Here is a 144179-nt window from a genome sequence, read left to right as displayed (position 1 = left end):
AATTCCCCTTATAGTTTTGATACCAAGCATCCCATCTTGTTATGCAGCAAGCATCATTTTACAAAAATATTATTTCAACATTATCATATAAAATATTTACATTCCCCACCTCAACTTCTGTTAGGTAATATCAGACAGACTTACTGGCCTCTAGGTGGCACAAACCTTTCCAAAACCATCGTCAATAAATGCGTACGATGCGTCCGATTTAAGGCTGAAAACGTTCAGCCAATCATGGGCCAATTACCAGCCACCCGTACGGAACTGGAGTTTCCTTTCTTACACTGTAGTGTTGACTATGCAGGGCCAGTGTTAATAGCAGATCGAAAGGGCAGAGGCTGCAAACTCATTAAGTCATTTTTGGCAATTTTCGTTTGCAACGCAGTAAAGGCTTGTCATATCGAGCTCGTTACGGATTTATCCAGCGAGGCTTACAAAGCTGCATTAAATCGTTTTGTTTCTCGCAGGGGGAAGCCCAAAAGCATCACGTCCGACAATGGGACAAACTTCGTCGGCACTTCCAACGAGCTGGCTCAATTTCTGGTTCAGTCCGACCTTGAAGGTCACATGGCTCAGGAAGGCATTGAATTTAAATTTGTGCCTGCCTATACACCTCATTTCAACGGACTCGCCGAAAGAGCCGTGCGCTCTACAAAGCATCATCTTAAGCGGTTACTGCAAACCACTCATCTTACTTATGAGGAAATGGCGACTTTACTCACTCAAATAGAAGCTGTTTTAAATTCTCGCCCTCTCATTCCCTTTTCCACTGATCCTACAGATTTTTCCGCTCTAACCCCTGCTCACTTCTTAATTGGACGCTCGCTTATGACTGTTCCGCAACCACAGGTGCCTGATGTCAGCATCACCCGCCTGGAGCGATATAGGAGGATTGAGCTTTTGAAGCAGCACTTTTGGAGGCGCTTCTGTAATGAATATGTAACTCTTTTGCAACAAAAGCTTAAGTGGCATTCTTCAAAATCCGAGTTGAAACTTGGTTCTCTCGTCCTCGTGAAGGAGAAAGCTCTCCCGCCATTGCTTTGGTGCTTGGGACGCGTCATTCAGCTTTATCCTGGCAGCGACGGCACCGCTAGAGTCGCTGAACTGAAGACAAGGAGAGGCACCATTCGAAGGGCATTTAATAACATCTGTCCCCTTCCAGATTTTTGAAGTCTTTCAACACCTTCAGTACTTCAACCCGGGGAGCATGTTGAGACATGGCAAGACTCGCTGCGACGCGGCGCCGGCGACCGCGACGTCACGACCGACGTCACGACCGGCGGCACCAACGAGCGAACGGCGGTCGACGGCGACGACACTCGCCACCTCGGACTCCACCGGCAACGGACTACTCTTCTGAACTAGCCTTGACCCGAACTTTCATTGCGATTTAAGAAGGCGATACAACCGGCCCTTTCATACAGTCCACTTATCCTCGTAACAATAACAGAAGGAACTTAAATGGTAAGTTGATTTTGTGAGAGGGAGGACATGTGGGAAGGCGATGTAACCTCTTTCTAAGTACCTCCTCTATTGTTGAAGGTCTCTAGAATCTTTTAACTTTTAAATGTTTATAGGCAGCAGTCACTTCGTTATTCTAGCGAAGTCAGGTAGCCACTTGTACGGTTGACGTTTGCTATGATAGAAAAACAATAACGCCTCTTCATAAAGGGCTTCTAAACCATTTATGTTTGGATATACAAATAATTGTTTCTCTTAAAAATTACCTCAACGTGTTTTGGATTAGAAATATTAATAGTTTGCATGTTGACTGCGTGTATTTGAAATATATCTCCATATTGCTTGCGAAGTTTTCTTAAATATGTGAATAGGTGATCTGAAAATGTAACTGTGAAATTAAGTCTTAACAATATAGAAACTTAATTAAAACAATTATCATTATCGTAACACATGTCTTTCACAGTTCATACATCTCCATCTGGAGTCACATCTAAATTCACTACTTTCTTATTCATAACCACTTTCTCACAATCCATCCATATTTTCTTCGTCCTTCTTTAACCATTCTTTTACCTTGTAGCCATCCATCAACTTGAAACAATTCACATCACACTAAAATATAATTATGCCAACATTTATTGTTGAATATAATAATAGCGTTGTCAACAATAATTTTAACACATTTCGTTCGAAATTATAATGAAATATTTCATACCTAGAGGCACTAATAAATAATGTGAGTTCCCAATTATAGGCCATGCTTTTTCACCCGGTATTTTACGAATATCTTTAGTTTTTCCATCCTTGTATACTATGAAAATTATTAGCAATATAAATAATGTAAGTATCACCAACATTGTAAGACCGCGATGCAAGAAAACTGGATGAAATTTGTTTACATCCAGACGATTGCTCATACTTAATATATCGCCTGTCGAACTATTTTTAAAACTGATATAAATATTAAAACGTCGCAACCACGATAATTCAAATTGTTATTGTGAAAAATTAATAACTTACAACTAGTCGTCGTCCGCGACTTCGTCCGCGAAATTAGAAAAAAGCTCAATTAGTAGCCTGTGTGTTCTTCTACACTATGATCTATATCTATGCCAAATTTCATTGAAATCCGTTGAAGATAATTTTCTAGAAGATAGAAGGAAGTAGGTCATTAGGATACCTTCCAACAAACATTTATCCACCATCTAAACATTCGAATTGTTAATGTTATTAGTGTGATGGCGATATCTTATTATCTCAAAGACTTTGTAAAACAGTCAAATAATTAAAATTATAAAAGCCACGCATTTATACTTTACCAGATCTTCATCGGCTATATCTTTGATTTTATCGGCTTGGTTTGGCATCTTGTACTGTTCAAATAATTATCTAGTTTGGTACTTAATTTGTATTCTGCAGTAAATATCTATTCTGAATAGACATCCAACTTGCTTGATTGATAAATTATCGATACGTAAAAAACTAGATAGGAAAAAAATTGTAACGGCAATACAAAAACAAACAAGAAAATGCTTATATTTTTAGGCGACTGACAAAGAGGACAATGTTTTTCACACATATGTAAGTTTATTATTACGTTTTGTACGTATGTAAAATCCAATGTGACGACCTAGAGCCTAAACGACTGAACCGATTTTGACGAGTGAGGTGTCATAGATTCGTCTTCTTCCTTGGAGTGTTTGAGTTGCACAGAATGAGACGTGAGAGATGAAATTCTGAAGAAATAATAAAATAAAAAACGATACCAATTTCATTCGTCCTGTGCATTTTCTTAATTGCTAAATCTTTTTTTTTTGTTTTAAATAATATCCTAATATAAGAATGTATAAAATTACAGTTTATTTAGTTAAAATAAAAAAATAAAAATCTTGGTTTTAAAACGCAGATAAGAGATGGCGCTGTTTCATTTATTAGAGCATCAATTAATCTGTCCAGTCAAGATGGATGTGTTGATTTTAATATTAATTTCAAAGACGTTTTTCTTAGTATTATTAATTGTATTAATTGACAAAAACGACGCCAAAATGTAATTGTGTTTATAATCAAAGATTGTTAGCATTATAGTAACAATGAACGGTATCGGATTACCAATTAATTATAAAATGTATTATGTTTAAAAATGCAAATATGCTTTTCGCTATCAGTAATTAACTTGAAATTGATGCCAAATATTTTTTCCGATCGGTCTTCTGCCATTTCCTGTCCTTTTAATTAAACCTAAAAACCCGGTCACGTATTTTGAGTAAATACACACCAAAACAACAAACATGTTGGAATAAAATTTATTAGGAAAAATTAAGCTATAATAATTAACGACTTAGTAAATATTTTATAAGATCAAGTAGCAATGAACTTTTGAAAGGACACATTGGGAACATTTTTCTGCAAATTCTTTCATCATGTGCATTTCTACCAAACTCGTACGCACTCTCGAAAACTTCCAGAGAATCTTTATCTTCACCTCGAGGTTCTAAGCTGAAACAATTATTGTTAATTCTTATTATTATTTGAAACGATAAATTTAAAAAAATTCTTATGATTTATATTAAGCATCTTGTTGAGAAGTTCGTTAAATTACCGATTCCCCTCAAATGAGGGATGTAACGCAACGATTACGCAGTAAAACTATGCGACACAATACAACCAATACTGAAAGACAAAATCGTTATTCAATCTTGATCCATTCATCAGTATTCTTAGTAAAAAATGATAATCCATTTCTTTTATATTAAATAGATCTAAAGAAAAAGCAGTGAAAAACGCCATCTATTTTTTAGAAGACAATCGAATTATGTTTTATTTTGTTTCAAAGTAATTAATATAATTACCGGATTGATCTCAAGGATCGAATATTGATTTTGGTCGTAAAAAGTAATTTAGGGCTGGACATAGGCCAACAATATATACGAGCACTATTATACATTTTCGTCTTCATTGTATAGCTTCAGATCGCAATGCCTCGTTTGTCGCTTGGGACAAAGAATAGTTCCTTATATGAATTACATTCATAGACGTTTACGTCGCATGAACTGAACTCTAATAGTGAACTGGAGATAGGTTACAAAGAGGTTCATTATTTTAAGCTAGAACATGACAAGTATAAAAATGTTGCGGTGACATAAAATAATCACCTGAGCATTAGTATTAAACCTCTGCGTACTTCCCCGTCCGACCTCGCTTCTGTCGCTGTTCCCAGCGCACAATAGAGAAACCGAGTGCATTGTATTCCATCATACATTAAAATTTTTCTCCACCTTACGCTTGGTCTCTGTAAAGAATTTTTGAAAAATTTGTTTAGTTTGAAAAGAACTCTACTTTTATAAAAGAATCTTAAATTAAAATTTATATATAAGCATAAAAGTAGAGACAACATACAATCTCCATGTTTTATTTCACAGATAATTTAAGTATAAGGGTCATCTTACAGTGAATAAAGACAGCATCAAGCGATTTTTTATTTTATAGCTTTAATCGTTTAAAAGAAATAAGCATTTTAAAAATGTACTAATTAATTTGGTTAACGAGTATAATTGAAATTACCGTATAATTATGCGAACTGGTATCCCTTTTGAAAAGAAAACGAAGAATTTTGGAGGCTGTCACCGCTTGGTAATCCTGAACGAGTATGTGAATACAATACAAAACTCCAAGCAGCAACCCCAACAAAATTATTAATCTGAAATGCGAAGAAAATAAAAGCATATCTTATTAATATCTAGTAATATGTCTTCCTAATATCTTTATAATACAAAGGATGATGCCATTTTGAAATAACCATACGAATTAATATATTTTGTTATTTTTTTTTTCTGCATCACCCTTTGATCAGAATACTTTTGATAAGGATGCCATAGTTGATTTTTAGGGTTGCTAACATATGCAAAGTAATTGAGACAAAAATCGACCTCAATATAATGTTTAGTTTATATACGTAAAATTCAAAAATGTACTTAATCATAATATAACACTTATGATAGTACTATATAACAGACTAATTATCAAGGAAAATTTATTTTACATAAAAATGTGGACAGTTTTAATAACTTTTCTCAGATTCATACATATTTTATGGAAGTAATTAAAGTCGTAGATGTCTTATTGTTATGAAGTATGCTGAGCACGTCTCCCAACGACGAGGTTAGAAGATTCACAATAATGGAAAAGTACGTAGGAAGACGACCATAATGACCATAATTAAGAAATTTAAAAGGTAAGGAAATGTAATAGTCTTGAAGTAAATATAAATTAATGTAATTTATACATACTTTATAAGCACCCGAGCTTTATATTCTTTGATTATTATAAGTACCAAAAAAACAGAGTGTATTACTCCAAAAAATACAGTTACATTGTTTAGTTAACCCTTGTTTTAACCCTTTGATAGCCATTGAGTGATACTATTTTAATATTTTTATTACACGTACTGTACTAACAATTTTATATGTTGAAAAATAAAAGAATTAAAAAATAAACTTACTTGTATCCCATATTTGACAGTCACTGTGTGTAAATAAATAAAACCGCTGTTGACACTACTGCACGATACCTATACTTAAAAACATTTGTTTTTCTGTATATCCTTATTACTTAGTGTGACTCCGTGTAATACATTCAAGTTGGGAAGGTGCTATAACCGGACCTTTCGCAGGTCAATTGTGTCATATGCAAACTGGACGTTTAGTACTAGTCCGTAAGTGGCGGGAAAGTGGTCCGTTATCTAAGGTAACAAGTTTGAAATTTAACTGCCGTTTTAGAATAAAGATCGGATTAAGGAGACAATAATCAAAGACAAATATTTACTTTTAGAGTCATATTATTATGCCAAAAAGTAGTATTGCAAGGTGAAAACGACTATATTGATGTTATGTAAAAAAAAATTATACTCAAATAAAGTTATTTACCTAGTAAGCAAATATTACAGTAGAAGGCATATGAATGAAGAAGGCAAGTGGACACAATATTCTTGCAAGATAATTAAGAAGAGGAGCAGCGAATCTGTTCATATAATTTTAAGGTAGAGTACTAGATTATCAGGGCGAACGAGAAAGTCCTATATTATCCCACAATGTTTACAGTTTTGTGTTACACTTTACTAAGAAATTACTATTTCACATTTAGGCTTTGGCGCATTTATTACAATTTATTTCTAATATTGTTTTCTATCGTAAAAATCCTGTTTTATACTTTTAAAAAAAATTGAAAATTTTATTTCATTAGAATTTTATTGTACTTGTAACGCCATCTGTTAGAAAATTATAAAACCAATAAAATATGTAAAAGACATGTTATAATTTATTTTTAAATAAACTTTACAAATTATCACAAATTATAAAACTTAGCGAGCCCTCCTAAAGCACCATTTCTGCTAGTAATCATAGTTTATACCTAAATACTGTTCTGCGATACTTAATCTAAGTTACTTTATACCCAACAAGAGCAGTACTGTTGCATAACGCGAAGTGCGCTTATCTCTTTAAGAGATGACTCGCTCCGGCGCTCGCTTTCTTCTCGTAATGACCATAATCGTTGTTGTACTTACGGACAAACATTATGACATTATTTTAATTTACTTTTCTTATTGTTCTAACCGTCAGTTTCCACTGCCAAAATACCTGTAAATAAACTTTATAGCAGTGGAATTCTACGGTTAATACGGTTACGGCTGATGCAAATGAAAGGGATGAATGAATAAAGCTATAATATAACAAATTAATAACATCACTATTTAAAATAAAGCTTATGAATTTATAATAGTAATAATATAATTTTTATATACTTAGATATTTAGCTTATTTCAAAATATATAAAACAGGATTACATACATGTTTCACACAACAACACATGCTTCCCAATTTGCAATATCAGCGGAACGAGATAATTGATTTGAGAACCGTTCATTTAGCTAACAAATATCCTCAGTAATCTGTGTGTACTTTGCTTTGTTCGTGTAAGTTATTTCCAATACAAAATTTATCGACAAATATGTTATCGACACGACACCTCATTAACATGCATAAACATTTGAAGGACTACATTAAATTAATTTGTAATGAGAACGGATCGATTAGTAAATTTATTAAAAACTACGCTTCGACAGTAGAAAGCGAACTAAAGACGAGGGAGACTATGTCGCTATTTCATATCGCTTATCATGTTATAATGTACGCGTCGTATGAATTTTATATTCTTATTTCACTTTTAATATTATGTAATGTCCCAAAATTTTCATTGTAAATCTTGGTAACTAAGTCATAACAAGGATCGTTAGTAAAAAGCAACGAGAAGGAAACACGCAGATAGACAGACCGGTTGTTTTAGTGACATATAAAAGTTCTGCTTAATGTTTTCCTCGTGTTTTGCGAGAGTTCACGCAATATGTAAAGTTTCGCAAACAGTTACCCGTTAAGCGAAAAGTTAAATAGGATTAATTTTTAATTTATGTTCATATTTATTAGTAACTTTGTGATCCAGAGGTTTTTCAAAATATATTGCTAGTTAAAAAATTGATGTAACGTCTGAAATATAAAAATGAATAAAAAAAAACTTATAAGTACAAAATTATATCATTTGTTCCAAATTTGATTGTTAACTATTGAAACGTTAACAGAACAAATCAAATAAAAGTTATTTTAATTAAATACCTATTAACACCTACATCGACCATTCTAGAATATAAAATTCATGACAAGAAAACCTGTTTAGACATTGATTGATAGATAGGTAATAAAAGTTATCGGGGATTTGTAAATTTAAAAAATATCAGTCATAAAATTAAAACATTATTTACGTGACGCTTAAACTTTGTTTTAAGGAAATTGAGCGAAAAGATGAACGTGAAAGAATCACTTAAAGTTAGTGTAGAGAAGAAATACATAAAGCTATTTTTAATTAAAAACAAAAATATTAATTATGGTCTTAATAATATGTATGAACGATGGGTATAACTAATTGTAGCTCTATGTATATTTAAAATTTTGTACGAATTGCTGAAGTAAAAAAAGTTAAAACTGTATCAAAGAGAATTACATTTATTTTTTTGTAAAAATAAACAAGTAGTGTGTTTTCAAGCAATTAAGACATTAACAGAACATGATTTGGCACGTCGGAAACAAGACTATTGTTGCGCACGAAATGCCAAATTGAGTGCCGAGTGCACACCAATGCTTATCTTACAAATTAAAAATACTTTATAAAATCTTTTTAAATCCCTTAAACTTACCTTCTTATTAAAACATATAGATTATCACTAAATAGGTTTAGTATTTGACATAAAGCAAAAAAATATGAGAAGCGTCGAAACAAAAGTCGATAAAAAAAATTGTATTTTTTTATGATTCTAGTTGACTGAACCATGAACTTGGCCATATTTTCACAGTTTTTCACAAAAAACTTTTGATTTTTATTCCGACGCTCCGCATATATGCGTAATTAAGATATAATAATAATTCGCTCAGTAAAACGGAGTATGAGCATAAATATTTTAAAGCAATTATATTGTAGTAGGTTGGCAATAGTCCAAGCCGGAACTACTTCAGTGGTCGCCATTATTAAAATAAGCTGCGCAGATGTTGCAAGAAATATGTACTGGAAACCATTGTTTTTACACTCATAGTTGTTAATAAAATTAATTTATTTTTACTCACTGAAATTCTGTTAATTCTGTTAGTTCATGACCGAACTATTTTTAATCGTAAATTATTCTCCCATTTAATATTTTACTGAAATAATTTACAATTACATTTACGATCATCAATTTTAATTCTATCATTTTTTTAACTTTTATTTAATAACAGAATCAAATTTAACAATTTAATCTTTATTGACATTTAAACTTTAATATTGTAACGAAATAAAAAAATGTTTGACACAGAGATATATAAAATTATTAAATGTGATTCTGCGCAAAGTTATTCATAACAAAACGTTATTGTTTTTTTAAGAAAATTATAAATAGTGTAAACAATTGGAAAAAAGCTTAATTAACTATTGAAATGAGTAGCAATAACAAAATTTATATTTTTAAATTCATTATTTTCACTGGAAGTTATTAAATATAACCTTTCCTTATATCAATTGACTTGCAGTTTAATAAGACAATTAGTTATTACAATATTTACATAAACCTACCCATAATCTCTAACCGTGATTTACCACTGATGAAGCACTTTACAAAAACACATTGTTTTAATGAATTTGTTCAACTGAATAAATTATTATAGCACTTAAAATCTAACCGTGTAAATCCACTGTCGTAGCACTAGTATTAAAATGTGTTATCTCCGTTTTTCACATAGTACGAGTGGGACAATGTACCAATGATTTTCACACCACGTAGGTCGTTTGTAATTCGATGCGTTGCTTTTTAAATTTTGTCGTCCATAGCTTCTGAAAAAAAAAAACTTAAACGTGTTATCATGTTTTCTTAATGTTGAAGATTACTTTAAAATCATACTGATCTTTATCTAGAACTGTTTGGCTACCAAACACCGCTAGGTAAATATCGTTCTATCTCGGATAATAAACGTTGGTAAATTTTTCAAATCACAAAGATAAACACAATTTTTAAAAATAAAAATTCACCTTAAGTGATTTTCTGAATTTAGTTGACATCAAACTGAACAAAATGGGATTAAGGACGATACTGAACCAGTTATGAAACAAAATGATCCTCTGGCCAATGCTCCACCACTGAAAATAATTTTTCTTATTAATAAATCGTCGTAAATCAACATTGCTGGCCATATTGTTAAAAAATAATGACTATCTATTTTATAATTATAAGGTTAGGCTTAAAAGACATTTTCATGTCCAATTAGTTATATCTTTGGAACAGATTTTTACCTTATTACTTAATACGTTAATTCCAATTAAAATCCCTATTAATCTCAATATTTTCCAAAGATTTAACCTGATAAAGGAAGTCCAAGCCACGAAGTTATAATAAATTACACAACAGAGAAATACGTGAACCATTCATTGTCATAATTTGTCTCCCAAACTTCTGAATACATTAGTCATTGTATAAAGTTATTTACTTCTAAAATGTTGCGGAATAAAAAATACGTAAATAACGGATGGAGTTTCAAAAGAAGTTGATTTAATGTATCTTATTTAATCTTCTTAACCTAAAAAAAATCTTACCTTTGTGAGATGCATTAACTGCCTCATGTTGTACACGAATATCAGCACACGAAAGAAACAGAACGGCAACCAGCAAACCACGAAAGACAGCGTCAGTGCTACTGAGCATTAAATCATCGTAATGAATAAAACTTAGCATTTATTAAAATCATTATAACTGAAGTATTTCTCACATCAATTAAATAACAAACAATTTTAACACGATAGAGAGATTTTAACTCTGTTACAATCGACTGCAAATCGTATACAATTAATCATTAACTACGGTTAATATTCCGACAATATATTAAATAGATAGAGAAAAAACTTTAGTATCTAGCTATGCATTTAAAATCAATTTAGCATGTGACCCTGTGATAATGAATATTGTAATCAAAATTTACTTACTAACAAGTTTATTAACTTTCCGTCTATTATCTCTATGATTGAATATCTGATTGCTAGAATTGTTCTTTTCAGCAAAATTAACTTTCAAAGCGATCATTGTATATACAAATAGCATTATTGCTAATGGTATCACAAATGTCACCAATGCTAAGACACCATTGATTACTCTTGCGAATGGCGTAGGTATCGTGAAGCACACTGCTGACTTCTTTGTTCTCACCAGTTCCACAGTCCATACCTCAGGCAACGTCTCCGCTATTGCTATAATCAACACTATCAAAATCACTTTCATCACCCGTCGCCATACTGGAGTCGATTTTAACATCATCGGATGCCATATTGCTATGTATCTCTCTACAGCCAAAGTTGTCATTATCAATATGCTATTATTCCAAAGTAATATCACGAAGAAGTAATGTATCTTGCATGCCACGTGACCAAAACGATACGAATCGCTCAAATATTCATAAATCTCCAACAACATGGCGAACGATACTATCAAATCGGAAATCGCCAAATCAAATAGATAGTAATTCGTAGCTGTATGCATAGTTTTATCCGAATATATAACGAAACAAGTTAATAGATTTCCTACTAGACTTACAAAAAATATTACTAATAGGAAAATTACAAACAACACAATTGTCCAAGGCTGCTCCTCGCCTCTAACTTTCACTAAAAATTGTGACCATTGCTCGATATCAAATTCACTTGTTTCTTCGCTAACATTACTCATTTTGTTTTTTTTTTAATTTTTGGAACTACTTTAACGTCTTGAGTAAATGCTTATCTGTATGAAGCTAACGTAGTAATGAAGGTGCACACCATCGGTGTCTATTTGCTAGATAATGGGCCCGGCAATAATCGTGTTTGCTGAATTGAGTATACATAAATGTGTAACCAATGTGTTTAAGTGGATTAATTTTTGTAAAGCTGCATTAGATACATTCTACGAGCGCTGGTATTACAATTAGTTGGCATTTTCTAAGTATAATCCTCGTGACGTTCCTTTTAAATATTGTCAAAGAAATTTATCATCCTCAACAAATATGCTTCCTTAACGTTGACAATGTGTAGACTTCTTACTAAACTATGCTAATCTAACACTAATTTTCGAATACCTTTGGAACAGTGGACTAGTAGTTGCCTTGAATCTGCTGCTGATTTCTCTTACGAAAATAAAACTTATCTTATGTTGTCAATTCTATATAAAATGCCAATATAACGATCAATTTAGGATTAAGATCGTTTAAACGCCTTCTATACCCGGTTACCTCAAGCGTGGTGAAGCTGTAAATTACTCTTCAAGGCAAATAGTGACTACTCAGTCATAAAAAAAAAGATAGACCGATATGGTTTAAGCTTATATTTAAGGAATTTAAAAATAATCCACAACCTCTTTTATATTGTTAGCTCAGAATACTACGAATATCTATGTGGGTTTCACTGTAACCGTAGAATTCCATGACCGTGAAACGTGTTAATACAGTGAAACTTGGTTAAGTGGGACCTGGATAAGTGAGAAACCTCCATAATTGGAACTCATGCTGAGGTCCCAACACTTTGGCACTGAATTACCTCTGTTAGTGGGACGAGGTAAACCTCTATATCTGGGATTTGTTCTTTCGATTTATCATCATAGTTACCTCTATAACTGAGACAGCGAATAAATTTTATATGCATAAACCTCTGTAATTGAGATAAAATTGTTTGTTTACTCATTCTTATTCTACCCACAAATTCCACACGTAATTCCAAGTACGTAAGTACAAATTTTGAACTTCAATTACCTTCAGTTTTAGTTTCGCTTTACTATCATACAGATGTTTATTTGAAAAATGTCAAAACGAAAGCTACAATCGTTATCATTACGTGAAAAACTGAAGTTAATATCCGTTTATGAAAGTGGGAAGACACGCGAAGAAGTTTGTGCCGAATTTAATGTGCCAAATTCTTCTCTTTGTAGAATAATTCAGAGTAAACATAAAATTGATTTTATTTTTTATTAAAACTCATTTACATACATAACACGTTATTTTATTTAATGATCGCACCTGTATAACTGAAATAACCTGTATTCTCACCTCTATTAACGGAACCCTCTGTAAATGAGACAGATATTTATTTATACCTGTATATCGGAGACACTGGGTAAGTGGAATACCTCTATAAGTGAAACGACATTGCAGGTCCCTTGATGTCTCACTTAACCAGGTTTCACTGTACTATTGTCGCTGTATCGTCAAAGAGAACGCGAATAATGGCGATATATTTCAATACAAGTACAATCAGGCGATGAAATTTTCGGTATCTTGTGTTGGTTGTTACAAATGAGGTCTTTGAAGTAAGCGTAAATAAGTATGTGGAATTGAGTGGATACAAAAGGTGAAAGACGTTCTTCGAACTACTTTTCATACACTTATGAACTTCAATAAATCCTTAATCGTAGAACTTCATCGAATTCTTCTCAAAGAAAGTTCTATTCAAAGGAATAACGATTAGAAATATTTTGTACTACTCAATATATTAATCCTATGATGTCTCAAGTAAACAGCTGTAATTTAATTATAACCTCAATTGTATTTTTATGTTAGGATAATTTGTATCTTAAAGTTAATAAAATAACCAGCCAAAACACCGCTACATAAAATAACTCTAATTATGAACTGTAAGATAGTGCTGCCATCTGTTGTAAAATTTTGTTGAACAGAACATTTATTCCGACCTAACGGTATAGCAAAATCAATTCTTTCTTTGAAAAACAACATTTACTGTGAGAAATTTTATGGGTTAATTATTTCATAAACTAATGATCAACAATTTTTGGCTAAGGTTTATAAAAAAAGTATCGGTTATTCATTTTTTGTTTAAATATCCCTTACACCGCAAATGGTAAATTTATGGATAAGGCGTTATCAAGGGATATCTATGTAAATCAAAAATGTCAAAAACATTTTACCTTAATAAATCACTATATTATGTAATTGTTTTATCCCAATTTAATATTTTATGTTTGGACACAATTACTTTATCTGATGCATGGTTATTTATTTATTGATATAGTATACGGATATTTTAAAGTAGAATTATCAAGGGGGCGGAATGAATATTAGGAACGGATTATAATACAATGAACAGAAACATTCTTTTTTCCATAAACAGACTTTTTCCTCCTTAGGTAGGCATCAGCCACTGATGCTTTTTTGCAGATGTCTAGTTCGCAGTCAACAATGTGAGGCAACAAGCACGTTTGATGCCATTTAAAAAAAATGGTAAAGATCCACACAACGTAAAACAAACACACAACTGACGCCAGTAACCCAGAGGGGTAGGCAGAGATCCTGAACACCCATTTGGCGTGGCCAAACGATCCTCCGCAATCCACTTTTCGCCACTTAGGGAGACGGAACGTGACGGGGGGGGGGGAGCTGTGTCGCCGTCTATTTCTCTCGGGAATTCACAAATTTCTTTTTTTTTTCTGTTTGCTGATATGTTCGGATTGCATCACGACGTTTTCCTTCACCATAAGAACGTCAGAGAAATATATGTACATTATAAATCGAAAATTACATTGGTACAATTGGTGGTTGCAAGTCGAGTGCTTAACCCCTGAGCCACCGACGCTCCCTTACAACGTAAGAAAAACTACCAAAAACAATTATTCTCCTTTATTTTTGCTTTTCAAATTGTTACAGGTTGTAAATTTTTGGCGAGTATAGTCATATTGAATCCGTTTTATTTTACTAATGCCTTTATTAGTTTTATAAAGTAAATTTCAGTTAGTAAGCACATAGTTATTCTATTCAGCAAAATTGGTTTTTTGACATAACATTTGGTGAGATTTTAACATAAAATATCATTAAGGTTTTAAGTCTTTCAAACAATGGCGACATTATTTTCACGTCTTCTGATCTTGGTTATCCACAGTCTCTGAAAATTAAATAAACATATTGTCTTGTTTTATTTCAAACTGATTAAAATCTTTTTTTGTTTTGTTATTTTGAATGAAAAAAAAAATACTTAAGGGTGAATTTGTTTTACAAAATATTACAGTTAATTTTTAAAAAGTCCAAACTTGTAATTAAAAACGTGTATAATGTATGTATATGTACTGATTTAAAATATTGTTAATAAATACCTTAAGCGATTCTCTGAATTTGGTAGAAATTAAACTGAAGAGTATCGGGTGCAGAATGACGCTAAAGAATCCATTGACAAACATCACCTTTTCAGCGATCAACCACCACTGGAAGTAAAGGACATATGAGATTAATCCAGATTAATTAATAAAAAGTTATGATAGTCAAAGTGTTGTTGAATATCAAATAAATTTAACAGTTTTCACTTTATAGGTGCTCCTGATTCTAATGGTAATATGTCAGTATTATCAATTCTACAATCATTCACATTTTTTTCCCATAAAATTACTCATTAACTAGTGGGCGCCCGCAAATTCGACAGCGTAGAATATAAAAAAAAACTTAGCCTATAATCTGCTTGCGTGCATCAGCTACCTTCCTACTTTTTCGATGCAAACCCTCCAATTTTATTAATATGTACGTCTAACGTAAGTTTGATCAGTACTCCACTACTAATTTACTAACCTTTACGAAAGCCATCAGCTGTTTCATCTCCAAAGTGAAAATTAGCATTCGCATCGTGAAGAATGGCAGCCAACACAGCAGGAACGATAGAGCCAACGCTACTGACCGTTAAAACAACATAATAATCAATAAAAATTAGCGAAGCTTAAAACAACACTTATAAAGATGGTCGCTTCATTTACATTGCTGGAAAATCTTGCATCAGTTTGCGTTTTCAATCATTTCTTGCAGCGACATGCTTAGACGGATCTATAAATTTTGTTATCACTGGTGCTTTTTGAATTTTTAGAAATGTTTAGAGTTTTCTAACAATCTAAGTAAACGTTCAAAGTTTATAATTATTTTCTAATGATTTATACGTTAAATAAAGGAGGTAAACTTACCAACCAGTTTGTTTACTTTTTTTCTGTGGTCCTGATGGTTGAAAATCTTGTTGTTGGAGTAACGTTTCTGCACAACATTGACTTTAAATGCAATCATAAAATAAACGTAGGACATGATGACCATTGGTATTAAAAAAGTCACTAGTGCCAGTACACCATTAATAATCCTAGCCAAAGGCGTCGGGACAGTCGAACAAAATAATGTATTATCCGCTTTAAACAGCTCTAAAGTCCAAAATTCCGGTATCGTCTCCATTAATGCTATTATCCATATGACAGTAATCACTTTTAACACTCTTCGCCAGTCAGAATTTGATTTGAGCTGCAAAGGATACCAAATAGCCACGAACCGTTCGATTGACAACATAGTCAGAGTCAATATTGTGTTGTTCCATAACACAATTATAATTAAATAATGTAATTTACACGTGGCTTGTTCAAAAGAATTAACAGCTCCCATTAACACAGCAAGAGTTGTTATAATATCAGACGCTGCTAAATTTAATAAATAATAATTAGTTACAGTGTGCATTGTTTTATCGTAACATATAAGTGCACAGGTTAATAAATTTTCGATTAAACTGATGAGTATTATTATATGCACGGTAATAACAAATGCTGTCTTCATCCAAGGTGGTTCTTCTTTTCGACAATTTATTAGGAATTCAAGCCAAATTTCCTTATCATTGTCATGACCTTCTGAAAGATTGAACATTTAATTGTTAATAATATATAATTAATCTTTTGCACAACAATATTTTCTACTAATAGGGCACTGATCTACAACTAATGACGATCACGGGGTGTTCATTTCACAAGAGTTAATACAGTAATGGGCTTATATCTACTAAATGGCCCAATGTTTGCTCAATAACGTAAAAGGTTTGCGATAATCATGTTTACGAATTAAAGTGTGCCGTAGGATTAAGCTTACACACACATATTTGTCTGGTCACTGAAATACGATATGAATTAGTGATAACATGTAACAACTTGTTGATCTCATTGACATATCAAGCTTTCCTATATCCCTAACCAATCATTTAGTACTACGAAGTTTAGTTAACAACAGTTATAAGCTCTACATTTTGTCTTTCTTTAGTCTCTATTTATTATTAAACTCCTACTTCCCATATTTCTTATTCACCTCCTACCTTTGTCTAGTAAAGCTTGGCGAATCTATTGCTAACAGATCTAGAAAGTAAATGATGTAAAAAATTGGAATATGTTTTCAGGGTAAGAAATCATACACAAAAACTTGTGCTTTAAATTTATTATAATAACGTCAAACAATAATTTTTTATTCCTATACAATACCATTCGTAAAACTAAAATTTAATACATCTTTTTTTTTTACAAATACTGCAAACTTTTGAAGCACTAGAAAAAAAGCTGCTAGAATTTTTCTTTTGTTTGCTTTTGCCCTCATGCTTTTTCTGGTAGAAACCATCCGTGTAGACATTTGGGTGCTGGAGAGGGTGTTTCAAAATCGACACGTGCGATTTCTTTCATTGTACGAGCGTCGAGGACCAGAAGACCCAAGGAACACTCTCTTGATCCCCACAGCAACGCACTCAGCAGTACGCCACCATCTTCTTGCTGTAATGTATGTTATAACATGTATTAGTTTCCAATTGCATTATTGGAACGAAGTTCCTTATCGCGCGTTGTGAAAGGGGGCTAGACGGAAAAAATTCTTACGAAAAGTTGTCACGACACTTTTTGGTATAGACGAATGAGCGTTACTTCACCATGGCAACGACGTGACAATATATAACGAAAATTCATAGAAATAAAGTGTACTTCTTGTGAAGACTTAAGTTTTTTATTCATAGAATAAACATTGGTTCCTTCACTAATTAATTGAAAGGAACTTCGTTCCATCCGGGTGTCCCTTGACACCTCTCAAGTTTTTTCTTATGTTTACTACGAAACATAGATGAAATTATTAATAAAAGGTGTTACTTAAAAGAGAAAAATACATTTTTCTTTTTTAACTAAATAAACTTTATCTACGCTTTGAATTTATATGATTCAAATGTTACAAATTCTCGGTTTACATAACATAAAACAAGAACAATTTTTTTCTGCAAAAATAAATTTTACTTTGTGGACTAACGTAGGAAATGATTTTAGATTTTCAGATCAGATTAAAGAGATTAGGTATGGATATAATTTTCATTAGTAAAAAAGTTTAATGATAACTTGTGAACTTACCCGAGAATCAGGTGCAGGTATGAAGACGGGTTCACTTGGGTAACAATCAGTTTCACACCACGACCACGTCTCACCAGTCGTCGTGTCAACTTTGATTATCTGTAATAATATTCTATTTATTTAAATTAAACTGAAGTTTTTTAATTACTTTGTTTTTAAGCTTGTTCACTAAACGGAAAACCTTTGAATAAGTTACATCACATTAGCATAATGAAATAAAAACCATTGAAGGTAAATTCGTTTCACAGAATTTTGTATTGTACTACGGTTTAATATAAAAGATTTTCATCGATAGTATTCTCAACTTAGCGTATTCCTATAAACTGTACAGGAATACAAAAAAAAAAACAATTGCAGCCGTTACTCGATTAATTAAAAAGTATAAAACAGATGCCCGCCATAAAAAGAGCTTTTCATTCGCATAAGAGTAGAATTACGTTATTTTGCATTATTTTTTATTCTTTTTGAAGTGCCGGGACGGCTATCATTTTTATTATTTGTGTTTCTATGTGATTGTGTGAGTTCTTTTTTATTTGACTAACTTACCGCTCCGGGATTTTCAGCGTCGACGTCTGAACTAATGGCGTAGAAATATCTATACGGCCGTCCTGAAATTAATGTTTTTTTATAATTGCTCACAAAAGTCTAACTGAATTTTTATTACCGTTATATACTTAGTTTTATTACCGTTATACAAATCGTAATGTATCCTGGGAGTCTCACAGCCCAGGTCGGCGAGCTGCCGCGGCGTCACGTGACTCATCGCCGGAGCAGCTAGCGACACCTCCAGTCGCTTCGGCCGGCCACGGAACCATTCCGCATACTCTGCGTTACTTTGCATCGTCTAAACGACATTATATAACTGGTTACATAATACATTAGAATTCTTAAAACGTGAGGTTTTTTTCTTCCAATTAATTCGTTATCTTTTCCATATTCCACTTTTTCAGGCATAACTTAGTCTATTTTATTGACGCACTTAGTTACTACGGAAGTCTCTTAGTGTAGATTTAGTATGAGAAAACTAAATTAAGCGACTGTTAACTGACCTACATTTTTGGGGCTCCATTATTTTATATTGAAAGGACTAACTTGAAGGGATCCTTACCTCAATCGCTTTCACATACATTGCGTCCAACGCCTTCGCATCTTTATAAGAACATAAATCTACGATCAATCTTCCGTCCTGCTCGAATGCGTTGATAATGTGTAGGAAAAACATAGTTTCGGTTCGGAATCGTTTTACTTCTTTGCCAGTTTTCTTGTTTATCAAAACTATGTTCGTCTAAATATAAGGAAAGATAAACATAATATACAAAACGTGTAACTACATCTCTAAAGTTCAACGCAGGTTTGAATTTATACGTCAAGTTTACGCAGGTTCGTTTCCCATAAGTCACACATTACTTGTTGACACGATTCCCAGTGTGAACAATAAAATAAATATACGGAGTGTGCATTCGAATTTCAACACATAGTAAATTCGTATGATACATCCTGTTTATATTTACGCAACACACACTATATTTTAGGAAACAAACAAATTTACGAACCGATATCAACAATCATCTACATTCAACACCTTATATTCTTATCCTTCTTGAAGGGAATCAAATCAAAGTGATTCAGTAATGAAATTTGACAGCTATATTGTAATTAAAATTAAAGTAGATTTTTCTGCCATATATTCTTTGACAAATAAAGTTAGGTCTTACCTCGTGTTCAGGAAACCATTGTAGACAAGATATCATAGGTTTATTGGCCAGCTGATTGCGTATCACTCCACAAATAGAGACTGTCAAAGGTTGTTCAATTATCACGAAATAGTTCTCCGTTACACCTAACAAAAACAATAGCTCCGTTAATACCATAGACATAGTTCAATTCCGTTGGATTGTGTCATGATAAATATTGTTAGTTTTGTTCGTACCAAAAGTGTGCATGTATGAAGGATGCATCGTCCATCGAGGTTTCATACTGCCAATAATGTGAGCTCGCTCGAACATATCACCTGTAGCAATGAAAAAAAATCACATTACTAATTTTACCGTTTTCATACTAAAAACGGTCTGCTTTCGAATATTGACATGTCACTGAGACAAATGATAATTAAATAAAATCAACGATATAGTCAATGTTGTAGGACTCCAAGAGTTATGTATTGAGTAAACATACCTTTTTCTGTATAAGGAAATTTGACAATAACGTGACGTAATCTGCCTTTGACAATTGACATACCAACGTTGATGACGTCACCTGAAAATGTGAAACATACATGTTATTTGTTTGATACAACTGCGCCCTATTGCAAGTACAGTCCAAGTAGACAAAGTGCTATCACTCCGAGGTGATTCCACTACGTGACTTATAGAAAGTTCTCAGTTCCATATATTTTTGAAGTTCGCTATGGAATCGTTTCGAAGCGAATGCATTTTCTCTAGGGCGCCAGCACACTCACCATTTGGCATGACGTGGGGATGTGACGTATGATTCACGACAGCAACGCACTTCATCATGTCTTTCCTCTCCAATGTGTCCAATGTCTTTGGGTCTATTCTAGAATTTAAATAAAGTATTTCAACTTTAACTTTCATAGTCTCATACTACTCGTATTATCATCAATTTTTTTAATAACTCAATAACACCGTGCAAACATTAGAAATGCAGCAGTTATAACGTACCTGTGTATAAATGGGCCTTCAGTAAAAGAGTATATTTCATCACCGAAAGGATATAAAGATATCATTGTGTTGTCCGACAATTCTGAAGGCTTGAATATAGAGGCAACTCTAAAAATTAATACGTGATAAGTAATAATAATTGTTATAAATAATCTTACTTATATTACATACATATGCGAATGTTTGGATATTTATTGTTTGATATACGTTTAATATACTTTACACTACCTGTCAAAAATAGTGTGGCAAGGGTCGGGCACCGCTTTCGTGCCAAATTCAGTGACCACAATTCGATTTGCCGCGCGGTTTCTCTTCAATGTGTTGGTGCGCACAAACCGACATTGATACGTCGCTGCTCCGTCCAGGATTGAAAATCTGAAAGAATTTTAAATTTTATACAATGCAGATACACATTTAGGTTCATCCGTCCATTCATTTTGACAATAACTATGCTCTGATAGATGTAGGTTTACCTAGCTTAGCCTAACTTTTACGCAATAAAGGATAAATTGGATATATGTATTAAAATTGATGATAAATGAAAATTATACTAGTTAGTTTTGACGTTGAGTGTAGAAGCAGATTCATTGCAACCGGCCTTGTGTTGCATTCTGTAATTACAGCCGCAGGTGGCCCGAGGCCAGGCTTGAGGCAATTACTTAACAAACAGGTATCTACAGACAATTACTGGAATAACAGTAGATAATATAATTATATAATTTTATTATATAATTTTGTGGGACATAGTTCTATTTTAGGTTTTTTTATTGTATTGTAAATAAATAAATAAATAAATAAATAAATAATAATAAATAAGCAGGTTAACGTAAAATTACAAATAAAGATAACGTGAGATTCATAGTAATTTATGTAATCGATGGATTAAATTAAAAATATCGAATTAAACTCTTTGATATTCTATTGTAGACAGTCTGCAATCAATTGGAAACAATGTTTTGTTGCTTTAACACGTGTATCCAAGTTTCAGTGGCCATATCTGGAATACTTATAGACGAAATTATTGCATGTACTTTTTAAATCGAAAAAAAATCCCTTACAATGAATCCTCAAGTCTCTCGGTATCTCGAATTATTTAGACTGTAACTCGGACGTAATATAATTTCTCTGCATAATTAATTTTAGTACATATTTATACTCGATAACTCGTATTTCAGACTTTCTAAGTCGATGTTAAGAATAATAACGTATTACTAGAATTTCCTCATCAAATACTTCATTTCCTGAATTTCTTGAAGTCCAAGACTCAATAAGTTGATTGTGTTTTAATTTCCCTTGACATTCGAGATATCGAGATTCTACTGTATTGAATATTTTATATCTTACTTAATTTTACTAACATTATAGATGCGAATGTTTAGATTGATGGATGGATGGATGGATGTTTGTTTGAAGGTATCTCCGGAACGACTGTATGGATTTCGATGAAATTTTTGCATAGACATAGTCTGGAAGAACGCATAGGCTGCTCATCAAGTTTTTTTTTTTAATTCCGCGCGGAAGAAGTCGCGGGCGACAGCTAGTATGTGAATAAGTATGTTTTTATAAATTATCGTTCCATCGTGACAGCCTTAGTCTAAACTGTCTGATTTTAAGTGTGGGCTGTTATACAATTAATAATCTTTATCGGGTGGTTTTAAGTTTAAGTCATCTATCTTTTTTAATTATATAGGTACTCGTATTCAAGAATTAATAGAAAAGTAAATCAGCGGTGAAAAAAAATTATAATTACCTATGTACAAGTGCTGAACTGTCAAACAAGTGTTCAAAACGCATCGAACCCACTTTCAATGAACCGGGGCCGTTTCGCAGTAAACTGCCTCGCAACCAAGTTGGCATCTGTCCTGAAATAAAAAAAAATAAAAAAACAGTTAGCTTGATATAATTAAAATGCATGTATCGTGTTCCCTGATTTATTAATTATTTCATTCTGAAGGAATCTAAGCTAGACGTATCTAGAGAGCTGAAGTTTCTCAAATTTAAGTTAAGTGACTCTACAATAATGGCAACTTACTAATATTAATAAATGCAAAGGTTAAGATGAAATGAATGGTTGTTATTAAGTATCTAACAGCACTACACCAGCTAACTGGATCTTACTGAAATTTGGCATAGATGTAGAAAATATTCTGGAAAAACACAAAGGCTAATAATTCAGTTTTTTTTCATTCGAGTCTCGGACGACCGCTAGTATATATTAGTACATTATCATACCTGTGATCCTGCCGTGTAAAGGCTGCGTCACCTCAATGTCACACGACCTCAACCACACGCTACTGTCACAATTAGGATACAATTTCTCATTGCTCTTCGCCATTTCTTAAAAAAAATACACACATCTGTATTCATTAAAACAGCAAAAACACCGAAAGTATTTCAATGAAAATTTCAAGAATAATTTTCTCAATTTTTTTTAAATAAGTAGATCTAGTAAAAATCAATTTTGTATCACACAATGATTGTTATTTTTCCAATAAAATCAAATCCAACATGTAAATGAATTAAAAGAACAAAATAACTACGTACTTAATTACGCAGACTTATTCAAACTAATTGGAGACTTAAAACAACGCAAATACAACAGTTTGTTTTGAATTTCTTTTATAAACACACCTTTTTTCACTCACTCAGTCAATGGATAAATTTTCACTTAATACAATCACAATACAATGAATAAAACAATTTTTCTTTAAGATATGTGAGCTGTGTCGCAGTACTGAAGTGCTACTGAAACCGGGTGGCTAAGGGTAGGTACAGTCGCGTACTACACCCTCAACTGACATTCAGAACATCGTCGAATTAAACGCGTAGTTATTTGTACTACATGTGAATTGAATTATTTTACTTAATACCTTACTCTATCTATCTCGGCTTATGTAGATTTAATAGACAAATCTATGTAATCAGAGAATAAATTAATGGTGTCTAAGAAACCATTAATTTATTCTCTGATTGTTTGTTTCGCATCTACGTTTGTAAAATTGTGATTTTCTTTTAAAAAGTATCGTCTCATTTTTCACGGCTTCTTCCCCGGGCTGTAACCGCAATATTTATTGGTATTTTATATTCTGTTTCTAAGCATTATATTATATTAAATACACGTAAATTATTGCAATAACTACCATTTTCACTTTGTTTATCGCGTTTGACATCTATTTACTTTGCATACGTTTTGTGACAACATACATACATAACAAATATAGCATCATGCATTCTAGTAGCAGAAAAATAACTATATCTATCTTTTCAAAGATAATAAAAGGGATGTCAACATATTTTTGCCCTGGTGTTTTGGCAGTGGTAACTAACGCTCAGGAAAATGCACTGATGATGAATGCTAACATATCTAGGGACCTTAAACGACAGAGTACTGTCTGTCCACTAATTAAATAGAAAATGTAATATAAATCAAATAGTATTTTCATAATATAAATGGCCACGAGCGTACCATATTAAGGCACTTGACATTGAAACATCGGGTAAGGACAGCGGTTCACTAAGACTCGAGTATTGAGTTAACAGCGATTTTTAATTTGTTTAATAATTCCTAAAAAAATATTGACTTTCAAAGAACAAGATAAATAGAGAAATCGACATATATCTATGTCGATTTCTCTATCATAATGTCTTGATCTAAGAAATTTAAAACCCCAGTTGGAATTAGTTTCAAAGTGTCCATCTATCAGATCAACGGTTGCATGCCCTTATCCCAGTTAACACCAAAAACTCCCTGCTTTAGTGAAATTTATAACAGATATAGCTTTGAATTCCCTTTATTACACGATGTTTTGTTAATATGCTGTTATCTTAGATCTCCTTTGACTATAGACTTTTTATATTTGGAATTCAAAGGATTAAATAGAAGAATCTTCAAAAATCGCTTCCTCTTATAAAATACACCAGACAACAATTGAATCCGATGGGATTATCCGGGTGAGGGGTGAGTGCTGTACCTCGTGACCTCGCGGACGGCTAACGGCAAGGCCAACGATCAAGTTCAAAATACAAATGTTATTAATTTAACGGAAAAACATATAATTTTGCATTCGATAAACGATTGTATATTATAATTATTTATGTTACTGAGGAAGAAAATCACAGAAAATCGTTTTGACTTTTATATTTATATGTCCTAAACACTAAATTTTATGTGATTACGTTCTGAAGCTCGTGACTTCGTCCACGCGGGTTTAAAAACTCAATAAGTAGGCAACGTGTCTTCTTCCAGACTATGTAATACATCTATTCCAAATTTAATCGATATACGTTTAGTCGTTCTAAAGACACGTAATAACAATCATTCATCCATTTTAACTTTCGCATTTATAATATTATTATGATTGATAGAATTGATGTTAAAGGAATGATAACAAAACATGAACTGTGATGAAGTGAATAATTATAGTTAATAGCAATGACAATTAGTTTGCGACAGAACTGTATAATGAGGCACGCAATGATCTACATCCGACGAACAATTTTTCATTTACTGAGCTCAAAGATTATCAAGTATGTAGATCTATCATCATTACCTAAAACGTAGTATAATGCAAGGTAAGACAAGTAAGGACTATCGCAAAACGCACGCGGGCGCTAACGACTAATTAAACTGCACCCTAACACGACGAGTTTAATTTTGTAGAATATAAAAGTCACCATATATTTAATCTTTAGAAAATACGATTAGGTTCAAAGTTGAATAACCCTGAATGTGAATATAAAAAACAACGTCCGTAACACGAGATGCGAAAACGTGACCATTGGCAAAGACCCGTGCCAAGGATAAAAAGCATTACATTGCACGTGATCAAATAATCCAACTCAGTGATCGATCTTAATACTTTATATGGGCTCTGTTTTACGGAAAAATTTACAATTCCATTTCATTCAATGATTTCGAAAGGTCCCCAATTGACTGAAAATAACTTTTTTAATTTTTGTTACAAAACTGTTTCTTTCATTTGAAAATATATTTATGGGACTATGCGAGGGCCTTAGTGAATAAGGCCCTTCGTACACAGGACTACGCAAATCTTAGATATCATTGTTCGATCGCGAGTATCACGACCGCGTAGCGCGCGGTCTACACACAACGTTGATTCGTTGACCTGAGTCATCTAATCGGTGAATATGTGCCCCGCGACTATACTGCTTTCACGACAAATTATCAACTGTATAGATTTGCTTCGCCATCTTGAAAATTGCAGCGACTTTTCTCATGGCGGTCTTAAATCTTAATAAACAGGTTGCGAGCGACCGTCTTTGGCGATGACAGATATAAATGTTGGTAAAGCGCGCTGTGTACAAACCACTCTAACATTGTATTGCGTAAGTCGCCAAGCGATTAAAATCGCCGGATTTCGAAGATTTACGTTACCTTGTGAATAAAGGATCTCAGTCGAAGAGAGTTTACGATGAGCTTAACACACTATCATAAGTAAAATTTTAGTAAATGTAAAATTAAAGTTTAGTAATTTAAGCGCGTAACTTAATAGTAAAAAAACAGTTAAAACATCTGTTTACACATTTATTGGAGTATATTTTACTTCGAAAACAAAAAAAGACGGAATGAAATGCTCGCGTCGCGACACTGAAAACTGGACGATCTTGTTTGACCTCGAAATATTTTGAGCCGGTACAGATGTGTATGCATGGAATCACGTAAAAAATAAGAAATTGACCAATTTATTGAAGAATGAAAAGATATACATCTATTTGAACCATTAAAGTATGTATCTTCATTACTTCAGTGTACGATACACTTTATAAAAAATATTACAATAAATATCCAACGTAATGTAAATATTGCATTCAAACAGATTGTATTAGTTTCATTGACATTTTTTTATTTGTCCTGGTTGAATTTACAGCTTTAAACTAAAAAGATCAGGTTAGGTTTAAATTATAATAAAATTATATAAAGGTAATGGAGCTGGCTCGACAACTAACAACAACAACAATTGGATTTTTAAGACGTGATAAAGTTTAATTGTACAGAGTGACCTCATTTGACGTTTAAAAGTGACGTAACGACAAAAGCTTCCGATCGTTGATTTTGCTGCCACCACACCTGTTGTTATCTTTGTCTTGTCAAAGCGAATGACAGGAATGACATTATATTTTCACGTATACAAATTGATAAACAGTTACAGTTGGTTTCCGAGATCAAAATCTCGGTATAAAACATATAGTCATCGATCGTATTATCTTTGACAAAACAAATATAACAATATGTTTTGAAGGGGTATTTTGATATAAAAAATCTATGATTATTAAATTATTTTACTTACATGTTTCATTTATTTTATTACGAGGAAATATTATGGAAATTATATCTAAAAACTATTCAATAACTCATGGTTATTAGGACACTCAAAGTAAAACTGAACTTTCGAAACTTGTTTACGAATTTGCCTTTTAAAAATATACATGTATAAAGTTATAGGTAAATTATATTTACTTCCCAGAATATTTGTCACGTCTGAACTTTAAAAAAAATAAAGAATAAACATTTCGTTTACGTCATATATTTTTATTCACTTGTAATGCGGTGACTCTTTGTCGGAATCAATTCTTCGAGTTCGATAGTTACGAACAAAAATTAATGGCTTAAAGATTTGTTTTATTTCACATCGCTTATTGTTGTAAGCGAAATTAATAATTTAATTGGTTTTTAATAATAATTAGCGTAAACAGTGTAATTATAATTCATAAGACTTAAAAAAAATACTACTTCAGGTTGTTTCATAGTAATAGTCCAGGAGCCAGTGACAGATTTTCATGACCAAGTTCCTCCCAATCGAAAATTCGTAAAATGCATAAGGGACTTAATACTATGAATACTAGCGACCGTCACCTGCGACTCCGTTGGTGGGGTGGTGCATTTTACGAAGTTTCGCTCGAGAAGAAATTGACCGAAAATATACCTGGCTCCCGGACTATAAGTAAGCATTTTGAAAGCATGTAATGTGCTATATACACGGTTATTTTTTAACTGCCAGAAATAAAAATTCAGGTAATGTTAATGTAGAGTACATATAAAATCTCAAATATGTAGTTAATATATTTTTTACTCAACGATGATAAACTACATTTTAATCCTGAAAAAACATGGACACATTACATTTTACAAACAAAATACTACAAGTCATTTTATTAATGAAATTGGCTATGATAAGGGGTGAAGTGAGCGAGTGGGCGTAGGTGATTGTCATTACGTATTTTTATGAATAGAGTGTGTGGAAACTACTATACCAACGTTATCTTTGTGTTTGCGCGCACGCACACTGATATATTTATTACAACCACTAAGTTGGGTTTTTGTCGGATAATTTTTAGATGTGTATGTGTGAGCGTGTGTTATTAGACCACGGTGAAGTGAGCGAACAAGAAACTTAGGGAAAGGAAATGAAATAATTGTAGGAAATAATCCTTTATTGTTATCTTAATATATCTTAGAAACAAGAACTATGCAATCTAAAAACATTTTTAAAACTTAAATCTAACTAAATTCACTATATTATAAGATATTATTGGAGGTTCAAGATATAGAAATTTATTTTAGTTTCACTAGATTCCAGCCTCAGACCGCTAATAAGAAAAATCTTAGTTTATTTTATTGACTAGATAGACAAAACTAAACTATTCTAGACACTTAAAAACAAACGAACTTCAATCTTAATACAATCGTCACTCTACTGGAGTTCAGGAGTCAAGGTTGAACGCGTTCTGATATAAACCAGCCGTGAAAACACTTGGGCGCTGGCGAAGGAGTATCAAATGTGACACGACCAACTTCTAACATCGTTCGTGCATCCAGCAATACAAGACTGATCCTGCATGCGTGAGAACCACAGAGTAGAACACAAAGCAGTATCCCTGCATCTTCTTCCTGTTATAAAAAGAAGAATTTGAATCATGTCTCAACATGATTAATAGAAACTAGGTATGATATACTATATAGCTAAATTATTCAATATTCGTATAGAGCCTGATGGATTTTCATAGAATATTAATAATAATAACAATTGCTATTTGTTTTTAACAGAATGTATCAAAGAAGCAGAGAGCATAGTTTTGGAGACTGGAAGTTAATAGTTATCGCTCATCAGACCCAGTTACACGCTTCAACGCGAGGCACGCGCGGCGTCCACGCGTTAACTACGGGTGAACTCCACACGGTCACATTTCAGCAAGCGAAAGAGTTCGCACTTGAATATTTTTATACATAATTTTTGATAGAAAACATTTGTTTTGTTCAAAATATAAATTATAATTACTTGCGCTTGTGGTTCTGGAACAAAGACAGGTTCACTCGCAAAGCTGTCCGCTTCAAACCATGTCTTATAATCTCCGGTCCACGTGTCCACCTTGACTACCTAAATAGTTAAAATTGTATGTATCAGTTATCTAAGCAAATAATAGGAAAATATTGGGAAAATTACAAATCTTACATTTTAAAGAAAACTTACTATTTGGAATTAAAAATTATTAAATTGAAAAAAAAAAGGTTTAAGCATAAGTCTACACCACAATTATTCGTCCCTATCATTTCATCCTGTCATTTTCTTGGATATAAATATAACTTTTATACAAGTATTTTGTCGGCTTCACGATAATAAGGTTTTTAAAACAACGTTGCCTAGTTAAATCTAAAACCTATACTCCTTGAGATTTATATACTTTTTGATTAACTTACCGCTCCGGGTTTTATGTTGTCAATATCTGAACTTATTGCGTAGAAATATCGGTACGAACGCCCTATAATAAAAACATAAAACAAAATTAATAACCATTGTTAAGACCAGTTTACGATATTTTAAAGTTAATATATAACTTATAAATGTTTGGTAAATATTTTAAATTCAAAATGTAAACTACATACCAATTCAAAAATAATTACTAACTAACATATAGAGTTTGCAGAGGACTTCATACTGTGGAAGTTATTGATTCAGAAGTGGACAAACAAAGGCTGACGATGATGATGATGATGATGATGGTAAAAAAGTTGTTTGATCGTCACTCAAGCAGTCCTTTAGTGTATATTTCTCTGACTAAAAATAAGAGTCTAGTCCTAGCAGTTAGTTATTGTTTATAACACGTTCGTAATAGTGACAATGAGATTGGTTTCAAATGTATCCTCATATCTTGTTACTATCATATTGTTATCTCTATTTTTTTTTAAAGAGATGAAAGGGATGACAATAACGGTTAATCTTACCGTTATACATATCGTAGTGTATTCTAGGCGTTTCACATCCAATGTCAGCCAGCAACTTGGCCTCTACAAACGTCATGGCTGGCGCTTCGAGTGGCATTTCGAGACGTTTCGCCCGCGCACGAAACCATTCGGCACAGTCTGCATTACTTTGTATCGACTGAAAGAATATTATTAAAAAAAATTATGGATAAGTTTAAACAATAACTATTACTCTCATAACAACTATTTTACGATCGTGTGTGACAATTAAGGTCTCTTGTATTGTGGGTTTCGACTACAGTGACACTCTTTCATCTAAATGAATAAAAGGCATACGTATAATGACAATACGTATAAAGGTTAATAATTAATAATACTTTTGAGTTCCTCAGATATGGATTTTATCATTTAAATACATAATCATTTACCTGCATCGCTTTGATATACATGCCGTTCAATATCTTGGCATCTTTGTACGTACAGAGGTCGAGAACGAGGCTTTGATCGTGTTCAAACGCGTTGATCACGTGGAAGTAGAACAAAGTCTCGGTGCTGTAACGTCTCACTTCTTCTCCGGTTTCACGACTTATCAGTACTATGTTCGTCTAAAATATTTATAAATAACCGTTATTTTTTTTATTAAAAAATACGTTTACCTAAAATTTTGATAACCCCAAGTTATCAAACATATGTCGTAACAGTAGAATTAAGTTAATGTTTTGTTTAGATAGATTAACTTTTAAAATTTATAATAATAATTTTGATGAAATTTGGTAACGTTTCGTTAGGACGCCAAAAATTTGTGCCCTAAAAAAATCTTAGAAATCGAAAAACTATATTTATCTACTCTAATGACACTAATTGCTTGCACTTTGATATTTAAAACATCATTTTTAGAATTTGGACATACAAAATAAATAAATAAATACCTCAAGTTTTGGATACCATTGTAAAGCAGAAGCAAAAGGTTTGCCCAAAAATACATTCCACAATACTGTCCTTAAAGATATCGTCATAGGCTGTTCGATTAACACGAAATAGTTTTCTGTTATGCCTAAAATAAATAAATCAATAACTCGGTAATCCTCTACCAAAATTAATATGAAAGAGATGTGCCAGGACCATGTTAATAATCCGTAATTCCTTACTCCTCTGTGTTAGGGTCGTGAGTTTATATAAAACTAGCTTTTACCCGCGACTCCGTCCGCGCGGAATAAAAAATATAAAACGGGGTAAAAATTATCCTATGTCCTTTTCCTGGTTCTAAGCTACCTGCCCACCAATTTTCAGTCAAATCGATTCAGCCGTTCTTGAGTTATAAATAGTGTAACTAACACGACTTTCTTTTATATATATAGATTAATGACTATAAATAACATTACGTTAAATTATATGAGTAGTGAAGTATAAATTACTAGCTGTCGCCCGCGACTCCGTCCGCGCGCAATTAAAAAAAATGAAAAATAGATGTTGGCCGATTCTCAGACCTACTGAATATGCTCACAAAATTTCATGAGAATCGGTCAAGCCGTTTCGGGGGAGTACGGTGACGAAAACTGTGACACGAGAATTTTATATATAAGTTATAAGTAATATTATAAATGCGAATGTTTGGATTGATGGATTGATGGATGTTTGTTTGAAGGTATCTCCAGAACGGCTCAACGGATTTTGATGAAACTTGGCACGGTTGTAGAACATAGTCTGGAAGAACACATAGACTAATTAAAATTTGTTTAATACAGAGTCGCGGGCGACAGCTAGTATAAAAATAAATGTTAATTTACCAAATGAATGCATATACGCGGGGTGCATTTGCCAACGAGGTTTCATACTGCCAACGATATGAGCATTTTCGAACATATCACCTGGAAATAAACACCAATGTAAAATAAAATGAGTGTAGTAGATATAAAACATTATAAAAATAAAAAAAAAATCGTTTTTAGTGACACTTTTTGCTTGTTAACCTTTTTCAGTAAATGGAAAATGTATGACAACGTGTCTCATCCCCCGGCTCGTGTAGGACAAACCAATGTTTATGACGTCACCTGAAAATTATACAAGATATCACTTTGTCTCTATAAACACAATAATCTAAGATAAATTGTAAAATTTTGCTTACCATTTGGCAAAATATGTGGATGAGCCGAATGGTTCACGATCGCAAAATCTTTAGTTAAATCTTTTCTTTCTAAAGTTTTCAAAGTCTTTGGGTCCATTCTAAAATATAATGTAAAGTTTAGATTAATATATAACTGTATTTTTTTATTTACTTAATTTAGTTTATTCATCCCAACAAGTTCATAATATTGATGTAATATTTTAGGTTAAAACTGCAATTGATTGATATGAAGTACAACTTTACTTTAATTATATAAATAGTGCTTACCGATGTATAATAGGAGATTCCGTAAAAGTATAAATTTCATCACCCATAGGGTATACGGATACTACCGTGTTATCCGACAACTTTTCTAATGGTTTAAAAAATGCAGTGAACCTAAGGAAAAAATAAAGACTTAAAGAAGTTATGCGATGCGCTGCGATGGTTAATTAGAAGGACCTTTTGGATAGGCCTGTCTTTCAAAAGTGAAATGTCACCAGAGCATTTCCTAGTCCGTAAGCCATTCTTAGGGGTTTAAAATTATCTAATATATTCATTTGTACTGTGCTGATGTTAGAACGTTACAACTGAATTGAACCTCTAGATTTCAACATTTTATGTTAAGATACAAATTGAATAAGTACCATTATACGAGAGATATAAGCCAATAAAGGAGAGATAAAGAACTATAAAGACATGGCATCTGAAAAGGATATAAGAAAATAATAGAAACAACAAGATCAAATTAGTAATGAAGTCAACCTGTCAAAGATAGTATGGCAAGGGTCCGGAACCGATTCAGTAGCGAATTCTGTCACAACAATACGATTCGCCGCCTGATTTCTTTTGTACGTGTCAGTACGTACGAAGCGGCACTGGTATGTCGCCGTCCCCTCTGAGATCTTGAAGCTATAAATGCACACATTTTATTTCCCAATTAAATAACTCGCCGCCTCAAATTGCAGCGTTTAAAAGTTACTAAGGAATATGCTTAGTTTATATATAGTATGGGACCATCAACAGAAACAACATTCAAGAGAAAACAAAGTACAGTCAAAACCGTTTATGGCGACATCGTTTAGAACAACATACCGGTTAACTTGACCAAAATCAAAGGTCCTGGCTGAATGTTATATACATATCTTTCCTATTAATACCTGTCACCGGTTGTTACAACTATCGGTTTTTACGACTCAATATGAGTAGTCCCTTCGATGTCGTTATAACAGATTTTGACTGTATTTCTCACTTAAAGGCCGGTCAGCTCAAATTCCTCCGGTACGCTTCACTTACGACCACTTAAAACCAAAAACTTCTCATTTGTACTTTCCTGTATATAACTAAAACGCCTAACAATTTAGCTAACAATATCCTTTTAGAAAAAAAATATCCTAACTCCTATGTATGTTTAATTCATTAATGTGTATAGATAAATTCAACCTGTGCAGGAGGGCTGAACCATCGAACATGTGGTCAAAAGACATCGATCCAACTTTAAGTGTTCCCGGACCATTTCGTAGAAGCGTACCTTGCAGCCACAATGGTATGTGACCTAAAATTAATTGTGATATTAATGTATTATAAAATCCAAACATTATGAATGATATGCTTGTTAGCTACGAGATCATGTATTTAACGTGAAAGCTAGCTAGGACTGCTGGGCTTATAAGTGACAATTTTGATTTTTAATTCAGACTGAAATAGCGTTTTAGTAAATACACATAAATTCAAAAATAAAAATACTTCTTAAGGTCCGAGGAGGTCTTTGAATGAAGAAAGTAATATAGAACTTTTTTGATAGCAATATATTAGCTGTTAAAGTATGGATTGATTGAGTAAAAGAGAATATGCGTAAGAAATGGGGGTGTATTCAGATACATATGACGACTTGAGGGATGCATAAAAGAGTAGTACATACTGTGCCATCCCAATGTAGGGACAAGTAGATTTAAAAACAGACCTGTAGTATTTCCCTTGAGTGGAGTCGTTATTTCCTCTTCGCAAGATCTCAGAAACATAGAGCTTGCGCAGTTTGGATAACAAATATCTTTATTTTCAGTCATTCTAAAACAATTTTTGACGTCACGTTATGTTAAATATTTAATTATTCATTATTAATTTAAATGTGACGTCTAGAAAATTATTTTTCCACGATATTTATAAATGTCTAGGACAGATACATTATTGTGAGATATAGAAGGACTAATTATGTAACACATTGCATCTAAACAGTGGTCACTTCGCTTTATAAAATGGCCTTCTATATCCCTTGATTTCTATCTTCTATTTTAAAAAAAGAAATGAGGGACATTGTAACGGAACGGATTTTACTCTTTAGAGACATAATACTATCGTACCTATTTCTTTACTCGTATACTCTGTAAGGTTGATATTATTTTTTTATTTATATTTACATTGGGACTTTTTGTTTATTTAATTTAATCAGATAAATTTAATGTAAATTGTAATAAAAAAGTAAAAGCTATGTTGGAGTATTAAGTTACCGGTACATTATAAATAACTTAGATTTATCAGCCTGAACCCAGTTGTCGGTCATTGTGCCCGTATATTATACTAGCAGTTGCCCGCGACTTTGAAAGTTTGAATTAAAACAAAAAGCCTAAGCTACGGACATCAGTAAAAGTCCCGAAAACCAGTCCAGTTGTTTCGAAGATTACCGGGAACAAAAGCAGATTTGGGGACAGATAGAAAAAAAAATTAAAAACTTGTTTTTCGTTACAAGCAACTAAAATATATCTTGTATATGAAATATATTTTTTATGTAACATACAGACAATCCAATTTAATAATTGTTTAGATAAAGATGTTTAAATGTACACAGATATTTATGAAAATCAAACCTGAACCAAACTACAAAACCAGTTACGTAATACTTTTAATAAAACAATTGGACAGATTTTCTTTTAATTTCAACCATAATAATAAAAAAACAAGTTTAAAATTTTCTTGTCTTTAATTACATTTTTCACAATTTTTATTTAAAAAAAGAATTTTAAATCTTTATTACAAGATAATGATTAATTTAGCATAACTTAAAATTTAATTAACTAATTAGATTTTTTTAATAAAATAAATAACTCAAATCTACAATATTCTACACTTTGGTGGAATCTTATATTTACTATTCAATAAGCTATCGAAAATTTTGTAAAGGTATACATGCCGAAATATTTATGTAGTTTTTCGACTGTGTTTTTAACAGCTATGAAAATAATATAGTGAAATATAAAATAATTTCATGCGACTTAATGTTTATCAAGGAAAATTCGCTTTTTACTATTTAATCTCCGATTAACATTCTTTAACTAACATCAGTTTAAATTTGAAAGCAATATTATATCGTAATTAACATATTTTTAACAAAAAATACATCAAAATAAACTTGCATTTTTAACGCTACAAAATTAATCAAAAGAAATAATTTAAATCGATTGAAAAAAAAAGGTGAAAATATAATGAACTTACTTTTATAAATATTTAAACACTTTTGAATCACAATTTTGAATACAATACAACCATGCTCCATTTATTTTGCAAGGAATTGCATTTATTAGGCACGGTCGTCGCAAACGACATCTCGGGTCAAATAGTCGCCATTACTTCCAACGCTATGCATTTTATCCTACATATTCACGACCCTGATCCGATAAGACTTGCTACACTGATATATTTGCGTAAGGAAAAGCAATCAAATGATCGCTACATTTAATTACATAACAGGATTAATTTTACATAAACCAAAATACATATCATAGCAACAAAAATTACAATACATGATGTTCAAATTTAACATTTTAAAGTAGTGTTCACATTGTACACAATTACAATAATTTTTTTATAAATAATTTTACTAAACATTTTCACAGTTCGCAGTCGTCTTTTATTTAATCCAATTAAGGTTTTACGTTAATACATTTTATTCAAAAATATATCAAATTATTTAAGAACAGCCGCACTTTGAGTTATTTGTTGGATAAGGGTAACTCTTAATGTAGAATTAATATAAGAAATTTACACTAAGGGACTGCAAATGACTGTGTGTATAGCAGTTAATTAATTTATATACATATTGTACATATTGAGCCAAAAAGCGCTATTTGCATTTTCATTTTATCGATTTATTTTAGATTTTTCTCCCGGTCTGCAAATCTCGCAAGGCACGCATGGCGGGAAGGTATATATTTTGCAGGGGTTCAAGCAGTACTCGTCACCCACCGCGTAGCACCGGCCCAGGTTCAACATGTCTTCGAGATCGCACCTTTTGTACAAACATTGTCACCAATATTAAGAAAAATCTCACACAAAAATATGACGCGATATACTACTAGCAAACGAGTGTATAATGATCTTTATTTACATGACATTTTTTTTAAGATTTTATATTTAACTAGCTGTCGCCCGCGACTACGTCCGCGCGCAGTTAAAAAAAAAAAAATGAAAAATAGATGTTGGCCGATTCTCAGACCTACAGAATATGCTCACAAAATTTCATGAGAATCGGTCAAGCCGTTTCGGAGGAGTACGGGAACGAAAACTGTGACACGAGAATTTTATATTTTAGATAGGTAGATTTTATTTCTTATCTGCTTTTCTTTCTTATTTATTTACGGTTGCTAGTTATTAGCTCTAAGCTCATGTCTGGTCTCTGGTCATGTTACCCAGTTTGGTGTCATTGCATTATAGGCGTTATATGGCATTTCAAAACGGAGATAAAAGTTCCCGATTGTACATACTTGCTTTCTTCTAAAAGCTTGGTCTCGACTTCGTTGAGAGTGGGCACGACGTACTCCACGATCCCGCCCTTGCCAATCGATAGCGGCGTGGCGCATATCTCCATGCCATAACACTTCCCAGCCTGATCCTGTTCTACTAGCGCGCTGTCGATAAACGTCTTCTTCTCAAACAAACCTTTAAAGATGATGAGAAGTGTTTTCAAAAAAAATCATCACCTTTTAATTGAGATAAATTCAAGAGAGTTGCCCTTCGGTGAAGACATATATGACGACTACAAACTAATGAGTACCATCTTTCCATCACATCACCACTTACTATTAGGGGAGGGGACGATCCCCCTTCCCCCCCTTTACTCAATAGTAAAATGCTGGTTTATCTTCATCTTAATTTCTTTTAATGGGCTTTGCATGATCTCATTTACTTACCTTGCATCACGCTAGTAACAAATCTTGCAGACGAGAAGCCGATGGAGAGATGTCCTTGCTCATAATTGGCTTTGACCTTACAGATAATTTCATCAGCCTCCCGCACCAACTTTGTGAGGCATTCCACTTGGGTCTTAAAACGAAGTTTAACGTTTAAACATTTAATTTTATAAATAATTGATTAATTTGAAAACTAACTAATTGTACGTGTATTTTAAATTATCTTTAAAAAATATCTTTTAAATTATTTTCCTTTTCCGACAATCGGAAGTACTCAGAGATTGCCTTTGTGTATTTAAGACGTGAACTATTTTTAAAACGTTGATAATTCAGGCTATTTTTAAACTAACTGGTAAAAAATACAAGGTAAGAAACCAATCTCTTCCTGCCTTTTACTAAACACCCATTATGGAGACCTAGCACGCATTGCTCATAAATATTACCATTTACCTTATGATCCGACTAGAAAGGCCTTATAAACACCTAAATCGTATCCCTAGTATTCAGCCTAGTCTTTTCATATTTCTCAAAGTGGTACTCAAGAAATCGTAATTTATCATTTTATCTCATCGAAGCTGAATGTTATTTTAATGTTAAAGTAAACGATCGTTAAATTCGAACTCAAAGAAAATATTCTATGAGTTGAAACTGATCACTAAAACACTAAAGCGGGTTTACACAAATAATCTTACTAATATTATAAATGCGAACGTTTAAATGAATGAATGGATGTTTGTTTGAAGGTATCTCTGGAACGTCTTAACGGATCTTGATGAAATTTGGCACAGATGTAGAACATAGACTGGAAGAACACATAGGCTACTAATGAGTTTTTTTAACTTCGTGCGGGCGGAGTCGCGGGCGACAGCTAGTATTAAGACACATTACTAATTGAAATAATATGTGGAAGCGAGAAAGCTTTAACTTTTATTAACTTACATTTAGATTAACATAAAACTGACCAATGCATAAAAAAAAGTAATTTTAGTTGGTCTTTGTCCGCGATAAAAGATATCATTTGTAGAAATATAAAAAACCGGTAAATACAGTAAAATGGCTATCAAAGCATAACAAGGTCGATCGATGTTAACTAAAAATAAATCGCTAAATAAAGCCGACAAATGCCTTGGACGATTTGGGAGAGTTCGGTCATTCACATTTTAGTCAGTTTAGAGACATCTTACTCGAATCTTCCACATGCGTACGTACGTACCGTGTACTTTCTATTAAAGTACACGGTAACCAGACAATGTTCCAGCAGTGTTGCCCACTTACCTTTAATGATAATTTAGAAGATTTTTACCGTTACTACTAGTCTACTACATTCAATAACTCCTGGGCGAGGTGTACAAAGAAGTGTATTTCCTTTTGTTATACCACCTACCAACCAAACTCACTACCGCCTCCCATGCTTCCTTGAAAAGAGAAAGGCGACTATTTGGACTTGTAACTAGAACTTACATTTTTATAATTACTATTGATTCACCTGTGGGAAGTTGCCGGCTTTGCCTTTAGAGAAGACGGGCACGCGCGTGCACCTGCCGGTGCCGCAGATAACAGGCGTGTGGGTGGCGGCGGGGTCAGCACCCGTCAACGCGCAGAACAGTTGATTGGCTCGCATCGAGCTTATAGAGTTAACGCCTAGCACGCGCCGCTTGTCATATACGCCCGCCGTCTTTAGCGTCTGGTGAGAACAAATGGTACACACAGAGAGTTTACCTAACCAAATCGTGAACGAGTTTTTCAGTATTTAGAGGAATTATCTGAAGTAAGAACAGCAAGTGTAAAGGTAGCAAGCCTAGAAATGGTTATAAGTAAGACTAACATGCATGCATAGGGCAAAGTTGCAGTCGACGGGCGGCGTCTGCACGGCGACGACAGCGTAGGGGCAGAATCGCGAGCACGCGATGCTGGCCACGCGCACGCGCTCCATGTTTTTGAAGAATAGTTCGCGGTCTAGCGCGCAGCAGCATGGCGGGGTCACAAAGTGACCGCCGCAGATCAGCACCACGTCAGAGTTCTAACCAATTCATGATGTTAATGGCTTTGGGAACTTACAAAAACCAATCTATCCTTTTCGCTTTGCTCAAAGAATATGCAATTTAAACACTATCTGTTTTGTTTTGCTCAGAGTCAAAACCTGTCTAAAGTTTTGTTCGCCAAAAAGTCATAATATGTTACCAAGCTGGGCATAGGCTAATAGTTAGCAAGTTTTTCCATTTTTCATTCATCTTTTAGTAGCATGAGTAAACCACCAATAATTGCCAACTTGTAGTATATTAAGTATAATGGCAATATACACATACACAATATCATTTTTATTAGTGCAAATTCTACTGTAAGTCAATAAAAAAATATATGCGAAGCTTTTACAGTAAGCGCATCGCCTAAGCGAGGCCGGCCCTGGAACGCTTCGACGTCGGCGCTGGTATCGATATGAGCGAGGTCGTTAGCCACGCCCATTACGCAAGAGTCCGGCTCGTCGTCGTATAAGCTCAGCTTGCGCACCACCGGCTGCTGCTTCAGGAAGAGTGCTGCGACGCGACCAACGTCACTGCCCGCCCCTACTATTGTCACCTGATGCATTGAACGTACCGTATATGAAATTACCCAGAGCTGGGCATTAACTCGTTAATCCGTTAATCGTTAATTAACGAAGTTAACATTTTGCTTAACGGATTAACTTTTAAGTTAACTTCAAAAAGTGTTAACGCTTTTGTTAACTTCCGTTAAACTCAACTTCCGTTAATAAAAGTCCGTTAATCGTTAAATTAGAATCTTAGAGACGTGCTTTTATTTTGTTTAAATAACGCACCACGCCACACTCGTAAGTTCAGCTATGTTGAGCGACTGTCGGCGACTCGAATGGTGAACGAACGAGTTGATAATTGCTATATGTGAAGTTCACGTACAAGAGTGATGCATCAGAGTGTCCGGGAAAGACGTGACCAACAGGATAAAATCAAAAGAAGGTTCGAAATAGTATATTTCATTACGAGTACATAAAAGCACGAGTATGTCGTGTATGCCCACATTCCGAACGCTCTTCGTCCCTGCAATACGCCACTTTTTGAGCAACTGTATTTAACATACATTTTTACTCGTGCTTTTTCTTTAGCTTTTCTAAACTCGAGCGTTCTCTTTCCCAACTATCAAAACGATGTCTGTTGAAAAAAAAACCAACCACGAAGTTTTTACAAAAAAAAAATCATTGAAGTTTTTATGATTCATGAAAATATTTCTAAAAAGAAGCTCCTAATTTGTTACAATATCTGATTTAATGATTTGATTCAATGAATTAGGTTAGGTTTCATTTTATTTCATCTCATTAAATTTCATTTTCATTTTATATCAATAAAAATAATCTACTGAAGACTTGGCTGTTTGGGCATAGTTCCCATTGCCTACCCAGAATGGGTGAAGAAAACAAAATTACAACTTGTTCCAACTGTCAACCCTCACCTTCGGCTGCGCCTCGGCTCGGGTAGACATTTGTCGGAACTCTTTGCAATGACAGGCTTTCCGCACTCGTAATGAAATATACTATAATGCATTCATACTTGTTTCTAATACTAATGTGTTATAGAATGTATAGTCAAGTGAATGTATACTATTGTAAACAAATGTCGCCACAATAAGTGCGAAATTAGTATGTATAATTTTGGTATGGTTAACTGTTAACGATTAACTTTAACTTGCGTTAAATTTTCGAGAATTTAACGCTTTAACGATTAACGAAGTTAATTTTTTAATTAACGAATTAACGATTAACGAAGTTAACTTTTCGATTAACTGTGCCCACCTGTGAAATTACCCCATGGCTCATAAACTCATATCAGTAAAGGCAACCACGAACCTTCCTCGGAGGTACGCGCGGTACGGGGCAATATCTTTCACAATCTTTCTCCATCTGTGCCAAAACCTCGGACATAACATAATTCCGGAATTTTGCTTTTGGGACAATCATCCAGTTTTGCGGAACAAGTCTTGTGAATGATCGCTGAAACATTTTTATAGCAGAACAGTTATTACTTTTTAATTTTGAATTGGATCTGATGAACTATTAGATTTTTTTTAACATTTTTAGTTTTGATACAATTTATGTAAATGATGGAACCAGGTTTTGATTTGAAGTGGTTGACATTTTATGTCAAAATTTTACGATTCACTCTAGAATAAAAATATATTATTTTATAGCATGATTTTTTTTCCAAACTATTAAACTAGAATAGAGAAGCAAAATGATTGTTTAAAAGTGGATCCAAATAATTTTGGCTTATATTCTTCTTTGGGTTTTTGTATTACTGTGTAATTAGCTTACACAGATTGTTTTTTTTTCATAGGATATGAAGAATGGCAATATATTTATGTTGTAAAACAATATCTATTTTTTATAGCAAAAATATATTTAATATATTCCCTAAATCTTGGATATTATTTATTTTTTATAGAAATCAAAAATAAGTCTATTGAGCCAACTTCCAGTAGTACAGAGGCACCTTGAGAGGAAGACAGAGAGGGGAGGGGAAATAAAACAACAAATAGAACAGACATCAAATTTAATAGATAAGTTTATGTATAACATTCATAGTGATTAATATTATATTGTCTACCCATACACAGGCGTACTCATACACGAAGGAATTCAAAATGACTAGAACTATTCAGATCGAAAGCCGCCAAAACAACTCACCTTACTTATATCCCCATTCTATTCTTACAGTGAATTTCAACTGACATAACATCTGTCTCAGAACATATAGTGCGACAAACCTATCTGGCTCGGGGAAGCAGCTACAGTATGCAAAGATCTTGTGTCATTTTTTGAGATTAAGGGAGGCGCTAGTGAGTTATAATAATTTAGTTTGAATTGTGCTCACCGGGTCAGATAACTGTATCGATCTCTATCTAGCCCAGTAAAAGTAGCAATCGTGACTATTCCTGTCAAAAACATGTAAAACCTTCTTAGGTACAGAAAATGACATGTAAATGTTGACGACAGCTGCAGTACGATAAGGATCTTGTGGCATTTTTTGACATTAACATGGGGGCGCTAGTGGACTATCATAATACAATTTGACTTATACCAATCGGGTCAGATAACTTTGTCAATCTATACTTTATCTGTTATATTATTGTTACACAGATCCAACAAACAGTGAAAACTCACCTTCAAACAACATGCATATTACACGACACATTGTCATAAGCAACAAATCCATTCTCTAAATCTAATAAAGGCAAATCTGATTAACTTGGTTTTTAACTGACTAATATCTCTATGTAAGAGTAAGACATTACAAAAACTGTCTGCCATAAGTAAATACAGATTATATTAATGTAAATTTAAACTGCCGAAATATTATTATCTCTATATTTACAAGGGTAATGAAAGAGATGCCATTATGTTTCAATACATTTCGGTGGTGTAATTTACAGCTATAAAATGAAATAACACTATAAAATCGTTAACATAAGAATATGAAAGAAATGAAAAACTTAGATTAAATATTCTTTGTTTTCTGTTTAAAAAAAAAAACAAAATTGAAAAAAGATTCTGACATTACAAAGCAGGATCTGATTGTTTTTAACTATCACTTCCCAAATAAATTAGTTATACAGTTTTTTTATATCTTAAAGCTATTTTAACATTACAATAAACTTATAAACAATTTGATGTGCAAAAAAAATCTAAATATGTAACAGTAAATTATATAATCTTTCAAATAAATTATAAATTAAAAAAAAAAACTTGCATAAAACTACTTCATATATTTATTTGTGACAATTCCTATAGCGATTTTGTAAAAATCCATACAACTTTTTATTTATATTATGAAACTTACATCCCGTTTTATTTTTGTAACTGGCAATATGTACGTACATTTGGGGTAATTATAAAAACAATGGAGCCGAATAAAAAATAAATGTGAAATTGCATTTTGTTTTTTTTTCATACAGTCTTTAAATAAAATCGTTGTAATACGGCGTATATTAGCTTTAATAAACGTGAATATATTTCAAACATCTGCCTAATAGATAAAAACGAAACATTAATTTTGATTAAAAAAAATAGTACAAGCTTATAGTAATGTCGTCGTTGAGCATCGTTTATAATCATAAGAAAGGTCAGTCAAGACAGCTATCGGAAGAAATCCAAAGTACCCACGACAGAGACCCGACTGTAACGGATTTACCAATACGTACCAAATACAACGCACACTACTCACAACCCGTCTAAATACGCTTAAACTACTTCATAAGATAGTCCATAACTAAAACGAACTTCACTCAAATATTCTTGATACTTAAAGAATACTATTATGTCCTTGATATTGTTTAACACCAGAATTTTGTTACAGTATATTTCAGGAATAGAAATACCAAATATAATTATTTCGAGCATGAACAAATTTAGCTGCCAGAAGTTATTGGCCATTTAAATATGTCTCTTTATTTTAAAAAAAGTTAAGAAATGACGTGAAGAAGATTTATTCAAGTTTACAGATAGTTACAAAATAAAATCAAAAAGATGTAAGACTGCATAAAGTATTCAAAATTTATATTTAGAAATCTGCAGTTCTAAAGAGGTTTTATATGTACAATTCTACGTTATAATATATAAGAGGTCTATTAAAATATGAAAGGCATCGACTATTAAAATATCTCCAAAATAGTAAGAAGGATAACAAGTGTAAAAAAGTCGAAAAATCATCATCTTTAGATTAAGCGTAGCAAGGAAAAGCTTCAAATAATAAGATAAAAATATTTTTATTCTTATAGGACACAATGATGAAGAAGAAATTTTTAGACGTATAACGTCATCTGCTTTGATGACGCGCCTATTGCGGTTAGTTCTTTCAAAATTTATGAAAGACCAATATGGGTATAGAATATGGCATAAAAGAAAAAAAAATGACACGGCAGTTACAGTAAGAAATTTATCTTGTGACTTTTTTGACATTGACATAAGGACGTTAGTAAGCCATCACAATTTAGTTTGTCTTATGCCCATTGAGTCATATCCTTGTCAGAATTAGGAAAAACCCACGCTTGAACTCCACAACACGACAATTTATAACGCACGTACTATGAATTTTGACTGCAGTAAATCATGTATTGACGGATATTGTAACCTCTTACATTCTCTTTGGAAAAACAAAGAAAATGTCAATACAAGTATCACTGCAATCGAATCCCATAGTTACATAGAAACATTTGCAACATTTAGTAGAGCTATGTATAAATTACGCGCCATTGAGACGTGGAAATAAAAGTTTTTCTGCTATATGAGATGCTAGTCTATGATATTACATATGACAGCTGCTGTCAGATATCACAAGACTAGCCCCTTCCTTCATTCTTACTGAAACGGCTATTTTACAAGCAGCAGGAGCGACACGGCCACATAATAAGGACTGAGTAAAATTAATGTACATTTCATATAAGTAAACTGACATGTAACTTGGACTTACATTTATTTGCTCTCGTATAAGCTTTTTACGTATTTTGTTTTTATGTGCTTTTTTTTTTAAATGACTTTCGTACCTAAATCATCCCCGTGACCACTCCCTCTACTGTGAAACTATTAGTAATGATTCATATACTAAAATATTCAGATTACAATAGAAAATTATAAACAAAACTATGAAAAATCACATAGAGAGCAAATTGCAAAGAATATCATATTACTGGCAATACCATAATAATATTTAGGTAGATATAGGACAATAAATGTTAGGCCACATTTGAAAGATCCACTACCAACAACCTTACCTAAACTAACAAGTTACAAATGTAATCAAGGCAAGATTAGGTGTATTGCGTACACTATTACTACTCATTATTTCATTTTCACAACTACCTACAATTCTAATGTTATTTATCTGTATCGACCAACGACAAAACCATAGACTAAATATCCTCAAATGGATTTCAACTTTAAAGAGAAATCATGAAGTTCGACCTTAGGTAATCTAAAGTTAATTCAACAGTTATTTTTTCTAATAATTTAGAATTCAATTATTGAATACACGGATTTACAACTGACTTCAAAATTTGATCAAAGTATTTTTTCAAAGATAATCCAGTTGCTTGCATGAAAATTTTTACTCTCGATATTTTTAAAAACGCCAGAGTCCCATCTTGAATGACAAAAAGAAAATTTTCTCAGAATAATCCAATTTCATTTCGGTACGCAGAAAAATCGGGGTACAACTACTTTTTATTAAAACGACTTATTCTAATAATATTAACAATGCTATGGCTTTCTTTCAAGTGCATCGCACGAGGTTTAAAAAGGTTTTTGAGTAAAGAGAAGTGCCCACAGCGACTTTTTTTAGCAAGGCAAACGCTCGTTACACGATCGTACAACTACCTTGCCCTAAGTAAGCTATCGGAGGCAGGGCACATCTGCGAAGAAGCTAACCACGAGCCGCCGTAAAGTTTGAATCTAGTAATAATGGTGTTGTTCACCATGATATGTCCGTCAACAGGGAACCTTCCTACATCTGATAGTGAGCGGAGATGACTGATAAATCCGAACTTAGTAAGGTTCGATTAGAGAGTAAGAAGATGAACACTTTCTATCTTATAACGTTGAGGATGGTATAAAAAAAAGTATTTTTTGTATAGCGTAGTGTAGAGTCGCGTCTTCATCGCTACAAACAGTCGCCATAGACCCCTAAATCGTTTCTAGTTTTTCAGTTACTCTTACTTCTCTTAATATACATTTACATTCTTAAAAATATATAACAGCTGTCAGAGCTACATAGAGTATAGAAAAGGATAGACAAGAATTTCCCTGTTTTCATATTAAGATTTTCTATACAAAACTTCAAACTGTCTATATGTATTTTAATTTTTCTGAAACATTTATTTTTAATGAATAGACAGGGATCGAAATATTACAAATGTATTGGAAATCTTTCTTATAGTAAATTTCCAAATCTTAAAAAATAAGTATTTAAAAAAAAAGGAATTTCCAGCACTAAAAAATATTAATAAAAATCGATTGCCGCCTTTGGTTTAATTTGAAGTAAGTGAATTAAAAAATTATTATAATAAAAATACCATAGAAAATCTCGATTATTGGTTTCGATCGAATATGATAATTTCCTTTTACGTTATTCGCACCGATTAAATAAATAAATTTAGACAAACAAGAGACATTTACTTGTAAACTAAGTACATTATACGAGCACCATTAATAAAACCAAGAATTATAAAAAAAAAAAATATTTAAACTCCGAAATAATGTACTTTTAAAAGACTCAAAATTGAATTTTGTTGAAAAAATCTTTAGTTAAATCAATTATAATTTAATAATATATAATATGGCAAATATAATTTTGTACGACTAAATATTAACTTAATTAAAACCATGTATATTGATAAATATGTACTTGAAATAATATAAAATGCTGGCCAAGTATGTGCAAAATTTATATTTGGCACTTATACATTAAATGCGACAAACTTGTACATAGCAGACAATATATTGTTATATACAAAATTCTTTCATTACACTTATGTTTTCTATTAAGCATTTCAAAAAGGGTGAAATATCAAAAAGGGCGAAATTTAGTATTTTCACATCACAAAATATTGGAATGTTATCCTACAACCAATGGTTACTTAACAATTTTTTTTTAATTTCATTTAGCATTTTTGTGACGAAATTTGAGAGTTCAGAAATATTCCATACCAAAGTTCTTACCAACAAAAATTAAACTGTAAATAATAAGCTTTTCAATTGTGACGTTGAAAAATATATTAAAAAGAAGTATAAGATCCAACTTCAATGTACTGAAATCTAAATACTTAAAAATTACATATCAAATATAAATATAATTGTGCATAATTAAAATTGTACGATAAAACATTTTCAAATGGTTACAAAACCGAAAATATTTGTGCTTTCTGTAATAACTAATCTGTAAAAATCAAAATCGTTTTATAATTCGTTTATAACGTTTCCAAAACTAACCACATTAATTTAAATTATTTTTAAATTAATGTTAACGTTACATATTAGCTGCATAAATAAATTAAAAATAAACATTTTTATATTCATAATTAATATGTGCTCTATATATTTAGTTACATATGTTCGAAACGAAAGAAGGAACAAAATGGTGGTTAACTCTAAGGCACATTACTTCAAACTTTGAACTAAATTCAGTTTTCATTAATCAACATGCAAGTCTTTTTTTTAGAGTAAATACAGAGAAATTAATAAAAAATAGAGTTTATAAAGAGAGAAATATCTATAAGCGAGAGTCAGTCGTATGGTCCCGAAGGACGACCTCAAAAGCGAGAAACTCGGGTTAGAGAGAAACTTCTAAAAGCGAGAAAAATATTTGCCTTTTGCCTTTTACTCTCGCATACCCAGATTCTACTCACTGCGTCTCTTTTTTCGACAGTGGAAACCTATGTTAAGACTTTCCAATTTATGACGGTAGTTGTCATAGAGTACCAACAGTTTTGTTCCTACCTTCATTTTGTGCGTTGACTAGTTATCAATGCGTCCTAAGCATTTGACCACAATAATATCTAAATCGTTAAATGCAATTCTTAAATAACACACGTTTTTGTGCAACACTAGTTTACAAACAGGTATATTGTATCAAAGCGGTGACTTAATTTGTATCCTAATCCCCATTCATAAGATTCAAAATTGCTTGAAAGTTACGCACCCATATTTACAAAATCGATAACCGTACGACGTACAGCAAACATTCTTAAGGAAAAATCACACAAACAATTAAATCTACGAGATTGCAGACGTAATTAGGTCATTATAACATGAGATTTCATGTGAACAATATAACTGAAATTTAGTGTTAAATAGGTAGTTCTTCATGTAAAAGTGATCTAGTTATTTTAAGGAAAAATCAAATTTAAAACCAAAGAAAATCTCATGCTAAAACACACAAGGTTCATTACAGAAGAACACAACAGCGACATCTGTCGTGAGAGCGACACATCTTGACTCACATCGACTCGCTCCTTAGGAGATAATATCACAGATTCCTAAAAAATTAAAACTCAACAAACGCAGAGATCCACATACCCGGCAGGGGGCGCTCAGGGGGGATGCGGAGAGCGAGGGGGGCGCGTAGCACCGGGCGCGGGGGGCGCACGGGGGGTGCGCTGGGGCATTAACCTTCGGGCGCACCGCCGCACAGTTGCTCTAGTTCCAGAAGCTCCTAAAACACACAAGTTTATTCATTAAAAAGTAAAATTTAAAAGAGGGGGCCTTTCTATGGGATAATGACCTTGAAGCCATGATCGGGAATTGGAAGACGAGTACTGACGATATAAATCTAAGTAACAACAGAAACAAATCTACAATTCAAAGCAGTTGAATAAGCTCAGAGATTACTGAACCTAAATGAAAAATTCTTTCACTGTTGTGAAGCTTCAGTATCTCCGTATAACAATTACTATATGTCTTTTAATTTTGTTAATTTCATTTTCTAAGTCTGAGCAGACGAACTTCTGGTGTATTTTAAGATTCAAACTGTACCGGCTAATGGTCTCCTAACGCATACAGCTCAGCAGCGACTAGTAGTATATATAAAGTGGAGGGTGTCACATTTAGTGTCACACTAAATGTGAGGGCATTTAGTGTGACAAACCGAGGTGGCGATGTGGCGAGGTGGCGAGATGGCGAGGTGGCGAGGTGGCGAAGTGGCGAAGTGGCGAGGTGGCGAGGTGACGAGGTGACGAGGTGGCGAGGTGGCGAGGTGACGAGGTGACGAGGTGGCGAGGTGGCGAGGTGACGAGGTGACGAGGTGACGAGGTGGCGAGGTGGCGAGGTGGCGAGGTGGCGAGGTGGCGAGGTGGCGAGGTGGCGAGGTGGCGAGGTGGCGAGGTGGCGAGGTGGCGAGGTGGCGAGGTGGCGAGGTGGCGAGGTGGCGAGGTGGCGAGGTGGCGAGGTGGCGAGGTGGCGAGGTGGCGAGGTGGCGAGGTGACGAGGTGGCGAGGTGGCGAGGTGACATGAAGGTGTACCTGGTCCCTGTGCTTGTGCAGCATGGCTCGCAGTCGCTCGTGTGTGAGAGCGAGCTGTTCGCGACGTCGCGCGTACGCCTGCTCCAGCCGCGAGCACTCAGCAACACCGCGCTCTACAGACTGTAATAAAACATACCTTTACTATCTAATACTAGCTTTTACCCGCGACTCCGTCCGCGCGGAATAAAAAAATAGAAAACGGGGTAAAAATTATCCTATGTCCGTTTCCTGGTTCTAAGCTACCTGCCCACCTATTTTCAGTCAAATCGATTCAGCCGTTCTTGAGTTACAAATAGTGTAACTAACACAACTTTCTTTTATATATATAGATATAAAATTTTCGTGTCACAGTTTTCGTTCCCGTACTCCTCCGAAACGGCTTGACCGATTCTCATGAAATTTTGTGAGCATATTCAGTAGGTCTGAGAATCGGCCAACATCTATTTTTCATAACCCCTTCCCCATTTTTTAACTGCGCGCGGACGGAGTCGCGGGCGACAGCTAGTTATTATATACCAGTTGATTTCCAGCTCAAAAAAACACTCGTATAGTTCTTTTTTAATATCTTGGCTGCACATTCTTCCCACTACACCCCAAAACATCTAAAACTGTGTTCTGTGCTAATATATCTGAAAATTACTGTACCGCACTCGTTGTCCTTAGACACTTAGAGAGATCTGAATTGTAAATTTCTGATACTATATCTATTCTAAAACAGACCATTCGCAGATTCTGAATTCGATAGTTATTTTTCTTCAAAAACTAAAGTATACAATAGGTTTTTCATTATAAACTAGCTTTTAACCGCGACTCCGTCCGCGCGGTATAAAAAAATGCACACAAGATAAAAAAGTTCCTATGTCCGTCTCCCAGTTCTAAGCTACCTCCCCATCAATTTTCAGTTAAATCAGTTCGACCTATCTTGAGTTATAAATAGTGTAACTAACACGACTTTCTGACTATATATATAGACTAGCTTTTACCCGCGACTCCGTCCGCGCGGAATAAAAAATAAAAAACGGGGTAAAAATTATCCTATGTCCGTTTCCTGGTTCTTCTTGGCCTGGGTTGTTCTTGAGTTATAAATAGTGTAACTAACACGACTTTCTTTTATATATATAGATAGATAAGATATCATTTTTTTTTCAAGAGAATATTACCTGTGAATGTATCTCTCTTTTAATCCTGAGTATTTCATCTTTGTCCCGATTAGTTTTTTTAGCTAGAGCTTTAACATCTTCCTTTCTAGAATTGGCAAGCTTATTCAATATCTCCTTCTTCTCAGCTTCGAGCGTCACCTGAAATGGTTTTTTTTTTTTTAAATTAGAAGTTATCGCAAATATTATTTAAAGCCATCTAATGACTAAACTAAACATTACATAACACTTTCATAATATACAATGGTGGTATCACTTGCCGTGAGCTCTTTCATCTGATGTCGTTGCTCTGCGCTGAGCATCTTATCGAGCATGGCATAGATGTCGTGGTGGTAGCGCAGGCGCAGCTCTCGCTCGCCCGCCACACCCCCATCCTCCGCAGTACCAACCCCCAAGCCGCCACCCCCACCCCCACCCCCACCCCCACCAGAACTCACGCTGCCCGTACTCGCAAGTGATAAACTCGTCGAGTTCGCGTCACCGCTTCTGTAAAACGTACAATTAAAATTAAATCTTCATATTTGATAAGGAGGTATTCAATCAGACATAAAATTGTACAGATTTCTTATAATCTCTATTCTATATAAAAAAAAAAAACTGCTGACGTAAATTTTGATGAAAATTAGTATGTATATGACACCAGAAGTATTGTTTAGTTAAGTGTCCTTTGACTAAATGAAAATTGGGCACGAAAACAGATAAAAAAAATCTTGAGAACACTACATCTCGTGTACTAACATATTCTTAGAGGAGAGTCCTCTACGGAACAGCTTAGAGAGTGGTCGTGTCTCGCGCACATCTCGTTTGCGGCGCAGCAGATCCAGCTTCCGCGCCAGCTCGCCGCGCCTCTCCCGCACACGCTTCGACGACAGCAGCGCCGCCAATGTACTCTCCAGCCCCGCCTCCCAACTCAACTTCTCCTCCTTCTCTTTTTCTTCTGAAATGACAACAAGAAGATTTATAATAAGAATTTAAGCCACTTTCTTTTTCAGAAATTATGAATATCTAAAATAAAATTGTTTTTCTATGACTATTCACAAGTTGCTGACAATTTATTTCATCATCTTCCTGGCCTTATCCATCATGTGAGGTCAGCAAACAAGGTTTTATAAACCTTAAAGTTTTGGTTTAAGTTTTTTACGACCGGCCGCCTGCTTGTCGCCAACCCTACTTGAGAGGAATTTCTTAAAATTAAATACAACATAAAATAAATAATTCAAAATACAGCAAAAATAAAAACGAGTAAGAAAACACTATATATAGAAAAATTTAAAGATCTCGTCACTGTAGTTACCGATCCCTATATACTTCAGTATTGTAGCTATATACCTCGTGTGAACTTATCCTCCACAGGCAGTGGTGCGGGTACAGAAGTGGGGACAGGTCCAGTCAGAGTGACGTCAGCATCAAGCGAGCGGCGCGAGTCCCCGCACACACCCGCCTTGTTGGGGCTGCTGTCCGCTACATCTGACTTTAACTGCACAAACAATTAATTACTACAATTAAAAAGTCTGTAAGTCCTTACTTAAAGTGAATTCAATTCACTTTAATTCTTATAAAAATTAACACAATATAAAAACATTTCTAATCTATTTATTTTCATTACCTACAGAGTGTGAGTACATGTGTTTTATTAGTTCACACAAGCATTTAGTTCAGAGGTACATGTATTAAGAAGTAGGGGACAATAGTGGTATATACTCGCCATGGAGCTGAGCCGCCGGCCGTCGTCGTGGGGCGGGAGGGCGGTGCTGGGGGCATTGTTGGGGGCGGGGCTGGAGGTGGGGTTGGGGGCGTTGTTGGGGGAGGGCGGGGCGTCCGTGTCGTCAGTGAGCACGGCCAGCTGGTGCTCGCGCTTGTCCAGCTCGCTCTGGTACTTGATGGGATTGGCCAGCGCCTCCGCCAGCTCCGACAGCCGGTCCGGTACATAGTCCTGTTTATACACACAAAAAAAACTCTTAATTAAGTGTCATATACAAATCAAAAAATGATGCATCTCCGGCTGTAACCTTGACAACGACGAGCAGCAGCAGACTGGCCGGCAGCGGCAGGCCGAGCTCAGTGCGGAGGTTGACGTGCCTGTAGCCGGGGCGCAGACCCAGCACGGGCAGCACGCGGTGGCCCAGCAGCCGCCCGCTCTCCTCGTGCGCCGCTATACGCAGCATGGCCAGCTCGGGCAACACCACCTCAAGTTACAAAGTGTTCTACTCAGTAATACAAGAGCTCTTATTCACCAACCTTAAACACTAAACTCTGATTTTTGGTCTTTAAATTGAGTTATGAACAATCCAATCGTTCGAGGCGTAATTACTATCAAGAATTTGCTACAAAAAACGTAGTATATTTAATCGTAACAACGTGACTAAACTCTGAAAAACCTGACTGAAAATTTTACTATACGTGAAATAATTCCAGAATTAAGCGAAAAAGTAAATTTGCAAATAAAAGTTCCCTAAGTATTAATTAAATACCCAAACAACTTTCGGTTAATACAAAAGAGAAAGACTGAGATAAAATGTAATGTGGTCATGGATACAAGTAAAAGCCGGCTAATGAAGTTGTAACGCGGAGTATAATTAAATATTATTGCCTTATTTCGGCGTTTATCTCGGCAAGGCGTTAACGTATCGCGGAAAACTTTATCAATAACAAACTTTCAGGGGATGAACCGATACAAAACTGTCCCCAAAGAAATAACGAAAGTAATTGAGATAAGATAGAACTGTAATTATTTTGTTCCTTATGTAATTCGCATTTATTCGTGGCCACCTAAACATAAGATGTTATTTTCGATATCCATATTTGCTAGACACTGGTTTGAAAAAAAAAGTATTCTACCTTATCCCGAATCACGTAGACAATTTTATAATTTTAGTACTTTTTAATGAGCATACTAACTTGTTCACATTACGAAAGTTTTAATAAAAAAAATAATTACGAAAATCGGTTAATCAGGAGTTACAATAAACAACAGACGAATTGAGAACTTCTTCCTTTTTAAAGTCGGTTAAAAACAGCACCGTTAATTGGAAACGAATCAATAATCCATTGAAATGATTTGTTATTCATTATTAAATCAAGATTTTTATCATTAGTTGACATTATTGGAACGTATTATTATATTATACGTTCTCGAAAATGTTTGATGCGTTCAAATTAACAGAGTCATCGAGATGGGTCATAAATTGAGGCCGTTACGCGCGTTTTAATCTCCTAACGCAAAACGACACAAATTTATCTGGGCTCGTATTTTTACGGCCCGCAAGCGGTTTTTATGTGACGCTTTCCTTCGCCTTGTGTGCAAATGTTACGGAAATGAGCAAACACTAGGGTTGTCGACAAGTTTTTTAACGTAACCTATAACATATACTGTAAATATAACGACTTTGTCAATGCGGAATTAAGTATAAAAAAGTAGCTTTTAATTCTTAAGAAAGAAAAAGTACATTAGACCTAATATAAGGTCTAATTTTAGTCTTCTTTGCATCCCTATGCCTATGCATCCCCTCCACCATCAAATCCACTTCGGATTTCATGGAGGAGCATAGGAAAAAGAAATATTCTCTTTCCCTGAGTCTTCTCCTGTAACGATAAAAGGTAGGTAATGCAACTGCAATTTCGAATGTCTATGAGTAGTGGTCGTTTCGCCATTTCGGCGAATTCAGATTACCACTTTCATTTGCTTATAATAAAAAAAACATTCGTTCATTATAACCATGAAATACTATTTAATAAAAATTTTCGTAAGACGACTAGATTACGGCTTTACTATAAAGTTAATCAGTGAATGTTTGGGACAGCCCTGAAGTGGGCATTTGACGTGCAGTTAGCAGCTAACCGACGTTCAACTTAATTAACCACTCAACGTGTAGTGCGATGTGGCGCCTAACACTTTGCCACTAATTTACTAGTCGGAATAAGAAATTACTAATTAAAATCCACAACTAAAAAACTTAAAAAAAAATATAATTCATTTTATTGGTAGTTATATGAAAATTAAAACTTCGTGAAAATTTAAAAACGAGCAAGAAATTAATAAAAAAAAAAATTAATGATTGAACTTAGACCGATTTTAAGAAACATATTTTACTAATAAAAAATAAAAAAAAATTTTTTGCACTTATTATATAACAATAATTCAGATGTCATCATCAATCTATACAATTTAATAAAATTCTAGTCATTCATGTCTGTCAAGGTTGCGTTTGTTCCGGTTAATCTCCGGAACGACTGAACCGATTTTGACGGGACTTTGACGGGAAGGTAGCTGATGAAGGCGAGCATGTCATAGACTATTTTTCTAAGTCGGAAGCATCCGCTAGTTGATAATAAGACTAACCTTCTTGAAGACAAAAGGCTCATCTCCGTAGACAGGATTGATGCCGTTATTGGGAGCGACTCGTGTGCGGAACTTCTTGCGTACTGTATCCGCAGGCAGACCGAACATGTCGGCCTCTACATAAGTGCCGCAGCGCTTGTCTGTCAGCAGCTGACCTGACACCACTGTCACAGAGAGCGAGCCAGCGATGATACCGTCCACTGTGCTCTCCGCGAACGGGTCCAAACGACGGTCCTGCGATTATGACCTTTATTACTGTGTGATAAGGTCTCTTTTTCTCCGTAGTTATTGCAACAGATTGATGTTTGAGCCGTTCTATCAGTCATTAAACTGAGACAAATATATTTAAGACCAACTAGGGTTGCTTTAAAGTGAAATTATGACATTAAATGTAACCAATGGCAATTTGAAATTAAGATATGTTAAATCTCTTCCCACTCTTTTTCCTCTCACTCTCTCTCTCTCCTTGTATCTATTAAAACCGCATTATAAATTCATTATGTTACCTTCCGTCGCATAAACTCAGGCTTGAGGAGGTACCCGCAGCGACGGTTGTACTCGAAGGTGCCAAGATTGAGCTGCATGGCGAGGTCCAGCGTCTGGTAGTTGAGTGCCACCAGCTGACACCCCGCGTTCCAGAACACCTGACAAATATACCGTACTGTTAATGTAACTTCGGTGGAGAAAGTACTTTACACGCTTCATGGCTAAAATGTAATTTGAATAAATGTTAATCTTTACCAGGTTCATATTAAATATTTCACGACTTTGACATAAGTAGCATCGACAAAGAAATATTGAGCGTTGGAAATCCACCAACAAAGCAATGACTCGCCCTGTCGAGTCTCTCACTAACCGAGGGTTTCTGAGATCAAAATCACAGTATAAAACATATCGTCATCCCTATCATTACTTTTGACAAAATAGAGTTAACAATATGATTTAAATGAGGAACTCATGGATAGTGGATTAAGATTTCCAATCCTAGTCTATGAGTGTTGTTGTTGAAGTACCTGTGGCATAAAGTTAGATGAGTCAAATCGTGTGCCGGCCGGGTACACGCGCGACAACTGGTGCTTGTTGTAGTTCACGAACTCTATCGGCCGCTCCTTCAGCAGCGTCGTCGCCTGCTTCTCATCGAACGACGACATCTCGTAGAAACGGTTTTTCTCTACGATCATATCGATTTCATACTTATCACAGATAATTACAACATATTACAGCTACAAAACGACTAAAAAACCAAAGATAATTGCAGAGATCAAAGTGCAAACAATGAACTAAACTAGACATTTTCAATTAACTGTATATTGCAAGCAATAAAATGAAGGTTTACATAAAATTCTTCTCTTTCCTTCTTAATTAATATAAGAATTTGTAAATAAACAAAAAAAATGTTCGATTTACCAGTGCATACTAACTTTCAGCGTTCTCGAAGGAGCTGAAGTGCACGGGCTGCACGTAGTTGACGAGCGCGGAGATCTCTGCGGCGGCGTGCGTCTCGGGCTCCGCCCCCGGCGCGCCCGGCCCCGCCCCCTCGCCCGCGCCCGCGCCCTCCCCGCACGCCTCCGTCTCCGCCTCCTCCTCGCCAGACGACGACTCCGACTCCGACGACTCTGAGGACTCCTTGGAACCTTGTCGGGCCAGCTATTCAAATAAAGTCAACAAAAATCACCTAGTCATCGAATTTGTCATTTCAATTAAAATAATATTTATGTTATTGGTCAAACAATTGTCTCAATACAGACGTGAAACAATACATATGAGGTCCCGTTTATTACAATCATTAACCCTTTGCTCCACAATTAAAATTTTACTGCCTTAAATAACTTGCTATCTCATCTGTGACTTCACACGAGAAACTATGTAAACAACGTACAGGTCCGTGCGCGATCTCCCCGTTGCCCTGCGGCTGGGCGGGATCGCGCGCCTCCACGTCCTCGGAGCCCACGGAGCCTTCCTTCTTGTGGTGGTGGTGGTGCTTCTTCTTGTTCTTTATTATTATCTTGTGCTTCAATAGCGATGGGGGAGGCAGCTCCCCTCCTGATAAAAATACACAATTCGTAATAACATCTACGATATCACACCAAATTCGTTATTTATCTTGCTATTTATGTAAAGATTTTATAGTCCTTTAAAAAATTTAAAGGATCTGTTATAACATAATTCACATTTAAATAAGCCTTTTTTAATTCTTAAACTTTAATACACAAGTTTTTCAATGTTGCCTCTATCCAAGACCCATCCAAGTGACCCTTATTAACATAAAAATCGCGGAGCTAAGTCAGTTCGCGCAATTTATTCTGAGCAAACAAGCAGTATTATTGTAATATATCCAATGAATAATAATCCAGCAAGCAATATCCGGTCGTGCCTCGTGTAGCGGTACCCAGGATGTTCCCGGATATAGAACGTAAAACTGATTTCATATTGAATATTCTCCACATTTCGGACGCTTTGTAAATTCAATTACATATTGTATTTCTATTATATTCTTTACATACTTCCATTTACATACTTATTAATCATTATTGACATGACGAAATTTTAAACTACAGACAATGTCACTTTATAGTTTAGTGTACATGATAATGGAATGAGAAACGAGGATAATAAAAAATATCCGAGTAAAATTTGTGAGGATAACATATAAGCAAATTGAAGGAAACAAGAGCAAATTTACATAGATACATACAGGTTAATAACATTTTGATATGTTTGTTTCATTACATCATATTATTTACAAGCAGATGTTACACTGGCTAGACTAGACGAAGATGTTTATTTTAAATTGTGTGAACGTTACTCGTACATTAAAAACAATAGATGCTGTTGAAACATTTTAGAAACTTCCAAACTAGTACAATTAAACGTTTCCACATGAGAGTACTATATTGTACGCAGTAATTATTCAAGTGCGAATAAAAATGTACGTCGGTTATAAAACGGGAATCGCTTTATACATCACGAGGTTTATGCGACAGTGGGAATGTCAATAAAACCACGGCAAATATTGCGAGGCGGCGATGATGTCGGCTTTAACAATCCGCCGGATAGCGATAAACCCGAGGCCCTGTTGTACCAACAAACACGCGCACGGTGTTTTACTTGCATTGAAAATAAATCGAACAATTTTTTCGACAATAATAAAGTTACGCATTTTGGAACAGAAGCGACTTGGCTCATCTAACATTAAAATACGAAATGCGATTTTTATAACGTTACGTTGATTTATGAATGTGGAAGAACCGTTTTAGGTGTGCCACGACCGCGGTGAACGGAGATGCATAATCTCTACCTACCCTTGTGGGTTAGATACGTATTTTTACAACCACGCTCCTACCAAAACAAACTTTAAAGCTCTAAGTTCTTCAAACATAAAACTTTATAGAAATTAGTCTTGTGAGGTGTAATTTACGGTTTAAGATTTAAGCGCAATAAGACGATATTAAGTTCGTAATTCTAGAAGATAACTAACCTGGTTCCAGCTGATGTGAATCGAGCGGTCTATCGAGCAGCATATCACCAAAGATGTCTCGACAATAATTAGCTATCTTAGCTTGCTGACGAGGATTACAGTGGTTCTCGAAGCTCAATATAACGGGGTAGTCGGACGTCTTGAAAGCGCTCTCAGCTATAGCTTCTAGTACCTCCCTTGCGCTGATCTCCGGTACAAAAGTATACCCGTGAACTATGATCGGCTCATCCGTACGTCCGTTCCAGAAATCTAGTTCCACACACCTGTTGACAAAATATAAATGATATACCGATGCCTCCTACGTTAATAATCGTAAAAAAAATAATAGTTTCAGACTTCAGTTTTCTATCGTTGCTGCTTTTGTATGCGGCATAATAATTTTTAAAGTTCTGTCCCGTAAAACTAGCATCAAAAACAATCAATTTACGTTGGGACCATCTTTTTCTATAGATCGATATAATAGTTTTTCCATGTCATAGCTTCCTCTAACGAGAACTTCTCATACAAGAAAAGAATAAGTTTAACCAGCATAGGAAAACAAGTTGCAAACAAGAGAAGTGTTAATAAAACTTTTAACTTAGCTCAACTCTGTATATGTTACGTCATGCGATTACGTCAAGAAATATACGAAGGAAAACTTAAATTAACTCTAAGGGTGTAAATTGAACAAAAGATAAGCACTCTATCATAGAAGTACAACAGCATAATAATCTGAATTTATAAGCATTTAACTAAAATTAATATAAAATATCGTACACGTTATAACACTTTTGAAAGTATTTCTAAATAAAACTAAAAATATATCAAGTCCTTCGAAAGATTTCCATAATATAATCAACAATAGCAAATCTATTAAAAGTTGAATCGAAAACATAACTCCAATATTTTATCCCATAAAAACTCTTCATATTATTATATGAAATCATGATTTTAATAACTTAATCTTGAAAGAGTTATACAAAGCTGTTTAAATTACATTAACAAAAATAATTATGAAATAAAACAAAATTAATTAAAGTTATAAAAGATTCATTGTGAAGATAAATTCGTTTATAATCTCACAAAGATACGATTCACGAATATTTCAGACAACAAAGAATACGTTGGGATTAAAGATTAAATATACAAATGAAGAAAAGCAAAGATAAAGCTTTGCCAAGTTTTCGCTAACGAATTCAAATGATACAATAAAAGGAATTGCTCGCATTAGCAGCGACAAATTGCGTTGTTTGCGCACCAACCAAAAAGAATACATTTACCTTTATAAGCCTCTTGTTAATTACTTCACAGAGATAATGAATAAATTAATGACATTAACCGTGAAATTCAACAGCAGTTTTGTATTAAAACATATCATTGTCTCTGTCGTTTCCAAAGAGACCGAGAGAGATAACGTAAACTTTTAATTACTTCAACAATTGAAATGTACAGTAAGGGTCCGTTCACATAGACAAATAAAACCGTACTTTATAAAATTGAAACAAGGTTTAATGTTACATGGCACATCATCTTTATCGAGAGCAAGAATAAAAAAGGACGTGAAAAGTAAAATTAAAACTTGTTTCAATAACATAAAGCTCAATTTCTTTTGCGATAAAAAATCTGTTCTGCTCTCCGCCCCGGTCTGTGTGAATGGACCCTAAGAAAGCAACGATAAAACATAAATATCTTTGCTTGCTTTTGCTTGGAATCTTTAGATTTTTCTCTTTTGCCATTAATTGTAGCAAACAGGCTACATGGAGTTTTTTAAGGGTTTCATATAAGTTACTAGACGTAGATAAAAGTGTAAAACTAGTAATTTCACCAAACATAACGCTTATTTGAACAAAATGCAGTAATTTATAAACTAATCTGACACAGCATTAAATAGTTGACACTATCAAAAACATATTTTAAATTAAAGAAGTGATAAAACAAAATAACTATAGACAAAGTAACATTAATAAAATATCTATGGGAGCAAGTTGGTTGAAATATATGTTTGCTATTAAAAGTGTGTTTTAATTTATTTACAAATAAGTTTGCTTTAAAATACTATCTCAGTCGACACATTGTAGACAGCTGGTGCGCTCCAAATCTTCACAAAGCATGACGACTGTACCTCAGAGATTTAGACGTTGAGGATATTTAAACCCGTCTCCGTTCACTCAGTAGCAATTTAAATGCAATCTAAAATGGATACGTGGGTAGACAACGTATGCTAAAGGATTAGGAATGGGTTTATTCTAACATCTATTCAAAATAGGTTTGGGTATTCACATATTGTAGAATAGTCTACAGTATCAATAGAATGTATTCATCAACGACCAAAATGTTTTTGTAAAGTTTTTCAGTGTTAATTACAACTGTCTAAACTTCCAAAGTACAATTATACTCGAATTTGAATAGTTAATAACCCTTTGTTTCAGTTATTAAGGTAATTTCACGTGTAATGTGTCTTAAATTACTTCTATATTTGGAGGGGTCGAAACTTTGAAACGAGCCTTGAACTTTAAAAGCCACAAAGTTATTCGTAATTGAACAGTTCTTGTAAATGTTAACCACATTTGACATTGTAATTGGATTGTAGTCGATGCCATAGATCGAATTTCTATTTCCTACTTGAAATAAATTTGTATTGTAATAAATAAAGTTGAATCTACGAACTGGAACCACATTTTTACCAAAAATTACGAAATTAAGAAAAATATCTAGTGATGTATCTATGTTCGAAAGAAGCATTAAGTATCCATTAAAGTAAAACGTTAAGACTATTTTTTATTTCCTTATTAATCCCTGCGTATCGCTTTAACACTTTTAGTGTTCCGATTTTTTCCTAATAAAATAAAATCGAAAGATAAGTATGTTAAACATATCAAGTGAACAGTGGACGAGTCGGCAGTGAAATTGTTAAAGGCACTCACCTGCAACCAGCGAGCAAACTCTGTCGGTATATCTCTACGCTGGACTTGCCGGTGATCTGATGACCAGTGAGATAGGTGTTGTGCGAACTGTTGATGAAGTAATGCGCGAGAGGCTGATCCATGTCGTCGCATAGATCCATTTTATTCGGCGCTACGATAGGATTGTCCTCCGACATTAGAAACCTGGTGGAAGTATTCAAGTTATTTGTTATTGTTCCTTATGAAATTTTAGAGAAGAACAGACATCGAATTAAACTGCATACACTTAACGATATAATGCTGAAATGTTTACCACTGACGTTTCTCGTAAATCTCTTTTTAAATATTAAAAATTAGATAAAACATCAAATCGAATACTTTGTAGATACTTCATGCATTTCATAAATTCAATGTGAAATCAATTAAATCCACAACACATCGAGTCGATGTGTGCAAATGGTCGATCGGTTCCCTGTTGCCATTCACCGTCAATAAAATAAGGTACGTTGCAGTCCGGCTGGAGTTAATAATTCCCAAATTAATTGAGGACCGTTCAAACATTGCCTGCAACGCGTAAGGCATATACGGTCATATAACGACCAAATATCTCCCAATTTCCACAATTATTTCCACAGTTACTTAGTAACGTTAACGTTTTAAATCAACTTTTACCAATTAACGAACTTTTACCAATATACCAACTTTAACCAATTATAAAAAAATAAGGACCGAATTCTCGGGAATCTCAAGTTTAAGTCAATTTGTTTTTTTTTTTTTAAAACAAAATAGATTTAGACAGTACAGTTATAGATTTTGGTGAACATTTTTTTATAAGAATTAAATATAAATAAAATACCACATGTCAATTGCAAAAAATTTTTGAAACACACTTCAATATAAATTCAATAAATACGACAGAAGTAGCATGTTAACAAATGTGTTTAGATCAAACCGCCCAAACATACATTGTTCAAATGTAAATTTAGAGAGTTGAACGTATTTTAAAGCGTCTATAAATACAATCGGAAGCTCGGAAGTAAATTCCTTTAGCTAAGTAAACAATTCATTGACGTATAAATTCACTATTGACGTAGTCTATTCACTAATGGGTATATTGAGACTAATTCATCTAAGAGTCTGAATATCTCAATTTGACTATCAGAATATGAAATAGAGAAAGAGAAAGAAGATTGGATGGATTATGTAATAACATGATGAAGAAGGAAGTGACGTACAATACATTGATTTAGGAAGACGAAAACAATACATAGAGCGGGATAAATATGACGATGTCTGTCAGAATTCATTGTAGAAGTTTCTAGTGTTGCTTTTTTGCATCAAATGATATTAAATAACAGTAAGATGCCGATGCTTGTGAAGATCCATGTTGAAGGTCCACATAACATAGACATTAAACTAATTCATACTCACCTAAGAAAACCATCGAATGTGAGCTGCGATCTTTGCTGGTGATACTTATTGTACTCATAGGTTCGGATGAGGTCTCTGGCACGCTGTATATCTGCGTAGGGGTGCAGGATCTCATTAAGGCGAGGGTCACGCTGTACGTCGTTTAGGAAGTCCACCAACTGGTTGGCGGATAAATGAGGCTTGTTGTCCGTACTAATAGTAAACAAAATTATTATTATATATTATTAAAGTCATATGTAATATAAATACAAAACTTAAATACAAAATCTGTGTAAAATTGTACTCTCCACTGCAGTTTAATGTTCGCTTAAGCAAACCCTTCGTCTATTTATCATACTAAATCGACACTAAGCCCACCCACAGTTACAATTTAAGGTACATAGAACCAGGCAGTTAGAGATAAGACAGAGACCAACAAATTTTGTACAAGAATTTAAAAAAGAATTGTATATCGTGAGAAATAACTAACAGTTATGGATGGAAATGATGTCCAATTTCCTGAACATTAATTAATCCAAACAAAATTTGCATTCATTTTCAAAATGAAGCTTTTCTTATTAGCTGTTACTATCTATGTTTCTAGCACTGTGTCTATTTCTGACGTCAAGTACTAGTGTGTAAACAGCGCGTTTCGCTTTAAAGGGCGTCACGATCTTAAACATACAAGCGTAAGAATTTTAAATAGCTTCGTATAGTAACAGAAAAGTATTTCTTCAAATATCCATTTGATCCATATATGATTTGATGGTAAAGAAATTTAAAAAAAAATGAAAATTTGCATTTAGGACGTACGAAATATTCTGATATAAGAACATGTTCGTAAAAAGTAAGAGCAAGATGTTTTTCTTTCTGGGATGATGATAATAATAAATTTAATTCTAAAGATTTTACATATTTAAAATTGTGTTATTATAGATTTTTTAAACTTTACTTGGACCAAGTCCTAAAACAAAGAGTATGCGAACACATACGTAGTGAAAAGGTATATTTTTCATCAATCCTTTGTCAGAGGATTTCGCGAAATGTCTAAAGTGAGAATGCGAACAGTGATCAGTGACGTCATTCGCGCGCCGGAACAGTTCCCGATGCGAAACACATCCGTCGCGAATGAAAGAAACAATAAATATGAATTTTCGACAGCGTTATTTCGGTTTCGTGTCACATGCCCGATGAGTAACTGAAGTTCGGGAATCGTTTAACAAAACAAACAAAGGGAAAACAGGAAAACGGTCTTATATTTATCTCTTCATCGGAGAAATCGGTGACAAAGAGTATAAAATTTTGAGATTATTTTCAGCACATTGTTAATTCACTTTGTTCCATATAAAATCTGTTTAAAATAAATTCTGAATTTCGAATTACTTAATTTTCTAGCGGATTGACTCTGAATGTAAACATTGTACGTATCACTGTAAGTTTAGGTACTCACAGACTATTAAATATCTTCAAAACTTCTGTGCGCTGCGTTAGACTTTTGTAAAAGGCGAAGAAGTCTTCGAACTGGAACTTGGACTGACTGATGGTGTCGTTTTTACCTGTCGGTAGACCTGACTCACTAAGTGCCTTCTCTACTCGTTTTTTGTCTTCTTTGTTTTGTGCAAACTGCCGCACGATACTGCAAGAAAAATAGATTTTAATTATAAGCTTTTTTTGCCATTCCATACAGAGAAATGATGTTGAGAGTAAAGAAAATAGTTGCCCAAAATCATAAATAGAAAGCACGCCTTTTGTTTACCACAAGATATGGGCAATAAAAATAAACAATAAAAGCCCTTAGCCGCATTCATTCATACGTGAACGACCCCAAGCATTTTATTGAACGCAAGCAATTAAGGGTACGTAGATTGGATAGAAGCAAGCAACAAAAGACCCTACTCATATTGACAGAATGACAGAACCATTTGATAAATTGTTTTATTTTTGCCGAATATTTGTTTTGCCTTTTGGATTTGATATTTATTTTGGCATTGAAACGATAAATTAAATTCATTCATAAAAAAGTAAACGGCAATTATAATAATAATGATATATTGTCTCGTATTCCATCATATCGCGTCTCCATTCATTCACTTAATAGCTCCAATGATTGGATGGATATAACGATAAACATTACTACTATTTTTACAGCCCGCTTAAAAGCATCTCAGTAGTATTGTTATGATGGTATAAAAGTTAATAACACACAATATTTCATTACAACACAATAACAGTCAGCTTAGTACCTAATACTTAATACTAGATCAACAATTCGAGGCGAACTTTTGACTAATTGATAAATAATTTATTTAAAGCTTATAACATATAACATATATACAGATTTGTCAGTCGATAGTCGAGTTATTTAATACAATACATTCACTTCGAACCTAAACCTGTAAATTACCTACTCCGATTACATAAATACAGATAAATTATGAGCTTTAAAATGTATAAAAGAGACAAGGATTAATTGTTTATTTGTGTTGAGACGGTGACAGGTCTACGGCCAGCCGAGCGGATTAGCTCCCGACTCGCGAGCAGGTGAAACAGATTGCGTTAAGGCGTCTAACACACTGCAGCAAAAGCAAACGTGAAGCGGAGCGCTTACATTTATTTTGTTATTTTCAGCTAAATATTTAGCAGCTATCGAATACCGAAATATGGAGCAAACTATGTTTTGTTTTTTTCATCGCTTTCATAGTGCGCTTCGCTCTAGTTGTGTTCGCTATCGCAACAGTGTGGTAGAGGCCTAAACAACGGCTCAAGACAGCGTTCTCAGAGAATTCGCTCTCAGACGGTTTAATGAAATCTCCATCATTTCTATTAATCCCCGTCTAAAAGATGAAGGTATATATCTATATTATATTTATATTATGACTAAGTATGCAATGCTATGTTTGACGAAAGTTTACTGAAATATAAGAAGCTAGTGAAGAAAGCTATACGAGACCTAAAACCCTATACGATTTTTGTATAATTAACAAAATCACTTTCTTACATCGACCACTAAGGACGTTGTTGTAATATGTACAATAAATTAAAAATAATTTAATAATATATCATAGAACAACTATTTGGTAATAGGTGGTCATGTCATAGACAAAACGAGCATATTGTGTAAACACCGTGAACGATTGTAATGTCAGGCAAACATAAGACGAACGATGAACGCATCGAACCTCCCGAGTTTAAATGTCCTTGAGCAAACACGCGCGATATACATAGCTTACTGCCGCACCCAAAGTCGCTAAAAGACCGCTAAATTAAACCCTTAGTATCGATTTAATATATTAAATCTACGCGGATAACAATGAACGAGACAGGATGGAGCAGTTTTAAATTGCACTAAGCTAAGTCGCTCCGTTTGTTAAGTTGATAATTATAATGCCAGCATAAATAAGTTTCCACTTAATGAAACGTTATCTTTTAATTCATCTGACAAACACAAACAATAAAACATACAAAGCGTATACTTTTATAAATGCAGGACAAGATAATTTATAAAGCAATGTCAATTTTAGATTCGTACAACAATGGTAAAATACACTAGTATTCTAAAAGGACATCTTTCTTTGATTGTGTAATAGACCCAAAATCAATCAAATTTAATGATATAACAAAATAATAAAGGCAGAAATAAATTACAAAACATGTTATATAATCCGTATCAAGGCATAATAACAAATCTAATTACCATGCACTTTATCGACACCGCTAATGGATTCAAACATTAATGGCTTATAAACGACCATCATCGTCAAGGGAGTCTGACAACGTTTATAAATTCACACACGACGAACGTTCGATTAGGATTGCAATTGAAAATTCATATTCCCGGCTCGCTCCACTAAATTACATCTAATTCGAAACTGCCGATGTTGAGCCCCTGATATGATTCCCCTCCGTGTAGGGTCGCCATGTTTTTAACAATTTAGGGAAATAATCTTACTAATATTATAAATGCGAATGTTTAGATGAATGGTTGGATGTTTGTTTGAAGGTATCTCCAGAAGGTCTTAGCCATAGTCTGGAAGAATACATAGGCTACTTTTTTTTTTAAATTTTGCGCGGACGGAGTCACGGGCGACAACTAGTTAAATAATAAACCGTGTAATTATTACTTTTCTCATTCCGGTAAATGTGAATACCATTAATAAATATGAGTGATAACTATAATTTCTAAAATCAACTGTGTTGCAATACGGATAAAATTAGGAGACTCGTATGTATGTCGTTAAGAAGTATGTAAAGATGTCAGTAGTTGTGACAAAATTTAACGTATAGAGGAGTGCTTCTATAGACCTGCGGCTATAGTATCATAGTATAAATAACTATGTAAAACAAAGAACACAAAAATTGCGTGTTTTCTAGAAATATTACGTGTTTTAAACTAATAAATATTTTCTTATCTGATAACAGTGTACGAGCATGAACGGACGCAATTTATGTTAAACAAAGGCTGACCATTAACTCTAGAATCCCACAAAAGGTTAATATTTTATGTAAGGGGCCCTTTTGAATACAAATTTAATATTTGTCCTGCCTTTAAACATTTACATTTGGTGACCATAATCACAAAGTAAACTTCAATCTCATTGAAAGGCCGGAAAAGCGCTTTCTGTAATGAATACAGCGCACCCAATTCCGCTTAACAATTAAAACTGTTTGACGTTTCCATACCATTCTGTGAAGCATCTGTTAAATTTGCAATAATGATTTAGTATACAATTACCAGTATCCGTCCGATGAACGTTATTGTAAATTTACAGAGTACGGGCGTAATACAAAGTTTTATCTCAACGAACTCTGACGAGTACCTAATGTTCCGCCGCGAGCCTTTCCTACCCCTACCTACTAATTTTCCTTGTTAAACCTTCTTTTGTTTTAAATGAAGAGAATGCTTCTGAAACACCCGTTTTATTGCAAAACAACTTGCCCTCTTTTAATATAAAATATCAGTAAACATTCTATAAAATTTTATAATGATCGTGGATCGTAACTTGTGCTTCTGCAAGGATTAAAAACTAACAAGTTATATAATAAAAATTCAAATATGCGTTAAAGAACTTTGATTTTAATATTCCGAAACGCGCAAGAAAGTTTTCTTTAAACGTAATGTTACTCAGTTGCGGCTTACTAAAAGTTGCAAGGTATAACTTTGTTTGGTTAGTTCTGACGAACGTCAGAATATTCCATGCCCCTGTTATTTTGGGTATTTCCACGAACAGGTTACGTTGCACTACATTGTTGTGTACCAGGTTTTCAATATTGATAACATGGTTCTTCTGCAAAAACTTATTGCTTTTCTTCTATTTGTTCATTGATTATCGAATTCTTAATATAATATAATTATTTGGATTCGTAAATAATTCGTGTTGTAACCTCACTTATCCAATACCTTCTCCCATCTATCGTCACTTTAGTTCCTATTCCTGTTTAACTACAAATAATTGTAATAAATATAAAAGACTTACTTCTTGACGAGTATTTTCCCCGACTTGTCCGCCTTAAGTATTATCTTCGTGTGCAGCTTCTCTAGAAACTTGATGGTTGGGTTGTTGAGCTGGTTCAGATTGTACGCGAGACTGAACAGTTCTTCCGTCCACATCTGATGACAAAATATAATCAATATATTAAACGTAATTGGAGCATCGCCAAGGGAAATAGCCAAAAAAATCTCCACAATTAACTCTCGCGCGGGAATTCAATGTATTAGCATATAATTTGTTGCTCGGAAACACTTCAAATAGACCGGATTGAACGAACGGTGCATAATATTCATTCATGATTTGCGTATAAATTATTATATTGGTTACAACACAGATCGATAAATGATTGGTAAGTTAATCAACAACAATATAACTCGTATGCTATCTACAATGTCATTGTATTATGCTCTATTTAAAACTTTAACGGGTTTCAATAAACCTAAAGAAAAGGTTTTGGATATCGTGGATACAAATGAAGGAAAACCATCTAAAACTACTTCCGAAAAAAAAAATTACATCATATCATCCCAATCGATGCATTCCAAATAAGTTGTAGTTATAAATTTAATACGTATTGCTAAAAACAAATTTATATCAGCACAAATCTATCAATCCATAACATCCTTATCGTAAAATACATCAACTATCATTTGACCGGGTATAGCGTATAAATTTAATGTCAGTTGCACAAGTAGTCCAAGATTAGAAAATCAGATGACCGTTATTTATATTATGCCAGTGATCTAAACAAAGTCCTTGAAGATGTGTACGCAATAATGTTACGTTAACAAAGAAAAATAAATACTTTGACACAATTATTTCTGTACTGTATGCATTAGTATACGGACATTTTAAATTTTATTAATTTACTAGCTTTTACCCGCGACTCCGTCCGCGCGGAATAAAAAATAGAAAACGGGGTAAAAATTATCCTATGTCCGTTTCCTGGTTCTAAGCTACCTGCCCACCAATTTTCAGCTAAATCGATTCAGCCGTTCTTGAGTTATAAATGGTGTAACTAACACGACTTTCTTTTATATATATAGATATATAGACTAGCTTTTTCCCGCGACTCCGTCCGCGCAGAATAAAAAAAAAAAGAAAACGGGGTAAAAATGATCCTATGTCCTATTTCTGGTTCTACGCTACCTGCCCACCAATTTTCAGTCAAATCGATTCAGCCGTTCTTGAGTTATAAATGGTGTAACTAACACAACTTTCTTTTATATATATAGACTTTTTCCCGCAACTCCGTCCGCGCAGAATAAAAAAAAAAGAAAACGGGGTAAAAATTATCCTATGTCCTATTCCTGGTTCTAAGCTACCTGCCCACCAATTTTCAGTCAAATCGATTCGATCGACATATCAAAAATTTATACAAATAAAAAATGTAATGTCTTCTTTTTACTTGATTTTTTTGCAAAAAATAGTAAACTGATAAAAAAAAAATGCCACCTATATTAAAAATACATGGGAGGTGTCAAGTTACCTCACCTAGTATTTTTTTGTGAAACCCTCTTACATTTTCATTATCTTTATGACTATTTTTAATTTAAATATACGAATACAAAATACGAAATAGTTTATTCGGTAAAAAAATACAATAGTTGTAATTAGTATGCTGAAGTCTCATGGTAAGCACACAAATGCCTGTGTTAGGAGGCCCCGCTCTTCTTCGGAATATAAGATTTAACTTTATTTGTTGGAGGGGTAGTTATGTGATGCGGCTCTGTGTATGTGCGGTTATATGCTACCCAGCTATACAATAGCTGGAAAAATTGGAACTTTCAAAAAAGACTTTATTTAACAGTGATTTGGATTTGAGTCCATTACCCGCATCAAGCTGGCAGACAGTTCAAAGGAGTAGTAATAGCCTCGTAACATGTATTGATTATGTAAACGCGACGTATTCCCAAACGGCGGCAAAGCTCCTAAGGCAATAACAAAACATAATGACAGCTTGTATACATTTGCTTTGTCGTAAACTTATACACTATTCGAAATACAAGTTTGAAACTTGTTAACGATTGACAAAGGATATTTCTAAAAGAAAATCAAGCAAACGTGATACTGTCAAATTACCTTTTATTTGTTATCTGAATTGAGTATTAGATTTTCGACGAAAAATAGGATTAATATCAGGTACCCAATTTATTGATAACCAGCTGTCGCCTGCAACTCCGTCCGCGCGGTGTTAAAATACCTAGGTACTACACAATAGCCTACGTGTTCTTCTAGACTATGTTCTACATCTGTGCCAAATTTCATCAAGATCCGTTGATCCGTTTCGGAGATACCTTCAAACAAAAATCCATCCGTCCATTCATCCATCCATTCATCTACACATGCGCATTTATAATATTAGTAAGAAGTAAGATTTAGTATATTTATTGATTTCTATTAAATTGAGCCATTCAATAAATTATATATTTTCACCGAAGAATTTTCCCAGTGCATGAAATCGCTTTGTCTAATCTACTTTCCACTTACCCAGGCTCTACTTTTTCAGTAGTTCGAAAATATTCTAAATATTTACGCACACATTCACAATATATTTTAAAACGATGCATTTAAATGTCCTATTATAAATTTCACAACTATTTCTATTATCTCACAGTCAGTGAGATTATATATTAAATTCTATTAATAGCCAACAAGCCAATCAAATAGTTGTCACAATGTCTCAGAAACCAATTTCTCAGACAAGTTTATGTAATTTGGTCTTGTTACTAGAATATTCAGGTTCTGAAGTACGAGTTAAGTGGAGTTTGTAATGACATCATTATAAATGAATGCTTTCAAATATTCAGAACTGATGCTTTGTATAGAAACTTACGATGAAAGTTTGAAGTAGATTCTAAAGTTCAAAAGATTTATAAGACTATATTTCATTGGATAAAACGATATAAGCTTTTATAATACATGAGAAAAGTTAACCATTATTTATACTAAAACTGGCAAATATACAAGTATCAAAAACATAACCATAACATAATTAAAAGTTAAAAACAACGTTTACTATTTCAATATATTATAGCGAAAAATCTTTATCTAATAGTAGTGGGAGTAACTTAGACCATAATCTTACTAATATTAAATCCGAAAGTTTAGATGGATGGATGTTTGTTTGGTATCTCCGAAACCGCTCAACAGATCTAGATGAAATTTGGCATAGCTGTAGATAATAGTCTGAAAGAGCACATTGGCTATTAAGTTATTTTAATTCCGCGGGGACGGAGTAGCGGGCGACAGCTAATACAGAATAAGTAGCTAAAGAACAAATACAAAAGATGAACAAAAGTGTTGATATTTTTTAATCGAGAGTATATGAGCAACTGCTAGCCCTAATATTATCTATCATCAAGCCATCTTCATTACTGATTTGTGTGTTTTACCTGTGCGATATCCCTCCTGGTGCAGCAGAAGTTAACGAAGGTGACATTGACGAAGTCGGCGCCATAGCAGACCGTCACCGTCTTCTCTTCTAATGATCCCTGCGATCCGATCAACACCACATTCCGAATCTTTTGATCCTGCACAAGAGAAAAACGGTCATTAATATTATTCTATTCCTGGGTCCCTGCGACCAAAATCTCTGATAAAAACAAATCGTTATCTCTGTTTTGTCAAAGATTATGACGATATCTTTTATACAGACTTCTTGATCCCAGGCACTAACGGTGAATAAAAGTAATTAAAATAAAAAAAAAGTAATGATAGTTTGGCTGGTTGTATTATTTACACACTCATACACACACAACTCACGCCTGTAACCCAGAGGGGTAAGCAGAGATCACTGACTTCACAGATCACTTTATTTACAGATGCAGTAAAAATAGCTTAAAACAGGATACATGTATAACGAGATATGATGATTATTGTAACAAAATCGTAAATCCCGGTTAAACATCATAAAACTGTCTTATAAATACAAAATCGTTTACAAAGATTATCTACTATTACAACTGAATTGTCCTTACTATGTCATTTAAACCGGTTTTGAACTACATAAATAAAAGAACGATGGGATAATTATTTTAGCCTATCGCCGTTTCATCAAATCGTATTGGTACAAAGTTAGCAAAAGCTAATATTTCACAAACTATATGTCTGAAAGAAAAAAAATGATTAATGACAGATCGGTTGAGTTTGTAAAGACCTATTCAGAAAAAGCCGTCAATGTTGACACGATGGTAACGATATTAAGCTATAAAATAAACGTAAAACCCGCAAAGCCAACTAATGACTGACCATTTTCATTGAATCTGATATCTATTCTTTATTAAAGCTTTTTAAGCATTTTTATTGTATACTTTTCTTTGTATTTAATGATTGATGACATATCAATAAATTCATTAAGAATGGATTAACTCAAGTATGATTGTCCAGTGACGGCACCGATTAGTTTCGGACCGTTGGGGGTCCATCTTCAGGGCGAGTGTTTATTTTGAGAGCTTCGCGTTCTCGTCGAGTCTCGTATTGAGTTAAGCCGTTTTTAATTAATTTGTTATTATGTCTCACGAAAGTTTAAACAATTTGATGACATATAATTGTAAAATTAGATTTTCTGATCTCTACTAGACCTACAAATTTATTTACTTCATCAGAATCTGTAATAGTTTATTGAAAAAAAAAAACTCTATAAATTTTCATATCTCACTGTCAGAATTGATGTTTGATTTTAGATGTCATCTTTAGTACGAACAGTACGAATAGGCTACTTACAACATCTAAATATGACATTTAAGGAGCGTTGGAACAAAAACCGATAAATCACTTTATTTTTAAAATTTTGGAAATGTGTAAAAATGTGTCCAATATTCATGGTTCACAACCAAACTGCATAATAATAAAAAATGTCAAGATGTGATTTTTGTTTCTATGTTCCGGTTTTTGTTCCGACGCTCTCCATTTATAAGCACAGAGCTGAAAAGTTTCTTAATTATAATAAATGAAATAAAGTAAGTAACTAATGTTAACTGTACAAAAGCTACATAAAAAAAATCTGTTGAAGAAATATGTATCAAATAAGAACACCATAAAATCCGTACAATTATTCAACAGACATCGCTCCGCGTGACCGGGGAAGCGGAAAGAGAAAAACAGCCCCATTCAATACTGGAGACATTCTCATACATTGTTATGTTCACTTCGACTACCTTCCTTGTGGAAAACTATTACAATGATTGACTGCTAGCTCACTGACACAATACATTTTCATTTATTTTTTTATATGCGTACGAAATATTATAAAAAATGTGGCAAATAAGCAAGCGGCCACCTTAATACACCGAAATATCGAAGCGACCGCTGCCGATAAACATCCTCAATGACAGATATGTTGCCTACCTTTAATCGACGGAGGAGGGGACGCTCAGAAAAAGGATATATCATCTTAGTGTGCGTCCCCTCGTCCGTAATATCCATATTCGTTATAAGAAAATGTTGGGAACGGAAAGGGGACTAAAGTTAGGCTTCCATTACGCACTCTCATCAGACGCAACGCGGATATGTTTCCACTTCACGCGTGTCTTCTGTGTGGTCGTTCTCTTTGCCATACAAGGACTATCATGTCATGTCATCATCATAGCATATATACCTAAACCATAAATGTGCCTATTTAGAAGATAGTATGCTTAATATTTGTAATATGTATTCATCTAAATAAAAAAATACAATTGTTTGAATTCGCACATTTCAATACATTTTCCAACTATTTATAAAAATATGTGCCATAAATAACATAGCAAGTTGGCAAGATCACAAAAGGTCACCTTTCACTGTCTATTTTACAGCTTGTCCATATTTTAAGCTTATTGATGTGAAAAAGTCATATCTTTATGACATTATAACTAAGATGATTTACAACAAAATTAACAGAGATTAAATTTCAGTAGCCATTGCGTTAACGTGCAACGATTGATCGTGCCGAAAATGAAATCTAACATCGCACGTCTAATATTATTATTATAAGTTTTTACTACATTTTAAAAGTGGTAAGACGCCAGCAACAACAACATCAGTTGCACGAATTGGCCTCACCCGGTGAAACACCACGACCACACAGAAGACAGACGTGAACTGGAAATAATTCCGCGTTTCGTCTGATGAGTGTGGTGCCGGAGGCCTAATTTTAGTCCTCTTTCCCTTCCCACTCCTTTTCTTATAAGGAAAGGATGGGAATGGGAGGTGGAGATGGAAGAGGAGATGCATGTTAAATATTCTCATGTCTCCTCCTTCGTCGATTGAGGGTAGGCAATGCATCTGCAATTGCGAATGTCTATGGGCAGCGGTCGCTTCGCCATTTCAGCGAATTCATATGGTCGCTTGCTCTTTTGCCACTTTGTAATATAAAAAAAAACATTTCGATTAAGACCCTGTTATTACTCCTGCTATTCTCTTCCTTAACCTTGTATAACTTTTATAACCTTTTATAACTTATTTATTATTAATGAAATCTGAGAATATCCTGTTTCTAAAATATTCCTTGTAACACAAGAAAGGTTTTTTTAACATGATACCTAAATATACGTAAAAATTTAATAAAATTGTACATTTATGTGTACAACTTCATAACAAAAGGCGGCTTAATTTAAATATATAACAATAGAGTAATATCGAATGCAATTTGTAGAGGCTTATAGTTCAATCCGGGTCGCGAACCGCACGCACTAGCTCATTCTAATCGCTTTAGTCATTACGCCTGATGGGAGCAAATTGTTTATAGCTTTACAGTACGCCTATTACACACATACATAACAGGAGAATATTACATTTTTTACATTTAAAAACAACTTTTAATAAGGAAAACCTACACAAATGAAGATTAATCAAGCAAGATAAAAATTAATTGCTAATTATCTTAAAAATACTTCTGTACTTATATTACAAAGAGGAGAAATTTGTTTGTTCTTTCACTGTTGGAAAGCTACACTATCCCTAGGCGTTAAAGGCTACTTTTTTATTTATTCCGCGCGGACGAAGTCACGGGCAACTGCAAGTTGTCAATTGATTACCGTAGATTAGGTACTGCCGAAACATGCTATCTCTGTTTTTTTATAAGATAATAAATAGCATGGCAATATAGTTTCGTACAAATGTTTTGGCAATGAAAACTAATAATTATGCGATACACATCAACCCAATTATATTTTAATCACAAACAGATCACAAAATAAAGTTTAACATTTTTAGAACATCAATCAATTATTTTTTGTCAACAAATGAGCAAATTTTGATCGAAGATATAATGAAAACATTATAGAAAATTCACGTAAATAGTTGATATTACTTAAAGCGTAACGCTGTAATAACAGATACTATATACATAAAGATACATTACAAGAGGAAAAATTTGTATCTTTTGTATGTAACGTATATATTCAAAAACTAATTTCTTGAACAAAAGTTCTAGTTCTATTCTTTGCCACTCGAGCGAAGTTGGAGCTTGTCGCTAAACTTTTTATATAAAAGTAAACGAAAAAACAGTTTGTCTATTTCCAGTGACCACCGTCCGTACTGTTCGAGACAATCAGAACAAATTCACCCATCTGTTTACCCTTTAGTCCATTTCTTTAACAATACAAACAAAACAAACAATTTTTTTCGTTAAAATTTACATAAGCTATGACACCTCTAGGTTCACACCAGCTATATTTGCAGATCTATAAATGTACATAGGTATATAGGTCACTGAATCGATTTTGCTATATTCGTGTAAACGATGCAAGGATTCACATAAAACTTCTTACAGCTACATCGAATTATCTGATTTGCAACCTTTACCAATGTGCTACCTTGATATGCGAGACTCTCTTCAGGTTCTGGACAATAAAATCTCATTTTTAATCTTATGTATTATAATTAATCACTTATATGTACCTATCTTATATATAATCTCTATTTTAATATGTTACAAGTCAGATTGACACATTATTTAACAAGCACAAGTCACACAACACGCATAGACATTATTGTAAGTAGATTTGCCATTAATTTGCTATTGTTTCATTATGTTACTTGTTATTCTTTCTTCATTCATCACTGTTCAAACAGTGTTACAAACTATTACATTCATCTTTTTATTCTTTCAGCGAGTACTACTACGTATAACAGTATAGAAGACTCGGCCAATGTGCACAATACCGGAAAAATATAAAAAAGATAAAACTTCAAAAATAAATCTAACAGCACGGGATTATCGAAACCAGTAAAATTCCTTGTCTATATACCTTGCACTTAGAACTAACGGAACAATAAGAAATCTCATCAAATAAAGTCGAAGTGCCGGGTATCGTACGGTGACCCACTTCCAACGTGAGACCTCGCCAGGGCGCGGCGGGTGAATTAAAAATCTGCAAACATCCTTAAATCATCTCGACAGGGTTCCATTAGTTGATTAATATGCCAGACGACGGCGGAGAGATTAAGGAAAGTAATCAAATTAAAAAAACAAGCAACCAAAATGTTTTTACATCATTTGAATGTAGATACTAAGTGCTAATAATAACTAATAAAATGACTGACTTTATGAGCCTGCTACCTCTGCCCTTCCGATCAACAATCAGCACTGGACCAGCATAGTCAATACCTGTATGTAGGAAAGGGAACTCTAGGTGCGTTCTGCCCGTAGATAGGTCGCCCATTACTGGTTGTATAGATTTTTATTTAAATCTAGAGCAGCGTACGCAGCCATGAACTATGCATCTTGCAAGTTCCGTAAGGAAAAGGTAAAGGTAAGGTATTAATAAAAAATACAATTTTATATCCAAACTAGCTGTCGCCCGCGACTCCGTCCGCGCTCAGTTAAAAAAAAAAAAAAAAAAACAAAATGAAAAATAGATGTAGGCCGATTCTCAGAGCTACTGAATATGCTCACAAAATTTCATGAGAATCGGTCAAGCCGTTTCGGAGGAGTACGGGAATGAAAACTGTGACTCGAGAATTTTATATATTAGATATAATTTTGAAACTAATGAGGGCTGTAGACAGGATGTATCTTTACTAAGAAATTAGTAAGTCTAGTTTAAAAACACAAATTTAACGTATTTTTCTTTCATACTGTCAGCTCTGTTTTTTATTTCATCAAGTTTTACACATTAATTATGTATATCGCTTTTTAAACGTTATGTTAAACTACGAAGTAAAATTTAGCAACCAAACAAAATTTTGATTTTCTATAAAATATGGCTAATCTTAAAAAAATAACCTTTCAGATAGAAACGATCGATATTTTCATATTAAAGGAACATCACGTTTTGTATAATACGATAACAACTTACCAAAAAAGCACTTACCTTAAAACCTAAAATGGGTAAGTTATTAGGGCGTTATAATGTAAATATTGTTGAGGAAAAATCGATGTGGGATAGAACATTTACGAGATCGAAGAACTTTATTCTAATGAACGAATATATTTACGCATAATATATTTATTTTTAATATCATAAGTAATTAGACAGATTATATCAATGACCTAGGTATATGTGGAAAAAAAATTATTTGTTTTCTATAAAAATGACAATGATATGTATTTTATCAGTTACATCAGCAATTTAAGGCATTAGAAGTCAATTATAGATAACGTATTCGTTTTTTTTTTTTTGGTAACACGAAATAAATGCCTTTTAAAAGCTCTTTTACCTTTTTAAATGTAAACTTTTTACTCAACCTTGAACAGCCATTTCCAAGAAAGATGTGTAATTGCCTTTCGTCTCAAACTAAATTAAAGGCTGTCTCTTTAGTTTCTTTCTTTTTTGTATAATAACAGTCCTCAAGAAGAGGACTTGCGACAGATGCGCTACAATACGCTACAGAAAATAAAATGACGCAATGACAAGAAATTTAAACATTTGATTGAATATTTTTTTTTTTCATAGAACAACTTCGACGAACTCGCAACTTTAGAACAAAACTTTGCACGATAAACTAACAACTCAATACCGCAGGCTTTAGCATAATATTGTTATAAAGCAAACTAATGGTCTTGCTCTTTAAAATAATACCATTTCTGTCTTCACAAACTTCCTATCTCTAACTTTCGTTCTGTTTGTTTAACGAGTAAAATAAATATTCCTTTGTGAATTTCAAACATTATTCCTTCCGATCTATATAAAAAATAACAAGGTACAAGGGTATTGAAATTGAACTCTCATTACCTTGGCTCGTTTACAATTTCTAATTAGAGTTTGCCGAAGCCTGAAACATAAAAAAACTTACTAAAGCGTATGACCAGTAGCATCGCTATACTAACATTTAACGGAGCACTATAAAGGCTTGGCTTTTATAGCAGCCAGTGGCAGGAGCATGTAATAAAAAAGCACTAAGCTATAGGTGTTTGTTGTCAGACACCACACCAATACTAGCAGGTCTAATGCATTTCTGCATGAATGACTCATACGGAATTCCCAAACACATGCAATAAATCAAATGTTGGTACTGAAGTGTTATTGATTTCACAACTAAGCCGACAAGACGTTCTAATTACATACAAAATTACATACTTTCGAATTAAAATGAATATAACAGAAAAATGTCTTGTATAACTGTGAGTACCCACTATCAAAACATCTGTAAAAAAGTTCAAACGAAGACTCTCTACTCACCAAAGTGAAATTATATAAATGAGCTTCCAAAGTCAAAACCATAACTTATTAATATTACTAATATTATCTTATCCTATCTATCTTACTTCTTACTATCTTACTTCTTACTAATACGATAAATGCGAATGATTAGATGGATGGATGGATAGATGGATGTATGTTTGTTAGAAGGTAGATCCGTAACGGTTCAACGGACCTTGACGAAATTTGGCACAGATGTAGAACATAATCTGAAAGAACACTGACTATTTTTTTAATTCCGCGCGGACGGAGTTGCGGGCGAATAATAGTTTTATATAAAATAAATAAGAAACTCTGCCTATTTATATTTATAATTGTTGATATTTCCATGGTGTCAAGTTCCATTACACTCTATAATTTCTGTTTATAACACGAAACACGACAAAACGACATAATTAAGCAAAGTGCTCTTTCGTGGGTTTAAATGACACTTGTGGCATAATTATCTTTTTGTTGCCACTCGTTTACAGCTGTGGCGAAATTAAAATGAATTGTACGACCAATAATTTGGTTGCAAATGTATATATTCAAATAAATATATGCATAAATTTTTTGCAAAGTTTACGAACTAGAAGCAAGAGACAAAGATCAACTTCCTTACATATCCATTACCGTGTGGGTATTAACTACCGAAACACGTATTCAAAACGATAATTAGATCGTCAGATTAAAATACGACCGTCTAAATAATAAATTACTATCAAAGTGAGTGTTACATTAGAAAATATCTTGGTGAAACAGTAAATTACTGCTCTTATGTGCCGTATGTGAGCCGAACAAGACCCAATTAATTACAAACACGGCATACCTTCTCAGCCCAAAGGAGTAGTATTTCCTTAGTTAAAATGCCTTCTGTAATCTTTACTAACTATAATTACAACGTCAGGAATTATTACTTGTTCATGATAATCATTATATCTGTCTAAATCAGGATAATAATTGTTTTTATGTCTGATGTTTGGCTGATATTTGTACACTCTACAAATATTTGTGTATAATATATGTTACATTACCCAATAAAACGATGCACTAATATTTTTCTATCGCTTATATATTTAGAAGTTAAAAACTCACCACAAAACGTCTATTAATCTTTAAAAAAAAATGTTTTTGTTAATAGAAAACTTATCCGAAATAATTTCAAAAAGATAAATCATAAAATTCAAAAACATATCTTTCCGTTAGAAAATATTCATTTTAAATAAAATTTCTGCAACATTGTTAGAAGAATTCGCTTTAAAACTTATACAAACGAAATCAACTTTGACAAAAAGCTTTTAACAACGAAACGTTGTGAAAAGATCTTTCTTTACTCTGCTTATATTGATGTTCATAACGAAACAAATCTCTTAGAATATGTTCACCAAAGATTTAGAGTTATAATAAAGTAACAAGCTGTCAAGCTTGAAAAGAAAGGTAGGAAATATAGTGCGGTTGAAATATTCAATACACGATGAACTATAGAAATTAATTTGGCTAGTTCAGTTGTTCTTAAAAAATTGTCCTCATTTATATTTATTAAAGAATGACACTTTCTGTTAGATTTAAAAACGAAAAGAAATTAAAGGAAAATATTCCTCTGAACAAACAAAAAAAACTCAATCGGTAGAAAAAAACATGTTTAGTTAGAAACGGCCGTGAGAGTGTGAAAATAAAACAAGCATCATTAGAAAAGCAAAATATTATATTGTATTTACTATGTGGTCGTTATATGCCAATAATATTTTAATAATGAGCCACGAGTCAAAAGGAAATTCGTCGAAAGTTAATCTCTCAGAAATGTGCCGGGAACTTTTATATTTCTAGCTTCATTAAATTCTACGAAAGAGTTTTCGTGGTACATTTTATAAATATTTTCTTTTATGTAACCAAAGGCCGAAGTGATTTGAACAATATTTATGGTAGATATTAATGTGCAATGAAGAAAATTATCTGAAAATATAGTATGTACGGAAGACATTAATGCTATTATCACAATAGTTTTTCCAAACAAAAGTAAAGAGGAAAATGTCCGATAGACCAAAACGATATGCATTGACGTCACCCACAAAGCAGCTGAAACGTTATTTAATGTAATAGAGACAATTGTATTATCAACTAATCAACTAAATTGGAAGCTATCCCAACAGATGTATAACAATACATTACCAAAGAACCAGTCAATAAAAAATAAAGAGGTCGTGACAGCTGTACACAGTCGGGAGCTGTATCCAGAATGACGTCACAATAGACGGTTCAGCCAGTGCTTATTTGGATGCTACAATAAAAATTTTCGGGAACCGGAGCAAGTGGCGAGAGACAATTCAATTTATAGTCTGTGTCGACTGTCACGACAAATTGGCTCCATCGAGCTAGATGATATCATTGTATTACAAATGGATGTGATTTTTAGTCTTATTAGATTAAATCACTACAAAGGCCAACTGGGGAGTCAATTAAGAGTTATACGGAGCCATTTATATCTCTTATACAGTTACATTAATTATACCAAGAATTGCTTAATCTAAAGTAAGATAGAAAGATAACGAAATATCTTAATAATATCTAATGATTGCTTTTTCCGTGACATATTGTTGTGGTCAGAAAGAAAGTACGCAAATCTGTCAAATATATCAAGCCAATGGGAGTGATTATGAAGATGAAGTGTGAACAGTTTGGCTAGTTCTGGCAATAACCGTGATAACTTCAACTTGATGTTTATTAGTTTATCTTCAATAGTGTTTGGTTTTAATCTGAAATCCCATTGTTACGAAAATAAAACATTAACAGAAGTACCATCTTATTTCGCTCCAGTAAAAAATACACTTCGCACTGAGTGGGGAAAAACTTGAGCGTTTTTAAGCGAATGAAAAAAAAAACGGTCAGCTGAAGCAACAGGCCTTGTATTCCAGAGCTACGTTCTGTATAAAAGTGTCAAACAATGAGGCGAAGTGCATTTGAGCGATCCACAAAACAACTAGGGAATAATCACGAGTATTTTTTTGTTTCTGCTACTCGTTGTCGCTGATATAAACGATGAAATAAACTTGCCATAATTTTTTTTGGCGAAACGAAGTCGCTCGTTGCAAATATTCGTGTTAGGCCCACTGTTTGCAAAAGTATTTTTGAATTGATATGATTTAGGAACTGCTTTCTTAATATTAACAATAGGCAGAATAACATTCCAGTTCTTCTTTTAAGCATTGGCAAGAAAGAAAGAAGAAAGAAACTCATTTATTACCACACAAATACAAGAGAAAAAAATCACAGCACATATTTACGAGAATAATTTAAGAAAAATGTGGTAAAAGGTGCCTACTCAGCGTATGCAGACGGCCTAAACAGTCCCTGCGCTGATTTTCAGTTGGAACCTTGGCATCCACCTGAATAATTACATAACATGGAAGGTATAACTCAGTCTATTCTATTATATAACACACACTTCAATGATCTTACATAAGAACATACAAATTACATGTAAAAGAAAAAACAATTATTAGCATTACATTATTAAGCATTACAATATTCCCATTGTTTATATGTATGATTATATTACGTTTCAGGCGTATATATGCTATTCGTTCTATTTCAGAGCTCAGCGGTCTACGCTATCAGATTTCGAGGCACTCTTCCAGCTTGCTAATTAAGCTATTCTCACAACACAAGCTTATCAGATTTCAAGCTACGTGTTATCCCGCTTATTACATTAGCTTAAAAGCATAGTAAAATATTCATGTTGCTCAAATGTAATGCACTTTATTACATTAATGCAGTAATGGCCGTTGGGATGAACACATCTTCAATATGCAAGGCATAAAAAGAAATCATTTTATTTAAGGGCTTAAACCATTATATACAACAACTAGATATTTAAAAGAAAATAGATTTAATAGAGTAGTGGCTGAAAATATGTCAGGCAGTGACTCTATAACTGGGTGTACATTAATATCTTATGAACCCGATAGCCCGCAACTCCAACATGGCAGCAATGCGGGCTACAGGCGTGTACCTATCGTACCCTCTTCAATAGTGAGCGAGTGACGACCCTCGAGAGCACAGATAACGACATTCCTGATACATACATAATGTGATCCTTTCTAAAATTACCGCAATAATTATTTTGGTTACAACTTTATCATGTTATTGTTTTTAATCCTAGAACAATCAATGCGAGATAAAAATCACATGTTGTACTTTTTTCTTTTTTTTTTTGACTGACTAGTCACTGTTTGCCTTGAAGAGGCATTTAGTTTCACCGGGCTTGAGGTGGCCGGGCGCAGATGGCGCTTAGCCTAAACCTCGTTTTAAACGCATGTTGTACATAAAAGCTTTACCTAATCAGTGTATTTGGACAGCCGAAATATTTGTTTACAAAATATTGCTACCTCTGTTTTATTAATAAATGAAAGGGATAACAATATGTCTTATGTTTCATTAGTAAGCAATGTATAAATTCCGCTGTCTATTAATGTGAAAATGTTTAATTATTGTTCAATTCTTTATAAATTACATTAAGTTGGCTGTGTTTAAATATTACCTTTTTATAGATAGCCTCTATGATAAGCAATATTCTATTTTCAAATACACGATACGAAAACTAAACATAAATGTTATTTTTATAACAATACAACACTGACAAATGAAGCACTGCTTTTGTAATAACACTCAGCCATAACAAAATACAGTATTAAGAACGCTAACTAGCGGATTGAAACTATTGCTCGTGTTTGACTACTAATATTATACATGCGATAGTTTGGATGGATGGATGGATGGATGGATATTTGTTTGAAGGTATCTCCAGAACGGCTCAACTAATCTGGATGAAACTTGGCATGGATATAGTAACATAGTCTGATAAAACACAAAGGCTAATTTAAGTTTTTTTTTTAATTCCGCACGGACGGAGTCGCTAACAACAGCTAGTTATAATATCATGGTAAAGTAGGTACATACTTGAATTGATATAAACACGTTAAGACACGCATTCATGATTTAACACGCTGGGATGTTAATTGATTAGCTTCGATAGCAGTGTGAGCAAACAATTAAACTAATTAGTAAATCAATCATTACGTGATTTATACAATACTAGCTGTCGCCCGCGACTCCATCCGCGCGGAATTAAATAAACGTAATAAGTATCCTATGTGTACTTCCAGATTATATTCTATATCTGTGCCAAATTTCATCAAGATCTTTTTTTTATATCAAAAGGTGGCAAACGAGCAAACGGCCACTTGAATTCGCCAAAATAGCGAAGCTACCGACATCCGCAAATGCAGATGCGTTGCCTACCTTTAATCAACAGTGATGGGAACGCCCAGAAAGAGGATATTCCCCCTTCCAATTCGTCCCCTCTTCCGCCAAATCCGCTTCCCCTTCCCATCCTTTCCTAATAAGAAAAGGGTGGTAAGGGAAAGAGGACTAAAATTAGGCTTCCGTAGATAAGTTGATACCTTCCGTAGATACCTTCAAACAAACATCCATCCATCCATCTATCTAAACATTTGCATTTATAACATTAGTAATGCGATATAAATTAATGATTCAGTATCATAACAAGCTTCCCTTGATATTACAGAAAAGGCATTTTTTTTGTTTTTTTTTTGTTCTAACAAACAAGCAAGCTGCAATCTGATATCGCTAAAATAGCAATATTGCTTCCACCTACGAACATCAGTAATAAGCGATATATGCAGATGCGTTGCCTGTTTATTGGACATAGAAGAACGGAAAGAACGCAATTTTTCCTATACCTATGCAATATTTTAGTATATTAAATACTTAGTATGAAACAAATCTTATTAAACTTGGCGTAGTTTAATATTTTGTACATTAACTTTTTACGATAGCGACTTAATTATATTTACTTTAATATCGCGAACCAGCGCCTTGCTAAAGTTAATTATAAATTGCACTTTTCCGTCGCGAGTTGTTTTATTTCTCGTCGTCCGCACACTGCCCGTGTTTAACTATAGAACTCTCTATTATTATAACTTTAATGGAATCTATAATACATGCACAATAGCGTCTCGGTCAATTTTCTTCGACCATTAGATATATTTACACTGACATTTTAGACTTCTGTACTATAATAGAACACCGTGATATTTGCAAAGATTTATAATTATGCTTGATTTTTTAAATAATATCGAAGACAATGATTATTATAATTAATTAAAGTTTTAGGATAATTGATATCTAAAATCATTGTATTTGCCTTTGTTGTATTTTGTTTCGGTAAATATCAAAGATAATTTCGAACTTTGGCGAAAGCAAAGTCTGAGTAAGTTCTAAGCGCGCTCTATAAATTACTGGCTATCGCCCGCAACTAGGTCCGCGCGGAATTAAAAAAAAGTTTACAAATAGTCTATGTGTTCTCCCAGACTAGATTCTTCATCTTTGCCAAGTTTCATCGAGATACGTTGTGCCGTTCCGGCGATACCTTCTAACAAACATTCATCCATCCATCCAAACATTCGCATTTGTAAAATTAGTAAGATAATAACTTTATCATACACAATATGTAGACAAAACAGACGTTTAAAGACTACTTAATTAATTAAGAAACGGCTTAACTCACGTTTGATCGTCCGGTGACGGCACCGACTAGTTTCGGACCCATCGGGGGTCCATCTTCAGGGCGAGTGCTTAATCCGAAGACTTCGCGGTCGCGTCGCGTCTCGCACAGTTTAGTTTAGTTTGTAGACTACCTTTAACTAGCCAGTTATTACAATTTAAATTGAATAGAGACGTTCTGATTTAGAAAAAAAAATCGTAATATCAAATTGGACTTTCATATATAAGATCGGGTTTTCCGGTCAAATATCGAACGTACCCAGTTTCTGGGAAATCAGATAAGGAACTAGCAATCTTTCGCTTTTGAAATTCGCTCATATCAAGATTCAGACGACGGGGCTTTACATTTGACTGGACGGAAAATAGAATAGAATTGAAAAGCAGATATTTTCTAGTAAAATTTCTATATGTATGATGTATCTAAGAGCAAAATGATCGCAATACCTATATACCAAAAATTGAGAAATTGAATTTTTTATAATCTGTCCATGGAATATTTTCTAACTTAAGGCTACTTTAAAGTTTAAACCATTCTCTACACAATTATGTATTTTTATAAAACATAAGTGTCTGTTTCTACTGTCGAAACACTTGTGTAAAAACATATTTTCATTACTCGCAATATATTCAAAAATCAAATAACAATATATTTATAACAATAACATTAGAACCCAAAAGCAGTAATCCTTAATGAAGTTGTATAATAAATTATTCTGAAATCACATTTATCAGGCAGTAAATCAGAATTATTACTTCAGAAGTATCTTCAATCTATTTGTTGGTACTATAAATCATAATGTAATGCCCTAAAATTATGATCTAAGTTTAAATCACATATTGAATAACAGTTTGCTTTAAATATTAGCAACCCTTTCAGTTATACAATTATGTAACTTTTAAACCTACTTCAAAAAGGAGGATAACACCAAGAAGTTTCATAACTTATAGAAAAAAACGTTGTGAGACTTTTACCCCTTCTTTAGAAATTTGGTATCGTTACTGTCTAAAGAATAGGCTACTTAACAAGTAATTTTTATCAATGAGTAGACGAAGTCGTGGTCAAAAGCTAGTGTTAGATAATATAACATTCATTCACAATAAAATCTTGAATAACATTTACGTCCGGGAAAACGTTTTACGTTACAAAGCAAATACTATGCGATATCGTGCCAAATGGTGTTGAGAAAACAGAAATCATGAGCCTGTTTTATGTAAATCGCCTTACTTTTTCGGCAAAGTTGTGAAAAAGCTTTCATTTTCTGCATATTTTACTTAAGTGAAAAGTCACAAAACTCAGCTGTTTTAGTACAATGGCCGCCAAAACAATCTTGTAAGCAAAGAAACTTGACATATTTGTACAACTTTTTTAATAATTTAACAATTATCTAATTGGACTAATTTTAAGCAGCCGGTAAACAATAATTTTATTTGACAAAGCTTTTCATCTCAAGTATGAATGAGATTTCAAACAACAACAATGATTTTTAAAGAAAACACAATATCAAATAATTTGACTATCACGTGTAAATAAAAATATTTAAAAAAAATATGTTTATTATACGGGTAAGAGTCACAAAAAATTTTCAATTTCTTGGGACTCTTACCCGTGGTAGGTAGAGTCCTATGATACCGGAGGTAGTGTCCTATGGTACAGGTAGTGGTCGTTTATAGGGTGCTTAAAATTCATATACATAGTTACATTAGACACACAAAAGTTGTTCGGTGACCAAGACCTAAATTTAATCAGTCTTGAGCACAGGCGTAGAGTGGCTAGTCTCTCGGTATTTTACAGGCTGCATTTTGGGGAGTGTGCGCAGGAATTACACGATATAATTCCACCAGCACCTTTCTACCATCGGACGTTCAGACATACGGCTGGAATCCATCCTTATGCAATAGACGTGCCGCGCGTTCGAACGGAAAAGTTTGAATCATCGTTCCTTGTGCGTACTGCTAAGGATTGGAATAAGTTGCCGGCGTCAGTTTTTCCGTCCAAGTACGATGTGGGGGCCTTCAAGAGTAGAGTGAATAGGCATCTACAAAGCTAGCGCGTACCATCTTTAGACCACATCTTCACCTCATCGGGTGAGATCGTGGTCAAGAGCTAACTTTTTAAATATAAAAAAAAAAAAACATTGTATTCTTTTCAATACCACTTCATAACGTGTTCATAATTTCACCATAATATCAAATTGACAGCAATATCCCGTGTCGAGGGAGAAGCGGAAATTAGAAGCCATACAATAAAATTGTTCATGGATACATAAATTTGCTATTCTTGGAATATATGATCGTTTTCTGTTATACACAAAATATATATCTAACATATATACTTTTATATGTCTAACAATAATGCTTATGTACAAATGGAAACATTCAGAATTGTATATAATACGTCAGTTATTTGTAATCAAAAAGCATTGAGCTAAAATCCTCACGCAATGGGACGCTATTAAAACAGAATTTGAGGTCATAGCAAAACACAAAAAAATTATAGGGGTACAAACACCTTTTTAACGATTTAGGAATAATCGCTGTATTGAAGTTTTAGTAATTATTTATTTTCTCTTTTAAATAAACTTGAATTTTTAGGGAATATGTCCAGAGAAAAACTACAGCTAACAAACGAAAATACATCATCACATTAGTTAGAGATAATGATAAATTAACGTCATATATACCTTCTTAATACATTTCGCTCTAGGCTAGATAGCTTGAGTTATAGATGTGGTACGCCACTAAATGTTGAGATCCAATATCCGAAACCGCAGACAATATTATTCAATCGGAATTTACAAGACGTAACATAATTGCTGGACCACTTCGCATCGGGTTAGACACAATCGAGTTAACCCCTGTTATGGCCAATAAACTACATCTTAGCAATAAGACTACACATAGACTTCGATATGTCGACCACCTAGAAAGCATAAATGATGCTGGGAGCGTTAAACGAGCATAATTTAGGATTGCCAAATATTCGAAAACCAGTAAACCAAACCGGAATGACGTTGCAGAATCTGCAAAAACTAAAATTCTTAGTGTATCGAGTTGGCGCGGGACGGAAGTAAAAGACACGTATTGTCGATGTTCAAGTCCAACTTTAGATCGCTAAGTCACTCTTAGTAAGACGACGAAAATATAATTGTAGTCCTAGTACACTAGCTTTGCCTCCATAGCTATTAGTAATAAAAATTAGGTTTGGGTTATTATTAAGTGGAAAATATTTTTTCTCGCGTACATCCGTTGGGAAAAGATACATAAGAAACAAGGGCAGACAAGTCGAAACTCCACGGAGGATTAAGCTTCGAAGTATAATACAAAAATTACGACGTGACGTTTAGAGTGGATCGTAAAGATCAAAAAAGCGAGGCGGCGGTGTCCTGAATGATATGTTTATTGACGTCAGGTACTATATTTTATGTGACACTCTCGTTTTATTCCAGTGTCGCACGCGACCAAATGACACTGTCTGTGCTTCTAAAATAGATCCATAGTTTTGTAACGATCGATCGTAATATTACGTATACTTACTCGAACAAGGCGACCTATTTGATTCGCTCTAATAACAAACTAATCTCAAATCTGTGATGCAACTATGGAGTACCAATTAGGAAAATCCGTTAGATAACAAAATTCATTAATAAAAATCGATTTAATTGAACCCATTATTTTTGTTGTTTTAGCCTTATTTTTAAAAGTAAACTAATTGAAACTAATACAGGAACTGAGCATTTCAATTATTTTATCGATATCTTGGAAAAGCTTGGTTAAATGTACACAAGCCTTTTATTGCTTTTAAAGGCGCTACGCCGTGATTTCGCATAAATTTATCATCTCTACACCGTGAATTTGCGGAATTATTTAATATTCAAATTATAAAGCAACCCGCTAAAGCTTTACGATCATACAAAAAAAAAGAAATACTAAGATCATTCGCTAATTGAAGAGTTTTTTGTTTATGAATTCTGTTTTAATCGTTTTTGAAGTTTTTGATTATATACGGAACAAAAGAAAACATCTTTAATAGTTTTTTAATTGCACACGTTAATAAATCTTTGTTTATTGAAATGTGTACGAATACTAACAGATATTTAATTAATTTGTACATTATTTAAACTAAAATGATTGAAACTGTAATCGATAAAGATATTAACACAATAACTGATTTAATTTTAATTGAAATCACGTTGTCAGTAAAAAAAAATTGAGAAGACTAGATATTTTGCTTTTTGGAGCATTTTGTTACTTAAATAATTCAAGAATATCCCTCATTAAATTATTCAACCGCCGACCCTCAAGCTCATGTCCAGGGAAAAAAACTGTTATTTTTTAAATTCAAATGTTTTAATGAAAAAAGTATATATTATCCAATCCCTGCTATAAAAACAAAACCTTGTGCGTTTAATCAAACAGATTGGACTCTCCACCACATCTTTTGTACATATATACTGATGTTATAAATATGAAATATTTGATTGAATGTTCGTTTGTATTTTGAATAGGCTCCAACACTACTAATACATATTTTTAATTCCGAAGGAACAAGTTGCGGGGAACTGCTAGTTATGTATAAAAATAGTGGGGATAAAGGGTACTAAGACCTTAACAAACACAAACAAAATCGCGCTCTCATGTTGAAGAGTCTAACGAGCGTATAGGTCAAGAAGACCCTACAAAATCTTTCGACTGACGATATTGACAGTATTAAGAAATGAATGATATATTTATATTATTAGAATGTAATTATATCCTACTTATTTTACTTACTTTGTATCACGACTTAACTGCCCAACTCAGATTTGTTAAGCAGTCACTAAGATAGCCCCTTAGCGCACATTTACTATGATAAATATAGACTAAGGGCTATTTAATTAACCATTTACGACTATAGAGTGCAACAGTAAGACCAGTTGATAGTCAATTTCAGACATATTAAAAAAAGAAGAATAAAAACAATCAAAAATATTACAGAAATTACGTTGATCAGACATTACAATAATGGCGTAGTAGGTGTCATAAAATGACGAGAAACATAGCGTGTAAATAACAAAAATCAACGTGGGTGTAAACTATGATACTGAATTCAATTTAACGTTGCAATTGTGGAAATTACTGTAATACAAACTAACCTTTGAATTGAATAATTTAAACATCGGTTTCTGAGACCAGAATAAACGTTTAAAACGTACTGTTATGTCTATTTTGTTTAAGATAATGACAGGGATGACGATATTTTTATACAGAGATTTTTGTCTGAGATACCAACGATAAGAGATGTTTTAAACTAGGTAAGTTACAAGAATCCTAACAATAGTTACCCTGACACAAAAGCATACTAACACTTTTTTCTTTCTTTGAAGAAACTACATTTTGTATAGGGATTTTCTCAGTAAAAACCCACATTTTAAATAATTCGGATCCTAAATTACTAAAATAATGCGAATTACAAACATATCTAACATCATAATAAAAATATAATATGAATAACTAAAAAAAACTTATATCAAAGCAAAAGTATTTCTAGTTATTACATCGAATCACAGTCGAATGCGCTCGGAATGTAAGGACTAGCTCGTTATTTAGGACGATCATGTTGAATATTAATAAAACTGGATAGAACTTTTCTAAAATTAGTGCATGACCTAAAATCGATAACGTACAAGAAAGCCACTCCGCCCGCTCTTTGTACTAAATACTTTGTTCACGACAATCAAACATTTTTTGTCTTACTAATTCAAATTCGACAACTTCGCTTGTTATTTTTTGTATTACTTATCACTACTTAAACGCACGATAAAAGATCATTTTTTTTTTTCAAATTACAACATGTTTGTCAAATTGTGTTTGATAGTAATGCGGCTTTGACGATTTTGTTCATATTTGAAATGTTTGATGAGACGTCAAACAAATGTAACAATAACATGTTAAATTTTCTGAGCTCTAAAAACATGTATTTAGAAAATGTCTTGTTGCAACTTTTTTAATAATTCTATTTTGAAAACTCATACGTATGATGATCTATGACTTATTACTATATAAAGAGAAACTTCTGACTCTTTCAAATTGTGTAAAACTTTTCATAAAGCTTTGACGAACGTTGAGCGACACTTTAACAAATCGTGTATTTCATTTTTTGCTAGTGAATTTCATCTTTATTTCGCATCGCAACTAAAACTTTATAACGAACATAAACTTTCTAAGTTGTTTCAACACAATTCAGAACACATATTACTTATGATTGTTAAGAAAACTTGCTATTACAATGATCCTCTTGTTATTTCAATTAGGTAACAACACTTTTATTTATCCTATAAGATCTCGTCTACATCAAAAAATTACATAGTATTTTTCAATAAACCAACAAGCAGTACTTACCGTAGACTTCTGAGGCCACAATCCCTGTATAAAACATATCGTCATCGCTGTCATTATATTTGAGAAAACAGAGATAACAATATGTTTTAAAAGGAGATCTTGGCTTCATAAACTCCCTATTAGTGATCTAAATCTAGTAATGATCGAATCTGACTCGCTCCGCATCAGCAGACAAACGGCAGACGCAATAACTCGTAAACGTTTTTGAGCTGCCCACCATATGACACCATTACCAATGCCATTAAACCAATAAAAATTGTAACTGATCAACATAACAACGACAAATTAAATTAAAAAAAAAACTTTAAACATTGATACCATTGATTACGACGCATCAGACATAAAAATACGAAAGATAACCAAGATCTACATTTCCTCTTATTTTTACGATTCTTTCAAATTTACACTGAAATTTTTATTTGAAAAAAAAAAAACATAAAACATTAAATAGCAAAATTTTGGCTTATGACACTCTAGGTCACTTCATTGTACGTTAATTCATTGTGGTTTGTGTGGTGTGGAGCATTCATTTAGAATACTAAATGAATGCTCGAATAGTTTCTACCAAAAAGTTACACTTTAGCTTTTAAACTTTTTGATCTACAACTTTATCTTTAAAATTCTAAATAAATGAGATGAAAACAAATGGTGTTTAATATTCAAGTTAAAAGACTACAACATAATTATATAGGGTGAAAACTGTTGTTCACTCGAGGCACAACAAGCACGGAACTACCAAACAGTATTTGCATTTCCTAGTTAGTTACCTCAAGTTTAGCCACAACTAAATTCGATTAGAGTTATGTAGCTTCCACAACTTTGTACTTAGTGGGCGTTTAAATTTGTGAATTTACGATATATTTTAACTTGTTTTGTTATAAACAACAACTAACTAATGTTACCTATCGTAGATTTCCGATAAAAAATCACTCACTTTGAAAAAAAAAAAACAAACAAAGTGATTGTTTTTTCATCTTCTGCTTTTTTTTGTCCCGATTTACAAAATGTGCAATGTTTTTTCTGTGTGACCAGTCATTCGTTTCGTAGTCGTACCCAGAAATTATTGAATAACCAGCAAATGATCTTTGTGTAGAAATACTAAAGAATTGTAACAAAATTGTACAATATTTTCTCACGGCATGTAGTAACAGTTACCAATATCTAAACAAAATTTAACATTTAGTTCGAAAGTACATTTTACGATGAGGTGATAATGAATCTGTTCTATACAAAGTTCCAGCGAAACTTACCAAAAACTATACTTTTATTGTTGTTCTCTTTTTGTTTCGATGTTAGAAAGGAATTTACTGCTGCGTTTAAAAACTGAGCAGTCCATTTCTATTCTACATTTCATTATGTTTTTCGTCTTTATATCACTTTTAATATAAAGCAATACTAAATACTAACTTATCAGACATACTATTATATATGGAGATTTTAACAAACTGTGGATTTCCACTGTATAAACACATGTATAGAAACATATTATCATCCCTCTAAGGCTCTTTGGAAAAAAAAGAGTTAACATTACATTGCAATGCGTCTTTTGGAAGTTCATAGTTACCAGACCTTCACATTTGTTTTCTTTTTTCTTTTGTTCCAGTGTGGCGAATTCAACGCGAAACAAAAGTGTTTCAGTTTAAATATTTACAATGTCTAACGTTCATCTTAGATTTAATATGTAAATGTGCCTGCTATGTAGAAACTATAAATACTAATATTTGAGCTACAAGATACAACAAACAACTAAATACATATTTCACTATCGTTCTAACGTTCTAAAGAAATATGATCATAGTTTCAGTTTCTAAATAGATACAACTTCAATATATGTTTTATATATTGCTAGCTGTCGCCCGCGACTCCGTCCGCGCGCAGTTAATAAGCTTATATGACACGTTCGTAGATTTACCATAGCAGCGCCATCTATTGATTACTTACTCAACCCAGTCGAAAGGTGTCGACATCTGTTAGAATCATTTGGAGTTAACAGATAATTGTGACTGTCAAATAATAACAGACAAATAATTAGCAATAAATTAAAATTGCGACTATAATTTGAGAATTAAACTATCCTATCTCTCAAGTTGGATCGAACTGCACATGGTGTGCGAATTTTATTATAATCGGTTAAGTGGTTTAGGAGTCCATTGAGGACAAACATTGTGACACGAGATTTATATATTTTAAGATAAGTTACAAATATAAACCTATTCTATTTTAACGTATCGATGGATCATTGTGAGGAAAAAAGAGACATACCAATATGTTTTTTTACAAGTGTTTCGGTATCGGAAACAGTTAAGTGAAATAACATTAAAACCTGAACTGCTTTAACATCTATCACAATATAAAATACATTACGCAAACAATACTTGGCGTTCCCATGTCATATCTTTAGTTAGTATGAAAATGGTTGTATAACTTGCAATATTAGAATAGTTTTGAATGCTAATGATATCTGGCTGGTGAAATGTTTGCAGATATCAGCTGAGGGCCGCACAATGCCCCTCTCTCCTCTCCACCCGCTCACTCTTCCTCCTACCTACAATCCACTTCCCCAACACTATCGATTCTAACCCCTAAAGGCTCTATCTTGGAAAACCTGTCTAGAATTTCAAATTATTTAAAATTTCAACAGACTATTCAAACTCAGAGACTCTCGAGTGAACATCAATATCGGTACTTAATTAAAAGCTCGACGAATATACACTTATATCAATCTGAGTAAGTGTGCTTATCGAATAACTGCTCACACTTCAAAGTCAGTGAAGCTATTTAAGCTACAGGTCACAATGAGACGAACACACGAAATTATCTGCAATTCCAATATTTCGTGTTTTATAATTTCATCATAACTATACCCTACGAATTATAATTTCGAATCTGCCGATAAAAATAACGCTTGCATTCCTTCCTGATATAATAAAGAAATACATGTACATTATTTGTATGAGAGTAAATTTTGTTCCCATGAAGCAATGCTATTTTTACACCACATTTAAAAGTTATCACTACTGTGCGATATCTAATATAACAAATGAACATTTATAATAAAATTAACAACGTAATTATTTCAAAGGCGCGATAACAACTGTGTCGTGTACCAGTTTATTTTCAATGTCACAAGAATCGAAGTAGTTCAGTATCACGCAGCTGAATTTAAGTCTTGAATGCAACAATCTACTTAACCATCTATGGACTGAATTTTTGTTTTAAATACAAAAAGGGGTGGCACAAAAAATCAGCAATTATAAACATATATATGCAAATAAGAAAAAAAAATTCCGTTCAAACAATTTTATTGCAGTAACTTAACTATGTGACTTTCAAGTCACATAGTGAAGTTACGGTCTATAGCAGTGTTTCCCAAAGGTGGCGATAACGCCTCCTTGGGGGCGTTTGAAACCTAGGAGAGAGCGATAAGAGGCCCGAAAAATGGGGGGCATTGAAATTAATTAAAGTAATGAAACTGTGGTTTTTAAGTTTTAGGGCTGAATAAAAATAAGGGGCGCTCTGAAATATAATTGATTTTCAAAGGGAACGGTGAAAGAAATAAGTTTAACAATCACTGGTCTATAATGTTTGCCATTTTGTGTATGAAAACTTAAGCGTGGAATTCCATAAAACAGTTCGCATTTGGCCTTAAACATAAATGAACATTGCATTTGGAACATTTAAGTTCTATCTCTAGAAAAAAAAACTGCATATATCAAATTAGAATAAAAGATTACACAGATTATTTATTCAGTAATCAATTTTGCCATCAACGTGTCAGATAAGATATTCGCATTGTGATTATCTATTTTTAATAAAAGCTTACAAAAAACCTTCATTAATTCACGTTCGAGAGATATCGATGTTCCACAATGTGCCACTAACAAAGCACGACCAACAAACCACAAACTTATGGATAAAGTAAATGGAAATATCAAACTGTTTTGTAATTTATAACAGTTTAATAAATTGAACAATTTGTTTTAATTTCATTTGACACGTTCAGTGCTACTAGTTTGTCTTGAGAGTACGTAATTATCATAACAAACTACGTGTTAAGATATATTTATAACCGTTGAATTCCACTGCCGTAATCTTACTTATATTATAATTGCGAAAATTTAGATGGATGGATGTTTGTTTGTTTGAAGATATTTCCGAAACGGCTCAACGGATCTTGATAAAATTTTGCATAGATGTAGAACAGTATAGAAGAGCACATAGGGTACTTATAACGTTTTTTTTTCGGACGATTGGAGTCTTTGGCGACAGCTAGTACTATAAATGCATTTTGAAGTCTCTGTTTAGTCACGCCAAATGGAGGTCCGTGATCTCTGCTGTTGTTTGTTCAGACAAATATTTTGAAATGTATGACAACAGGTTTGTATACAAGTGTGTTGAAGTGGACACCCACAGTGAGAGATACGTTACTATCTCTCTACTAAATAGAAAGCTTAGCAGGCTTTTCTCTTAGTTTCTGTACAGTTTAGTCAAAGTGTAGTCATATGTGTATCGTATTCAAATGCAGGCAAACGTACAATATTACGTGAATTGATCTGCAATGCAAACACTAAGCTGGTGTTCAAGATAATTGCATCGTATTTGCATCGTAGTAATACCGTTTTATTGCATTGAAATACCATTGTCAAAGATATTGTAGATCTATATCGAAACTATTTAAATTAAAAAATGATACAATATATTGATTACGTGTTATTATACATTTTTTACAATTTGCTTATATCATTTATGGCTGTGCAGTTACATTGCTTTTAACCTAAAAAAAGAACAAATTTTGGAAAATGGCGTTAAAGAAAACCACTATCGAATAACCGGCGTTTTAAAACTTTTATCTTGCAAGGAAACATTACAGAACGCACATTCGTAAACGTAAAGTTTTTTTTTTAATGACACTCTCTCGTCTTCCACCCAATAAACGAATAAATCTTTCACAATATTAATAAAATATAACTAACCGATAAAGCGTGAAGTGACACTTACGACGTCAGGTTAAAGTGGCTATATTTGGAGTGTTAATTATTTTTACTGGGTCGTTAAAGCGTCGCCAAATAATCGCTGCATCTGAAGATTTAAAACTCATCCAGATGAGAATATTGTCCCAGTTCCAGCTTTTATATCCCACTTCATTTGTTGCATTTCCTTTTTAACACGTTCAGGAGACCTAGCACGAATATTAAAAGAACTTTTTCGTAACATCATCGACAAAATTTATATTAGAATTTAGCGCCTGGCATGAAGTACTTCAACAAATCTCATACAGATTGTGTCGATAATGTTACGAATACGTTCTCGCAAATATTCATGATAGACTCTAAATGCGTAAGTTTTTAATCGTGAGAAAATGAACTCATCAGTTAGTTCCACTTGATGTTTTAAAAATGTAATGAGCCATTTTCTTTACATCGTATTTTCCATCTTAATAATATTTTAGTTGTTATCTATAAATAGTCCCTGTCCTAGTCCCATGACTATTTTATTTTATCATTATTATTTTACTTTAAGATTTAACTTGTTGAGAATGCATGCATATAGAGCCTGCCCTTTACAACCTTTAAAATGTTAAAGTTATAATTATGGTCACCTCTTAAATAAATATAGACACATAATGACCTATCATGGTGAGCGATTCACATTGTTGCTTATACATAAAATTTATAAAAAGTAGGTATACAATTTTAGACAGAATGTTAATTTTATTCCCTATTCTAATTTAATTTCTACTTATGATCCCACACTCTTTGTAGGATACTTTATTAAATCCTAAGATTACCTTATATGTATGACATATACCTATATATGATTTTAATAAATAAATAAATAAAAAAACAGACACCACCTATTGCACCCTTTTCTATTAGAAATTACTCTAAATTAAATTACTCTGATTCATAATTTTATATGTTCCTGTTCTTCTCTTCTTAAAATTGTCTAATTAATGAACTATAAATAAACTCTTAATCTCACAAAATGTTAGTAAAGCATCCAGCTTCAAGTCATTACTTTTCTTATTTAACGTTTTATAAACTAAAAATAACATACTTCATTTACAGTTAACTTACCTTAGGTACTTTAGCATGGACACCAGTTCTTACATCCCTGATAGTTGCTATGTCTAGCATTTCAACTTCCATATTCTGGTCAGTCCAAAATAAATAGAATCCCTTGGGATCCACCCGAAGTGTGACGGGCAGTCCAGCCCCAGAATCCTAAATTAAAACAATAAATTGAACAATAATTTCTTGAATTAGAAAATAAATAATGTAAAAGTTACAGGAAATGGGTACTCAACAACTTCAGTTTGTTCTGTCTAAAAAGTTTGAACAACTTATCAAAATATTAAAGTACTCACCTCATCCCATTTTATAAATTTCTCTCCTTGTTGTAAAGCTTTTGAAACCTCAATAGGCTTTAAAGTTACGTTGGCTGATTTTATTGTTTTTGACATTGCGATTATTTAACACAATTTAACGGAAATAACACAGTTGAAGATAAATACTGTCATCTTTCTTGCCACAAATCTATCTTTGAAATCTATGATCAATGAGACACAGCATCCACGCTTAATAAAACACAAAATAAATTATAATCGAAAACATTGAAACAAAAACAATGTTTTTAACAAATTATCTCCCGAAACGCCTCACTATCTACAAACAAAAATTTATTCCACATACACTCGACACGACGGAACTGGACCACGAAAAGTTGAGAAATGTCAAAATCCGATTGTGTTCCGTTATGCACCAGAGTTATAACACACACATGTTATTGCACGTTTGACCTGGCGTCAATTTTCGTGAATTTTATTAAGGGTTTCTGATTATTATATGTAAAATTTAAGTAATCAAAACATATAAGAACAATAAAAAATAAATTGTCTTAATATTTTACCTACTACTAAAAGTTTCTGATGAAACATCGAATGCATAATCTGTCGACTTGAGTTACTGTCAGCTGTCATAGTCACATTGCAACTAGTTATGACCTTAAACTTAAATTGATGATCTGCAGATCAGCTTAGGGTTCACACGTGTGAAGCAGATCAGTGAACCGGCACGACTGAACCGGTTCAGCTCAATTTGTACCTGCATAGAGTTATGATTTCGTTTCAAGCTGCGAACTGCGAGTCACCAGTCAGCTCGCGGCACGTCGGCTCATATATTTATAGTACATCACGATGAGCCGTAAGCTATAAATTTAGTTGTGGAGCCACAGCTCAACGCATTACGTGTATGTAACCGTAACCCGAACTTTTGAACCGATCCAGAGCTGATTTAACGTCTAATTGCAACTGTCACAGTCACATTGCTCTTTGCTGTCAAATTTCCAAAAATATCTCTTCCATTGTTTTTTTGATTGCTGAATTTTGATTTAAAATAACATCTTAGAAGTGTTCAATATATATTTAAATAAAACGATTTGATAAAGGGTGATATAAAGATGCCAGAATCAGAATCAGTAGAAACTGTAGATCTAAAACAAGAATCGAAGCTTGAAAACATTCCCAGAAAGCGGATACGGCATCGTAAACGACAATTATACGATAACATTATAAAACAAATGGAATTTTACTTTAGCGATGCCAACTTAAGCAAGGATCGGTATCTCAATGAATTAGTGAATAAGGATCCATACGTACCTATCAGCGAATTTTTAAAATTCAATAAAATAAACTCAATGACTCAAGAAATCACCGATATAGCGAAAGCTTTATCACATTCCACATTCTTAGAACTCTCTGAAGATAAACTTAAGGTACCTACACAAATTTGTTATGACAACCAATATAAACATGTAGTATATTTTTACCCTTAATTTTTTAACATTATATTATGTATCCGTATATGTAAGACAATTTTACTTCACTATATTTATGTTAAAAGTATAAAATATATAAATGTTTTAAATATTAATTTTAGATGAGATATATGTGCATTTCTTTTTCAATTTCAGGTTAAGAGAAAAACCCCATTATTGCCTTATGATGTTGATGCAAGAACTGTTTATGTAGAATCAATACCTGTAAAAGCAACACAAGATTGGTTAAAGAAAGTTTTCTCGAATTATGGTCATGTTGCATACATTTCACTTCCGAAATTTAGAAATACACAAAGAATTAAGGTATATTTAATTATATTTTGTAACATGCTTAATCAAATAAGAATGTACACCATAAATGACAATAAAAATATTAATCAACATTAAAAAAAATAATTGAGTATACTTAAAAAAACATTTTCTAAGTATGCTAATTATGATGTAAACAGAACTCTCATCTATTAACTTTAATAGATATACAAGATCTAGTTAGATCTACTTTCACAAATTCAATTTCTGTACTCTATTCAATCTAGTCTTCTTAAATTTCTAGGGTTTTGGTTTTATTGAGTTTGAAAAACCTCAAGAAGCACAGAAATGTATTAATGCTTTCATAAAAATGGGCTGCAAATTACCAACATGTATGCCACCTGAGGAACTATCTTCTATAAAAATGTTTTCTGTTGATGAACCGCCAAATGATGCAAATGAAAGCAAAGAGGAATACGAACCACCAAAGAAGAAAAACAAGAAATCAAAAGATAAAAAGAAGAATCTTGAACTGAAGATTGAAAATGATTCAGATTCTGAAAGACGAGTGGAAACACCAAGTGTTAGTTGTTATAAAAAAATTAATAACAAAAATATTTTATGTACACATAACAATTAATATACATATATTAATATATGTCATTTTATTACAGGAAGAAACTAAAAGTTTAGCAACACCATCAGAGGTAATAAGATGCTTTATAATTATTAATACTTTTCTACTGGGTGTGTATGCATCATACAAAGCATTTCTCATCTGGAAGCAAACATTTGTCTGTCTTAATCAATCAAGCTGTAGGATTAATAAGTATTATATCTAAATTATTATTTTGCAGGATGAAAATAAAAGTTTAGCAACACCAACAGAGGTAAATAATTTTTTAGCTAAAAAAATTTCACTATAGTTTTTATGTAGCCTATGTGTTCTACCAGATTATGTTCTTTATCTGTGCCAAATATCATCAAGATCCATTGATCCATTCCAGAAATACATTCAAACATCTATCCATATAATTAAAGTCGCATTTATAATATTAGTAATATAGTAGTTTTTAAATATCTTGGCGATTGTTAACTTCGCGGAAGTCGCTGCACAGAACACAATTTTAGGTGTAGCTGAGGGAGGGCACTTGGGCTGCTAAGATATGTGAAAAGAACTATATTGATAAAGTTTATGTTTATTAACCACTCTAGACTTGACATAAATGATGCCAACATTTAATTAAATTAATATTAGGAAGGTAAAACAACAGATGCGGAATCAAAAGATGAAATGACAAGTCAAGATGAATCCAAAAATGATGGATCACCACGTCGGAAAAAGAAAATTAAGAAGAGAAAGACAAAAAATGGTACAAAAGATAAGAATAAACTAAATAATACAGAAGTACAAAATGGATTATGGGGTTTGCAAGTGCTACCAAAGTGTGAATGGAAAGCACTTAGAAATAAATATCTCAATTTGCAAAGGAAATATATGAAAGAAGCTCGAGCTATGTATCACAGTAAGAAAAATGTATATACAGCCATTCCAGCATCTGCCGCACCCACATTAGAAGGCGAATCAGGTTTGTTATAACATATTCTATAGCCATATTACCATTGGTTTAAACTGCATTCTCTCATTCCCTTTTAAAAATGACAATGTTTTTGCACAAATTTTTAGTTTTGGAAGTTTTAAGTTGGGTACTAATTGCACTATCTTTATATCAAAGTATCTTGCATCTGCATTTATTGCAGTTTAATACATAAATATGTTATTACAGCAATAAAAGCCCAAGAGATAGAAAGCAGCAAAACAGTAGCACCCTTAGAGAGAATACCGGGTGTGTTTGTAGAAGAGATGCTTCCGGAACCTTGCCTTGATGTCAGGCTTGTTAAAAGAACTGTGAGTTTATCTTTTTTTCAGTACTTAATCATTCTTTTAATACCAGTTTTAAGTCTTAATTATTGCACATTAAGCTTTTGTTAACAGTTGCTTTATTATTCACAGATTAAAAGCAATATCCACGCTCAGCATGTGGAAGCCAAAGAGGGACTCTCAGAGGTCATCATTCGCTTTGATTCTGCTAAGGCTGCTGATGAGGTATATTAATATTTAGACAAACAAAAAAGTATTTACCTTGATTATGTGAATAAATATGAATAATGATTATTCTGTTCATAGATTTATGTCTAAAAAAACTTTGGTGTTTGTTTTGTTTAAGCAAAGGAATAGCTAATTTTCGAATTATCTGTACTTTTTGTGTTCTGTTTTAGAAATTTAGTTATTAAGATACGAGTACAAAGTTGCTTCAGTAATTTGCACCCTATTCTCTTCACAGTACTGCACAAATTCGAACAACCGCGCACGTGTACTCTGCGGTGCGGAGGAACAGGAGCAGTGGGTGCGTGCGGAGGAGACGCGGGCGGCGGGGAAGCGCGGGAGGCGGGGACGGGGGAGGGAGCCCGCCGGCCCCGCCCCCGCCCTCGCCCCTGCCTCCCCCCAGCCCACCCACACACACATACGTTTCGACGAGTGAAAAAAAACATATCATTCAATCTATAAAATGTGTACATGGCAAGTGAACTATTTTCTTAAAGTTTGTGTGTAATTATGTACTACAATAATTAAAATAAAAGCAAATTATATTTGTTTATAAAATAGTTTTTATTTTACTATGTAACGTCAAGGTCAGTCTTAAAAATATGCACATTTACAAATTAGTAGTCCGCAGGAGGCACTGGCACAGTATAAAAATAAAAAGTAAACCTTATATATCAAAAAGTAACATATAAAGTCATAAATACTATAGCTACGAAGTAACATGTATACAATAACCTGCTCCATTTTATTTCCTCTTAAATTTTACGTATCCGATATTACTTACAAGTAAACATTAAGTACCATCTTAAGTTATAAAAGTAGTCGCATTCCATAATAGTACAATAATTTGTTCATTGGAACATTAATACCATAAAAGTTATAGTATAAAACGAGCACCGAAGTATGTCAAAGAAATGTTGCAAGTAAAAAAATCATGTTTACAAAATACTTATAAATACAAACTGTCGGCAAAAATACATATCACAATAATCAACATTGATTATCAGCATTATGTACAAAAGAGGTAGATTAAATTATATTTAGTACTATGATGCTTCCATATGTCTATGAACAGTAACTGGGGCTATAACACTATTTTTACCGCAAGGTACTACGGTCATAAAATCAGGTTTTAATCTAGATTTTATTTTAGCTGGAATCGGGCAACTGACATCCGATTTCGTATCGTCTGATAAAATAATAGGATCATTCACTGAGAATCCTGTTGCTTCGGAATCTTCATGGGGTGTCATAGTTGAGTAGCCGTGATCCGAACCGCCAGCGGTGTGCGGCCGCCTGTACCCGGTAATAACACGGTACGGTGAAATAGGTGCTTCAATTTCCATAGCTGGTAACAATTTATCCTGCCCCGATTGGTCGTGCATGTCTTCAGAATGCAAGTGACTCATTTGCACATCTGCATCGTGCCATGTTTCTGCCGGCCCATCCACATATAAATTATGACAACTGGCAGTTGTCACATTTTGTCTATAACAATATATAGCGACTGCTATCACTAAGCAAACTGTAATAATACAACCTGCTATTGGGCCAATCGCAGAGTAACTTCCTAAAGCTTCTCTATTCGCATGGCCATATGTGCTCTCACCGTATGGCGTTACTGCACCTAATACTCCATTAAAACATGTGGATTGTGATGTACAAAATGGTGAAGACAAAGGTGTTCTGCCATCAGCATCCACTTGACACCATTCACAACCCAAAACACCTAAACAACTTGAATGTGTGAGGTATGTTTCACATTGAAAATCGAAACAAGATTTTAAATTTTCTGCAAAATTGTGGAAGTAATGTGATCTATGATTATTATTTTCAGGAATTAAACCACAAAGTGGTATGTCTTGGTTTATTCTTGTTATATTCGCATCGGGACAATCGTAGACCTCAGAGCTACATTCGCAAGGACACTCACATTCAGTTTGCTCCATACGATTACAATTCAAACAAAGTCTATCAACCATGCTACAAGGACAGAATGCTCCTACATTACATGATGCATTAACTAAACCTATGAAAGCATTTGTACCAGGTATTGTTGCTATATAATAATGAATACAATGATCACCTGGGACTACATTAGAGAGCACATGAGGCAAAGAAGTATTAAAATCATAAAACCTCTGTATAGTTTTATCAAAGAAATTATTGCACAGTCGTTTTGTAACAAAACCTTTATGATTTAATAAATCAATAGCAATCATAGATTCCTTATGAGTTATATGTTGTTGTTCTATTGGACCAGAGCTATTAGGATCCATCAAACCAGGATGTGAAACTAAATATCCCCGATTGTTCATTATTAAACATTTAACATAAGACATGGCACATAGCGGTAAGCTATCAATAAGAAGTTTGTATAGAAATCCCATAGTTACATCCATAGAAACAACCATAGTTGGATACACTAAACTTTTTATAGCATAGGATATAGTCACGACATATCCAGCTCCACCTACATCTAGATTTGGTGGAGTTAAAATGATCTTACCAGGATTTTCCATTGCAAAAGTAAACCATTGTCTTCTAACTGGTTCATAATCATATTCTAAGACAGTTCCCGGATACATAACTAGAACACCACTTTCAGTTACAGCGTATCTTCTTACAACATATTTTGAGTAAGGTCCATGCAAATGTTGCCTTTTAAAAAAGGATAATATGGAGTTGAGGAAACCTACATCTTGTTGTATCTCATTTTTAAGACCTGGATTAGAAAGCCATCCATGTGCAACACTTTTTAAATAAGCTAAATAGTTTTGCATATAGGTCACTGCTTCTTGACCATCACCCATATCATAAAGATATGTAAATGGAGATTGAAAACTTGAAGGACTGAGATAAACAGTACCTTGGTCAATTGTGGCTATCTGTTTAAAATGGCGACATATTGTACCTGATTTTGGAGGAAATAAATCAAGCCTGTGGAATAAAATTTCCTTACTGCTTTTTGTGAAAAATATGTTTGACTTATTGAACGAAATATTATTTCTTGATTCAGAAACAAGACATACAATGTATAAATTTTGTACCCATTTCCAAGAATATGTTATCGTCCTTGTACTATTATGTTCAGGATATGTAATGTTGCCTGTTTTATGTAATAACAAATGTTTTTTAACATCATATATAAAATCGTATGGTTCAATTGATTCTAAATAAGTAAATTTAATTTTTTCCGAAGCCGCTTCTGGCCTTGGAAAGTATGTATGCATCAGAACTCTACCTGAAAAATCCATAATGAATGCTCTCTTCCATTGATTGGTTCCTTTAAAATAAATAATATCTTCTGCAAGATCAGACCAATATAAATCTAAGCCAAGTATACCAGCTGAAATTGGATAAACAAGCGACATCATAAAATCCCGCTCCGTAGCTTCCCAAACCGGGCCTTCCATTTTAATTATATTTTCATATTTATTAGGCAGTAAGGATATAAAAGCTGATGCCATTTGACCAATCACTCCACTGTCATTAATATGTAGCCTCATTATGGTATTATTTTTAGAATGATTATGTCCTTTATCAACATGTAAAATTTCTAGTGATCCATTTTTATCAGTATCACCTTCATTTATCAATCCAATAGCAAATTTAATATCTTCCTCATGTTTTTCGTAAGGAAACATTTTCAACCATGTATCATTTTTTAATATTTTCAAGTCAGTTAATAATATGAATAATTTATCTTTTGGCAACTTTTTCTCAAGCAATAACTTTTGTATTTCCATGTTTATTGTCAGCGGTGATACATTAGAGTTTGCAATATCAATAGTAGTAAGATATTCACGCAACAAGAGCTTATTATTCTCAGTAGCATTTCCTAAATTGGACATACCATAACTGCAAGAGTCTTCAAACTTGAAAAAGTCTGTCATGTTTGTTATCTTTAGAGACATCATGTCTATACTCTGTAGAGCATATGCAGTCTCCTTTGTTATAGCTAATGCATGCAGAAGAGAGTCTGCCGACATACTGTTGTCAATAATAAAAACAACTAGTTTAGGATTTGAATGTATAATCTTGTGATACAAATATCTTAAATTAGAATGTGGTACAGTTGTACAATCTTTATCAGTTGCATAATCTATATGAGATAGAAAGTATTGTCTCTTTATTTTCAAGTCTTTAAATCTATCCAGCATTTTGGATTTGGTATCCATGTAAGGCAAGTTGTACATATTTGTATTCTTAATAAAAACAGATTTACGTATGGAATTAAAAGGGCAAGGGTGAGTAAAGGACGGAGTGTTGCTTTGGTTCATTTCATTCTTCATTTCCTCTAGAATATTAGTAGCAGAGGAAAGCTTGTAGTTTAACTTATCAGTTATACTATCTAGTATATTACTATCACTGTATTGGTATCGGCTCACCTTAAACGCATTCCTTAACTCGAAGTGAGTTGTATGTTCGCTTCCAAGTTCTTGGATTACAATTTCACGAAACTTACTGGCAAGCGTCTCCGATAATCTACGCACGTTAGCCTTATAGTCACAACGGCTGCTACTTCTCGTACAATTTTCATTTTCAGCAATTATCCAGTGCAGGTTGAAGGACGTAAATATAAAAAATATCACTGATCTTAGCTTCATTGTTTAAGCAATATATGTTGTATGCACTAGCAATTAATGATGCCTTCTTGTAAAACTCAGATGGAACATCTTATAACTATTTTACTTTTCTCTCAAAGACTTAATCATAGTTGAACGATTAATATTTTTTTAATAAAATTGAGAAGAAACTAAAACAACATGAGTTTTGTTTGAGATTTGGGTATTTGATCTTTTTTACTTTATGGTTGTAGTTTGTGGTCGCTTGTCACCTTGTCAGCTCAGAGACAACACCAAAGAGTATGATAATCTGCTCTCTGCTCAAAATATTAAGTGTAGGAAAAATTAATATACATAGTTGTAAAATAATAATTTGTTCTTATATTGTACTGCTTGGTCCATAAAGGAATGCAATTGCAAGACAGGATTGTCTCAACTTAACAAATAACTATTCAATCGCTAGTTAAAAACAAATATGTTTCCTTTATTTGGAACAAACGAGCTATCAAATCCAATCAAATCTTTATAATTATTAGTATCAGTATATAGAGAGAACACTATAGCCTTATCAGTAGTTTATACATAGTATAATCATATTCTTGGCTTCAAGCTACATTAATCATTTTCGCAATTCGCTATTAAGCTATTATATTTAATCGCGCTGCCTGAGATTCGATGAGGGGTCTTTTCATTCAGAGGCAAGCCGTCTAACCACTGAGCAGTCGTGACTTTTATATTAAACTATCCCGTAAAGATCAATTAGATACTTATATTTTTATTAATCATTTATTACGACCTTGAACGACGCCCAACACCTTCCTCGTAGACTTTACGATGCTAGCACGAAAGTTTCGTTCATTTCGTGAAGACGTGGTTAAACGTGCGTATAATAGGGGTCGTGTTAGACCGCCATCGATTGGTCAGAGGCGGCGTGGCTTACCGTCCGATCATTAACCCAGTTGAACAGCGCTGTGAGGCGCGGGCGGGCACGCGGTCCGGGCCGGCAGTCGTGCGCCATGCAGCTGCCCGGCACGCCGCCGCCGCCGCCGCTCGCCCCGCTATGGGACCGCGTGCTAAGGGCGCGCGCGCTGCCACCCGACCTCGACGTCGATCTGCTCTACGTCGCCATCAGGGACCGCCTCGCGCACCCAGAGTGGGAGGTGCGCCTTCACGCCCTCAGAGTGCTAGCCGATCTCCTGCCGCTGTCAGGAAACGCTCTCTCCTTTCCTTTCGACCAAGTCATCGATAACTTGGGGCATGGCTCCCCTAACGTAAGGAAGGCCGCCTTGGACGCTCTTAAGGTTTTTTGCACATACTGCGAAGATACAGAATGCGCCGCTAGTGCTATTATAGATAAATGTTCTTATAATAATATCAGACCACTTTCCTCGGGCTTCGATACAAAGGTAAACGTTATAACTGGCCTAGTTCTATCGATTCCGTCGGTGATGGCAATCCTCAAACGTAGAAACCCGGGTCTAGATATGTTTCCGGTTTTTAATATTTTAGGAGATAAACTTTTTGAGTCCTTACACAGAGATGTCGCCCTACGCTCTCTTATGAAACTTCGGAGAATCTGTGGACCTCGAGATTATATGTTGGCCTTTTCAAGATTGGATCCCAAGGTTCAGGAAAAATTTCGTGTACTCTGCGATAAATTCGACGAAGATTCTCTCGACGTGTACTACGCTCCAAGAAGAAGCTACGGAAATCGTAATTCACAGCATATGAAAATGAATCATAGCTTTAATAATAATAATTTCAAAACCCCTATACTTTTTCCTTCCGATTCTTCGTCGGATGAATCTTATACAACGCCGTATTATACGAACAATTATGGCAAAGTGATAATAGAGACGGAAATAAAATTCGATTCGGATACAGCTATAACTATGACAGTGTTGGAACAAAACGAAACTGAGTCAGAGAAAAACACGGGGAGCGATGACGATGACAGCATCGATCGCAATATGTTAAAATATAGCGATGAAGAATCAGAAGATTCGGATGTTGTTGTAAAGAAAGTGAGGTTCGGCGGAGAAAGCATTAAAATTCGAACACCTGACAGCGATAACATAACCACTAGTGAAGAAGACACCAATCATAATTCCATGATGCAGGAAAAAAACATCGAAGTAGTTTTACCGACTACCCCAAATATTATAAATAAAATGAACGAAATTAAACGAGAAACGGTCGAACGAGAAGTTCGAACGAATCACGCCAAAAAGAGTGCGATACCTCTCCCTGTAATTTATAATCGATCTCGCAAACAGAACGGTCTGATTAATAATAACACAATCAAATCAAAGTCGAAATCACTGAGTGAGTTATACGATTATTTCAACAAGAAAACTGACGGAGAAAATGCAAAATCTAGGGATACATCTAAATTTGCGTTGACGTTATCGGAAGTTCGATCACCGGAGAAAATACCGAGTCCTGTGGAAGCACACAAAGAAGTGGAAGTACTACACAATCTTCAACGCAGCCCCTCGGTATCTCCGAGGAGGCAGCAAACTAGAGTTCATATAGAAAAGGATGGGTGAGTAACGAACACTTCTACTTATTTATTTGACGATTAACTAAACATCATAAGGAATCAAAACTCCAACTTTATACTGAAGTTTCTTTAGCTTATAAAAAATATGCAAATTGTCTTTCAAAATTTATTCCTAATTGTTATCCAATCATGATGCTTGTCACCAAAGTTGTTTTAGTTGTAAAATAATATTAGGTGTTGTGCATAAATTACTACATTGTAACAGAACTGATAAACAGCTTACTTGTGTCGTTACCACCGTTATTGATTTTACAAGGAATTGTTTTATTCCACTGAGCAAGTAGTGTGTTTTCTGTACGTGTTGTTTTATTCTGGCAATGGATGTCATCGTATCATTACGTAACTACAAAGATAAAGACAATCAGGCAAGATACTTTAAGCAATTTACTAGTCAAATCTGCGTAACTCGCATCCTTTGACCCAGCACAATCTATTCGAGCGTAGGCTGCTAAAATTAGACACGAGGTCCATTTTGTCTCCATGGAGTTACAGTATAAAATAACCAAGTAGATAGTATGTATTGTATTTCACAGAATATTAAAACATTAATTAAGCATTTTTTAAATTTGACTTCACAATAATAGTTGTAGTTTTACTATGATAAATGGATTGTTGTAAACAATCCCAACTAAGGTTAATATGTAATACGTTCCAGGACTAAATCATTAGGATATTGGCGCATTGAATATTGGTAGTTATAGATAAAATCTCTTATAAGGGAAATATGGTGTAGGTTCGTGCTCAACTTAGTGGCTACGTCCCCGCCCGAGTCACTGCTACTGTCCCCCCGCGCGGCGTCGCCACTGCGCCGCCACTACGACTGGGAAGAGCTGGATATAGTTCCGCAACACGTCTGCGATCAGCTTCACAATACGGTTAGTTCAAAATTATAAGGTAGGTGCCACACGGGCGTAGTGACACCGGTGTGTCGACGAAGCGACAATGCAACAATGGAAAGTAGCACACGATCAACGACATGGAGTCGTTTTGATGTACCGACATTCACATCGCAGCACAAATACACACACGTCATGACTCGATTTTAGATTTAACGCGTATTGTAATAAATGTTAATTTGTTAGGAGAACTGGATTGCGGCAGTGCGGGCGGCCGACCAGCTGCACAGCGCGCTGCTGGAGGCGGGCAGCGTGCGTAGGGCCGAGCCCGCCGCGCTATCTCTCGTCCAGCACATGTGGGCGCTCAGCGACGCGGTCAGTTACATGATTACATCTAAATACATAGATACTCTGCACGCAGAACACTTTCCATATGTTATTAATAATACTTCGTCGATATTATTAAGTTTCATGTTATCAGTCCTTAATGTATTTGGCAGAGGTTACATCAATTTTCTTTTAAATGTTACGGTTGATGCTTAAAGCAAAACTTTTTTTCAGACTCGAGGCGAGAGTATAAATATCACTACGTAATTTCTTTATTCCATTGTCTTCATTCTAAGTGCAGGTACCCGCAACGCGGGCGCCAGCAGAGGGCGCAGTGTGTGCGTTGGTGCGCGGTGTTAGCAGCTCGTACGCGCGACAGCTGCTACCCGCGTTAATAACGCGAATAGCCCGTGACCCGCCGCCTGCAGCCTTGCCGCATGCATTACTGCAGCGACTCGCTCTGCACCACCTCGTTGATCTTATATTCGATTCTGATATGATTGGGGTGAGTCTGACAAATATGTAGTAAGAACCAAAAAATTGATTCAACGTACTTTTGGGTTTTGGTACTTTTTGAGCTTCGAAAGTGAAGTTAGTCTTACCTTTTGATCATCTTACTTAACAAGTGGAATAACCTGTCCTAAGACCATTTCAATTATGCACTAGTTCCAATGTTGGAAAGTAGAGTTCGTAGCTAAAGGTATTTAAGGTGGGTAATAATCCACAGATACGCGATGGCAAGCAAGCGGAGGCAGCACAACTGCGCGCGGCGCTGTGCGTGGCGCGTGCTGCTGGGCCGGCCGCTGTAATGGCAGCTGTACGACGTCGCCTGACTGGCTCCGCGCGCGCGGATTCGTTCTGTCGACAGGTAGGTACTTACATTACAGAGGTTTCGTTCGTTTGTGAATGTAAGAGAAACTTAATAATCTCTATAATAACTAATTAAGAGAATTATCCAATAAATTACTTTTAATGAATGAAAAACATTTTTACTTGCAGCTTCGCGAAAGACTGAATAAGCCCATTGAAAACATTCGTCCCAGTCACTTCAGCAGGTATATTAAATTGTATTCAAGTAAAGAAAGATCTGTAATTTTTTTTGTTTTTTTTTTTTTTTTTTTTTTTATTTATTTAGGGTTGCCAACAAAATATGTTACACACAGTTATACATAATTTAAAACATAAGTTTCATCTAAGCGTAATCTTAAACATATTTCAATTACAGGCAAACACAGCATTCATGTAATCAAAGAGAGTACCACAAAAACAAAACTATAAATAACATTATACTTATACACATCTAAAGAGATCCAAAACAAAGTGCAGTGACAATCAAAAAAAAAAAAATTTAGTAACATGTAATGAAATATAAGCAAACAGAATAAAATGTATATATTACTTATCCGGTTTTAAGGAAACAGTTGCATTAAGTTTTTTAAGAAAAGATGACACTGAATCAAAGAAAATGTCTATATCCGATAACTTATTGATCGTTTCATTAAATTCACGTGAAATTCTATTGATAGGTGCATTCCTGCCTACATTCGAGCGATAACGGCGAATCATCAACATATCTCTTTTTCTACTATATCTTTTAGACGCATGTCGAGGGACTAGCAACTCAATCTTGCTGATTAAATCTGGAGCTATAGCCATACCATTTATAATTTTATATAATAATAATATATCTGTTACAGTCCTACGATGATTTAAAGACGTCATTTTAAAACGATCTAATCTGTTTACATAATCGAGCTCGCGCGAGCAGGTCTTATCTTTATAGACTAAATACCTCGTGAAACTTTTTTGGACTCGTTCTATTCTATCAATGTGACACTGATACATTGGATTCCAGACAGGAGAGGCGTATTCGAGCACGCTCCTTACATACGCGTTATAGAGTATTTTTAGAGGCAAAATAGTTTTGAAGTCCCTGCAGCACCTTTTAATAAATCCTAGAATTCTGTTTGCTTTACCGACCATGTTGTCGATATGGTCTATAAATGAGAGCTTAGAATCTAAATGAACGCCCAGGTCGCGTATACTGGAAACTTCATGCATTACCACATTATTTACCGAATAGGATGTAGGAAGAGGCCGAGTTTTTTTCGTGAATTTTATATGAAAGCATTTTTTGACGTTTAAAACCATCCTGTTTGATTCGCACCATCTCTCAATAGCGTTTATGTCGTCCTGCAATAATTGAGCGTCAGCTAAACTTTGTACACATTTATAAATTTTAATGTCATCAGCAAACATTGAGCAGTTGCTATTCTTTATAACATTAACGATGTCATTTACAAAGGCTAAAAATAATATAGGACCTAAGTGTGAACCTTGAGGCACGCCAGATGCAACAACAAAATTTACTATTAAATATTGTGACAGGGAACTTAATGATTTTCTTTTATATAAATTGTATTAAGTAAATATAATTTAATGACGACAAATGAAACTTGTGCAGAAGTTCACAACTACCGGTACCCACGAGACGCGCCAGGTCGACCCCGCCCGCAGCGCCACCAACCAAACCACGGCGTTTACGACCCCTGCCAGACTCCGCGCCATTGCCTAGTAAGCTACATTTTCACGCATTACATTTACCTAATTAGGTTAGTGATACAAAAAAAACTAGGATTTAATTTCTAAAACGTAGACTTCATGTTTCAATAATTCAACCTGATGTGAAACTGTTCCGAGGAGGTCTCGTTCGAATGAATCTTGTAGACATCTTTTCATATATCTTGGTGGCTCAAGGTCACCAGCGTGCCAGCGCCCTGTTACACCTACCATTATGTTCTGCGCAACAACACGCATGATGTTGCGAGCCGCCAAGATATAATATGACAACTTCTATACCAGGATAATTTATTATTTTTTTCAGGTGTTACACAAAGCAAAGATTTAATAATGAAGCCTCTGTCGCCCATTGAATTAAGTGATAGGTAAGTTTCTACCGTCCTTAATTAATTTCCAAGTTACAGTTCACGTTATTTATGCGCCATTAATTGGTACTTTTATTAAAACATGATCGGATTATCTATACCATTACAAAAATGTTATCACGAATCAAAAACCAAACTTTCGTTAAACCACGGATTAACTGTTTGTCAACGGGCCTGATAAACCGTGATTGTGTTAATCACCGTTTAGATTGAATAAAATCAAGTACATACTTGAAATTGTAACATGGAGATATTTTTATGCCTATAATATGACATCTAAATATTTGCTTGTTTTCGGAGATGTCGTTGCTGTTAAAGCTATTGATGGTTTTTACAGCTAGAAGCTAGAGCTAGCTAACAGAGCTAGAATCTAAATATTAGTGCATGTATTAAAATATAAAAAGGGGGCGGGCTACTCGCAAGGCATCTTTCATTACACTGAACACTAGCAGCGAGAAAAACAACATCAATCCTTGACTCCTTAACGGACGACTGAAAAAAATGTCGTTCATCCGTAATCCTTAGCGCGAAATCCAAAAACATGTGACATGTTTCACACCAACAACTCTCAATGACTACAACGCCTACTGAAAAATTCGGGTCAAACCAGAATAGGTGACCCGAGCTTCGTATTTAATAAAGAAAAGCAATTCTAATTTATACTGATCATACGGATGATTTGAATTTCCTTAACATTTACGGCGTAGAGACAGACCTTGATACAATGAGAACTAATTCAGCTGACAGAAGAACAAGTGGGTGTTCTCAACCGGAATATACTCGCATAATATGTCGTAAAATACCTCTAAGTTCTGAGATTATCCAAACTTAAAGGAAGCGATAGAATGTCACTTTTTCTTATATTAACTTTGGAGTATTATGTATAATATTGAATGGACATAGACATCTATATATGTAATATATAATTCAGGCAGGCTAATCACTCAGTTAACAATAGGTTTCCGACTCAATTCAACCATCAATCGATATGACTACCATACACATGACTTTATTTAATGTTATATGAAATTAGAGTCAAGTTCTTTAATGAAAGCGACTTGATTGAATGTTAAGAAAGGGCCAAAGTTTGGACTTAGCGTTACGTAGCAACGCTACGCAATAGATAGGTAAAGGCAAAAATTACAGTTTATCAACATTTCAAAAAAAGGTTAGCTTTGGGGAGCAATAGGTGGCTCTGGTAGTTTATTGCTCCAGCATTTTTCTGAAATAAAAAGAAAAAATCTCCACATAATATGCATTTTGCATTGAGTTAAAGAGGTTAGCAGGTCGCTAATCCAGACGTTCGGGTTTTTCATAACAGTTTATTCGCTATTAATACAATGTGATGGTAATCTGTACTGGCAACGACGACGTATCAGGGCCTTATATTAGTATTTAGCACGCACGTATTAAAAAAACTAATAGACGTAACACTCAATGTAATTGCGTGCCACCACTGACCTACATTTAAAAGTCGAAGTAACAGCTAGATTTCCATTGAGGGCGTTTGAATACGACCCATTTACTGATATCGCCTGATCGTTCCACTTCAAATGGACAAACATCAGCTAATAGATCTCGAATTGGGTCAGCGAGACGTTTAACGGTTAATAAACATTTACAAATTCATAGTAACAATGACCCCCATTCTAGAAAATGTAACGGCATGCCCCATGGGCGTCGCCAGCCGATGATCTAGGCTAGGTTTGTGGGGGGAGGGTTAGCTACCATTAATTTGGTGATATTCGAAGTAGTTTTCCTCTCAATTTTACATTTTTCAATTCTCTAGACGGCGACGCCCATTGTATACGCCAGATGGGACAACATTTTCTAGAATTATCAATGTCGTATGTACGCATGTCGTAAACATGACTACGGACAATTTGATATGAAAATCTTTACGTGGTGTGAATAGGCTAAAATAGTACTAAATTATTCGTACTGTGTACTATTTTTCGATAAGTTCACATTTCTGTAATAAACGTAAGTTAGAAAGAAACTAGTGAATAGATTTTTCAAAATTCGTAACACAGTTATCAAACTCACTTCAGTTAAACTTGACATTAGCGATTTAGCAGTCGCATATCTATAGGCAGGTTATTTGCATAATATGCAGGCGATAGCAGCAACGGTGTTTGTAGTGAGTTCATCAACACGCCCACATAGAGCGATTGAATGCGGAGTCGGAGTAGACAGGGGGTGTTGAGTAGCCGGGGAGGTCGGGCCGCGTCAGTCAGTGTCAGTGAGTCAGTCGCGGAGGCGCCGCGGCCGTGTACAGTGGGCATGCGACTGTGCTGCTGTTCCCACCGGCGGAATACCGCGTCCGTGCGGCCCGACCTCGTCGCCGACCTGCCCCCTCACACGCGGTAACACCCTCTTCAACTTAAACTATGTTACACGATATAACTTGGCGCAATAGGGCTCTGCGTTCTCACGGAATACCTGACACGATTAAATCAACGTTTTAAAATAAATAAAATATAAGATTATCGTGCATAACTTTTCTTTTCTTTTCATTTCCAGAGACACAAGCTCATTAACTAACACGGCTAATGAGAAAGAGGCGACACCCATGGTCGCAACTCCAATTGAGAGTGAGGACAAAGTTTCTGAAAATAAAGACGATGAGAAGAATGAAACACAAATAGCTCAAGAGGATAGTATACCATCACCACCTAAGTCGCCTTCGCTACAAGTCGAGGACGTCTTAGACAAATCTACTCCTTCGCTTCATAGCGAAAAGTCAAAGACAGATGAGATACCCACAGAGAGTGTCAAAGAAACGATTGAAGTACAAAAATCTAGTGTTGAAACGATTGAATCTGTAGAGCTCGAACATCTCAGTGGCAAATCTTCAGTTGTTTCCAAAAGTAAAAGTGAACCATCGAGCCCAGTGAAAAGTGCTAGATTATCGCCGGAATTGGCCCGCGAAAGCAGCGGCAGGCGATCTTTAGGGGAGCGGGACGTACGAACTGCGCTTGCGGAATGCATTATGCCGGCACGGCACGAAGACTGGGAGGCTATCGTGACGGGTTTGATGGAAACTGAACAAATGGCCATGGACATAACGGCGCGCGCCCCCGCCAGCAGCTGGCGAGCGGCGACCCGCGCCGCGGCTACACACGTCCGCTCACTGCGCTCTAAAGTGGCCAGGGCAGCGTGTTCAACTCTCGGGGCGTTGTTCGAGTATCGCGGGCGCACGCTCGACCCAGAGCTGGACGAAGCGACCGGAGCGCTACTAGAGCGCTGCGCTGATGTGAACAGGTTCTTACGAGCTGATGCGACAAGTGCGTTGAGGCGTATAGCGTGCGGCGGCGTGGGAGCTCGCGCGGCTGTGGCACTGGCGCGGCGGGGTGCGGCGCATCGCGCTGGGCCTGTTCGAGCGGCGGCGGCGCAGGCCCTGGCGGCGCTTGTTCGGCACAACGGCGCGTCGCCCACGCTGGACATGCCTGTGGAGCCGCGGACACTATTGCTGCGCGCCACGGGGGAACTGTTGGGCGACGCGAGCGCAGAGGCCCGGGCGCACGCGAAGCACCTCTGGCTCGCACTCGCCGAGGACTCGCGGTTTCCTCAAATGTTAAAAGACGCTATGCCGCCGACTAGATACAGAGCGATAGAGAAATATGTTGATAAACTTCGTTGCCGGTAATATTGGGAGCAATGGTTATTAAATATCATAATTATTAATTTTAATTTCATTTTTTTTTAATAAATTAATGTTATAACTTTTTACAATGTGATAATATGTCTTGTTTGTTTTTACTACAGTTTATTTATTTTTACATCGCTCTGTGCTACAATGGAAACACACTAAGGGGAAAGAGATTTATTATATGACTGAACTGTGCGAAAGGTATTTTTATAGCTGTAACATTTGTAAAAACAAAAATAAATAAAAGGTTCTGCGATACAACAAAACTTTTTATAAAATGCATCTATCCATCTCCAACAGACTCTATAGATAATGATGTAGACACCAAAGGAATTGTTTTTTGGGATCATCCTCTCCACTCGCAAGCATTTTGCAGTCTTTACTACTCCATAGGTAGCACTTCAAAGGCTCTAATAACCTTCGTGCGATATTCGTCTCCTTTTACAAGCTTTTTTTTTTTAAATCAGCAACGCAACGTTTATCCTATTATCATTCAAGCGGCATTTCAGAGCGAATTTATCTGTTACAAAAAAACTTACGAATCGTAAGCAAACTATAAATAGATATTTGTCTTTTATAAAACCTCAACTTATTCGATGATTTGACAATTACTAAATCCGTCATGTGACTACACGAAAAATACAAAATCAACTCATAACAAACCACTGAAATGAATACAAACCGAGCAGTTTAAATCTCAAACCCAACCGGTTCTACAAATGGAAGCAAAATCTGAACTATCAGCGACATCGTTGACGAAGTTAATATCGTTCCTGTTGTGGACCGGGTTATACCTACATTTGGCGGTGGACTCGAAGCGCAGTCCGGAGTGGTGCTCGCGAGCGGTCACCTTGCTTCACGGCTCCGTGGCCGCCTGCGTTGGCCTAGCACAGTGCAATGTCAACCAACTGACGCGATGCTCTCTAACGAGTAAATTTTATATTATTTTATCTTTAAGTATATCACGAAAAATGGATTTAATATACTCTCTCAATATGGACTGATTACCTGGTCAATCTCTACTATGATTTGAAAATAGATAGCGGATACTGCTAGTCTAATTTTCCGTTAATCTCATTTAGCTAGGTTGATGCCAAGCACAATAGCGTAAGGAATCATAGGTGTAATTTAAACGGGATCGCAAACCAGCACCACGAGAATTGTAACTCTAAAGCCCCCCCATTTCGTAGTCTTAAGACGAATCACGAAACGCCTTACAGTTCAAATCCGTTATTTATCACTTAAGGAACTTTACAGTGAAACTATCTTGGTGGCAATATGCTCTCATGTTCTGGTCGTGGGGCTACTTCGCATTCGACTTCCTCTGGTGCTTGCTGTACTGGAGCAAGAGTTACACTATGCTTTGCCATCACCTGTGCTCGATCATCGCCATAAATATGTACCTTAGTATGGAGAACACTGGGTGTACATTTGCTTGCACCATCGCATTGTTAGAGGTCACAAATCCCCTTTTACAAACAAGATGGTACGTATTCTATACAAATTCTTACGTATAGCTTCCTCGAACTAACTTTAATAAATGTCTATTGTGCGATGTCTACTTTCAAGGAATGATGATACCGCAAAAAATGGCATGTTTTTTGTTTATCCTGTTTTCTATTTTACATTTGGAGTCATGCAATTACCATACATACCCATAGAATTTAACCCTCAGTAAAGTTATGCGATAAAGTATAAATTAGAAAAGCGCTAGACTTAACTTTTAGAACCGGGGTAAGCCCACTTTGAAAGACCAAAATCATGAACTGTGCTCCTAAGGTTATATTTATAAGTATTTACAATCTTTACTTTTTCACGTTTTCTTTTAACAGGTTTCTTCGTGATGGGGGATATAATGAATCTTTCTTGTATTACATGGTGGAAATAACCTACCTTGTGTTATTCCTATTGCTCCGAGGATGCATTGGCACTTATCTGGTGTACAAAATATTGCTCTCCGACGTTTTTGGAATACCCGAAAAAGTGATAACTGTGTCACTATACTTAGTATCTCTAGCCTTCATATATGAAATCATGGGATATGTAATGTACAAATATAGCAACAGAATTGTAAGTATGCCATTTTATCTATTTTTTAAGAATCACTTCTTACGCCTTATGCCAGATATATATAATACTAGCTGTCGCCCGCGACTCCGTCCGCGCGCAGTTAAAAAATGGGGGGGGGGGGTTATGAAAAATAGATGTTGGCCGATTCTCAGACCTACTGACTATGCTCACAAAATGTCATGAGAATCGGTCAAGCCGTTTCGGAGGAGTATGGCAACGAAAACTGTGAAACGAGAATTTTATATATTAGATTAAACGAAACAGCATATTTCATTAAAGTTATGTAGTATTTTTAATTTTTTTTATTACAATGATAAAAGTAAAAATAATTATTCTCAGTAAATATCTATTTATGTTAGTCTTAACATAGCGTCTGAGCATCTTCCGCTACCTTGTTTTATGCATTTTCTAGCTGTCGCCCGCGACTCTGCCAGCGCGGTATTTAAAAAAAAACTTTATAAGTACCTTATGTGTTCTTCCAGACTATGTTCTACAACCATGCCAAATTTAAACCATACAAAATTTCATCAAGATCCATTGAGCCGTTCTGGAGCTAAATCAGTTCGACCGATCTTGAATTATAAATAGTGTAACTAACACGACTTTCTTTTATATATATATATATATATATATATATATAGTTTAAATATGTTTTGTTTCAGGATGAATTTAAAAGTATAGGAGGAAATGAAATGGGAACTAAATTATCGGAACAGCAAGAAGCCTAGTAAATTTTCTGTTAAAAATATTTTATTCAAAATTTTCAATTGCACAAAAAGTACTTTGTCAATTATAGTTAAAAAAAAAGTAAATATTAAACAAAACTACTTTGTTTTTAAAATAAATTGTTATATATCAAAATATTTTTTTGGAATTTCATTTCCACATTTTAAGTTACCAAAATAAAAATCCAAAATATCATTTCCGATTGCAATATTTTGCTATACAGTATGTATTTTTTTTTGCAAACAGTGACATGAGTATATGAAATCACAATGTCATTTTGTCACTAGTGCATTATATATTAGGTAAATTTCTATCTACAACTTCTTGTAGCACTTCTAAACTTATTTTATAATTGCATTAAACTGTGTTAAGACATAAAATATATTACATTAATCCCTTCTATGATAACCACTATTCTTTTTGTTATTCCGTCTATCTCTCCATCGGTTATTGTGCTGTTTACCTCTGCTTTTATAATTATCACTATGTTTATCTTTTGGCTGAAAGTCATCTTTCTTATGACCTTTATCCTTAGAATGATAAGGGTGATGTCTGTGTGACCAATTACCCTGTAAACTGGCTATAGTTAATTTATCATTGTAATCATTTCTTTGTATGGGATACTGAATCATATGCCTTGCATCATCTGTTAATCTTTCTGTCATATGTGTAAATTGATTTGCAATATTGTGTTGGTACATAAAATCTATAGCAGGTTCTGGACCGTAACTCCTTATTGGTGGAGGTAAAGGCACCAAGCGACCTCGACCCTGCAGACTTAATGTCCGATGAAATAATGCTGTACCTCGAAACAGTTGCAGTGCATAAGGTACAGACACTTCATGGCAGTACGTGATGAACGCAAAATTCTTTTGCCGCCCATCTCTTTCTCTTGGTATACGTACTTTTTCAAGTGGTCCCGCCTGTGAATTTGAAAAATATAAGATTTTGACTCCAAAACATACAACTTATCGTGATAATCTTATTTTACCTGTAGGAAGAGTTCATAAAGCAACTCTTCGGTAGCTTGTTCGGATAGATTTCCACACCACAGTGTTTTATTGTCTTCTTCAATCATTGTAGCAACAAAAGCTTTACGGTAAGATTAGTCTTGTAAAATATTATATACCAAAGCAGGTTATCATATCAAGAACAGATTGGTAATATTTCTATCTGATAAATTAAACATTAGCGATTAAAATTAGGGAAACGTTAATAAGTAAAAACAAACGTGTGTCAATACAATAGTGAAAATTGCAAAGAGTAAAAGTGGTCAGCTTCACTTTGACAATTGTTTGACATTGTTACACCACGCGACTTTTGTGCCAACTTTCAACCCTCACCGATGTGCTATGCTTTTCAAAATGTTTTTAGAAAAAGAAATCGATATTTTTAAACTCAGTATATTAGTATATCAAGCAGTACAAATGATTTCCATCAAAACTCAAGTTTACCGAATTGATAACATATTAAGTAAGGTTTTCCACAAAAACAGAACCCTTGACATGTTGTGGAAAACCAACGGAATTAAATTCGTTGCTATGCCATGGTAATGGCATTGTTGATTGTCGGCGAGTTACATTTTACAAGCTGTTGCCTGCGACTCCGTCCGCGCGGAATTAAAAAAAACGTAACCAGTAGCCTATGCGTTTTTCCAGCCTATGTTCTATATCTGTGCTAAATTTCATCAAAATCCATTGAGCCGTTCCGGAGATACCTTCCAACAAACATTCATCCATCCATCCATCTAAACATTCGCATCTATAATATTACTAAGATTGTAATCACAGTATTGCTTTTGTGTCCGTCATAATTTGATGTGTTTATATGGTAAAAAATATTAAATCCGTGGAGAAAAAATGTATAGGCAATTAAAACTTATCCCCATTAAAGTTTAAATACAGGATTAAATTATTAAATGAAATTTGTTCGTTAGATGTTTAAAAAGAGTATATAGGATATGCATGATGTATATGACGGAGATGGAAAGTGTTGCAATATCAATGAAGATTGTGGCGCTCTCACGATATTGTTGTTAAATTGTTGATGCTTACATTAGGCTTGTACTTGTACTCTTCTCTTTGCTCTTTGAGGGGAAAATCTACTGTATTCGCTGTATTCTCATAACCTATAACTGACGTTTATTAATTTTTTAATTCATTGAATTGAACAAGTTATTATAATACTTGCTATTTTATTTTGATTAAGCAAATGATCTTATAATTGTGACATTACAAATATATATTCAGTTATACCTTAAAAACATGCATAACATCAAGATGGATCTTTGTGTACGTATCGGCGGACCTCAAAATGATTAAATGATAACAGATAGTTCTCATTACTTGTAATTTTTGGGCTTCTTTTAAAGGTCAAACAAAGAGGTGAACAATGGATGATTCTAACAAATTTCAACAAATGCAAGATGAGATGTCAAGGTAAGTTTGTAGCTTTATTATGGTCTTCGAAGCAAGAATCAGTTAACTGTTTACTTGCACTTGCTTTCTTCATTACATATTTAATAGAACTAGATTTAGAATCAGCGTCTCCAAATTAAATACAATTATTTTCAGATTTGAAGCGGAGATATCGGGTTCGGAGATTGCGGCGGGTCCCAGAGCGGTGATCAGCTCGAGCACGTTTGGAGCTGCGCAGCAGCGGCTGGAGCGTGTACCGCCGCCGCCGCCGCCGCCTGCGTTGCTGCCACCGCCCTTTGAGCCCGGCGTCATGGACCCCGGCATGATGGGGACAGGCCTCATGTACCCTGGTGTGTCACAACCGCCCCCGTCTTCGCTCATGGTTCCAGCTTCGGTATTTACATTATTTAAAATTGTTTTGTTTGGAATCCATGTTTAATGTAAGCATGCAATGAAATTACGTGCTTATGATACTATTGAAAAATTTTCCAGGTGCAACGATTAAGACCTTCTGGCCCTTCAGAACCATATCCAGGCCCAATGCCGTTCCTCCGACCGGGACTACCAGGTCCGCAACTGATTCCCCCACCCCCGCCGAAGCCCCAGCCTGTTGTGCTCTCCGCTGCTCCTAAATTGTACAAGCAAGCTAAAGATGATGATGACAAAAAGGAGAAAGAGGGCAAAAAAAGGGTATGTTGAAATTCTTAACAATTTTAAGCTATGTGTGTTAAACATATTCTTATATATACATTAATAACTAGATGAGATGCATACAATTTTGGAGGTATGAATGGAAGAAAATAATTAGAAAGCTATGTTACAAAACTGAAAGATAATGATGATGGGTTAAGTCCAATTTGTATTAAGTTATCAAAACTAACTAACTACTAACTTATGTTTTACCAATACACATTATTTCGTAATCCACAGGTCGTATATAAATTCCTACTTCCAGGTTGTACATTTTTCTTTAAGTAATTCCCATAGTGATCTAGTGGGATGATATGATGAGGGAAATAAAGGGGAGAGTTCACAATTTGAAGAATGAATGTATACTATATCCCATTAGTGTTTGCTAACATTTTATTACTGTAACTGTAGAAACGTGAACCATCTCCCGTGGCGGAGGTAGTAGTGCAGCGTGAGCCGACGCCGCCGCCCGCGCCCGCGCCTCCCCCGCCACAAGACGTAGCGCCCAAACTCAAGAAGGAGAAGAAACATAGAAAGGTATATTTGTCAGCTCATAAATATCCCCACAAAAGGCTCAAACCTAAACTCGATAAGGGGCTATTTTGAACTATACTGGCACATTGTGGATTGGTGGATTTTACATGAATCTTTGAATTTCCTCGGAAAGTTGTCCTCGGAATGTATATCTCTTTAGAATATTAATGTAATTAACAGTTAATATGTTAGTAATTTTGAAATATCTGTATATGGTTTTGCAGGTTATAAGAACAGCAGGCGGGCAAGTGTGGGAGGATGTGACGCTGCTGGACTGGCCAGATGATGACTTCAGGATGTTCTGCGGAGACCTTGGCAATGACGTCACTGATGAATTGCTGGTAATGAACATTTATATTGAAATGCCGTTCTGGAGATACCTTCTAACATACATCCATACTTTCGCTTTTATATTATTAGGGAGATGAAAGCATAATAATCTATTTTTAATTATACCTTTGAGATAATCAAGGACTTGTTTTATAAGCCTTGATTAAATTAATATTGGTACTTTAATGTTTAATTGTTTTATATATGTATTAGCTGTTGCTCGCAACTCCGTCCATGATGAATTAAAAAAAAACTAATAAGTAGTCTATATGTTCTTCCAGACTATGTTCTACATCTGTTTAACCATTCTGTAGATACCTTTAAACGAACATACATCCATACATCCATCTGAACATTCGCTTTTATAAGTATGATATTCTTAAAATAATAAATATCATAATGCATTTCCAGATAAGGACATTCAGTAAATACACATCGTTTCAACGTGCTAAAGTTATAAGAGACAAGCGCACAAATAAAAGCAAAGGCTTCGGTTTCGTCAGTTTCAAGGATCCTGGTGATTTTATCAAGGCTATGAAAGAAATGGATGGTAAGTAACACTGATTAAACTAAAATAGGACTGACATATTAAAGAATTTTAAAAAAATTAACACAAGTTATTTTTTTTTTAAATGTTAACTATTAATCTTTAGACGCTTAAGTCTTTGAAGAAAATTATGCCTTCTAAGATTGAACATTGTCTTTAATAAATTTACTTTTAGATGTAAATTTAGAAGACTTACGGTAGTTCTGTTATTTAAGTACGTCCTCGATTGGTACGAATGTCGCGCACAACCAATCGTCTAGTGGAAAAAGGGTTTAACAACATAAATGTAAAATACTTGTATTATATGTAGGTCGGTACGTTGGCAGCAGACCTATAAAGCTGCGCAAGAGCACGTGGCGCAGCCGAGCGCTGGATGTAGTTCGGCGCAAGGAGAAGGAGAAGGCGGCGCTGCTCTCTCTGCTAATGGCCGGCAATAAGGCGGCGCAGCACTGAATTTACAGTCGGGGATGTTTATTTCCTACCCCTAAATGTCGTTCGACGTTCAGTGCTATTATAGACCCCAAACTTATTTGACTCGGTGGGCATAATTGACACTAAATTATAATAGTTCATTAGCGCCAACGGAGAGTGTAGACAATGGTGTTTTAATAATATATTAATTTCATATTTTCGTTTCATTTACCTCTTTTTGAATATATTCGTAGTAATAAATTAAGATTTGTGACAATTTGTATTGTAATTCTTACGTACAGACTGACAAAAAAATATCTGACACAGTGGACATAAGTCAAACTAAATTACGATAGCTCACTAGCGCCAATGTTGTCAAGTGTCACAAAATCCTTAATAGCCGCGTACCCACCTAGCGCACAGACTCACGCGGCAGCCTCGGTGTGCGGATCGCTAGCGATGGCTCCTGCGGCAGCCTCAGTAGTTTTGTTCCGCGTGGCCGTGGCCGCCTCGCGAGGCAGGCGAGCCATCATAACTCCGCGAGTAGTCGTAATGTACAGTCGTGTATTTTCAGCTGCAGCTATTTTCCTAGCTGCTTATTGTTTAAAGAAACGAAAACAGTCTCGTATCAAAAAAACCTACTGGACTCCTCCTGACTGCCCATGATATCAAAATTACAGAAGACAAACACGGCAAGAGACAAAACTTGAAGTAGCTTCGCGCGCGAGCCAAAACATAACCGTCCCCGCCTAACGCACAGCGCTCACTGAGGCACCTTTGAGCGCGTCAAGTTTACCGACAACAGATGGATCGGGGCCGAGCCATGCTCGGTCGAGGAAACGCGCGCCCGAGGCAGGCGAGGCACACCAGCCGAGGCATTGGCTCACGAGGCTGCCGCGTGAGCCTGTGCGCTAGGTGGGTACGCGGCTAATATACAGTAGCTGTCATGTCATGTTTTATATCAAATGTGATGTCTAACAGTTGGTTTATGAGATCTCTGTATAAAATATATCGTCATCCTTGTTATCTTTGACAAAAAAGATAACAATATGTTTTAAACGAGGATTTAAGTTTCAGAAACACACTGGTAAGTAGGTTTAACATTTCTGGCAAGTGACCTTGATATTGGTGCCTCTAACAAGGTCAGATAAGTTTGTCGCACTATACAAAACATTTTGTATCAATTGATTACTGCATTCGAGTTAAGTGGTATTATAGTGGGAACAGCCTACACTAAGTGTCTTACTTAGCGTGTAATTATCGATTGAATGTGGCAACTACTTTTAATTTTTAGGGTAATTTAAAATACAGATCCGTAACTTGTATGCTTTTTTATATTGATGGCTCCTACGAGTAATGGCCAATGTACAAATTGCCAAATTTTCAGATGTTTTCAGAGTTTCAACCATATAGGAAAAGATTCCGCATAGGATTATACATAGGACCCATCGATTTATTAATAAGAATGAAATGTGATTTTTTTTAATAAAACATTCGTTGATAGTATTTTATTTATTGATTCAAACTCTTTGGTTTAACATCGTTAATAAAACTTTCAATTTGATGTTCCTTAAAAATAAACTCACTATGGGAAAGTTACAAGTCAGCCTAATCTTAATCGTGATAATTAACTATTATTAGCGTTATTTAATTAAATTAACTTATAAAAGAATAATAATTATCAGTCAATGCCCTACAACATAGTCTTAATTTGTACCGTCTGCCTTAATTTATTACCGAAAGTTTTCTACTAAAAGACTACATATTCATCCTCTGAAAAAACTAAAAATATGTTTCTGTACAATTGTTTCGGCAGTGGAAACGTACAGCAATTCGTACAATTGATCCTCATTACTTATGTTACTGAAATCCTAAAAGTGATGTTGCATTTAAATTTTTAAGTATTATATAATAAGATTCAAAGTTTATGGCGGCTCGTATTGCTACCCGCTCACGGCAGCCAGGGGTCACTTGATTCACTAAAACCCCTCCGTGGTAATCCTCGAGTGCGACTAAGAGAGTCCCGGGATAACCAAAGAGCCGCACCTGGACAAGGTTCCGACGACACCTAAAATCGTGTTGTGCTTAGCGTTTCGTACATAAAGAGCGGCCATAAAGTTTGTATGTCATTGTACAATCTCATTCTACATTATAGTCTGTGATATTATCGGGGTAGGTATATTCTATGGGGTCAGGTTTGAGTCGTTGCGCGCGCAGGCGCACGAGGGGCCGGGGGCGCTGTCTCTGCGGGGGGGCGGTGGCGGCGGCCGCGTACTGCTTGTCGAGGCAGCACCGCAAGTCACCCTCCTTTAGGCCGGACGTCGCAGGACAGAACGGAGCTGTGAAGTCTTCAACGCAGTACGCACCGGACGCCCTGAGAATTTATAAAAAACAAAAGGTGATGAATGGTAAAAGGTGTCGAAAGGTGAAATAAGGGGTGCTAAAAGGTATGTGGGTGTAAAAGGTGAGCGGTCATAAAAGGTGTCAGAGGTGTGTATGTTAGGTCACTAAGGGCAGGTTGAGTATTGTACGTACGTCATGGGCGCGGGCTGTCCGAGCGGCACGGGCAGGGCGGCGGCGCGCGCGGGCGGCACGCGCACGGAGCAGCGCCGGCCGCACGGCGCCGCCTGACGCGCGCGGAACAGGCTCTCCGCCTGGTAGCAGATAGACCACACGTGGCTGCATAGCGCTTCGTCTGCAACGGTACATATCAACTTGTGTCATGTCTATCGTCACCAGAATCCACCAGGAAGCAGGGAACTCGTGTAATAATTTTTATGAATCTAATCGTTTGGAAAACGCAGGTCTTATTCCCTGGTACATCTCTCTTTCAAATTGTGAACTTTCAATTTTAAATCGGCAGTTTCCAGGGGTCCATTTAGACCAGTTTGAAAGAAAGATTTAAGAGTATGATGTATGAACGTTTTGTACTAACTGGGGGTGTCCTCGCAGTATGGCTGACTACGGCCGCCGTTGAGACAGAAGTCCGCGTGTCCAAGACGCGCCGCTTCCCCGTAACGGCCGGCGTTGGTGTGCAACACGTGCACGGCGCGCGCATCGCCCGGGTCCAGTCGCAGCGCGGGTGCAGACCGGATCAGAGGCCGCGCCGGGTCCAGACCTAGATGCGACGCGGTTAAAGTAATATAAAGCACAATGCGCAAAACTTCTGATTGATTAAACAATTCTAAATCTAAATTATATACTTAATTGTCTATGACTTTTTCTTTCCTAATTCAGGCTGAAGTTCTACCATTAGAATTAAACTCATACAAACTTCACGATGAGAAAGACTATGTTACAATACGTACCAATAATCCTATTAAGCCTGAAGGTGAGATAGTTTGCTAGTATGCCGCACATGTGGGCGCCCAGCGAGTGTCCGACACAAGTGAGCCTGTCGGGGCGCAGCCCGGCCTGGCGGAGCGCGCCCAGCGCCTGCGCCACGCAGCGCGCCGCCGGTCGTAGGTTGTGTACGGCCGCCACGTAGCACGGCGGCTGGCACAGTGCGCCCCAGTCTACCATCAGTACGTTGTAGCCGCCGCGACGCAAGTACGCTTCAAAATATAGGGCATACATACACTATCTAGATCAATCCCAAAGTAGTAAAATAGGAGGATCCCCCTTTTTTGACAATGAGGAAAAAGCCTTGAGGGGAAAACACGATCCTGGATAAAATTTCGGTATTTATCCTCGATTGCGACTATACAGAACCTTCTAGAGTCCATTAAAGATCTGGCATGGGTCTGTACGATGGCGGGAAATAAAGCTGAAGGTTGAAGTTGAAGAGGAATTGTTCAAAAAACTAAAGGGTTTCATCATAACCAGTACAATTTTAAAAAGGAACGTTTGTGAATATTTGTGTTAGAGGATAATGAACTAGAATGGAATTTAAGTAAAGTTGTAAACTAGGATAGGAAAATTTCAATAAACAAACAACGCGTTTCTCTACTATAAATGGAATATAAACTTTTCACGTCAACTTCATCTTACGTAAGTCTTTATGCTTCCTGATTCTAAACACTGCCTTTTACATGACTAGAATAAATATAACATGGCTACATAAAGCCATTAACCGCAGTTTATATAACTATTAGGTACTTATCATACCAAGATTTTGAACAATAAATAAATTAACAATTACAACAATCGCTTCGATGGTTATAAACATTAAATCTGGTATTGCAAACACGTTAGGAATGGATAGGATACTGTTGTTTTTAACCAATACATATTTAGGAATAATGACATTCTCATTACCTATTTGAATAAAACAAATGTTGTTGCAGCTTACAGCATTTAACAATGTTGCAAAAGATGCGTTAAATATTAACAGCCTCAACAAACGGAGAAAGTTGTGGGAAATGCGTAAAGTGCACCTTGTCAAGTTGCATCACCAGGAGCACTTTCACTCTCCTTGTTACCTATGTAGAGCTTATATGAGCATTATACCATATTCACCATTTGTCTATCTCACTTATTACTAATTTTATAATAGCAAAAGTTTTAATGGCTGGATGATTGTTGGCAGATAACGCAACAACGGCTGAATGGATCTGGATGATATTTGGCATAGAGATAGTTTTTTTTAAATATATTATGAGGTGGCAAAGGAACAAGCGGCCACCTGAATTCGCTGAAATGGCGAAGCAACCGCTGCCATAGACATCCGCAATTTAACATTTTTGGTTGGAATATAGCTACATACTAAGTTTTTTTTTAATTCCACTCAAACGAAGTCGCGGGCCACAGCTAGTATTATTATTATAAAAATTTGTAGAGTTCGTCCATTTAATTTTCATAAAGGATTTTGATTTACGTTTACGTTACGAATCTACACAAAAGTAATCTGCCTGAAGACGTATTCAGTATTACCGTCCGCAATACATAAACATTTTGCTGTCTCTATTTTTAAGCAGAGGATGACAAGGATGAAATATATTTTAATTGATTAACTTAGACTCAAAGAACAAAAGTAACATTTGAAGCCTGAGAAACATTCAATTGTTTCAACAACTTAACTATGAAACAGTGGGAATTATCACCAGGAAGTTAGGATGTTGGTAGACATCAGTTCATAGAGCAAAGGAAGTTTTACTTTCATAATGAATACAATCTTTATGTTATGAGAAATTATTTCATTTTAATTTTGTGACTCTACTATTATTACAAACCTTATCGAGGATTATATGTACAACTTGTACACATCCTTCCAACTTTTCGACATCCTTTTTAATATATTTGGCAAAACAGAGATAACAATATGGTAATTCTCACACAGTTTTTTCTTCACAACCCATTGAATTCCTTCATAAGTAAATGACTTATACGATATTTTGTTTTGGAATATAAGTTCATATTCCGTATATCATAAGGCTTACTTTTAAAAACATTATAAATTAAAAGTAATAAATATTACGTAGCCATTGTGTAGCAGTATAAAACTTCCTTACAAAAGATTTCAACGCAACCCTCTGTGATTTATTATTACTTTGACAATACGTTTTACCAAAAAACCTTAGACATTTCTAAGAATCTTAAATAACACAAAAAATGCTAATCATGTAAATGTTATAGTGAAACTGATTTAAAACGCAAACGGAATAATAAATACAAGTAAGAAATCTTTTGGTAAGAGTTTGTTACGCAACTATTCGTATAACAAATTGTATATTTGAATATGTTACTTGTTAAAAAAAACGTGAAAGGAGATTTAATTAGTTATTACTATCGCTATATTCTACTTAAGGAAATATACGTAAAGAAATCGAAACTATTTCGTATACAAAACATCCAAATATTCACATGTTTTACGTCTTTCTAATTGTTTAATTTATACAATACTTATAAGTATGTATTTTTTACTAATTTACATTCAAAAACGTCATAATACTGAATTATGAATATTTAATCAAATATAAAATAATACTTTCTAATAAGAGTTCTATTTTATAATGATTATTTAATATTAGTAAATTTAAATTAAATCGTGTGAAAGTCGTGTTAGTTACACTGTTTATAACTCAAGAACGGCTGAATCGATTTGACTGAAAATTGGTGGGCAGGTAGCTTATAACCAGGAAACGGACATAGGATAATTTTTACCCCGTTTTCTATTTTTTATTCCGCGCGGACGGAGTCGCGGGTAAAAGCTAGTTTCTAATACATAACTAATCAAACACACATATTAAATATAGAATAATAATAATAACCATTTAATATAGAAAAATTTAACCAACAGATTAACTAGAAGCCTATCACCAATTAATGTACTATTAATAAAAATCAAATTGTATATCATTTCCTCTATGTGCTCTTAAACTATGAATCAAACGTTAATAAAACTTTTGTAGGATGTTTTGAGGATATAAAAAAAATAAAAAATCTTAACTTGATTTGACATTACAATAAATGTAGTTTTCAACGGAGGTCCAGTAAGTCATTCAGTCACTTACCGTCTCTAAGTACGACGATAGGCAAGGTATCATCTCCGCCAGCATAGCCGTGTATCAGCAAGATGGTTTCGTGCGAGGGCTCCCAACCGCTCTGTCGCAACCAGTCCTCGCTGAACAAGTCTACCTATGAACGAAGAAATATTAGAATAGCCAACAGACTACGTACAATTGTACGACTATAAGATTAAACGCACGCATAACCTTAAAGAAGTCACTTAGTATAGTTTTAGTAGGTGAAATCTACTCTAAGTACTGTTTAAGAAACCATGAATTGATGCAACGTCAAAAAACTCCCTGTCCTTATCCCACTAAAGTTGGTTTGCAAAATTTTATGAATTCCTTTACCTTCTGACAGTATGCAAAAATATAGATCAGATTGTGTCGCTCTAAAAATACCTATGTTCATCGTCCATAAGACGATTATGTCTTGCAAAACTAAATTACCTATGTTAATCTAGATTCGCAGTAACACATTTGTACGTGATAATTTATAATTATTGCATACAGCGTCGCGTCGGCCGCATTCTTTAGCCATCGTCAAAATATGCGTGCCCCGTATGCGATTGTGTTCCGGCATTCACTAACCTTACCTAAACGTTTTGTGTATATTAATTTGTTAATATGTCATGTTAAATCAAATAATAATTCAAAAATCAAGTCACTTTATCATGCAATTTTCGAATTATAACAATCCGCGGAAATATATGAATTAAATGAATTCATATTCATCAAAATTGCTTCATCCATTTAATCTACAGGAGGTTACAAAAACATCAAAAAATATACTAAATTTTCTTGTTATATACGAGTATTAATAACATATTTTGAATCTGTGATGAAAAGTAAAAAGTATGTTCCTCCAAACTGCATATAAGCACGTATTTAGCAACTTTGTTTTTAATTCATTGAGGACAAGGTCGCAGAGACTCGCCGGGTATTGTTTACACACGAACATAGAAACAGGTAGCAACCGCGACACATGAATGAAGAAAGGATACCCTTCTACCTGGGGACAGTTAGCGGTAATTTAGCGAAATAACCCACTAAGCAAATCTATATATATAAAAGAAAGTCGTGTTAGTTACACTTTTTATAACTCAAGAACGGCTGAATCGATTTGACTGAAAATTGGTGGGGAGGTAGCTTAGAACCAGGAAACGGACATAGGATAATTTTTACCCCGTTTTCTATTTTTTATTCCGCGCGAACGGAATCGCGGGTAAAAGCTAGTATGGAATAAATTTTAAATAAATGAAGTAAACAATACTGCGATTTATAGACCGGAAGTTGTGACTAAGAATTTGAGAAAGTTTTTATATTATTTATGTATCACTGATTAAATTATAATTTGATATTTCGTAGGCGTTTCTCGATTTAAAAATAATTTTTATATTAGACCCACTGTTTATTCATAGTTAATGCTACTTTTGTATTAAAGGACTAAAGGGAAATATGTCTCTTTTTCAAAGGTTTCATAAAATTAAACATGTGTACAAAGAAGATCGATTAATTCGCAATATCATTTGATAAAATAATTTAATAAGATTTTAAAGTCAATGTTTTCATATTACATAACTGACTTACCGATGGTTTCTGAGACCAAAATCCCTGTATAAAACATATCGTCATCCATCGCATTATTTTTGACAAGAAATAACAATATAATACAGGGATATTGGACTCAGAAACCAACGATTAGTAATTAAATTCTTTGTAGAGAAAGACGAGTTACTCATAATGGATTTAACACTGTTATTAACTCTGTTTAATAATAAATTTTAATTACTGCATCCACTCAATATAAACAATAAGATGCATTATCAGAAACTGAAGAAATAACTTGAAGAGTTTAATTACGGTGATTGATTCTACAATTTGTGTAGCGATAGTATTAAACAATTTTATGTTAAAGACATATGCGAGACAAAAATGATTCACAATTTTTAAAGCACAAGATTTTTCAATAATCAGTTTTTCTATCATTTCCTTGTTCCAATAAAAGTTAACAGTATTCGAGTATATATTTTTTTGTTTTATTTGCTTGTATTAAATTCTATCTTTAGTTTTGTTGGAGAAAAGAAAGTGTTGCCATTTAGAAATCGTTAGAAAAACTGCTTTGTATTCTCCCAAGGCGCTTGTAACGGACGCCGCGTACACTACGAGGATGCCTTAATAACTTTAAGTTTAAACAGGTCGCGGACTGTATTAGTTACCTGATTTTATGAACTAGTTCACTAATAAACTATATAGACTAAAAAGTAATGGACACGTTATAGTAAATAAAGTATTTCTTCTCTCAATAATTTGTCTCTGTGTATATCTTGGAATAGAAGAACAGTGGAGTAGTTCGTTTTTATGCGGTTGTTTTAAATATCGGGAATGAGTGAATGTTGTCTTCCACTGCCGAAATACGTGATAATATGTATAAATCATTCGGCAATAATAATTGACAGTCAAATTAAAAAAATCACCAATGAAAAAATGCCTCCACAAAATGCAGGTATTTTAAAGAAATATGTATAATATGTATGCATATATGTACGTACAGTTTTCTTGAATGGCTCCGACTCTGTATACAAGTTGATGATGACGTTGGGGTCAGGACATGGCTCGCGATCCCGTCGCCACACGCAATCCTCGAATGAAGCATTTGCGTAAATATCATTGTTGAGGAATAGAGCCTCCTTGATAGGCTTGCGTTGGCCACAAACATCTGGTACAAGAGAAAAGTCATGATTTTTTTTTATTTAAGACATAATTTAATAAATAATTTAAGCATTTATGGCTGTTTGTTTTATTTTAATGTTGGCTCTCGCTTTTAATGTTAAACGTAACTTTATGAATGACTTAATAAGACGAAGAAATTGTTTACACAAAACACACGGTAATGGGGACATTGTTTTAACCTAAAAAATACATTACTTGCGAAAACTTTTACATATTAAGTAATTAGAAATATTATTTAATGAAATACAAAAAATTTACAACAGTTCTGTACTAATTTAAATTAACTTTCAACAAACATGATGATATACAATATTTAAATAATAATAAAAAATAATACAAAAACTAATCATTACAATTTCATCGTTCTGTTTTTTTTTTATATTTATATTTGCAATATTCGATATAAAAAAATAATTATGCCAAAAACAAAACAAATAAATAACAGAAAATGAACAGAAATTAGCTAATTGTTATTCAGTGACATATATTATGTGATTTGTACATACCGTGAGGAAATAGTGTTATTACTGCGATGAAAAAAGGCGCGAATTTGTTACGAGGCATGTTCGCCGGTCGCGGTCGGTTGCTAAACTGAACTGAACGCAAGAGACGCGTTACGAAGTGCCTACGATACGAAATTCGCACACACATTACGTTTTAAGTCACTCAAGGGTTAAGAACGTTTTATAATAAACTTACATTTCAAACATGAACTAACTTAATAGCCGGAATGACAACATGAAGTATACTCGTAATAGTCGTATATCGTGAATTCATTCGTCGCATCACAGGGTAGAGTTAAATTTGCAATAGATAAATATTTTTAAACACGTTATAATTTTAAAAAAAAATTAAAAAGTGAGTATTTACATATAAACATGCTTTTATTTTGATATCTGTTAGCACAAAACTAATTTCCTTCAGAATCAGAATTTATTTATAGCCAAAGGTTGGTGTAAGCGGCCACCTGATGTCTACTAAAATAGCGAAGTGATTGCTACACAAAAAGACATCTGCACTTAGTAAATAAATTGCAGGTGAGTAACATTACTCTACCAACCTTATCTAACTTTTTACTCGAGTTTCTTGATAGTTTCATATACTGAAAATCCTCATGTTAAAATCGTGTGAATAATCGTTCACTGTGAATATAAATAATGTAAAATTGTAGTATTGCATAATTGAATTAAAATTATGACAGGCGCTGAAAATAAATATTCTCACATTTGATTAAACAAAGAATATTTTATTGTACAATATGCTTTTGAATAAAATACTTACTAAGATTCGGAAGCTCCAATGTAGTAATAGCTTTGAAAACTAAAATTTCTTAACAACGTTTGAATGCCTATTTTTATTGTCACTTAAACGAAACTGAGCATGCCCATTTATATAACACATTATAATAATAGTACTTAACTATACAACATGACTTGTGCGTTTTCGCAGACCCCACCACCAGTATTTTTTAAAGAGGCCCTTTGCACTATCGCAGGGATAAGAAAGTATTAAGTGAAATAAAAATAAGTATTCACGCACCAACACCATGCATTATTTAATGTATACTTTAAACATTCTTGTGGAGGAACTGCAGGGCAATTCCTTTGCTATGAGAATTCACTTAATGTTTCTGACCACTTCAGTAGCACTTTTTGCGCTTCTGCTTTTTCAGAACATTTCATATTAATACATACGTACATACTAATATAATTATGCTATCGTCAAGGTTATTTGTCAATGTAATCTGGCACCAAACCAAACTATGCAAGTTGTTGCGTTGAAATCTTATATCTTTACACATGTACCTATGAAAAGAATCAGCGAAATCTCAAAGTTTCTACACACGTAGAGAAGGCTCTACGTGTACGGACACGAAGTGAATGATTGTTATTTGTTTGTGTGTGTGAGCGCAGGTGAGAGAGCGTGCGGCGGAGCGGGACGGCGCGACAGCCTCCGCTCAGACGCGGCGCATCGCCGCCGCGCCGCCGATAGCGACAGCCAGTCCGAGACACGCGCCCGTGCTCGCGCGCACTCGCGTACCTATCAATATAACCTTGTTTCGACAAAACAACGTAACGTAAAAAATAAGTAGTTAAATATCGCGACGCAATAACAACAAACAAATAACAAAGACATACGCCATTAAAGTGTTCTACTGCCGATGCCAAACTTCAAAAGTACATTGATCGATCTAATTGTGCGAATGCCACGGTCCACAACATACGCGGCCGGCGGCGCGGCGTTCCCCTGCGACGTTCATTCAAGGACCATTCGTTGAACCTATGCCACTCCGGCATTCGTGTGCGCTTAAACCCGTCGACTCAGAAATGAACCTCCGAGTGTGCGAGGTGAAGTACCGATCGAGCTGATGACAGTCCGCGAATCGGCTGCAACTACGATGTCAATCAGTCAGAACGCCGGACAGTTTAACAAGCAGAAACAGCAAGCGGCGGCCAAGCAGGGCTCTGAATCTATCACGTATCCACCGCGCTACCATCCGCCGCCGTCCACCGCCGGCCAGAAGGTGACTTCGGTCGAGGCTACCGCCAAGGAGTTTAAACCGCCATACGTCGGGAAGCCTACCGATCCTAACAAGATTGTGTACCCTCCCGGTGCACATAGCGCAATACCCGGCCCTTATCAGGTGGGTCCATACCCGCATTTGAAATATCCGCAGGGGTACCCGACGGGCTACCCCATTCCCCCTGCGGCCCTGCGCGTGCTGCGGCCCGGCGGAGAGATCATAACGAAGGCTATTGTGCATGAGCCCGTGGAGGCGACGACGCGCGCGCGTAGCGCAGACGAGGCACAGCGGGCACAGCGTAATTTAGAAGAGGAGCAGATCCATAGGAGATCCGCTGACATGCTTAAGTTCACTAAGCGCATTGAACCCGAGGGCCCGCGAGCCTCCACCGACCAGAGGCGGCAGCTGCAGTCATTACTAGACGAAATAAAGGCACTGAAGGAGGCGAACCGCCGCCTTAGCGAGGACAACCAGGAGCTGCGCGACCTGTGCTGCTTTCTCGACGATGACCGACAAAAGGGCAGGAAGCTGGCGCGTGAGTGGCAGCGGTTCGGCAGGTACACGGCCTCAGTGATGCGGCAGGAGGTGTCTGCCTACCAGAGCAAACTCAGAGAACTGGATGATAAACAGCAGGAATTGATTCGAGACAATTTAGAATTAAAGGAGCTGTGTCTGTACCTGGACGAGGAGCGGGAGAGGAGCACCTGCGTGAACTGTGGGCGCGCGGCAGGCCGCGAGCGCGACGACGGCGACGGCAGCAGCGGCGGCACCAACGCGGAGGAAACTCCGCGTTCCGCGCCTGCACCGGCACCGCCACTCACGCACCCCCAGCTCGCCGAGCGCACCGTACAGTATGTGCGCGATCTCGAGCAAAAAGTACGGCGACTGGAAGCCGAAAAAGGAGTAGGTAGCGGATTCAATGAGAGGCCGGAGGCGGTAGTGCGCGCTCTGCAGGTGCTGGAAGTGAGAGAGCGCGTGGAGCGCGAGAGAAGAAGGCCGGCGCCAGATCTGGACACGGGAGAACAGGCTCTGGTACGAGAGATGTGTAATGTGGTGTGGGGAAAATTGGAGGACGCGCCTCCGCAGGCGCCGCAGCGTTAAAGTTGTTATAAAACATTTGGTGATTCCATTTTGATGTTATTGAGGTGAAACTATATCTAAGTTCGATGAAAGTGCGTAAGAAGTAGCCGGCAAACTCGGAGCATCGTCCGTGGAATCCTACCCTATCGAGGTCACAGCCGGTGTCGACTCTCGTGACCCAAAGACTCGCTCTGACCTTGTTTATTAATGGAGTGTGTAACTGAACTTTTTAGTTTTAAAAAATATAACAACCGTGATTTTTTGTATATCTTGCCCTTTACAAACAGTGATTACAGGAAAATATGTCGGAAAACGAAACCTAAAAGTACAAAGTTGATCTAGATTTTAGATATATTTATTGTTATGGACATTTCTTGATTTGCTCTTGGATATGTGTTTATAGATCTTTTACTAAATATTATAAAGGTTCAATTAAATTTAGCTTTACAGAACTTTTGTTAATGAGGCTATATCTAAGTTTCAATGTCCTAAGTGATGCTAATGACGCTAACTCTTTTTATTTAATGTATGAATAATTCTTTAAAATTGTTATGACTATAAGTCTTTTCATTGTTTACTTCTAAACAATGCAGACTCCATGATGATCCATCCATAAATAATATTGTCCCATAGGTGTGTCACGCAGAAAAAGAAAGTTCTTTGACTAAGTTTTAGATTAGGTTAATGAAATTGTTATTTCTTGAATTTTGTTAAAACATTATTTCCATTTAATATTTGGTATAAGCTTCTGACAAAAAATGATTACAAAATCAGTGTGGTTCTTATAAGAATGTTATGATATTATTGTCACTGATATGGCTTTTTACTAATTTAGATATTGTTTGTGTTGAGAACAGATTGGCCGAAAAATTGTTCCTTGTTTTTTTTTAAAAAAAAAAACATTATTTCCGCTCAATATACCAATGTTTCTGACAGAAAATGATTACAAAATCAATCTGGTTCTTATGAGAATATTATTATTATTATCACTTTTATGTAGCTTTTTACTAATTCACATTTTATTTGTGTTATTTTAATGTTAGTGTTGAGAACAGACTGGCCGAAAAATTGTTCGAAAAATTGTTGTTTTCATCATGAAATTGACTTAAAAGAGTTTAAATCCTTAATTAAAAATATTTAAGGATATTTCCGATTCATTTACTTACATAGAGCTTACATTGTGCATACAGAGAATTGCTTATCTAGTCAACCATAAAGCCGTTTAACACTTACCTTTAGGTTCTATATGTAAGAATACATATTGTCATCCTTTTCAAAAACTTAAAAAAAACACTAATGTAAAACACGTTCTGATTTCATACCACTGCGCTCACTTCTCTAGAAATGTTATTAATTTATTAATCTTAACTTTAATGGAAATAAATTATTTGTGTTTAAATTGCTTTATTTTTTATTACTCTGATTTTATCTAAATGCTTGAAAAAAGGTTTTAATAAATTTCACATTTTTAAATAAATATTAAAAATATCTGTCTGTCCCTCGAGTTCACATGCATCTTTTTTTATGATATTTTTTTTTTATTAACTGAAGAGATATGACAGAAAAAAATGTCTTTACATTGTAAATTCTAATGCGAATGACCGTTCGTATGTATTGTTGAGGGGCAGTGACTTCTTGCGAGTGATTCTTGAAGCGTTAAGCCTATCATTTTGTACCTACGCGGACTTAATGCTATTATTGTTAAAATGCATTGTTTTATTTTCTTTTTAGTGTATATTTGAAATATATAGTAACAGAATGAGTAAAATTAATTTTGCTAAAGCAGTTCTAATTTGTCATTCGTCTTTGATTTTGCATTTCTGGCAAATGGAAACTCGAATTTTAAACGTTGTATTGCTGTTACGGTTTGTTAAGTCTGAATGAAGTCGAATTTATTGTACTTGCAGCAACAAAGAGGAGACATACACGTCGGAATAGAAGGCAATCTGAGATGCTTAATGCGTGCGAGTGTAACAGGGCATATCCAATAGTTATAAACTCAACGTTATTATTTCATACCGAACTCCTGTGTAAAAACAAAAAATGTCATTAAAATGAAAAAATAAATCTGTCAAATGTCATGCTTGTATTTAACCTTCAAATTATTTTCATTTGAATTGAATTGAATTATCGATTTTTAAGATCATTGCACGAAAGTTTACAATCTCGATAACGTTCGTTGATATTTGTGAATAAATATGCCCGAAATGAAAGGAGAACGAGGCGAAGATGAGGATACTATTGGCGTAATAACCTTTGTGCACTTGAATTCTAAACCTAAGCCCATAAAACTTGATTTAAATCTGATTTAACATACTATCAATAAATTCTTCAATTGACGCCTGATAAAAACAAATAGCAATATGGACACCAAACCGCAGCTCGACGAACGGAAGTCGGATAACTTTTTAAGTCTTTAATTTTTCCTAGATATACGTCGGAGGTAGAAACATTGAAGGCGAAAGACACGGCGAGGGTTGGGCTGTGCTGCCGAACGGCGACTTCTACCAGGGCTGTTACTGCCGCGGACTCAGGAATGGGAAGGGCTTGTATGTATTCAAAAACGGTGCGCGCTACGAAGGTGAATAACTGATGACTGACGATTGCCTACTTGCGTGTGATAGTTTGTTTTACTTTATTATTTTATTTAAGGTGAATGGCGTCGTGCGATGAAGTACGGCGTTGGGCAAATGACGTATCCTGACGGGTCCCGTTACGAAGGCGATTGGAGATATGACTTGAAGCAAGGCTTCGGAGCATACTACTACCCTAACGGCGACATTTACGAAGGGGCGTGGTTCAAAGGCAAGCGCCACGGACTGGGAACATATTTCTACGCAGAGTACCAAGTTAAATTCATGGGAACGTGGGTGGACGGTGTTATAGAAGGGCCAGGCCAGATCATGTACCCTCGGGTTCGGTTCCACGGCTCATGGTTTAAAGGTATGCCAAAAGGACCTGGCTGTTTCGTATTCGATACAAATTGCATGCAACACGGATTCTACGAGCTGATCAAAGACCCAAAATATGAGGAGTACGGTGAACACGAAGAAGAAAAGGAGGAAAAAGAAGAGAAAGAAGGGAAATTTGAAGGCGAGGAAGAGGTAGAAGTAGACGAAACAGCGGGTAAAAAAATCAACTTCTATTTAAATTAATTTGTCTTTTTTTAATTTGTACCAGATTTTACTTTTTGTTGTCTAAGAATTCGTCTCTCATGGTTACCTTCATATACCAATTTAATTGCGTTCTAGATCGTAGTGTATATACCTAATAGATTGAAATAGATCATACGTTCAGTTTTCTTCAGGTTTATGGTGCTGTTTATTCACAGGTAAGATATCAGTGTGGCGCGCGCGCAACGTAACTGCGTACCTGGCGGAGTTCTTACCGCCGGAGCCGGTACCGCTGCCAGTGCACGACTCGGTGCCGTCTCTTACGCACGAGAGCGTCAGCACCGAGCTGATGCAGTTCGAACCACCCACCTTGGCTTCTGAGCACGAGGCTGACGATAACGACTCGTGGTTGCTGCATCGACAGCAGTTCATTGAAGAGGCGGAGCAGAAAGAGTAAGGGAGGTGGTATATAACCGGACGACGATGGTTTAAACGGAACGGGTATAGCGTTTAATTGGTCAGAAATAATATCAGTAACTTATATTTGCGCGGCACCGCTTGTACATCACCTCATGTGTGATTTGTTATATGAATATGTTTGTAATAGAATTTCTTGATAAAAATTCTTGCTTGGTTTCTTTTTGATTGTCATACTTTGACAAATCATAAGTGACACTGCTGGGCAGCATTTATAAATTTAGTCATTGCTTGAATGTCCTGATTCAATTGGTGTCTACCAATTGAATCAGGACATTCAAGCAATACATCATACATTCAAGCATACATCATTTTTATGTATATAATATGTCTATATTATATACATAAAAATGATGTGCTGGTTATTTGTGTTCAATCACTTCTTGTGTATATTATGAACTATTGCTCCCTTTAATAAAGCTATTTTGTTAAGTCCGAGACATTATTCTTTGCTGGGAAAGATTTCCTGAATAGCTGAATACTAACTTCATTACAGCAACATTTTATGTTGTCAATAGCAATCATGATATAATAAAAGTATGTACTAGAACTTATATATTTATTACAATTGGTATAGTTAATACCTATTTCTTAGACACAGTGAAAGACTTAGTTAAGAAAGACATCTCTTTTTGCCGAAAAGAAAATTAATAACTGTCATTAAAATTATAACAAATATTATTTAATTGGCACTCACTTCTTTCTGGCCATCTAAATTAAATTACATGAAATATACAAAAGAATATAGCTCCTTGAAATAAAATAAATTAATGGCAACCCTCAACTCTGACAGGTCTTTTTCTAAACAAGTACTAACATTGATATTGTACAATAGACATTTAAAGTTCATATGTAATCTAATTAGTTAAACAGTACATAGTGAATACATAAGAGATTTTCACATGCGATTTTGGATTAACTGAAGATTTTTTTAGGCCAATTAGTTATATACATATATATTAAGTCTGAATTAAAGTAATATAGAATTATGGAAAAACACAACAGTGTCATCCAAACTTTATGTTTGTTTTGAAAATTGAAACACACTACATAGACCACTTTAAGTATTGGCAGCACAAAAAGAATATGGGAGAAAGGCATATTTTTCCACCTGCAGTTGACCCTGGCACCTTTGCAGGCATGGGCTCAGCTAACCTAGAGGTCATAAAGTTTGAATCTTATGCTAAAAGACATTAATTATGTCCACTTCATGCTGTGTCTAGAAAACCATCACATTTTAAATGGTAATTGTGATGGTATACAATATTTTAATTATTGGCTACATTATGTTACGCAATTGTCTACTGTGTGTCACAAAAATTATTTATTATATGAGAAATGTTCTTATAAAAATTGGCAATAAGGTTCATTTATGTTTATTTCTTGCTAAAAACAAAATGAGATAAGTAAAAAAAATTTGATATATTGAGATCAACATTTTGTGTTTCAATTCTATGACATTATGTCTATTGTTTCAAAAGAACTGTGGAATAAAAAATATATTCCATACTAGCTGTCGCCCGCGACTCCGTCCACGCGCAGTTAAAAAATGGGGGGGGGGATGAAAAATAGATGATGGCCGATTCTCATAGATACCAGATAAGCACAAAAAATTTCATCAAAATCGGTCAAGCCATTTCGGAGGAGTATGGCAACGAAAACTGTGACACGAGAATTTTATATATTAGATGTATAAATCTGTGCATGTTGTGACTTGGTCGAGTTGATAAACTTTATTGCCAATTTATAAACATGAAACTAAAAGTTTTTAACTGTTCCCTCATGGGCAAATTATGCTAAATTAAATTAAAATTTATCTATGTTTGTGAATTTGGTGTTGCATTGTTGTTGGCTCCAGCATTGTTATTTTCAAATGTATTTTTATTCTTAAGTAGATAAGCAGCTAAATAACTGATAGGATCTGGCGGCCTCTCTTTAGCCAAAGCTGATAGTCCTTGTAATAATATAGGAACAACTGTTTGGTCGAGGTATTGGCGTGTAGGCAGTGCATTGAGATCAATTCTTGATTTTCGATTAGCATTCGTTTCATTGTCTTTTTCCATGGCAATAACTTTCTGTAAATTGGAGTAAAATCAGAGCTAAAACTTCAATAAGATATTGATTTATCGGAAAATGTATTAATACATATAAAACATTTATTACCTTTATAGAATCAGGTATTTTGGTTGACGGCTGTTCGTCCTTAGGGGCTTGAATCGCTGTTGTGGAGGTTTCTGACATCGGTTGCAGTTATTTTTCGACGCAGAACCGGCTTTATAAATAAACTATTCTTTTTAAATAATGAAACAAACCCCTGATTACATTTGACGTGCAAAAAATTAATAAACGGCTTAAAGTCAAAGCTCAAAGATTAATAAACAGGGTGACAGTTATAGATTATAAATTTCATTAAAGTGACAGTTTGAGAATAAAAGAATATATAATTGTCGCAGATAAAAAATACGCCATGTAAATCTTTTTGACAGCCTGCGATATGCAAAGGCAGATTATATACGCAAATAATTGTACAAAATCATACAAAAGATTTGATCACACGAGTGAATGATACGAAAATGTTTGATTCCGATTTGACGTTATAAGTACTCATGGATAACTCTACTAAAACTGATGATCTGCAGATCCACTCACACATTGCATCTGAGAAGCAGATCTTAGAACCGGTTCGCAGATCAGCTCAATCTAGCTCGCGGCTCGTCAGTTATGTAAGTTGTACTACTTCGCGTTGAGCCGTGATATGTCAATTTAGTTGCTGAGCCGGAACTCAACGGTTCGAGCCTCAACAGGCTCAGAGTTGATCCAAACACATCTACTTGTAAGGCTAGGATCCGGGAAAAATATTTTATCAAAATTACTGTGTGTTAAATTTTTGTTTAGTTAGATAAAAACTTAAGTCTTTCATTAGCCTAGAAAAGGTCCGAACGAAACTATTTTATACGCCTAATAAAACTTCTTTAGCAGTATTACATAATGAATACTTGATACTTTATATTATTATAGGTAAATGGTGGCGTACATATTTACAGCATTTCTTATTTCTTCCATTGTACTTTCTTAAAATTATTTTTTGATCGTTTAAGTTTGTAATATATGTTGTCAATCTCATTAAGATATTGGAATAGTGGTGTATAAAATGAACTCATGTAACCAACAATCCATTTGATTTGGTTTAATTCTGTCGCTTTGTTTAAAATTCACTTAAATTGAATAAGGAATAAGACAATCGAAAACATTTATCTTATCA

At 34.6% G+C, this 144179-nt stretch overlaps 17 protein-coding genes across 23 annotated transcripts in view; 7 read left to right on the top strand and 10 right to left on the bottom strand.

The window, feature by feature from the left end:
• Positions 1-1451, top strand: part of LOC123721151 — a 6425-nt gene extending 4974 nt beyond the window's left edge. For 4 of the 7 annotated variants that reach the window (XM_045678772.1, XM_045678770.1, XM_045678771.1 and 1 more), the window contains one exon: positions 1163-1451. In XM_045678772.1, the coding sequence (XP_045534728.1) occupies positions 1163-1360 (198 nt within the window). In that variant the 3' untranslated portion in view covers positions 1361-1451. Of the gene's footprint in view, positions 1-467 lie in introns of all 7 variants that reach the window. The other 3 variants (XM_045678769.1, XM_045678767.1, XM_045678768.1) reach the window with 1 other exon arrangement.
• The window catches only part of LOC106711571 (cytochrome P450 4C1-like), a 10423-nt gene extending 8039 nt beyond the window's left edge, over positions 1-2384 (bottom strand). Inside the window, exons 1-2 of the mRNA XM_045678766.1 lie at positions 2177-2384; positions 1728-1837 (exon numbers count right to left, since the gene is read on the bottom strand). Of these exons, the coding sequence (XP_045534722.1) occupies positions 1728-1837; positions 2177-2378 (312 nt within the window). The 5' untranslated portion in view covers positions 2379-2384. The remainder of the gene's footprint in view (positions 1-1727; positions 1838-2176) is intronic.
• A 1394-nt stretch (positions 2385-3778) lies between these two features.
• Positions 3779-6199, bottom strand: LOC106711576. The gene is made up of 4 exons (XM_014503933.2): positions 5960-6199; positions 5023-5158; positions 4614-4750; positions 3779-3957 (listed from the first exon to the last, which is right to left on the bottom strand). Exons 1-4 carry the CDS (start codon positions 5968-5970, stop codon positions 3792-3794), a joined length of 450 nt encoding a protein of 149 aa, XP_014359419.2. The 5' UTR covers positions 5971-6199; the 3' UTR covers positions 3779-3791.
• An 11180-nt stretch (positions 6200-17379) lies between these two features.
• On the bottom strand, positions 17380-23618 carry LOC106711578 (carotenoid isomerooxygenase). The gene is made up of 14 exons (XM_014503935.2): positions 23527-23618; positions 23128-23232; positions 22646-22757; positions 21124-21270; positions 20896-21003; positions 20673-20770; positions 20390-20470; positions 20145-20225; positions 19930-20054; positions 19323-19499; positions 18902-19058; positions 18761-18822; positions 18215-18313; positions 17380-17596 (listed from the first exon to the last, which is right to left on the bottom strand). The coding sequence occupies exons 2-14, from the start codon at positions 23228-23230 to the stop codon at positions 17423-17425; spliced, it is 1524 nt and encodes a 507-aa protein (XP_014359421.2). The 5' UTR covers positions 23231-23232; positions 23527-23618; the 3' UTR covers positions 17380-17422.
• Positions 23619-28452: 4834 nt separating this feature from the next.
• On the bottom strand, positions 28453-35979 carry LOC106711577 (carotenoid isomerooxygenase). The gene is made up of 14 exons (XM_014503934.2): positions 35709-35979; positions 34183-34286; positions 33663-33774; positions 32985-33131; positions 32508-32618; positions 32241-32338; positions 32086-32166; positions 31903-31983; positions 31045-31169; positions 30544-30720; positions 30137-30293; positions 29612-29673; positions 29193-29291; positions 28453-28804 (listed from the first exon to the last, which is right to left on the bottom strand). Exons 2-14 carry the CDS (start codon positions 34283-34285, stop codon positions 28625-28627), a joined length of 1533 nt encoding a protein of 510 aa, XP_014359420.2. The 5' UTR covers position 34286; positions 35709-35979; the 3' UTR covers positions 28453-28624.
• A 312-nt stretch (positions 35980-36291) lies between these two features.
• LOC106711575 (malate dehydrogenase) lies at positions 36292-41444 on the bottom strand. Its single transcript, XM_014503932.2, has 7 exons — positions 41259-41444; positions 39776-39979; positions 39228-39422; positions 38889-39086; positions 37403-37535; positions 36977-37151; positions 36292-36501 (listed from the first exon to the last, which is right to left on the bottom strand). The coding sequence occupies exons 1-7, from the start codon at positions 41409-41411 to the stop codon at positions 36354-36356; spliced, it is 1206 nt and encodes a 401-aa protein (XP_014359418.1). The 5' UTR covers positions 41412-41444; the 3' UTR covers positions 36292-36353.
• A 7120-nt stretch (positions 41445-48564) lies between these two features.
• LOC106711573 (1-phosphatidylinositol 4,5-bisphosphate phosphodiesterase classes I and II) lies at positions 48565-98397 on the bottom strand. Its single transcript, XM_045678527.1, has 21 exons — positions 98104-98397; positions 97814-97960; positions 71568-71705; positions 68158-68291; positions 64134-64319; positions 62705-62896; positions 61295-61477; positions 58392-58654; positions 56793-56956; positions 56335-56560; positions 55927-56084; positions 55420-55557; positions 54914-55147; positions 52584-52760; positions 52280-52507; positions 51904-52051; positions 51313-51511; positions 50835-51006; positions 50578-50715; positions 49418-49537; positions 48565-48612 (listed from the first exon to the last, which is right to left on the bottom strand). Exons 1-21 carry the CDS (start codon positions 98197-98199, stop codon positions 48565-48567), a joined length of 3489 nt encoding a protein of 1162 aa, XP_045534483.1. The 5' UTR covers positions 98200-98397.
• A 456-nt stretch (positions 98398-98853) lies between these two features.
• LOC106712655 (la-related protein 7) lies at positions 98854-102364 on the top strand. Its single transcript, XM_014505278.2, has 9 exons — positions 98854-99509; positions 99708-99875; positions 100126-100404; positions 100496-100528; positions 100679-100711; positions 101080-101410; positions 101609-101730; positions 101836-101928; positions 102167-102364. The coding sequence occupies exons 1-9, from the start codon at positions 99195-99197 to the stop codon at positions 102362-102364; spliced, it is 1572 nt and encodes a 523-aa protein (XP_014360764.2). The 5' UTR covers positions 98854-99194.
• Positions 102365-102897: 533 nt separating this feature from the next.
• LOC106712673 (VWFA and cache domain-containing protein CG16868) lies at positions 102898-106727 on the bottom strand. The gene has a single exon (XM_014505303.2). It carries the CDS (start codon positions 106536-106538, stop codon positions 102975-102977), a length of 3564 nt encoding a protein of 1187 aa, XP_014360789.2. The 5' UTR covers positions 106539-106727; the 3' UTR covers positions 102898-102974.
• Positions 106728-107512: 785 nt separating this feature from the next.
• LOC106712648 lies at positions 107513-116856 on the top strand. The gene is made up of 9 exons (XM_045678539.1): positions 107513-109041; positions 109793-109934; positions 110142-110270; positions 110524-110727; positions 110950-111090; positions 111222-111277; positions 112687-112796; positions 113107-113167; positions 115691-116856. The coding sequence occupies exons 1-9, from the start codon at positions 107513-107515 to the stop codon at positions 116814-116816; spliced, it is 3498 nt and encodes a 1165-aa protein (XP_045534495.1). The 3' UTR covers positions 116817-116856.
• A 575-nt stretch (positions 116857-117431) lies between these two features.
• LOC106712647 (TLC domain-containing protein 5) lies at positions 117432-119617 on the top strand. Its single transcript, XM_014505268.2, has 4 exons — positions 117432-117749; positions 118077-118305; positions 118652-118889; positions 119552-119617. The coding sequence occupies exons 1-4, from the start codon at positions 117539-117541 to the stop codon at positions 119615-119617; spliced, it is 744 nt and encodes a 247-aa protein (XP_014360754.1). The 5' UTR covers positions 117432-117538.
• Positions 119618-119829: 212 nt separating this feature from the next.
• Positions 119830-120852, bottom strand: LOC106712659 (RNA-binding protein 7). Its single transcript, XM_014505282.2, has 2 exons — positions 120607-120852; positions 119830-120538 (listed from the first exon to the last, which is right to left on the bottom strand). Exons 1-2 carry the CDS (start codon positions 120691-120693, stop codon positions 120005-120007), a joined length of 621 nt encoding a protein of 206 aa, XP_014360768.1. The 5' UTR covers positions 120694-120852; the 3' UTR covers positions 119830-120004.
• Positions 120853-121714: 862 nt separating this feature from the next.
• On the top strand, positions 121715-124648 carry LOC106712656 (RNA-binding protein 42). The gene is made up of 8 exons (XM_045678687.1): positions 121715-121906; positions 121987-122053; positions 122189-122426; positions 122525-122722; positions 123134-123259; positions 123481-123597; positions 123998-124136; positions 124444-124648. The coding sequence occupies exons 2-8, from the start codon at positions 122007-122009 to the stop codon at positions 124584-124586; spliced, it is 1008 nt and encodes a 335-aa protein (XP_045534643.1). The 5' UTR covers positions 121715-121906; positions 121987-122006; the 3' UTR covers positions 124587-124648.
• Positions 124649-126228: 1580 nt separating this feature from the next.
• LOC106712658 (pancreatic triacylglycerol lipase) lies at positions 126229-134328 on the bottom strand. The gene is made up of 7 exons (XM_014505281.2): positions 134230-134328; positions 133543-133709; positions 130997-131120; positions 127853-128098; positions 127480-127662; positions 127080-127239; positions 126229-126918 (listed from the first exon to the last, which is right to left on the bottom strand). Exons 1-7 carry the CDS (start codon positions 134285-134287, stop codon positions 126684-126686), a joined length of 1173 nt encoding a protein of 390 aa, XP_014360767.1. The 5' UTR covers positions 134288-134328; the 3' UTR covers positions 126229-126683.
• A 1361-nt stretch (positions 134329-135689) lies between these two features.
• On the top strand, positions 135690-138047 carry LOC106712654 (coiled-coil domain-containing protein 85C-A). Its single transcript, XM_014505275.2, has one exon. The coding sequence runs from the start codon at positions 136092-136094 to the stop codon at positions 137346-137348; it is 1257 nt and encodes a 418-aa protein (XP_014360761.2). The 5' UTR covers positions 135690-136091; the 3' UTR covers positions 137349-138047.
• Positions 138048-139430: 1383 nt separating this feature from the next.
• On the top strand, positions 139431-140992 carry LOC106712646 (radial spoke head 1 homolog). The gene is made up of 4 exons (XM_014505267.2): positions 139431-139573; positions 139758-139908; positions 139980-140453; positions 140659-140992. The coding sequence occupies exons 1-4, from the start codon at positions 139526-139528 to the stop codon at positions 140895-140897; spliced, it is 912 nt and encodes a 303-aa protein (XP_014360753.2). The 5' UTR covers positions 139431-139525; the 3' UTR covers positions 140898-140992.
• Positions 140993-142666: 1674 nt separating this feature from the next.
• LOC106712663 (protein dpy-30 homolog) lies at positions 142667-143310 on the bottom strand. Its single transcript, XM_014505285.2, has 2 exons — positions 143081-143310; positions 142667-142992 (listed from the first exon to the last, which is right to left on the bottom strand). The coding sequence occupies exons 1-2, from the start codon at positions 143156-143158 to the stop codon at positions 142735-142737; spliced, it is 336 nt and encodes a 111-aa protein (XP_014360771.1). The 5' UTR covers positions 143159-143310; the 3' UTR covers positions 142667-142734.
• Positions 143311-144179: the final 869 nt, after the last annotated feature.

Source organism: Papilio machaon, chromosome 7 (genome assembly GCF_912999745.1).
Source record: "Papilio machaon chromosome 7, ilPapMach1.1, whole genome shotgun sequence".
Taxonomy (NCBI): domain Eukaryota; kingdom Metazoa; phylum Arthropoda; class Insecta; order Lepidoptera; family Papilionidae; genus Papilio; species Papilio machaon.
The sequence above is the reverse complement of the archived record's forward strand: the minus strand, read 5'-3'. Positions and strand labels throughout refer to the sequence as shown.

Bases quoted from the DNA above. Each gene is read 5' to 3' on its own strand.
- LOC106711576 (XM_014503933.2), bottom strand. The intron at 4,751-5,022 runs GTAATTTCAATT...AATTCTTTACAG, and splicing joins CCAGTTCGCATAATTATACG to AGACCAAGCGTAAGGTGGAG. The intron at 3,958-4,613 runs GTGATTATTTTA...TAATTGTTTCAG, and splicing joins GGTTTAATACTAATGCTCAG to CTTAGAACCTCGAGGTGAAG.
- LOC106711578 (XM_014503935.2), bottom strand. From the start codon at position 23,230: ATGGCGAAGAGCAATGAGAAATTGTATCCTAATTGTGACAGTAGCGTG. The intron at 22,758-23,127 runs GTATGATAATGT...TTTTTATTTCAG, and splicing joins TTTACACGGCAGGATCACAG to GACAGATGCCAACTTGGTTG. The intron at 17,597-18,214 runs GTAAGTTCACAA...CATACATTACAG, and splicing joins TACCTGCACCTGATTCTCGG to CAAGAAGATGGTGGCGTACT.
- LOC106711577 (XM_014503934.2), bottom strand. From the start codon at position 34,285: ATGACTGAAAATAAAGATATTTGTTATCCAAACTGCGCAAGCTCTATG. The intron at 33,775-34,182 runs GTCTGTTTTTAA...AATTAATTTTAG, and splicing joins ACTCAAGGGAAATACTACAG to GTCACATACCATTGTGGCTG. The intron at 29,674-30,136 runs GTAAGATTAACC...TTTTTATTATAG, and splicing joins ACACTACGATATGTATAACG to GGCGTTCGTACCGATATTTC.
- LOC106711575 (XM_014503932.2), bottom strand. From the start codon at position 41,411: ATGTTTCAGCGATCATTCACAAGACTTGTTCCGCAAAACTGGATGATT. The intron at 39,087-39,227 runs GTTAGTCTTACT...TGTTCTCACCAG, and splicing joins ACTTTGCCCTATGCATGCAT to ACGCTAAAGACGGCGGGCGT. The intron at 37,536-38,888 runs GTGAATCAATAG...CTTCGTTTTAAG, and splicing joins AAGCCGGCAACTTCCCACAG to ACCCAAGTGGAATGCCTCAC.
- LOC106711573 (XM_045678527.1), bottom strand. From the start codon at position 98,199: ATGTCAAAAACAATAAAATCAGCCAACGTAACTTTAAAGCCTATTGAG. The intron at 56,561-56,792 runs GTACGTTGTTTA...TTATTTGAATAG, and splicing joins GGGAGATCGCGCACGGACCT to CTGGCCCGACAAGGTTCCAA. The intron at 50,716-50,834 runs GCAAGTGATACC...AAACCATTTCAG, and splicing joins ATCAGATGAAAGAGCTCACG to GTGACGCTCGAAGCTGAGAA.
- LOC106712655 (XM_014505278.2), top strand. From the start codon at position 99,195: ATGCCAGAATCAGAATCAGTAGAAACTGTAGATCTAAAACAAGAATCG. The intron at 99,510-99,707 runs GTACCTACACAA...TTTCAATTTCAG, and splicing joins TCTCTGAAGATAAACTTAAG to GTTAAGAGAAAAACCCCATT. The intron at 101,731-101,835 runs GTGAGTTTATCT...TATTATTCACAG, and splicing joins TCAGGCTTGTTAAAAGAACT to ATTAAAAGCAATATCCACGC.
- LOC106712673 (XM_014505303.2), bottom strand. From the start codon at position 106,538: ATGAAGCTAAGATCAGTGATATTTTTTATATTTACGTCCTTCAACCTG.
- LOC106712648 (XM_045678539.1), top strand. From the start codon at position 107,513: ATGCAGCTGCCCGGCACGCCGCCGCCGCCGCCGCTCGCCCCGCTATGG. The intron at 111,091-111,221 runs GTAGGTACTTAC...TTTTACTTGCAG, and splicing joins CGGATTCGTTCTGTCGACAG to CTTCGCGAAAGACTGAATAA. The intron at 113,168-115,690 runs GTAAGTTTCTAC...TTTCATTTCCAG, and splicing joins CCCATTGAATTAAGTGATAG to AGACACAAGCTCATTAACTA.
- LOC106712647 (XM_014505268.2), top strand. From the start codon at position 117,539: ATGGAAGCAAAATCTGAACTATCAGCGACATCGTTGACGAAGTTAATA. The intron at 118,306-118,651 runs GTACGTATTCTA...TTCTTTTAACAG, and splicing joins CCCCTTTTACAAACAAGATG to GTTTCTTCGTGATGGGGGAT. The intron at 118,890-119,551 runs GTAAGTATGCCA...GTTTTGTTTCAG, and splicing joins ACAAATATAGCAACAGAATT to GATGAATTTAAAAGTATAGG.
- LOC106712659 (XM_014505282.2), bottom strand. From the start codon at position 120,693: ATGATTGAAGAAGACAATAAAACACTGTGGTGTGGAAATCTATCCGAA. The intron at 120,539-120,606 runs GTAAAATAAGAT...TCAAATTCACAG, and splicing joins TTTATGAACTCTTCCTACAG to GCGGGACCACTTGAAAAAGT.
- LOC106712656 (XM_045678687.1), top strand. From the start codon at position 122,007: ATGGATGATTCTAACAAATTTCAACAAATGCAAGATGAGATGTCAAG. The intron at 122,427-122,524 runs GTATTTACATTA...AAAATTTTCCAG, and splicing joins CGCTCATGGTTCCAGCTTCG to GTGCAACGATTAAGACCTTC. The intron at 123,260-123,480 runs GTATATTTGTCA...ATGGTTTTGCAG, and splicing joins AGGAGAAGAAACATAGAAAG to GTTATAAGAACAGCAGGCGG.
- LOC106712658 (XM_014505281.2), bottom strand. From the start codon at position 134,287: ATGCCTCGTAACAAATTCGCGCCTTTTTTCATCGCAGTAATAACACTA. The intron at 128,099-130,996 runs GTAAGTGACTGA...TATATTTTGAAG, and splicing joins TATCGTCGTACTTAGAGACG to CGTACTTGCGTCGCGGCGGC. The intron at 126,919-127,079 runs GTACGTACAATA...ATAAATTCTCAG, and splicing joins GGACAGCCCGCGCCCATGAC to GGCGTCCGGTGCGTACTGCG.
- LOC106712654 (XM_014505275.2), top strand. From the start codon at position 136,092: ATGACAGTCCGCGAATCGGCTGCAACTACGATGTCAATCAGTCAGAAC.
- LOC106712646 (XM_014505267.2), top strand. From the start codon at position 139,526: ATGCCCGAAATGAAAGGAGAACGAGGCGAAGATGAGGATACTATTGGC. The intron at 139,909-139,979 runs GTGAATAACTGA...ATTTTATTTAAG, and splicing joins AAACGGTGCGCGCTACGAAG to GTGAATGGCGTCGTGCGATG. The intron at 140,454-140,658 runs GTAAAAAAATCA...GTTTATTCACAG, and splicing joins AGAAGTAGACGAAACAGCGG to GTAAGATATCAGTGTGGCGC.
- LOC106712663 (XM_014505285.2), bottom strand. From the start codon at position 143,158: ATGTCAGAAACCTCCACAACAGCGATTCAAGCCCCTAAGGACGAACAG. The intron at 142,993-143,080 runs GTAATAAATGTT...TCCAATTTACAG, and splicing joins AAATACCTGATTCTATAAAG to AAAGTTATTGCCATGGAAAA.